This window comes from Neolamprologus multifasciatus, chromosome 16 (assembly GCF_963576455.1).
Source record: "Neolamprologus multifasciatus chromosome 16, fNeoMul1.2, whole genome shotgun sequence".
Classification (NCBI taxonomy): domain Eukaryota; kingdom Metazoa; phylum Chordata; class Actinopteri; order Cichliformes; family Cichlidae; genus Neolamprologus; species Neolamprologus multifasciatus.
In genome coordinates this window covers 6,370,033-6,514,211 of record NC_140454.1, presented here as the reverse complement: position 1 = coordinate 6,514,211, position 144,179 = coordinate 6,370,033, and the positions used below count along the sequence as shown (strand labels likewise).

Genomic DNA, 144,179 nt, shown 5'->3' with positions numbered 1-144,179 from the left:
TTTATTAAAATTATAAATATATATTTTAACTCAAAAGTACAGTTTTTAAATTTAATGTTGCTGAAACAACAAAGTAAGAAAAAAATAAATCTATCTGATCAAGAAATCACTCATCTTTGGAAAAGAGAGTTTATTACAGAGAAATGTCTCTTTCCAAAATAAAAGCTATACTATACGCTTCTTCTGGGCTATATTCTCAGCAGCATATTAAACATATCAGGTCTCCATAAGGAGAATCATGTGCTAACGGCTGTCTAAATGACTCGGGTAAAGTTTGTAGCATGCGTGCTTGTTGTTTTTGTCTGCTTCCACTTGTCTTTGCACTAGGATGATGTCGGAGTAAATGTGCAGTCATATTCGTTGTGTTCCCACTAGTGCTGTCAGCATTAATCTGAAATGACGTTAACGCCACAACACGGCAAATCTCCGTTAACGAGCTACCGCGGATCGCCCCGTGCGTGGGGCTGGACGGCCAACACGTTTACGAGCTAACTGCGCTAACGCACTAGTTCCCACCCATGTAATTGAGCATTGTGTGGCACATCCGACATACTGTTTTACTTTAGTCCATGACGCGCTTACCTTCAGGGTCATACTTCACATGAAAACCAAAATAGTTCCAAAGGCCAGATCTGAATGAGGGTGGGGGAGGTTCAATTTGCCATGTTGCAAGGAGAGCTTAATTTCTGTCTCGCTAGCTTGTGCTGCGCTCAGTGAATCTGTGTTTGACTACTCCGCCTAGGCTGCACTGTCGAGCGCAGATCCACTGAGCGCTCAACACAGACAGCATCGTCAGAAGGAAAGTTGATAAAATAAATAAAAAATTTTGTATTGTTTGATACATATGCGTACTGAACCGAAAGCACTGTATCGAACGGTTCAATATCGATACGAGTATCGTTGCACCCCTAATATATATATATATATATATATATATATATATATATATATTTGCAAGGTTTGCAGCTTTTGATCTGTATTGTAAGATCCAGTTCACCTGTGTAATCTCTTGCAGTGGTGCTCAACTAGAAATATTTGTCTTCGATTTCTTCTTTGCAAACTTCACGGATTTAAAATCCTCCCCCGGCTAATAATTATTTATCAGCCTGCAGGTCTATTAGCGCTGTTAAACTCTCCATGTACGGTGGCTGTCTGGACTCTGGACCTGTGAAATAAACACATGAACATAAAAAAACCAAGTGTGAGAAGTTTGGCAGCTTGTGTAAACTGTCCATGATTCTTCAGGAATTATGCAAGCTGTGCAAACACCATGAACCACTGCCCCATCACGCAGAGCCCCTGAGGAGCGCCATATATAGGAGGACGTCAAGGTCCTGAGAAACAGGTGATGGAGGGGGGGAGCAACCTGTGGCTGAAACAGAAAAAGAGACAGAGGCTACAGAGCGTTCTCGTGTACCTTTCCACGCACTGATGGTTTCTTTCCCAGAAATACAACCAACCCCTTCAGCACACACACGCCACCAGCACTCTATGTAAAATATAGCCCCGCAGACCTCACAGCATCATAAGGCAGCTCTTTCAGTCAGTCATGTGTGGATTTACAGTGCATATATCTTGCCAACAAATTAATTTCACATATCATATGTGAGCACTGCTTAACCCCCAACTTCCTCCACACCGCCCCCAAATGAATTCAAAAAGATACGTTTGCAGTGCCAGTTAATCCGTGTTGGTAGATAAATCCAACTAATAAAATCACCAGATGCGCACTTGCATTCTACATATTTTCAGCGTAGCGATGAGAGTGCAGCATGAGGCCGGCTGTAAATCCCGAAGAACCTCAGACTGAATGTGCGTCCACGTGTGTGAGGCGATTCAGATCTTTCCTAGGAACCCTAATGCACGCTGACACACTGTTCTTATTAAAGCTTTGTGTTTTCAAGGCGTCTGTTCTTCTTCCAGCTTCAGTCTGTTTAACAGTATATTTCTAACTTTGCGTGCAGACTTAAGACAAAAGAGCAGATGTGAACCAAGCCGATGACTGCCTTTAACAAGTGGTCAGAGGTTGTGTTTGAAACAAACGTCTAAAATTTCGTGTCAGTCAACTCCGAGAAGTGGATTTGCAAACCTACTAATTCAATTCAATTCAATTTTATTTATATAGCGCCAAATCACAACAAAAGGCGCTTCATAGATACAGAGAAAAACCCAACAATCATATGACCCCCTATGAGCAAGTACTTTGGCGACAGTGGGAAGGAAAAACTCCCTTTTAACAGGAAGAAACCTCCGGCAGAACCAGGCTCAGGGAGGGGCGGCCATCTGCTGTGACCGGTTGGGGTGAGAGAAGGAAGACAGGATAAAGACATGCTGAGAAGAGAGACAGAGGTTAATAACAGATATGATTCAATGCAGAGAGGTCTGTTAATACATAGTGAGTGAGAAAGGTGACTGGAAAGGGAAAACTCAATGCATCATGGGAATCCCCCGGCAGCCTACGTCTATTGCAGCATAACTAAGGGAGGATTCAGGGTCACCTGGTCCAGCCCTAACTATATGCTTTAGCAAAAAGGAAAGTTTGAAGCCTAATCTTAAAAGTAGAGATAGTGTCTGTCTCCCGAATCCAAACTGGAAGCTGGTTCCACAGAAGAGGGGCCTGAAAACTGAAGGCTCTCCCTCCCATTCTACTTTTAAATACTCTAGGAACAACAAGTAGGCCTGCAGAGCGAGAGCGAAGTGCTCTAATAGGGTAATATGGTACTACAAGGTCATTAAGATAAGATGGGGCCTGATTATTTAAGAATACTAAATAAGCAGGGGTCAGTAGTGAAGTAGACCACTGTACCTTCATGGGATGATAACTATTTACATACCATACAATTTCAACTTTATTTATAAAACACCTAAAAAAAACAGCCACGGCAGATATAAAGTGTGGTACATATAACATACATATAACATACAACAAATACAATCAGTGTCTGATGTTGAAGGAAAGGCCAGGAGTATAAATGTAATTATACTTTTCATTGTAATTATTCTGAGTAAAATAACATCTGAGTTCTGATTTATGCTAATGAGTATTAAATTGTTCAAAAAGAGAGAAAGAAAGATTCAAAAGTAAAGTGGCGCCTTGTAACTAGAGATGGCACGATACCACTTTTTTATGTCCGATACCGATACCGATATCATAAATTTGGATATCTGCCGATACCGATATGAATCCGATATAGTGTGTTTTTTAATAAGTAAAACTGTTTTTTAAATATCTTGCTGCTTTTTGTATAAGTTCACACTCAAGTTAAAAAACAACAACAACACTAAAGCTATTCTGTTATACCTGTATGTAAAAAAAACACACTGCACCCAAAATATTTCACAGATCAGCAACACTGATCAATCTAATAAAGTTAAACCTACCCCATCCTCCCTATTCTGGTATTTTAAAGAGTACTTAGCAGAAATATTAAGCAACATAACTAATAGGGTTGCAAACTCCCAGCAAAAGAAAATAGGGAACCACCCTCTTCCTCATGATGCTTAATCAATGTAATCAACTTTAATTTGATGCAGGGTGAAAAAAATTCACAGAAATAAATTATTTTTCAAGAATAATTAAATAGATTCAACATCTTTCTTCAACAGAATTGCAGACTGCACAGATGGTACCTTCCCAAAGGAAAAAGTACTACTACTAAAAAGTACTAGGGTATATTAGACTTAACAGTTACTATATACAGTAATGGACTTCTATACATTTTACATCAGATTAAAACTTTGGGTGTAAGATTCAGATAATTATTAAATAATTAAAAGCTAGATATTTTAAATGAGAATAAGAAAGAAAAGTATGTCTTTGTGCCCCCTTTTGCCTGTTCATGCCCTATCGGCCCCCCTGGCTAAACTTTGCTAGATCCGCCCCTGCACAGTTACAGCCGTCAGCTGCATAGAAAAAGATCCTGGTCTAGAAAGTAATATTAAATAAATTCTAACAACAGCTTATCAAGCTTAATAGTGCTGCTGTTGTTCAGCCGCTGGTTTCCTCTTTCTGGTGAGAAGTGGGCCAAAAACAAAGAAGAGAGACAGACTCGCGACAGAAAAGCCGATCAGCTGATCATTGATCAGTTTCACGATTGAAGTAGCAGCAGGAGAGAGAGAGAGAAGAGGCAGTTGCTCTATATATCGGTTGTTAAGCTTAACGCGGGAATGCTTTACAAACATTCAGAGATGAACTTACACACTTGCTTTACTTCTCTCTGAGATAACTTCCTCGGAGATGAAATGTTTGCTAGCAGGCTACAAATACACACAGCCGCTCTATCACGTGACCACACTGCTCCGGCTCGCCATGTCGCCAAGTTTTGTGAGGTGCTTTTTTGATATTTAATGGATCGGATTACATTTTTTATTTCTCTCCGATATCCGATCCAGTAATTTAGGTCAGTATCGAATGTGAAACACAGTGAGGAAAGAACGTTTATAAAAATGTGAAATGTAAAACTATGAAGTAACTGTTTGCAATTGTTGTCTGCTGTAAAAGAAAAAAAATCTTTTTGTAATATAAGTATGTATCATAAAAAATAAAAACTAATATCTATGTGCAAGTAACTCCAAACTGCACTTAAGCACAGTACTTAAGTGACTGTATCCTTTCTACACTGGTGATGATAAGCGTCTGGGCAACCGAGCAAAACATTTTCCCAAACTCTTGTTTGGTTAAAGATCCAGATGCTTTGTGTCCTCTTGATTTCACAGCTGCATCTGCCGAGCGCAGGTTCAGTACCGGGCACACAGGAAACCTTGCGCGCCAGCTGCTGTTCACAGTTTCTGTCCGTCACTGATTAGTTGCTTGTTGCTAAACTTAAAACTGAACTGCAATGACAGGCATGTTTCTCTGTTTGGGAGTTTCTTTTCATCTTTCCTCTGCTCGTTTGTGGTTGTCGACAGTTACATGTGAAAAACCACTGAAGTAAAACGACTGTCTTGACAAAGCTCGGATGTTTGTTTTTTCTTTCTTTCTTTCTTCTTCTGTTTTTTAAAAAGAAAAGCTGGGCTTGAAATAGAGCCTCTGTGTTTTTTGTGGACTGTAAACACACTTTATTCCACCCTCCACAGCACAACATGGTTTATAATTCCTGTCATATGTTAGCAGGAGGAAGCTGAAACCGTTTTTCTCCCTGTGACCTATGTCTCAGTTAAGTCACAGAGACCATTCATGCAAACATAGGATATGAAGCAATGAAACTTAAGCCAGCGGTGTCAAACATAAGGCCCAGGGACCAGAATCGGCCCGACAAAGACTCCAATCCGGCTTATTGGACAACTTGGAGGGCAAAAACTTTGGACTTTTAATTGTATTTGTCACAGAACACGGAGTGTTCAGGTAACAGGACCCCAAAGCAGACTCAGCGCACCGCAGCTCAGAACTATGTACACGTTTTTATTGAACTGAAGAATCTTTTAACAACGTTAAGGAAACGAAAAACCAAGGCTCATGCCACGGGGGGAAATGAGGGGCGTGGAGCCCAGGAGCACCGTAATCGGAACCGTGGGGAAACTGCAACAGGAAGGGGAGACACAGTTAACAGCACGCAGATTGTCGAGAAATGAACAGCTAGACTTCATAAGTTGCCGAGGCTTACAGGTAGAGCAGGACCGTGGAGCTTGGAGGGGAGAGGTGCCCGTGAAGGGAATCCTAGGGAGGGAGGCAGTCAGGCTTCCACGCCAAATGCTGGTCACACTGGGAGGAGACTGGCGAGGAGAAGCCGTCAGAGCTGGCTGAAGTAGTCCTCCGGTGATTGCCTCAGATGAGACGCAGGTGGTTTGGAGGCGGCCCAGCCCGAGGGTGTGGCCACCGCAGCCTCCCACGGCTCCCTGGATGCCGAGCCACGGGCCGTGACAGTATTTTTAAGTTTAAAGTTTAAAGCAGCCTGGGATATCATGACTTAAGTGAGCAAAAACCACATGGACCAAAACTTAAGTACAGTTAAAGCATTTGGGAGGAGGGCTGTGAGAAATGTGTGACCAAAATAGAAGCAAAAACGGAGCAGTCAAGCTCCCGAAACACAACGTTTCCCACATTCCCCAGGATAGCCGCTGTTTTCCATCAAACTGCCTGACAAAAACACACCATTACCTTAAACGCCCCACCTCTGGAGATTGTAAATAATAGATTTTGCAATAACTTTTCAACCTAAATTACCCAAATTAAGTACAGCTTTTTGTTTTCAAGGGCTGAAATGAGCAAACTGAGCTCAGTATGTGCAAATATATGGATTATTAGAATGCAATTTTTCTCAATTTCAAGCCTGAAAGGGAGATGCACAAATAGCACAGTCTGTAACTGTGTGACATGACATTTGGCACTTTTTCTGTACTGTAAGAACAGGCTGCATTCATTTATCAGAGAAATTATCACACCATAAACTGCGATCTTCTTGAACTGTTCGGTCGTTCAGCACGCAGCAGGACTCACTGTCTGCTAGATCAGTCACTTATGGGAAGAAGCAGCGCATCACCATTGTCCTGCTACCAGTCTCAACTGTTTAAGCCCTATAAAACAACAACTGGGAGCAGAGCTTGCTCCAATTAATGTTTTTGCAAACATAAAAATGCAATGTTTTCCATTTCAAACACAAGATACTCTTTCCTGATGTTACTGCAATAAAGACAAATGACACAAATAATGAAATGTGGCACCAATAGCAACTTTTCATCATGCCTTTGAGTTGTTTTGTGATGGCACCGGAGTTCTGAAAACCTTCTCTTGCTAAAGCCACACTGTTTTAATCCTAGATTTGAGTTCCCGCTTTTTGGTCTTCTGAGGAAGGATGGATTCAAATGAAAACAGGACTTTGTGATGAGGATCGGCACCAAAATGTCTTTCCCCAGCCGCCCCTGTTTCTCCTGCTCAGCGTCCGCTTGTCAGGGGAACAGCGTCTGTGCGCCTGTGCTCCTATAATTGCAGTTGTCATCTTTCAGATATGCAGATTATAATTTTAGAGGAATGTGTCCTTTAAATCATGTTGATGTTTTTTTTTTGTTGGCCATGACTTAAACAACTATTGAGGCTATTTAGAGCATGTCTGTGGCTCAGATCTTTTTTAAGATTCTCATGTTACAATCAACAAATGCTGGGTGTTCTGATCTGACATCCACACACAAATGTAGCGATTCATTGCCTTTTATATGAGAACACCTGTAACCCGAGAAATTTTAAAGTTGCTGCTGGAGGCTCACCTCTTTTTATTGGCATTCATTTCGAGTGGTGTTTTAAATGTGTCTTTAAATTTTGAGAGTGCGTTAAAGCTAAAGAATCATCTGTTTCAGGAATGGAACAAGAAACGGACCCACCAAAGACTAGACCCGATCATAGCGTTGAATATAGACACATTTTTAGCCCAAGCTGTTTAATTCTATGTAACAGATTTTATAAATCACACAAACAACTGCAAACATGTAACACGCAAACCAAAGGTCTATAGACTGTATTGAAGCTAACATAACAGGGCAGGGATAGTTCATTAGGTAGAGTGGTGGCCCCATGATCGGAAGGTTGAGGGTTCGATTCCCCTGAACAGCTACCCTGAGGTACCCCTGAGCAAGGTACCATCCCTACACACTGCTCCCTGGGTGCCCAATGGCTGCCCACTGCTTCACTGAGTGAATGGGTTAAATGCAGAGAGGAATTTCCCCACGGGGATCAATAAAGTGCACTTTCTTCTATAACTTTATTTAATCTCACATTAGGTTCCAGAAATTTACCTGTTACATGAGCACAGGGGTCAAAATGAAAACGTGAATTTGTGTATAATTGTACTATATACACTCAAATACATATAAGACACATCACCTTATGTTTTAAAGTTCACTGGGAATGGTAATATCCAGCACAAAAAAGCAGGATGCAAGATGCTAGCAGGCAGGGCATACAATAACCGAATGGCTGGCTTGGTAAATGGTCTGTATTTGTATAGTGCTTTTCTAGTCCCTAAGGACCCCAAAGCACTTTACACATCCAGTCATCCACACATTCACACACTGGTGATGGCAGCTACATTGTAGCCACAGCCACCCTGGGGCGCACTGACAGAGGCGAGGCTGCCGGACACTGGCACCACCGGGCCCTCTGACCACCACCAGTAGGCAATGGGTGAAGTGTCTTGCCCAAGGACACAACAACCAAGACTGTCCAAGCCGGGGCTCGAACTGGCAACCTTCCGATTACAAGGCGAACTCCCAACTCTTGAGCCACGATCGCCCCGATCTGGTGGTATGGTATGGCCCCGAAGTCCCAAGGTCAAAGTGGGATACAACGGCAAGAGTGGTTGAGAACAACCAAGCTGAGATCCTGTTGGATCTTACAGATACAGACGGATAAACTGGTGATGGCTAACAGTGTTGGGGAGTAACGGAATACATGTACCGCCGTTACGTATTTAAAATACAAAATATGAGTAACTGTATTCCATTACAGTTACCATTTAAAAAGGTGGTATTTAGAATACAGTTACTTTGTTGAAATAAATGGATTACACGGCGGTCTTTTCCTGTTTCATATGTTAGGCTGCCCTCTCTATTTTTGGTATTTCCACGCTGGTGGAAACCCAAACAAAACACGCATTAAGAGGCCCTAATGCCCGTGTCTCAATCTCGCGTCTCATAATGACGTGAAGAAATATTTTTTAAATGATTTCATATGAAGGCAATAGCAGAATGCTACAGGCATAGCCCTAAAGAATGTAGCTTCATGGGCAGTGTAGTCCGTGCTGCAGGGAGAATGGACTGCCATACCTGTTATGTGTCTGTGAGCGCGAGGAGGGAGAAAAAGGAAAAGTAGAGTTATCATCGAGCAAAAACGGGAGCTGGAAGCATGTAAACATAATAATAACCACTGCAGCCAAGAAGAGCGCCTGACGAGCCCAGTTTTAAGTAAGCTATTAAGACTCGACTGTACACTGTGTTCGTGTTTTCCTCCAAAAACAATAAGTTCTGTTGGAGCAGCCTTTCAACGCCTCTCTCTGCCTCTCGCTAGCAAAGTTGACCCAGAAAACAAAGTAAAGCTAGTTTTCGGCTACGAGCCCGACAGGGAACCCGACGTATTAGCCAGAGGTCCCTTTACTACGGTTCGGAGTCACGGACCTGTTTTATATACGCGCGGAATAGTTTTCTATACGAGATCACTGCAAAAAGTGCAGCCTTACCTAATGTCCACCCTACTGTTACTCCTTTTATATTAATATTTAAAAATCTAGTTGCTATTGGTATGGCGAGTAACCTTCAGTAACAGTAATAAATCACATTCATGTAGTTGTAAACAGCATGATAATATTAAGTAATCCAAAGTATTCAGAATACGTTACTCTCATTGAGTAACGTAACGGAATACTTACAAAATACATTTTGGGGCATGTAATCTGTAATCTGTAGTGGAATACATTTCAAAAATAACCTTCCCAACACTGATGGCTAACCACATAGTTGTGTTGGACAAGCAGAGGAAGATGGCCGTAGTGATCAGTGTGGCGATACCAAGTGACGGCAACATCAGGAAGAAGCGACACAAGTAGCTTGAGAAATACCAATGACTGAGAGAGGCGTTCGAAAAGACATGGAAGCTGAAAGCAACAATGATCGCCCTGGCAGCTGAAGCACTCAAAGTGGGCGAGTGGCTCCAGCAGATACAAGGACAACAGACAAGAGCTCTGTTCAGAAGAGCGCAGTAAACAGCAAAGGACCCCAAAAGGACTGGACCTATAAGCTTGGTGCGCCTGGGCACACATGGACATTTACATTTTTTAAGCAGGTATTTAACCTGTGCACATATACAGGTACAGTTTGAGTGCTCTTGGGATGAAGGACCTGCCATTGCACTTCTCCTGCTGAAGGAGCTCAGGGTCTCCACAGTCTAATTCACGTCGCCAGGCTAACACAGAGAGGCAGACAGCAATTCACACTCACATTCTCACCTATGGGCAAATAAGAATTACCAATTAACCTAACCCTGCAACTGTGTATTTCTGGGAGGAAGCTGGAGTACCCAGGGATAACCCACGTAAACATGGGAAGAACATGCAAACTCCACACAGACTGTACTTCTGGTGAAAAGTACAGAGTATTTCACACAAACATACTAAATCGTAAAGTGAAAAAAAGTATGATTGTTATGGAGTAAAACGTACTATACTTCCCATTTAAATATTGTAAAGCTGAGGTATGAAGAAGCATCAAATGGAAATGACCAAAATCAGTTTGGATAAAAATGCAAAGGAGAGACAGAATAAAATAAATAATAAAAAATAAATAAATAAAATAAATTAAAAAAAAGAAAATACATTCAGAAATAAAAAAAATTGTGCATCTTGTTGTATTTGTAATTCATGTATTTGAAATTGGTTTTATGTGTTTTACTTTTAAAATTTTTGACATTCTTTGTCTTCCATAATGCATGGGCTGCAATACGACAACATTAAGACGACCCGTGACTTTGGGCCACAGACAGACTGTTTACAGTGTGAACCTCTGTTTGTGAAAGTTGTGCTTGTTAGATGGAACAAGCTGTTATTCCCCCCTGAGAAACACGCAAGCTCTAAACAAATGCATCATTTAAATGTTCCAAATATAAATGCGAGGAGTTACTTTCTTAACACCAGGGTGCATTAACTGGGATAATGTGTTTACATAACTCAGTGTCCCAGCTAGTATCAATACACCCCAGATGTTGGACCGAGTTTCTCATAACCAACACAAGAGCTTATCTGCACCACTGATACTGTTAGTGCATGTGTGCTGCATCCTGATAGAGCATGCCTGGGTATCCTGACACAACAAATGCTACATAAAAGCAAAGCAAACACAATAAATAGGCTAATAATGACACTTTAAAGTGGTAGGCATAATGCTTAGAAATGACACTAACTTAGTGGAATATACAAAGTTAGACAAGACAAAATGAAGCAGGGGTCAGTAAACATCCTTTTCCCTGATCTGAAGCTCAAACCAGCCCTTCTCACAGTACCTCAGCCTGACTTGTCCCCCCTAGTGGCCAAATCCCTTCACTGCACTCTGTCCTCCTCTTGCCCCCTCGTCCCAGAGATTTGAGAAAGGCAAACCCAAGGACCCGCGTACAGTTTTAATCAAGTGAGCACATGCTCATTTTGAAACATCGCCACAAGTCTGGGTCGTGATATAAGACAGACCGGACAACTCTGTCGACTGAAGCGCGCTGACACAAAGGGACGCCTAAATGAAGTCATTTTCTTTGATAAATGCAGCTGAAAAACAGCCATCTGGTTTACTTTATTTTGCCATGATTGATATACGAGATGATATGAGTTGTGCAGTATATTGTGCCTTTGGAGGCTGAACTGAGATGTAAGGACGTGCTGTTTCTGCTATGTCACCGTTTTCCCGCCGTGGAAGTGCAGCCAGCTTATCAGCTCCTCACTTTTAGTCTAGACTGAAACGTCTCAACAAGTTGTGGATGAATTATCGCAAAAGCTGGCAAACACATTTATGGTCTGTCTGTGGTTTTGTGGTTTAGGATGAAGTACTGTATCTCACCAGCTTTTTGATGCATCCACATTAAAAATTCTATGCAGATATTCATGTGCTCGAAAGAATCCTTCTGTTTCTGGTTATCCCCGGACTTTTCTACTCATCGATGTGCACGATGGGGACGTGTTTGTTTCTGTTGAAAACTCTTCAAAGGTCATTTATCTTTCGCAGCATCAATAACAGGTCTTTCATCCAGTTCTTGTTTTGGGGATCAAACATATAAAACTCAACCAAGATCCTTGTGTTTAGCACTAATTAACAAAGGCTTGCGTGAAAAAAAAGCGTCGAACCTTATTGAAACAACATGATGCTAATTTTCTGGACTTAAAAAAGGGATGATAATACAGGTTCAGAGCATGCGCTATTACAGGGGTGTCGAATTCCAGGCCTCAAGGGCCGGTGTCCTGCAGGTTTCAGATCTCACCATGGGTCAACACACCTGAATCACATCATGAGTTCATTATCAGGCCTCTGGAGAACTTCAAGACATGTTGAGGAGGTCATTTAGCCATTTAAATCAGCTGTGTTGGATCAAGGACACACAGAGGCTGTATCCCAATTCAGGGTCTGCAGCCTTAAAGTACACAGCCTTAACGGTCCACAAGGGCCGCGTACTTAAAGACCGCTAAGGCCGGAAGTGCGAGGCTTGTGAAATGGGACGGTCTAGCCTCCGTCGCGCTGCCCAGGTTGCCTAGCAACCATGATACTAACAGCTGGAAACGTTTCATACAGCTTTGTTTGACAGAAATGAAGGAGAAAATCTTTTGTTCATTTGTTTGTTTGTTTCTACATGAGCTTTGATCATTCTCTGTAAGATTAAGCTCAGCTATTGAACGGCGTATATTTTAAAGTAAAGGCTGTAAAACCAAGTTAGTACAAACGTCACTAATGTCACATAACCTTGCCGACATGTGGCCAACAGTAATGTTTTAATGTTCTTCGTTATTAAACATTTGCACATAAATAAGTGACATAATATTCAGTACTTACTTAAAGTTTACTCTTACTCTCTTTTTTTTCGGCAAAATTATCCACACCCACCGCCGCGCTATGCATTCTGGGATATGTTGGGCCACGAAGTCTACACCGCCACGTCCTTGTAATTCAGGGAAATGAAGGACGCATTTGAGGGCTGCATTTCGAGCAGCCTTTGAATTGGGACAGCCTTCGTCACGTCGATGTGACATAATTGGCCTTAAAATGCGGCCTTTAAGGCTGCAGACTCTGAATTGGGATACAGCCATAAAACTTGCAAGACACCGGCCCTCGAGACCTGGAGTTCGACACCTGTGCTCTATCAGCTCAGTGGATCACAAAGAAACTCATTAGCCAGCCGGTGATATCACGGTGGCTACATCCATCTTTATATACAGTCTGTGAGAGCTTAAGGACATTAAGGAAAAAGCAAAATTAGATGTGCAGCTATCGTCTTCGTTTACTGTCCAATGAAAAAGATGGATCCACGTACCACAACTGAGTTTGATCTCCTGTCCTGATTAGACTTACACGCATCATCCCCCAATCGGTCGGGGCAGATGGCCGCCCCTCCCTAGGCTTTTCCTTCCTGTTAACAGGGAGTTTTTCCTTCCCACTGTTGCCCAGTGCTTGCTCATAGGGGGTTGTCTGATTGTTGAGGTTTTCTCTGTATTGTTGTAGGGTCTCTATCTTACAATATAAGCACATTATCTTTAGCATATTGCAGTTAGACCTGCAAAATTTTACTTTACTGTTTGTTTTTTTTTTAACTTTTTTTTTACCATGCTATGAATGTTTTCAAAGATTTTCGAAGCCCTTGAATGGGATGAGTGAAAATTTTGAAATGTTTAATTTCAGACGTGTGGTAACCAATCCAGGAACCCTTTTTCACATTTGACTCATTCAGCATCTGTTCTGTTTAGCGCTGCCTCACAGAGCCACTAACATAGCTGCAGACCCGACGGCTTGTTGTTTTGTTTTCGTGCACTCCGGTATCATGTCAGCGTTCCGTGCATCAGATTTTCCTTTGGTTTTCATGCCTCTGTGAACATGTTGTGTTTTTTCTTCTAACTTTGCATTCTTCGTCCCTTTTATTATACTGAGGACCAGACATGTTCCAGCAAGCAGACTCAACTTGGGGTCAGAAATGTTTGCAGTGTGGTTGTAAGTAGTTAAAAGGGACAAACCACACTGGCCTGGGGATAGAAAATAAAATCCACAATCTAAGAAAATGCTCCATGATCAAGTCTTATTATAAAGCAGGGAAATCTATCAGCATGACCGGAGGTAATGACACTGGAAACGAGTTAAAATATTCAGTTTTCTCTATTTAGCATTGCACTGCCTTCACACTCTCTGGTAGTCTGGCTGTGATTCTGATCAAACATTTGATAAACAGGTTGCACAGCTTCCACTTGCACTTAAATGTGCAATGTTAACAATTACTAGTATGGACAAGATGGGAAATTGGTCGTGTGTTTTATTGATTGAGGATTCACACAGCACTGCTTCAAAGGAAATGCTGAGGCTTACAGTCTAAACCTCATTTAATTCTGCAGGTTTAGCTCATCTGTCAATAGTTTGTCTTTTTTGGGTACCTGCATGTATCTTCCAAACCTGAAGACAAGTCCTTCTGATTCACAGCTTTTTATTTTCTGCCATATTCCCCTGGTGTGAGAAGTAACAGTGGATTTTAATAATGGGTTTCACTTGTTGTCATGTAAAACAGATTCACACCAATCTGTGCTACAGTTGGCCTCAAAGCTGAGATGAGTCATCAGGTTGTGTGGTGGCATCTGCATTAAGCGCGCTTGGTGAGACTTTAATAAAATGGGTAGAAAAGTTCAGCATAGCCCCAATCAGAAATAATGGCTGTCACAACTTAACTTGTCATCTTGCTTTGTTAACACAGGCGTTCTGCTTTAAGTGCACTCATACAATGAACTGAGTGCCACTTATTTCATCCAGAGACATTATCATAAAAACATAAGATCCATCCTCTTCTGCTTGTCAGGGTCGCAGGGTGCTGGAGCCTATCTCAGCTACCATGGGGCGAGAGGTAGGGCACACCCTGGACAGGTCGCCAGCCTAACACAGGGCTGACAAAGACAGACAGACAACCACTCGCACCTATGGGCAATTAGATTCTCCAATTAACCCAACCCCACTAACTGCATGTCTTTGGACTGTGGGAGGAAGCCACCGTGCAGCGAAAAACAAATTCCATCACAAATTTTTGTTACAGTTTTTTCATGATTTCATCTATTAAATGTAAAAACTTATCCAAACTACCTGGACCTGTGTGAAAAAGTAATTGTCCCCTAAACTTAGCAAGAACTGCAATTGTGTGTGAAGGTTCTCAGCCATCCAGGTCATCGTAGTCTATGGAGCTTGAAAAGAAAAGCATCTGGACTTCTTTAAGTTACCTCGAGGACGTTTCACCTCCTAACCCTAAGAGCAATTGGTGGAGTCCCAGATTTTAAGCCCTATAGGAGTGCCCCCAAGAGGGTCATGGACCCCCTGTTGATCCTCTACCTAATCACATGAGCCAAGGTGTGAAAACGGGTGTGGGTCACAATCAGCCAAGGTTTTGGGTGAGCTCATTGTGAAGCCTAGCCACACCCTATCATGAGGTCGATAGGTGAAACATATAACTTTTCCCCCTAATAAACGAAATAATTTAAAACATTTTGAATTTATGCTGCTTATACTTGTGCAATATTATAATTTGTTTGATAACTTGAAATGTGACAAATATGCAAAAGCAATGTTTTTTCCATCCATCCATCCATTCGCTTCCACTTATCCTTTTCAGGGTCGCGGGGGGCGCTGGAGCCTATCCCAGCTGTCATAGGGCGAGAGGCAGGGTACACCCTGGACAGGTCGCCAGTCTGTCGCAGGGCAATGTTTTTTCATTCTTTGCAATTTCAAACAGACTTGGCAGCAAAATCACGACCAAGCATAAAAATATGTTCAATTATATGTCTGTGAAGGTTCTCAGTCATCCAGGTCATCGCAGTCAAAGGAGCTTGCAAAGAAAAGCGTCTGGACTTCTTTTAAGTTACTTGAAGACGTTTCACCTCTCATCCGAGAAGCTTCTTCAGTTCTAAGGTCAAATGGTGGAGAGTCCCAGATATAAACCTAGTGGGAGTGTCCCCCCACAGAGGGACAAAAGGACCCCCTGATGATCCTCTAATCGCCTGAGCCAAAGTGTGGAACTGGGTGTGGGTCCCAATATGTTCAATTATATATTTTCTGTATTGCCTACTGAATGCAAAAGTCAACCCACACACACAGCTTGGCTGTGACTTTATAAAAGAGCTTATATTGTGTGGTTAGCAAGGCTCAACAGGTTGTGAGAATAAAATATTTTCTGTAGAGCATGTTGTTGTTATTTTATTGTTATTCTATTGTTAGAATTAATAAAAATGTGGCAGTTAAAGTCACCTTTAAACCCAAACTGTGTATATAACCTGTTCTTACGTTGGAGCGGAAATTACACATAGTTATCTAGCCTGTGAGCAAGAGAACCACCTTCATGACAATCAAAACTCTGACTTTAGGCTTAACATATATCACCCACCAATCAATCATTGGACACCCCTCAGGAAGTCTTTTTGTCTTTCCTGGAATGAAACTCGCAGGCAAGTTAAAACCACAGAGGTGCTGGTACACACATGATTACTTGCTGCTGTTAAAGTCTATGTGACAAACTGCTCACTGCTTTCTCATCTCAGTAAAAACTTAGATGAGAAAGCAGTAAGCAAATATTTTCAAATGAAAACTACTATTTTTTTTATAATGAGTAATAACAGCGCTCAAACCTGTTGAGCTTCACTTTTTTCACACACTTTATAAACACTAGACTTTAACAGTGACAGGATGTCATGAAACTCAACTAGTGAAATCAAAAGCAGCCTCATGTCTCACAGCAGTTGAGGTGAAATAGCACCTTTAAATAGTGCTTTATTCACTCTGTGTGTCAGTGACAGGTTAACTGTGATATCTCTTTAAATTGCAGTTAAAGTAACACGTTGTAGTCGTTGGTGTACTGTCAGAAGCAACTGATGCTTTCCTGTGTTTTCCTGCTCTTCTCTTTGTCTGTGTTTTGGCCAGCTAATCCCCAGCCTGTCACGGAGAGAGGCCTACAAAAGATAGATTTGGTCCTGTGCTCTCCGCAGCTCTTCATTTACAGAACAGACAGCAACATCCTTCCACCCCCCCCCACCCCCCAGCACTTTAATCCAGCTGGAACGAATAGAGAGACTTTAAAAAAAACTCAAAAAGAGATGAAAGAGGGTCAACGTGGTCAGCAGGATGTTGGCAGGTGAGGGGATGGGAGGTGCTGAGGGCAACGTGCATGTTGGAGGTGGGGTGGGGATTGTGTGTGTGTGTGTGTGTGTGTGTGGGGGGTAATCAGGACAGGGCCACTTCTTCTTCACTTCCTGGAAAATGATGCTGTTTTCTGCAAAGGGAAGATGAGACGGTGGAAAAAGCCACACTGACTGCAACACCTGCTGTTTATCCATCTTATTCAGCCACTTATGGGTCTCCAGCTTTCCTGTTTTCTTAAAGAGAAACACACCAGAGGGCTTTGACATCTCCTGCAGGTACGTCACTCGCAGCAGTTTGTACACGTGAGCTACGAAATAAGAATAAAATATATTGGACTATACAAACCTAACACATGGCTGACATGTTGGTCCAGTTTCCTTTTCCATTCCTCAAAAAAACAGAACTGTGTGCAAGACAGTATCCTGGTTATTACACGACACTGATGGTGGAAAAAAAGGAAGGGGAAAAACATCCTCATGATAAGCATCGCCTCGTCTGCCTTATGCTGACAGCTCTCTATAAAACAACTTTTGTTTGATGTAATGTTTATTTGTTTATTTGTTTATTTATAAGGAACCCCATTAGCTTCCACATCAGTGGTTGCTCTTCCTGGGGCCCAAACCATCAAATAAAATCTGGGCAATCGTAGTTCAAGAGTTGGGAGTTCGTCTTGTAATCAGAAGGTTGCCGGTTCGAGCCCCGGCTTGGACAGTCTCGGTCGTCGTGTCCTTGGGCAAGACACTTCACCCGTTGCTTACTGGTGGTGGTCAGAGGGCCCAGTGGCGCCACGGTAGCCACTGGGCGGTAGCCACTGGGCGGTAGCCACTGGGCTGCCGCCTCTGCACTGACAGAGGCGGCAGCCTCGCCTCTGTCAGTGCGCCCCAGGGTGGCTGTGGCTACAATGTAGCTGCCATCACCAGTGTGTGAATGGGTGGATGACTGGATGTGTAAAGTGCTTTGGGGTCCTTAGGGACTAGTAAAGCGCTATACAAATACAGGCCATTTACCATTTACAATCAAATAAAATAATACACAATAAAGTGGATGCAAAATATCCGCATAATTTGGCTCTTACATCCACAGTAAGGTTTTACAATATTCTGTGAAAATATAAGCATACAAATATCAATAACACTAAGACAAAATACACAAATTTCCATTACAAATGACATTGCCCTCTTACAATATTTAGAATAAATTAAAAGCTGCCTAAATAGGCTTTTAAGTGATTTTTAAAATTATGAATAGAAGCCAATTCTCTAATTGCACAAGGCAACTTATTCCACTGAAAAGATGCTCTAAATATAACAGAGTTTTTCAAAAAGTTGCGGTTTGCTGAAAACCGTGTAGCATGATTATGTATTTCATCTGGATGCTGCAACTGAGCAGAAAAAAATATGGTGTGTTTAACAGTATTGCTTTCTTTAAAAATACAGTTTTCAGTTTTCAGTTTTATTTGTCATATGCAAGTTAGCACAGGGTCAACATTGCAATGAAATGTGTTTGACGAGCAGCAGTCACTCAGCAGCATGATACAGTAGGAGAAAATATAATAAAATAAAATAAAATAAAATAAAATAAAATAAAATAAAATAAAATATAAAAATATAAAAATAGTAAGGAGCTAAATATTAGAGAGACATGGTAAAAGAGAAAAGATGACTAAATATATATGTATCTATAAATATAAATATATGTACACTAGTGATTAAATCTTAAATCTAATCTAAAAGAAAATCTTGAAAAGAAATATGACGGGAGGGCAGATGGGATATTGCACAGGAATGAGCAGCAGAAAATTACAGTATTGCACTTTTAAATATAAATATCAATAACAATAAAGTGAAGTGACCAGTGCACAAGTAAGCCATAGTATAATCTAGCTTGTACAGAAAGCCAAGAAAGTTTATCGTGCATTTTATCGATATTTGTATAATATGAACACCTTAACACTAATCTGTCCGCTTTGTTCTGGACTAATTGAAGTCTGTTCAGATCTGTCTTATTAGCTGCTGACCAAATGATTGAACAGTAGTCTGGATGAGATAATACTAGTGCATTCATGACACCTTGTCCTATGTTCTGTCCCATTTCCTTAATAACATAGTCGATCTGCTGAGACCATGAACGGTGGTGGTTTATGCTAACACCAAATAATTTAATCTGGGTGACCTGTTCTAATACAGATCCAGCTATCAAATCGAATGCAGCACTAAAGTCCAAGAATACCATCCCGACCAAATTCCCATCATCTAGATGTTTATACCAGTTATCTGTCATATGAATGAGAGCGGAGCCGGTTTGTAAGCATGTTGAAACTGAGTGAGTAGATGATTTTCTGTTAAGCAATGTTGAATTTGTTCATAGACGATCCTCTCCATAATTTTACTCAGAACAGGGAGCAGACTAATAGGTCTGCTATTGACACCATTAAAAACGTCATTTTTGTTTTTAGGAATTGGAATTATTTTCGATTCTTTCCACTGCGATGGAAATAAGCTGCATGCCAGAGATCTATTAAATATGTGACATATAGGAAGGGACACAAACTTGGCTGCAACTTTGAGCAGTTTGCTGTCTGTCTTATCAGAGCCGGAGCATGTATCATCAGGAAGTGATAAACACTCCACCATCTCAACATTTACTGTCTCAAACTTAAACTGGCATTGCTTATTATTCATGATAACATCCTGTATAAGGTGGCGTGATAGGGTGGTGATATCCTTAGCTTTACTTATAAACGTTCCATCCGTGTAGACATGTGACACCGGAGCAAGACCCATTATATTATTTAAAACTTTCCACACCTTCTTGCTGTCCTTATTGGCCCCCTTGAGCTTAAGTTGATAATATCCTTTCTTCTCGCACCTATTCAATTTAGTTACTTGATTTCTTAACTTACGATATCTTGCCCACTCTTGTTTGTTTTGGTTTTTTTGCCTGTCCCATTTGGTTCTTTAGCCGTCAGAATTGTTGTCTGAAGACCAACAAGGATACCCAATGGATTTATTTTGCCAAATGGATCATCATGGCATTGCCGTATTGGTCCATTTGATTGACCTTTGTTTTTATTATTTATTTTATTTTCAGTTGTTACAGACGGGACAGACATGAGTGAGGGATAGGAAAGGGAGAAAGAAAGAGGAAGGAAAAGAAAAACAGAAGGGGAGAGGGACAAAAAAAAATCTCCTGGATCACCTGTTGAGAGAAAAAGAATAGAAAACAAGCAAAACAAACAAACAAAGCAACATACTAAACACAACACCATCGCATTAATCTATCGCAGTAAATACTAAATATTGAATGTTGTTGTGCAGCACGCAGGACAGACAGCGCACAATGTGCTTTGAAGTAGCAGCCAAGAAAGGTGTGATTTAAGTCTACGAACAGCGAACACCTGTGTGCACACCTGTGTGGATCAGCGTGCTTGTATTCAAATGGTTTCCCCATTTAATAGTCTGCAAGAGGATGTAGAGAGCCATAGCCCTGTCCCCCAGGGCATGAAGCAGGCATGGAGGAGATCCAGCCTCCAGACATCCAGAGGCCCCAGAGTGCAAGAGCCCAAGGAGGACCACTGGAGGGGCATCTGTGCCACCCTCATGGGAAGGGCTGAGGATCCCCAGACGAGGGGTCACCCAGTATCCACCGGGCAGAAGCTAGAGGGGGCTGCACCGGCATGCCCGCTCACTCTGGCACAGCTGGCTGCCAGAGTGAACCGAGCCGCAGGCCCAGAGGCCGGAGGCCCGAGGGCCCTCCGCGCCCCGGTAGAGGCCTGACCGAGCAACAGGCGCCAGGCCCCGCCAAGTAGCCACCGGGAGTGAGCTGGTACATACTTGAGCGCCCAGCCCCGGACACCAAGAACCACCAATGCACCGACCCCTGAGGGCATCAGTCACCAGCAGGGAGTGTGGTGAGGGGAGATAGGCCTCCACACTTTGGAGGGTCTGGTAGTTCCCAGAGAGGTGGAGTCTAAGACCCGACCTGATCACACAGACACAGACAAACAGGCACATACAGACACAAACATGCATTCCCACCCTCATGCACACATATACAAACACTCAGCACTCACCCAACGTAGGGATAAACATAAATGGACATGTACACACAATCACACTCCCCAAACATACTCTATACCCCGGGTCCAGGTACCCTCGCCCCCTTGCCCACTCTTGTTGACTGACAGACTTATGTGCTTTTACTTTTGCTATATCGCTTTCTGACATTGCAGCCTTAAGTTCATTATCTAGCCAAGGTGCGTAGTTCTTTTTAACAGTACATCTTCTTTGATGATGTGACTTCTCTAACTACAAATGCCAGTTAGGCTCCACAGCACTGTGCAGTGAGTACAGGACCCACAAGCCCATGTGGGGCCCTCAGGCCACCATCATGAAATCTGTTTCTGATTGTTTGGTCAGAGACATTCACACCAGCGGCCTGCTGGAGGTCAATCTGTAACTCTGGCAGTGCTTACACTGTTCCTCCTCAGACATAAGAGTAGATACCGGTTCTGCTGATTTCTTAAGGACCTTCTATGGTCCTCGTCAGCTCTCCTAGAGCAATTGCTGTCTCCTGGAATCTCTTCAATGCTTTTGAGACCGAGCTGAGAGACACAGCAAACCTTTTAATGTGCCGTCCTGGAGGATCTAAGCCATGGACTGGGATTTAATCATGAATCCCTTTATTTTAAAATAATTATTTTACACTTTAAGATCTTTACACTGTGTTAAAATATAAATGAGCCAGATTACAGTGCTGTGTGGCTGTTACTCCCTTTTTGTGTCCTGACATTTCTTATGCAGATAGACTCACAAGTCTCTAAAACGCCCCGTTAATCACAGCAGTCTTTTGTTCTTCTGCTACACCAGAACTTAGCACAGTATTCCTCTCTGTCGTCAAGGCTGTAGTGCTGTCCCAAAAACACAGTCACAGAGTGGGCCTTGTGGACATGTTCCTCCATTATCACAAACATGCCCACAAGAGTTTATTTTCCAGCTGCCACTAGAGTACTAAATCTGTATTAGCGCACATATCTGGAAACAGCCTCTGAAAATGAGACTTCTTTCTTGTTTGTGCAAACAGCCGTTTCAGCTAATTACCTAAAACCTGAAGCCATATTAAATTCATGAGTTGTTTACTGGACAATTTGAAATAAATAAACACAAGACAGACATCTCATTTAATTCTTTATTACAAAGAGTACATAATTAAAATAATTTTTTCTGCTGGTGGAGACTGATTGTGTTTACAGCAACTAGCTTGTCAGCAAGAGGTTGAAGGTGTTGCACATCCATGCAAACGCCCACAGATTGGCTAAGGTTAGCAAACAATTGCCATCTAATTTATACACAGAGGCAGACGCCTAACAGTCTGTGCTGATGAGTACAAATCACCTGCGGTGCAACTCTCTGTAATAGGGGACACGACTCAACTGGTTCTATTTGTGGTTCTATTCCTCTATGAAAGCAGGGTTGCTGAGCGCTTACGTCATTTTGTGAAAGAATTTCTATTTTTAAGCAATGCGGCTCTGGCTGGACTCTGAATGTAAGTATAATGGATGTGAATTTCCGTTTGTGGAGATGTCAACAGACTTGCAATTTTCTCTGATTTCTCGCAGTTCAATTCAACTTAATTTAAATACCGTCAAATTAAAACAGCTGCATCAAAGTGCTTTATATTGTAAGGTTGAGACCAGACAATAATACAGAGAAACCTGAGAAAACCCCAACAATCACATGACCGCGTTTAAACAACAGTGGAAGGAAAAAATGTGGCAGAACCACAAAAAGAATGAATTATCTTACTTTTATTTAGTGTCACGTTCTGCTTTATGTTAAACATAAGCACGAAGAATTTTCAATTTTATAAAATGTATCAAAATAAATGTATCACAGTGTTTCACATTAATACTTACCGTATGGACTTTTTCAGTCTGAAAGGCCGTCCTTTGTTCAGCTGTACCTCACTGTTTAGTCAAGCCAAACCATATGTGTTGGAATGTGGGTTTAAACTGCTTGAACTCAAAGCAACATGGAGTTCTCCGAGTTGCATAAATACCCTTCATGTAAACCGTGTGAGGAATTTTCACTTCGCAGAACTAAGCTGCTGCAGAGCACACATCACAAGCTTAGCACCAAATCTCTCCTCATCCATTAGCTGCGAGGTAAATGGAATATTATGATGCACTTGAATAATAATAATGATGATTGTAAGAATTCAGAGTTGCGTTAGAAATTACACTTTAAGGGAGTTTTTATCAAATTGGAGCAAAACTTTGAGGCGCTCATTAAGAAAATTGAGACTAAGCAGAAAAGTCACTTTGAAAACATAAATGTTTCTAGAGCACCAAAATCAATCTTTATTCTTCATCAGCTATTAAATACTTTCCACAATACAACCAGCTCGTTTCTAAAAGGATAGTCTAAGCCCGTTATTATCAAGAAAAAAAACTTCTTATGATCAAAGTGTTTAAAAAAAAAAAAAAAAAAAAAAAGAGAGAGAAAAGAACAGGAAATTTAAACATGAATGACGTCATTTCCTGTAAAGCTCAGAGGATGTCAAACACCAGGCCCTCCACGTATCACTTTAAAATGATAAAAAAACCTCCCCCAAACAGGACACATCTACACACAGGTAATTTGGCTCATTTATGCACATTCTGATATAATCACAGGTCTAACAGCAAGTCTGTGCTGACCGAGTCAGCTGACGGTAAAACAGTGACAGCACATTTCATTTTGTCAAAGGAGGGAACACTAACCTCATTTCACTGGATGGAACTCAAAGCACTGAGGAAAACGACAAAAGACGTTAAACAGCTCAATCTGACTGTGCATGCTTTCCTCACGAGGCCATTTATTATTGGTTTTAGAAGGAGCCCTATAAACACCGTAAACAGAAGCTCCTGGAGTAAGTGACACGAGATATATACCCCCCACCAGTGTGCACGTCACATTATCTGAAACCTCAAAAGTTAGAAGCTGAACTCTGTGTGCTCGTGTTAAATAACATCCCCGTTTTCACTTGAAGGTTAAAGAGTTTCCATGCAGCCAACACAGTTTTAATGCAAGCATGCAGAGTTCCTGATGTTTGGCCTGGATGAACGCAGAACTACACACAGGTGAACCCCCCCCCCCCCCCCCCCCTCCCCTCCAGATTTGTGGTGATAGTGTCAGTGTTGGGCTACCACACATGCTACATCATGATTGATCGAATGCTTTCAGAGTTTACTTCACTCCATTTGATCTGGACACCCACACATGTGGCAGTCCAAGATAAATCAAACCACAGACGACAACGTAAAGTGAAGCGAGCTGTGCAAACAAAGGAATTAGTGACTGAGTAACAGAGCGATTTGACACGAAAGCACAAAAAAAAGTTAATAACTTTCCTTCACGGCGGCTCGTGAGAGTGAGGACTCCTCATGACTTTTGACTTGTGTAATTTAGGTTCACTTGCACATCATGTTTCCACTGTTGTGGGTTACAGAGGCACTGCCTTATTAGAACTGTATCACTGTTTAGTGGCCAATTTCTTTTAATGATTCCAGTTACTGCTTCAAGAAACAGTTACAGATGTTCCATCTCCAGAAACAGAGAAATTAACGTGTTTTATAGTATTTAAGTTAGAGCAGTCAACGACTGGAAGCAGTTAATGTTCGGCATATGTTGTTAAATGTGTGAGGTTAAATATGCGTTTCAGTGACACGGTGCTAACAAGTTTGGGAGAGGCACACATGCCCTGCTGCCTTTCAGGCCCACCATAAAGCTAACTGGAAAACCAACAGGGCTTTTTACATTGTTAATGCTAAGCAGAAGTACTTCAGCACTGCTTCTAGTAACAGAACTACATATCTGGGAAATGGTTTATTTACTCTCCAGCTAGGAGTTAGACGATAAGAGGCATCTCCCTCTAATATTTGCGAATTTAACTTAATGTTTGACGCTACAGCTGAAGTGACTCTGACACCTTAAGCTGAGCTTTTCTGCTTCCTCTTTCAGTCTCTGTGCCAAGCGAAGCTAACTTCACATGTTCGCACAATATGAAGATGGCCTTGTGATGTAAATTGAATGTTAGCTAGCTGACGTGTGCTTTTAATCAAAGAAAATCTCCCCGGCATTAATGTTTGTCTGGAATTTTCCGGTTTGGACTGCCGGCGCTCACGGTCTCATATTACGCTGAAACAGGTGGAGAAAAACTTCCGGCTGAGCAAAACCCAATGTTTGTCTTTACTGCAGACTTTCTGCCGCTTCGTGTGGTGTAGAAATCCAAACAGGCACTCCCCGTATCACTCCAGCATCTGAAAAGCCATCTTCTGAGACATGGGCGAGGATGTCTGATACGACCACATCACAGGAAAGCCTTTGAGTTACGTGCCAGCTATGATGTGATACTTCATATTTTGGGCAGTATGAGAAAACTGCTGAATAAGTCTCTCAGTATAAGGCATAATCCAGGAGCCATACCAGATCCAAAAATAGTCTGTGGTGAGTAACAACGATTGCTCACCAGACCGCGCCGTGCTATATGTGCACTGCGACTCTTCATTTGGTCTTTTTTGGCAGGAACAGAACAAAAGAAGAGTTTCCTCAACTGAGGTTCAAAGCCTTAAAGAGGAGGTTGGAGGTCAGACCACACAGAAAACCTCATGTCCAGAAAAGACATCCACCACTTCGCCGCTTGGACAGAAAGACTCGATTGGACTCGTGTCACAGACCGGAAGCTTCTGAATGATGGTAGGGTCCGTTCACCTGTTATAGATGAGAATAAAACAAACACCTGGGTTAGCACAGATCACTTGAGCCAAAGCTGGTAACACTAAAGTGATTACTGCCAACACAAAGAGAATCTGACTTATACTACGGTGGCCCTGAGACATCAAATGCACTGCAACAAAGAAATAAACAAACCCTTACAAAACACAACAGAAGTGTTTTTGGGGAGACAATAATGTGATGGAGCAGCTGCAGAAGGGACATGCTAACAGTAAGTAAATTATTCATGAATCACAACCCACCCTCGCTTTCATTCAGGTCTATTGTGCTGACCTGAGAGCATATTTCTCCTGTTTTGGCTTCCCTTCATTGGCTTCCTGTTAAATCCAGAATTGAATTCAAAATCCTGCTCCTCACATACAAGGTCTTAAATAATCAGGCCCCATCTTATCTTAATGACCTTGTAGTACCATATCACCCTATTAGAGCACTTCGCTCCCGCTCTGCAGGCCTACTTGTTGTTCCTAGAGTATTTAAAAGTAGAATGGGAGGGAGAGCCTTCAGTTTTCAGGCCCCTCTTCTGTGGAACCAGCTTCCAGTTTGGATTCAGGAGACAGACACTATCTCTACTTTTAAGATTAGGCTTAAAACCTTCCTTTTTGCTAAAGCATATAGTTAGGGCTGGACCAGGTGACCCTGAATCCTCCCTTAGTTATGCTGCAATAGATGTAGGCTGCCGGGGGATTCCCATGATGCATTGAGTTTTTCCTTTCCAGTCACCTTTCTCACTCACTATGTATTAACTGACCTCTCTGTATTGAATCGTATCTGTTATTAATCTCTGTCTCTCTTCCACAGCATGTCTTTATCCTGTCTTCCTTCTCTCACCCCAACCGGTCGCAGCAGATGGCCGCCCCTCCCTGAGCCTGGTTCTGCCGGAGGTTTCTTCCTGTTAAAAGGGAGTTTTTCCTTCCCACTGTCGCCAAAGTGCTTGCTCATAGGGGGTCATATGATTGTTGGGCTTTTCTCTGTATCTATGAAGCGCCTTGAGGCGACATTTGTTGTGATTTGGCGCTATATAAATAAAATTGAATTGAATTGAATTGAAATTTTCTTGATATAGCAAAGTGTCAGGAAGCTGTATTCCTCGTATCAGGAGGGGCAGGCTGTCCTATTAGCTGCTGCACGTGTTTTAATAATGCAGAGAAAAATTTGTGGGCAGTAATCTGACTACACCTGTCAGTCTTTCACAACTTCAAAGTGTTCTACTGTCAGAAGAGACAACAGCAGTGTTGGGTGTGGCGTGACTGCTTTGTTCTGCTGGTAGAATAATTACACTGATAAGCTAAAGATTATGTCAACACACTAACATTAAGAAAGATTCAAGTTTTAGTTAAGCAAAAGATCTTCTTACTGAATATACAAGCACAAAAACATGAGTGTGAATCAAGGTGTGGGTGTGCAGCCGAGTTAAGTAAAGGCTACTGGTTTTTCAGAATGTGTCTGCTTTGAAATTTTATATTCGGGCTCCATGTATGACAGAGAAATAGCTGATTGGCTACTGTTTTTAAGTTTTTTATTTTTAATTTTTTACATTTATGTGTTATTATTAAATGCTGAGCTTGTAAACTTTTCACAAAAACGCATATAAAGAGAAGATTTAATTAGAAACATCATATAAAAAGGACAGCATGGATATTGAACGTTAATGATGATTAAACAAATAATACATTTATTTAGAGTCTAGAATGTCAGACCAGGTCAAGATGTTGTGTCTATGTGCGGTGTTGTAACACGGAGAAACATCTGTTTCATCAATTGACCAGAATATTACGCCATGTAGACGTGTTGGTTCATCCCTCGGCTACATGTCGACAGCATGTTGAGAAAGAAAATTAAAAGTGGTTTTGAGGCACATTTTGATCCACTTTAAAAACAAACAAACAAAAAAAACATGCAGCTTTAGATTTAGGTAGCTCAAGTCCAAGCTCAGAGTAGAGGTCAACAGATATTCATGTGCAAAAGAAGGTTTTTGTAGTTCTGTGAAAAACCTTTACTGCTTCCATAGGAAGTAAGAGGGTAAGCAGCAGCCAGATGGTGCTAATCAGACGCTTTTGATGAGTTGATTTGCAGTAACTGTGAGCACTTTGTAAATGAAGACATTCTGGCAGTTTGCTGTTCAGTTGTGCATCTCAGGAATGAACATCGCAGCATTCGGTCTAAAGTCAAACTGTGCAATGCTCAGAGAAATAACAAAGAGAGCTGCATCTCAGGCTCTATAATGTAAAAGTTGATGATGGTACAGTTAGAAAAAGACTAAACTACTATAGCTTGTTTGGGGAGATGCTGGGAGCCTCTTCTCTGTAAAAAGTCCACAGCAGCACAGCTTACATTTGCAAAGCTGCATGTAAACAGAGCCAAAAACCTCTAGAACAGATGAGACTCAAGTGGAGATGTTTGGCCATAATGGACAGCTAAACATTGGACGAAAACCAAAACCTCTCATACCAACTGTCAAGGATGGTTGTAGACAGGTATCGATTTGGATGATGATTTGGCCCTCAGGTCCTGAGCACCTTACAGTCACTGAGTGGATGATGGACTCCTCTGTATACAGAAATATGATAGAGGCCATCTGTCTGACAGCTACAGCGTGGCTGAAAACGGATCATACAACAGGACAACGATCCCAAGCATATAAAATGAGCACATATCCACATCTGAGCCATTTTTACCAAAGTAGCTGTCTAAGAACTAACAGCATCTCATGACAACAAGAGCCCAAGAAACCAATTTTAAGCATAAAAAGGCCAAAAATTAATGAAGTTAGATTATGTTTACTCAGAAGGATTTTAGCTGTAGACCAGTGGGGAAAAGCCCCACAAAGCCCACAAATTTCCACATAGATTGTCAAAAAAAGTAATAAAAATTTTTGAGAAAAAACTCCTTTTGGATGTGAAAATACACCATTTAAACTTGTAATCAAACAAGTTCTGTGCAAGAAGAATATTTACATAATTACATTTACACAATAGCTCATCTATTGTAGGCAGTGTGCCTTGAAAAGGCTTATTAGAGCATTAAAAAGAAATAATAGATTCAACTTTAATCAAACTCTGACAAGCAAAGCTAAAATAAATGTGGCCAAATGTGAGAAATATGAAAACAGCCAACGGTACTAAAGACAAGTCGATCCGAGGCCATTTTGAGAGGCAATGGTGAAATGCCAGTAGGCTGAACGGTGCTATGAAATGAAATAAGTACTCTACCAACAAAGAATTAGGCAAGTTTCACTTTTTTGTTTTCTAATAAAGTAAAATGGACGGCTGGTGAGTGGTTACATGAGCGATACCATCTCAATTTCCCTAAGCTCAGTGGTAACTGTAGCCAACTTTCTTTCACACGTCATATCATCCTTACCATTCTGGTGTAGGCTCTGGAACACGGCGCACTTTAACCCCCATTTCGCCCCTTAGAAGCTTCAAACCTGCAATACGGGGTTTATTTGACTGCTACGAAAAAAAACTGTGGCATCATCTTATGAGTTTAAGGTCACAACCTCTGTAGTTAGTAACAGCGCAAATAGAGTTTTGGTGAAAGCCCTGGTTCCTACTTTTAGGTGTAAACGAATGACAATTCTGAAGTCATCTCTCACACTGCATGTACAACAAACTGTTATACAGAGTCTGCTGTGAGAGGTAACGACTGTTCAAACTGGCCGAGGTTTCCAAAGAGATTTAGTTTAAGAAGGTACCTCCTGGTTAGGTTCAATTTCAGCAAACAAAGAGAGCAATTACTTCCTGGACTCCATCAGGACAAGTGTTTCTGGGTAGGTGTCAATATAAACAATGTTGCCCAGGTTGTTGGCTGTGCTGAAAGTGGAAAATACATTGTTGTTCCAAAAAAAATGATTCTGTGTCTTGATGCATCAGGACACTGTTGGAGTTAAATTCCCTGCAAAACCCTGAATCTGAAACAATGATACTTTATTGTACAGGTAACCTCATGTACAAGTGCATTTTCTGATCTACCAGTAATTATTACAGCTCTGTGACCTCGTGTTTTTATTCATAACCACCCCGAGTAACAAAATATGAAAACAAGCTTGTTACTGCTGCAATCCAACATCAATAAGTGGATATCCACAGTGGTTTACAAACATATCAGCTATTCAAAAAACACAAAGAAAAAGTGAATTATTCCAAAGAATCGGATGATGCAAGAACGTTTTTTAAGTTCAAACTGCATCAAACTAACAAACTAGACGTTGTTTTTGATTCTAACTATGCTTCCTCAGGGTTTGACATTTCCTCGGTACTCAAAATAGGGGCAATGCTGACGTTCTACTCTGACAGTCTGTTTTAGCTGATGCCACTAAAGACCATCCAGCAACTCAGTGAATGCCAAAAGGAAACACGCTGAAACATGTGCCATTAATCTGTCATGTTTCCCCATATTTTAGCTCCGAGTATAAACAGACATCCACAGTTAATAATAAAAATATTATTAATAACACTTTTTATTGATTATAAGGTAAACAAATAAAAAACTATAAAAGCGAATCAAGGTAAACATCGACAAGACCAAGTCATAATGAAGGGTATGCGGTTCTGAATAGATGGGTTTTAAGACGCGATTTGAAAGTAGAGAGAGAGATTGTAGACCTGAAGCAGGATCTGAAATGACACAGTGGAGTTAATAACAGGTGATATACGTTCATTAGATCCAATTCTGGATACAATACAAGCAGCTGGATTTTGAACTAACTGCAGTTTATGAAGAGATTTATGAGGTAGACCACAGAGAACTGCAGTAATCTAAACAAGATGTGACAAGAGCACTGACAAGTACGGCGGTGCTGTTTGGAGTAAGTGAAGGACGAAGGCGGGTAACGTTACCAAGATGAAAATAAGAAGAGCGACTGACATTATTTATGTGTCGTGAAGGAAAGAGTACTCTCGAGGATGACACCAACACTCTTAACCTGAGGGGAAGGTGTGACGACAGAGTTATCAGTGGATAATCAACTTAACTTTTCTTAAAACGATAAAAATCTTGATTAATCAAAGTTATTGATAATTATTTTGTTCATTTAGTAATCAGAAAGCATCCTGGGCATTTTAATTGAGCTTGTAGTCAACGGTTTAACAGGTGAAATTAAACTCGGGGAGAAAACAGATGAAAATAAAAGACAAAGAACAACAGAGAAATCATTTCCACCGTCTCTGGTTTAGAGGAGAATAGAAAAGGTCTAGAGATTTGTCTCGTCTGTTGTTCCCTCAAATACAGGTCCTTCTCAAATAATTTGCATATTGTGATAAAGTTCATTATTTTCTGTAATGTACTGATAAACATTAGACTTTCATTAATTATAGATTCATTACACACAACTGAAGTAGTTTAAGTCTTTCATTGTTTTAATATTGATGATTTTGGCATACAGCTCATGAAAACCCAAAATTCCTATCTCAAAAAATGTACATATCATGAAAAGGTTCTCTAAACGAGCTATTAACCTAATCATCTGAATCAACGAATTAACTCTAAACACCAGCAAAAGATTCCCGAGGCTTTTAAAAACTCCCAGCCTGGTTCATTACTCAAAACCGCAATCATGGGTAAGACTGCCGACCTGACTGCTGTCCAGAAGGCCATCATTGACACCCTCAAGCAAGAGGGTAAGACACAGAAAGAAATTTCTGAATGAATAGGCTGTTCTCAGAGTGCTGTATCAAGGCACCTCAGTGGGAAGTCTATGGGAAGGAAAAAGTGTGGCAGAAAACGCTGCACAACGAGAAGAGGTGACCGGACCCTGAGGAAGATTGTGGAGAAGGACCGATTCCAGACCTTGGGGGACCTGCGGAAGCAGTGGACTGAGTCTGGAGTAGAAACATCCAGAGCCACCGTGTACAGGCGTGTGCAGGAAATGGGCTACAGGTGCCGCATTCCCCAGGTCAAGCCACTTTTGAACCAGAAGCGCCTGACCTTGGCTACAGAGAAGCAGCACTGGACTGTTGCTCAGTGGTCCAAAGTACTTTTTTCAGATGAAAGCAACTTTTGCATGTCATTCGGAAATCAAGGTGCCAGAGTCTGGAGGAAGACTGGGGAGAAGGAAATGCCAAAAGCCTGAAGTCCAGTGTCAAGTACCCACAGTCAGTGATGGTCTGGGTGCCATGTCAGCTGCTGGTGTTGGTCCACTGTGTTTTATCAAGTGCAGGGTCAATGCAGCTATCAGTAGAGTTTGGAGCACTTCATGCTTCCATCTGCTGAAAAGCTTTATGGAGATGAAGATTTCACTTTTCAGCACGACCTGGCACCTGCTCACAGAGCCAAAACCACTGGTAAATGGTTTACTGACCATGGTATTACTGGGCTCAATTGGCCTGCCAACTCTCCTGACCTGAACCCCATAGAGAATCTGTGGGATATTGTGAAGAGAAAGTTGAGAGACGCAAGACCCAACACTCTGGATGAGCTTAAGGCCGCTCTCGAAGCATCCTGGGCCTCCATAACACCACCAATCTGCCACAGGCTGATTGCCTCCATGCCACGCCGCATTGAAGCAGTCTGCAAAAGGATTCCCGACCAAGTATTGAGTGCATAACTGAACATAATTATTTGAAGGTTGACTTTTTTTGAATTAAAAACACTTTTCTTTTATTGGTCAGATAAAATATGCTAATTTTTTGAGATAGGAATTTGGGGTTTTTATGAGCTGTATGCCAAAATCATCAATATTAAAACAATAAAAGGCTTGAACTACTTCAGTTGTGTGTAATGAATCTAAAATATATGAAAGTCTAATGTTTATCAGTACATATGGTGTTTTCTACTAAAACACCATCAGCCAGAGAGCTGACGTGAGGCTAAACGGGGTTACGGTCCGTCCTTCGGCATCTGAAAATGCAAAACCGATGCTTACAGGGAGGTGGAGACACACAAACTCTAATTTATCAAAGGAAGTCAGTTACTGGCTCCAAACATCAGCGCTCCAAATGTAGTGACATATTTTCCAAGTTAAAATATATTAACTGGGATAATCTGCTGCAACTTCCAGATGTTTCTGACGCATCAAATAATTATTTTGGCAGGTCACTTGTAACTTTAAACCACACGCTTCAGCACCTGAGCTATATTTTAGTCATCTAGAGAAAGTGGGACCGACTTTCTGGTGTCTATATTAGAATTTCTCGCCAGTACTTCAAATGAACCCTAACTCTTATAGAGGAAGGCGGAGGGGTTACCACAGCTGCACCCAACTGACATACTGTGCCTGTCACAGTAAAGTCAGAAAGCTAAAAAAAAAAGAACACCTGGCCCAAATTAGATGGTTTACAAAGTACTTTAGTAATGGTCAGACTATAACCACGTATGGCTTTAACTATAAAATGTTAAAAAGTTTTTAAAGTGGCAAAAGCTGAACCACTTTCCAGTATTAAAACACTCTGTTCTAATATCATATTAGGTAGGCAGGTAGTAAAAATAAGAATAATTAGGGAAAATAATAACTGAATGTTACTTCTGAACCTCTGCAAATTGTTGAGCTCCCACCGCTGAGTGAATCAGCCTACAACAGGGGTCTGCAACCTTTTACACCCAAAGAGCCATTTGGACCTGGTTTCCACGCAAATGAAAACACTGGGAGCCGCAAATACTTTTTGACATCTAAAATGAAGATAACACTGTATATATTGTTTTTTACCTTTATGCTTTGTGTGAACAACTAAGGTGTGTTGTTTATGAAATCCATGAAGTGCTACAGAGAAAATTACATTTTATTTATGTAATCAACACATTTTGAACTCTTAAAGAAATATAACAAAAGGAAAGACACCAACCTGAACTAAAATGATCCATGTAGAAAACAAAAACTGTTGTCAGCCACCACCCTTATATCGCCTTTGGGCTGTTGGAGCCTTGACCTGACTTTTAAAAAATAATTGGTAAAAAAAGCACTATGCTGCTGAAAAATTAAAAATAGATATTTGCAAAATTCTGCCTAAATATGTATTTTACCAGGTTAATGCGTGCGGTGGGGCGTGGTCTGCAGCGCTGCTGCAGGGGAGGCGGACGCACCTGAGCCACACCCGCAATCACGCCTCGCTGCCTTTACGTCTGTGCTATCTGTGCTGTTGTGTTGTTGGTGGTGTGTGTCGGGCTGTGAGGTGAAAAGCTATAGCCGGCTGTATGCGTACAGCAAACGTGTGTGAAAAGTGGTCAATAAAGAGATGCTGAAAAGCGTGTTCATGCAAACATCGCCGGTCTGCCGTGATATGTTTACAATAAGACTTATTTTCCCGAACCTCTGCACACAGCGTCTGCTAATCGGGGCTGTACGAAGTCAGTTTACGCAGGACTGTAAGCTGTCATCTGTCAGGCGTGAGCGGTGTTTGTCTTTAACATAGTTCATGGTGGAGAATAGCTGCTGACATAATGTGGATCCGAAGATCCATAATTGGCCTACCTGGGGTCGAAAGTCTCGATAAATGCACGGCGTTTCGGCGGGTACACCGGCTTCGGCGAGTGTGACTCGCGGAAGAATTTTGAGCGATGAAAAAATAATAGAATATAATTTTATTTTTATATTTCAATATCACAATAATCTTCCAATTTAGAACTATAAGTTAAAAAAAGAACTAAACACAAATAAAATACACTTCAGCTAAATACTAATTTATTTTCCCAAACCACGCGGAGCCGCAGTATAAGGACTAAAGAGCCGCATGCGGCTCTGGAGCCGCAGGTTGCCGACCCCTGGCCTACAACATTATCTGACGTGCTTTCATTTCCTGTCTATTTAATGGTTGACCGTCCGTGCAGTTAGCCACAACAAGGTAGCAGGATGCTGGTTTATTGTAGATGTAAGGTCAGCAATTTCTAGTGCTGTTACTGAATATGCAAGATTTGATTACACAGATTCAATTTAGGGAAAGACACTCAAGTTGATATTAGATTTGAAAAAAACAAAACAAACCCCAGCATTACTCAGTGGCTGATTTACACCATTCATTTCTACTAGGTTAATGTAGCTCTATCCATCTGCAATAACACACTGTGTGGCAAATGCAGAACACCTGCTGTTTTAAACTTCAGATGCATTGCTGCTGGTGAAGGAGAGCTAATTAGATGAGTAATAATTGGATGGACATCAGCTTGATTATGTTAAAATAAATAGTTCCAACCTGTGTGGGGTTTTTGGAACAAACGTTTGGGCCAGTTTTGAGAGCTTTATCAAATCCTTTATGTATTTTAGCAGTTACCTTTGCAAAATGATTCAAATCACTTTGAAAAATATCCGTGGATCATGTGCAAACAACATAAGACTGAGTTATGGATCTCTCCGTTATTGTGTTCTTACTCGTGCATCGTACTCCAAGACAAATGGAGGGATATCGAGCTGCTCAGGCTTGATGCAGGTGAAGAGCTGTTGCAGATTGTCGAGGTAGCGGACCTTTTCCTTCATGCCAGATACACTGAAAGTGGTGAAGAACCATGTTGAAACCTTGATTGAGACAAGTGAAGAAAGAGAATGGATGTGTGTAAAGAACCGTTCATCAGTCTTTGAAAACATCCAAGCTTGATTTTGCATTGCCAGGACACCAGTCATGCAATAATCAAAGAATAACTGAACACAACTTTGTAAAAAAAAAGAAAACTGAGCAAGACTGAACTATCAAGAAACCAGATAAAACAAAAGTTATTTAATGAGGTGTGGTAGGAATGTAAGGACTTCGATTAATAACAAAAGCAAAAAGCTCCTGGTTGTCTGCCTTTTACAGATGTGTGGTTCTGTTAACTTCATCAGGCAGTGACCTCGAGCTTGCACTTTAGTGGTTTGCAGCCGAGTGTTAAGCAGCTGGGATGAAAACTAGCACAAATCTCCAAATCTGAGGCCATGTTTTTTTTGACGGCAAAACGGTGGAGTCCCAACTTTGTGTCAGGATGAGTTGCCGATCCAAGTGGAGGAGTTGAAGTATCTCATAGTGTTGTTTGTGAACGAGGGGTGAGGGGAGCAGGAGACTGACAGGCAGACGTATGATGTGTTGCTGTGTTGTAGTGAAGAAAGAGCTGAGCATGAAAGCAACGCTATCAATCTACAGGTCAGTCTACATTCTTACTATCACCTGTGGCCACGAGCCCTGGCTAGTGAACAAAAGAATGAGACAAGCAGTGGAAATAAGTTTCCACTGAAGGGTGTAAGGCACAGCATTTTAATCTTAAATGTATAAATATGGCTTTTTTATGTCTTGTGCTCACTCTTTTTCTTACAAAAAAAAGGATAAAAACTTGATCAAAATCATCTGAAATACAATAAACTACACAGACAAGGTTTGTTTTCATACATTTATACATTATGAACTGAAATATAAATATCTGATACTTAGTAAAAATGTTTTACACAGGCCTGTATATTAAATAAGCTTTGCAGGAACTGTAAATAAAACCATCCCTTACCTTGGAGCGAAATGTTGGATGTACAAAGTAGAAAGCCATCAAATTTTTTTTATACCTGCAAGAAATAAAGCAGAACATTAGTGGAATAATACTTCTCGGCAACCCTATGACTCATTATTCTGGAAATCAAACATAAAATTAAAAAACCTGTATTAGGAAATGATTGATGTTCTGAAAGAGGAGACGCAATGTTTCTGTGGCCGTTTCCAAAGCCACACATTTGCTGTCCCACAAAAACACCACTTTACAATCAGCTCCATCCTGTACATTAGCATGGACACATTTACCACATAGAAGTGCCAAATGTTTTTCCAATGCTTGGTTATTTATTTGATTGAATAGACAGGTAATTAGACAATTAATGGACAGTGTCAGCTACAGCAGCTGTCATATTACAATGCTGCTTTGATCAGACAACTTTAGCCATAAAACTGTGCCAAACTGTCTACAGAAGGAAGCTAATTTTAGACACTTGTCTCCATCTACTCGTATCTGAAGCTCAGTCAAAGCAGCCAAAACCACAGATGGCTCACCAGACTGTCAGTCTCACGCAACCAAGTCTCCCTGATGGAAGAGGGGTCCATGAGGCATCTACATTTGGGAGGAACTCGATTTCAATCGCCATTATTTAACTACAGACCATGCTCCAATGAAGCAACAGAGCCACATCACTGGCAAAAACATGACATGTAAACTTGAGGTTACCAAACCGGTATAAGCCTGTTATGTCTGCCATTCCTAAGTTGCTGGAGTCAACTTCCACATCTCTGTTTTCAAGACAGAAGCAAACAAACAGACTGTGAGACTAACAAACAAATCAGGGGTATATCCCAGAGTAAGAGAGCGCCAACTAAAACTGTGGGTCAGTTACTAGAGCAGGGCGATATGACCAAAAATATTTATCACGATATACATTTGAAAATTTGCGAAAACGATATAACTGACGATATAATTGACACTAGACAAAATACTTTACAACTCCACAACTTTATTAGTGCAAAAAAAAAAAACCCATCAATGTATTTTCACTTAAACAAGCAGCTGTTTTTTTTTTATGTGCATTAAAGTTATATAAAAACGTAACAGTGCAAATTCCTTGCAGACAGTTTAACCAAAATGCATTTCCAGTGGAAATTGGGCAACATATCCTCAGCATAACCAAGTATAATATCCACAAAACTTAAAAAGAGGTTATACACACACAATTGACTATGTGCATGTTAGCATATGCTACTTCCGGTGCGGAAACTCCTGTGGGGAGCTCTGTTTCCGGTGTCCTATTCGCGCCCTGTTTACGGTCCAAAACAAGTTAAGCAAATGAATGAATCAAGCGGCGATTTACATTTCTATAGATGTCTCGGGCATTTACCCAATATATCTGTAAATGATGTTCATCGACTTGTTGATATTTTTCCCCGCGCCTCAGAGCAAAAGAGAAAATGGATTCAAATGTTATATTTCTCAGCTGTCCCTCGTTTATCGCAGGTGTTATGTTCTAAAAATAACCAGTGATAGGTGAAATCAAGTAGCCAATTGTATTTTTTGACGGTGCAAAACGTTTCGTGGACATCGTGGACATACAGCACTGCACTTCAGAGTCACACTGCTAGCATCGATGCAGCGATTCTGTACTGTACAGGAGAGACGTCACGGAGGAGATCGTCTGCAGCGATCAGGACGCAGGACACAATGTGATGTAAAAAACATGCAAACTTGCACTAAAAATCTGCGAAACAGCGAGGTGAAAGGTGAACCGCGTTATAGCGAGGGACCGCTGTAATTTTGAAGATAAGTCACAACATACCCTTCGTACATACTAATGTATAGAAACCCTTACCAGCAATCATTCATTTTTTGTGTGGCTTTTTTTCACGGTTTGTTAACATGCTGTGTAGGTGTGTACTTGACTAGCTGATATCGACATAACGGGGAACATCTGGTTTGACTAATGTTCACCTGTAGTTTGAATGCTGAACATTTGCCTGTTTAAATCATGAGACCAGTCACTGTACAGAGATGTGCTTCTGAATGTGGACGATGTGTCTTCTGCATGGGGTGATGCAGTTCTGCTTGTGTTGAGTGATGTAAACAACTGAGCGATCTAAACTCTTTAAACGTCAAAATTGATCATTAGATTTTTTATGACACAACAGTGGGGAGTGTTCCCACCTTCTGCTCTTTGTAACTTAACGCAATCTTTCCGTTTTTGAGTTTTGGACATGATTTTGGAGTATATCTTCGCAGTAGCGATTGACCGCAAAGTAAAGCTACCGGAAATGTACAACCCCACATCCGGTCTCAAACTAGGAAGTTAGCATTTTCTCGTGCACAGGGTCAATACGGTAATATTATGTTGATGCACAGTACGTATCACTCCGCGAGGCGCCTGCCTAATATAGCCGTAATGCTCCGACAATCCATCAAGCGGTGCGGCTTCATTGCTTAGCAAAGTCGTACTAAAACATTTGACAGATTTTCGAGCGCCGTGTACGACATAAAATTATTTCGAGGTCAGTAAACACAACCAGAATTCATACATAAGGCGCACGGGATTATAAAGGGCACTGTCAATTTTCAGAAAAATCAAAGGATTGATTTTAAGTGTGCCGTATTTTCCAAACAACACGGTAATAACGACGGCCCGCTAGCATGCTAGCTACCAAAAATAGTGCTTTGTTGTGTGTCTGACGGAAGAAAGCCAAACCAGTTCCACACCACTGAAGTTGCAGCATTTTTACAAACCAGTTCTGGTTCATCCGTTTCATTTAACGATCCACTTTCGCTCTTCTCATTCTGCGTCGCCGCCATGTGCGCATGTAAACATAGGCACTGCGCATGCGCGTTTTACCCATATTTAGGGTTGCCAACTCCCTGAGAAATAAATAAGGGACACCTCGTGGCCAGGGCCGGGCGACCCAGTTGTCTTCACCCTTCCCAGTGTGGTGAATTTTTTAGCTCTTTTTTTGTTGTGAAATTATTTTTTTTAACCATTTGACTTGAATTTGATTTAAGTAGATGCGTATTCTTTGTGATATCAACACATGGGAAACAAAAATCATTTAGCCATTTATTTTTAGCTCAAAATGACAACATTAACACAATAAAACAGGTCTCTTTCTTAAACAGAAGCCTGTCATGCTTAACTTTTGATAATAAAAGTAAATCTTTCTTTAAAAGAACTCTGTCCTGCTTAACTTAAAATTATATAAATTAATAGAAAACAATAGAAAGAAAAATATTCTTGTAACAGTGCACATTTAGTGCATTTAGTGCAATTGGCTTCAGCAGAGGCATTATTTCAGCTTTTGCTCCCGTTTGTAAACCCACTTGTTCCCATGATTACGCGTCATAACTCATCATCATTATTCATCTATGTATTACTTTTATGTATTACTCATCTATTTGTTGTAATCATCTATCCTTGCAGTTGTTTATTACACAAAATAAATTATATTATCACACTTCTGGCCACATAGCGCTGATATTCACTGCACATGCCCATTTTAACCTTAACCAGAGGGTTTAAAAACAAACAAACCAGTGTTTACCATATCTGGTTCTGCCGTGGCCTGGTAGACAAAAATTGGTTAAGGGTTCCCCGAGCTTTCACGCCCCTCATGTTCTTCATGTGCCCACCATTAGAAGCACGCCTATGGAAAAAGTGCGCCGGCACACAGTGCAGTGCGCTTTATAGATGTTATCGTGCACTTTTCCAGCCAGGTGTTTTCCTTTTCCCATTCTTCCCTGCACTTTTGCAGCCTTTTTTTCTTTCTCTGAGAGGAACAAACATTGCTGGTCTAATGCCTGGCTCACACTGTGCGATTTTTGGCCCATTTTGAGCCGATTTTTGAGTCGTGCGACCAATTTGGTGATCGGCCCGATTTTGGCCTTCATCGTGCATCGTGTAGTATACGTGGGGTAACGAGAAGCGATTAACACCTCACGACCAGCTCCCGATCATCAATCGCTCGTGAGGGTGTCACCGCAGCCGCTCACACTGCTCACGCGCAAACACGTAAACGTCGGTGAAAAAGACGGCGCAGCACGGCTGTGCAGCGTGTGATCTGGACTCAAGCGATGGAGGCACAACTTGTAGAACTTTGGAAAGCTCATCCGAGCCTTTTCGATGTGGCATCACCAAATTATCACGACCACAACAACCGTGAAAATAGTCGGATTTACATTGCTGCTCAATCACAGCTGCCTGATCATGTTTGTCATTAGTAATTTAGCAAAGTTGATGGTGGTGTGTGTCTGTGTGAGTGAAAGACAAAGAGGGAGAGCGAGCGACAGATTTTCTGTTATAACCTTCATTTTATGGAGGCACAGTGTGACTCAGGTCGCATCAGAGCATCGGGCGGTATAGTGTGAGACCTGCATCGTGACCTACGAACTTATAACCCATGCGAGCCAATCGTGCAGTTTGAAAATCGCAGTGTTTGCCCAGCTTCAGGTGTACTGTCGTCTGAGACTTGCACCGCAGTGTCGGCGTTTGTTTCCCTGTTGGCCATGCTTTTTGTTGTGGTCATCTGTTGTCTTCCGGTATTTTCTCCGCAAGCGACCTTTCCTCAACCAATGAGATGAGCGGTAATCTGAATTGTCATACTCGAATTGTCATAAGTGTGCTGTCAGCTCATTGGTCACAAAGCAGGGGCGGGGCTGGGAATTATGTTTTCAAACAAAGCGTTAATTACATTAAAACTTATAGACTACTTTTGATTCTCACTGTATTACGGGACAAAGTGCGTCCCTTATTAGCTCAATACGGGACGTGTACTTTTGTTTCTAAATACGGGACGATTCCGTTTTTTAAGGGACGGTTGGCAACCCTACCCATATTCTATCGCAATATTTCATTTTCCTGTCGTTGCCCAAAATTACACCGGTATTACCTTGAACGGTATGATATAGCCCAGCCCTACTAGTTACATGTGTTTAGAGCCAAATTCCTCGTATTTCTGATATTCACTAATTCAGATGATATTTTAAATGAATGTGCTGCATCTGGAAGTTCTTCTTGATATTGTAGGAATCAACCATCACACACAGATGTTGAGTCTTCAGGGTGAGGTTCAGATTCAGGTTCAGATTTATCCAGAGAGAACACATTTGTCCACACAGTCCATGCACTTTAACTTTACACTCAACATTTCCACTTTACTCTTAAAATAAAACACATAAATTAAATAATAATAGTTTCCCTTTAACCCCGGCCCCTTTGGATGCTGCCAAAAAGTTCTTGCATTCTGGAAAACTCTGGAAATAGTGCTGACCTGAACATCAATCCATACTAAATTTGCTTATGTTAAGAAAACCCAAAACATTTGTCCATCAGAGGAACACACAGGAACTTTTAGTTATCCAAATAATTCAAACGTACAAAACCGTGACTTGTGGCCTTCTGCACTGGTCCAGAGGATATTTAAAAATAATCACTCTCGAGTCCATCGGTCTCCTGCTAAATGCAGACAACATATACGCTTCCAAAACTGTGGATATGTTCAATCTGGCGAGAGTCTGTTGGTTAGGTAATTTGAAGCTAACATGCATCTGCAGTCAATCAATAGCCAAATAGCCAGACCAGGGTTCAATATCACTATGCCAAACCAAAAAACCCCCAAAACAAAGCAACTGCTTGAGAAATGTACCAGAGAAAGAAAAATACTCCTAAATTAAAACAGCTAGAACAGAAACTGTTTAGAAGTAAAGCGATTCCTGAACGTGATGTGGTGTGTGTTCCTCGCCCGCAGAAGAATGAGGACACAAAGTTCCCTGAAAAAAGGCTTTGATTGTCTCTGTGACTGACAGGCAGCACAGTTCTTGTGCTTTAAACACAGAGCTCTGCCAGACCCACGCCGCTGCTAAATGACAAACTTGTTAGCAGTCATCATTTTCTACTGCAGCCAAAGTACAATATCCAAGTCAGAAAGTGTACAAGCAAACAGATAACCTCAGCGTTTTTTGTTTCACATTAAATGAGCCTTTAGTAGAGGGCAGACTGTTGTCTGGGTTTTGTTAGGTCCAGCTAAAAGTTTGCAGAGGTGGTGGAGCCTTAAACATCCCTAACATTTTAAGGCTGCACTGATGAATCAGCAGAACACAAACGTTCGCCCTCGTCACTTATGACTGAATGGGGGTTTCCTGTTCCGATGAAAGGGGAAGCTGAATGAAGGTGTCTTCATTCGCATTTAAAGCAAGGTTTGCTTTTTTTTAAATTCCCTTTTCCTGCCTCACTGAAATATATCACGTAACCTGCATCTGACACCCTTACCGTAAATTTATCACACAACATAAAGGACAAACATCAGGAACGTGCTACAGTTTCAGTTTTCTTTATGAAGGTTAAGAAAGGTGTTGTGAAACCGACACGGACGGACAGTCAGAAAGCTGAGAAACACAAGCGTGGAAAGGTACGTCTTGACTGCATGGAGTTTCCCACTGACACAGGAAGCAAGTTTGGTTTCTAGTAACCAAAACTAAAAAGAGATGACAACTATAAACGCTTGTCCTACCCACCGAGCACCTGAGTCTCTCTAGGTTTTTCCTTTGGTGGCTTCCAGTTAACAACATTTCAACCCCTTCTTTTTTTCCACAGCTACGTTTAGACATTGTGTGGGTTTCAAGCCCTTGTGTTGATGTTTATAGACACTAGAAATGTATTTAATCTAGTTTCAAGTGCTAGTTTTAAATCAGTAGTATAAATAGGATGATTAAGACATATAATTAAACCTAACTAATAATATCTACTGTATGACCACTCATGTCTGTCTTTATTAATTTTGGACACAACATTCACAAACAGGGGAGTCTGTGTGGATAGAGGAGTCACTTCAGAACAGTGAAGCTGCAGGTCTACTCTGATCTCTGAATAGAAGTGTAGATCTTTCTGGTTTCCATTTGGAAGATGTGGCTACGATTAAGCACGATGAAAATATTTATAAATGGTGAACTTTTCAGGAGATCACAAAGAGATCAAACAGCATCTGACTCCATGTGTATCGAGTTCCAAATGTGATGGTACACAATGGACACTTCACGCTGCTCAACAGAACTGCTGATTCAGGTCCAAATCCATTCTGCAACCTCAGTTATCACAAAGTCATGTCTGACAACAACGTTTCAGAGCGCTGTCTTTGAAAGGCTTATCCGTTCTCAGTTTAAAACTCTTTTGAACTCTTTGAGGCCAAGACAGAGCGAAGTTGCTTGGCCTCAAAGTCACCACGAGACTTCGCGCCAACGCCAACAATGAAACAAAATGTGTTTCACAGCTTGTTTGGCTTTTCCAATAATCTAAACCAGGGGTGGGCAATCTCAGTCCACGAGGGCCAGTGTCCCTGCAGGTTTTAGATCTCACCTTGGGTCAACACACCTGAATCACATGATTAGTTCATTACCAGGCCTCTGAACCACTTCAGGACGTGTTGAGGAGCTAATTTAGCCATTTAAATCAGCTGTGTTGGTTCGAGGACACATCTAAAACCTGCAGGGACACCGGCCCTCGTGGACTGAGATTGTCCACCCCTGATCTAAACACTGTAACCTTGGTGGTATCGTACTGTGGCACGAACAATGTTTCTCAACTTTAATGCAGCTCCAGAGGCTAAGAGCAAGAGCCGAACGAACACCAAATAGGTCAAATGAAAGTCAACTCTAAATGTTTGTATGGCCCAATATACAAAATGTTAAACACCTTGATTTAGTTCGAAAAGTGGACCCTTTGTCATGTTATTGATACAAAATGACCGTTAGATTGATTTAAAATGCAGTCAGCACTATACTGTATGGAAGAAAAGATGAAAGCGGCTACTATAATGACTCAATCATAGTATCGTCGTGGCCTTTGAGAGAGAAAAGGAGTGAATGAGAGGGGAATTCCCAAAGACTGTCTTTTTTACACAACCTCTCTCTGTCTGATTCTTTTTTAAGTTTTGGTTCGTTAAGACTGGAGAAGTAGTTGGCCAACAATGTCAGCTAAATCTAATTCTACTTTAATGACATGATTACATGACAGATGACAACAGTTCTGGATGGAAAGCTGAAGCAGACTGTTCTTACTCAGTGACTCAATGCCAGTTAATGCCTTATCTATTCAATGTTCTCTTCCACTTCATATCTGATACTTGACATGTTTTAATTTAAAGATGGAGGCAAATACTTAAAAAAAAAATCACAGTCATGCCTTTAGCTCAAGGTTTAGATTAGCCACAGGCTCAGTGTAATCAGGTGAGTAAAATGTCAGACTGACTTGGCGTCAACGATGTCGTAGAGTTTCTTCAGGAAGTCGGTGTCCAGATGGTTGTGCTCTGCGGTCAGCGTGTGAAAGTAAACCATAACATACTCCTTCACTGTGATGTGGTCCATTACATGGATGAAGTACAACAGCGCCTACAGCACACGGGCAGAGGAAACAAATATACAGGATTACTGTAAATATTTATTTACTTACAGTTCTGTTAAAAAAAACAGATCACCCACATCTGATACATTTTCTTTTATAGTTGCAGCTTTTCCTATTTAAAAACAGACATATTGCATTTTGCAACAGGTACTGAGGAGTAAAATCAAACGTGCAGTGAACAAGGTTAAAAGCAGATCAACGTGACCTGTACTTGCTCACACATATTGCATTATTACGAGTACACAAAAAAATAAATCTGCACCATCTGTTACGTTGAGGTCCGACATGACTAAGATCACTAAAAGTGCTTCACTTTGACATATTGGCACACGTTACCTTTTCAACGTCAATGAGGGTCACGGGGATGTTTCGTCCAACCACGACCATCACTGTCCTGCCACATATATCCACGCCTGGACAAATACACAGTAAAGTGTAAAGACACTCAGACCCTGCAATTTTCTATTAATTTAAATACAGTATCACAGCATTGAAACAGAGCTGCAGATGTAGTAAGTGAGGAGTGTGGAGATACAGTCTGTGTTTGGCCCTCTGCCTACGGAGGTCATCTGGCCAACACTGAGTAATAGTTAGTTTTCCAGCAGTTCAGCCTCTGCGTCTGTGATTATGATCTGGACTTTTTGCTTGTAATCTGCAGTGAAATTCTTTGGAAGGCTGACTTTTGGATAAAACACATTTTTAAATGCATGTTCTCCAACTGTAATGTGCATTAGTGGCTGTATGACAGCCTTTGTTTCTTACTTGAATGCATACAGACCTACTTGTGTAGCATCACTACAAAATGTAAAATGTTTCTTTTGCATATTTCCCTAAAACAGTTAACAACATATAGAACATTTTTTTTTTGGAAAGACTTTTCTTGTGATACAAGTAAATTACATTAAATATATAGATTTAAATTAAATATTCTTTAATTTAAAACTATATATTTAATGTTAAAGCTTAAATGTACCCACCTCAAAACACGGCCTGAAAGTTCAAATGGGTTCAACCTTTTCCTCACTTGAGCTAACTGGTGCTCAACCTTGTCCTGGACTGTGTGCAACAACACTGCCTCCTACTGGTGATGACAGTCAATTGTGCCTTAGAGAGGACGAATTGCCTTGTCTCTTCATGCAGAGGCGAAACAGAAACTCTCAGGCGAGCACCCTTACAATACACGTGTCTGAAAACTGTCTTTTGGGTCCTGGTTTTGTTTCAGATCTACATTCAGACGTTGAAAGACTCCTTCAAAGATTGAATATGCACGTCCCATGCTCAAACACCTACCAGTTTGGTACAACGCTTTCAGCGCGGCGATGTCTGACAGGTCCTCTGCTCTCGCTCGACACAGCCAGCGACCGTAGCTGCAGGATTAAAACAGAAAGAGTATCTTAAATGTATGCATATAAATATATATATGAATATATATATAAATTACTGCCAAAACATCTAGTAAAAACCTATAAAAAACAAAAAAACTAAAAAGAACTTTTCAAGTGTTGAAATGTTTCAGTTAAATTTTAAGTGACAAACACTTACAGTGCAAACTGAAACAACAGTAGATAGATTAATAGAGTCATTCAAATTGTACTTATTTACAGTTTAGTAACTGAAGAAAATACTGCACTTGATTTTGTATGTGAAAACTTTAATACAGGCAACGTCAATGTTAATACAAGTGGAAAACACTTGAAGTATTATGTTATTACATTTATTTTAAGAAAAACATTTGAAAGCATCATCAAGTTATCTCACAGTTTGGTTGGACTCTTACTTTCTCTGGTGTTGCTTCTGCATGGCTGCCTCAGACATCTGTCCCTGTAAAATCAGTTTCCGCTGTTTGTCTACGTCGCCCTCCATCCGGGCGAAGGCGTGAGTCCCAACCTGACCCAGATCCAACTCCAGGCTGTCCTCTTCACATTCATCTAGACAAGCCGACAGATAAGACATCGTAATGAAATGCTGAACTTGTATCCGATACTACTTACAAAAAATAATTAATCCAGTTAACTCTGGCTTTTTAAAATAATCGTTTCCCCTCAAAACACTATCTGTGTACAAGTTTCAGCAAATTATAAATGCAGTAACTTTCTCATGTGTTTGCTTGTTTGTCCGTATTTATTTTATTACACAGATTCCAATCCATCTGCAAGGATGCCGTTACACGTGTGTGTGAAAGCGCTGCTATGAAGTCATAAACTCAACTGACAGATTCCAGGCTCGGGTTCAAGTCTGTTTCATTCCTTGTTTCTCCAAGACCACATGCACTGCTGCATGCATGTCTGTGCATTTTATCAACATCCAAATGGACATGTGCATCTGTCAGTGTGTATACATCAGCCTGTTGTTATTGGGTTTCACTCGCAGGCAGCCTGCTTGCTTTGGATCAACACCCCAAAGCCACATGTCGATGCTTTGAAGCATCAGGCCAGCAGGCACCACACTTGAGGTCAATCGAGGCAAGAGGCTCAGAATGGAAACCACAAACACTCACTAACACAGACGTTCCCAAAGTGTGGGGCCCGCCCCCTAGGGGGGGCGCAGAGCCATTGCAGGGGGGCGCGGCATGAAAAGGGAAAAAAACAAAAAAAACAAAACAACGCTTGGACACTGCTAGCACGGGGCGCCCACACAAACGCAAAGCAGGAGATGAAGCATCGCTGAATATGTTTCCAAACCAACTTCATTCTAAGCCAAAGACTAGAAAATATGGTGAAGCATATCTTCCCTTTGGCTTCACCTGCACAAGTGCCGAGGTAGGTCTCCCTGCAGAATTGGTTTTCCCTTCGTCGGGAGCAGCGCTGGGCTGTTTAAATCACGGACAAACAGTATCCCACATTCTTGATTTGTAGTTCACAAACACTTGTTGTAATGACTAACTACTCCTGACATTTTGGAGATGTTAGCTCTTTATACAGTAAAGTTACAGTGGGATACAAATAACATCAGGCTGATCCTGCCACGATTTGTTCCCCCAGTTCAAATCACGGACAAACAGCATCCAACAGTTGTTTATGTTTTTGAACCCATTTTGCAGAGGGATTTTTTGAAAAATGTATTGATAGCAATGTTAAATATTATTACACAGGAAAAAAAAAAACAACTACATGTAAAATAATTACACCGTGACGCCTCTGCCTTTGGAGGACGTGTTCTTGCGTGCGTGCGCGCGCGCGAGGGGGGTGGGGCGCGAACATTTTTCTTGTAAAACAAGGGGGGCCCAGCAAAAAAAGTTTGGGAACCACTGCACTAACACATGGGCCGGTGTTACTTTCACCAAAACCTAACATTTAGGGTGCAAGCAAAGGCTTAGTTGAGGTAAACTAAAGAGGTCATACAAAATCCAGTTTATGTGGAGGGTTTAAAAACTCAAAATTTCTGTTTGTCCTTTTTGTTTTTATTATTTTGCTATTTCTACAGAACTGTTGGGCCTCGATTACTTTCAATAAAGACTACTTGGTCTGCATTTAGCAAGAGGACAAATAAAATGTTGGGAGATTAGAAAAGCTTTGAGGTGCTTCAAAACAGTTTCTCTATTTAGAGTTCTGAAAGTTTCTCGAATCTTCCTTTGTTTGATAGTCGTGTGCTGATCACATCAAACTCTTTCTTTTAGGAGAACACTTTTGTTCAAGGGCTTTGAGACAATCATTGTGACGAGGCATCATGCTGGTTAAAATCTGTCTGCGATACTTCTACGTCAGGTTATACAGCGTCTCCATTCTCATGTCCTGTCAGTGCTTTACTACAAATAAAAACAATCATGTCCTGACACTTCAGGAGCCTGAAGGCAGATGCAGTCTGATTGACTCACAAAAACAACCTGAGCTCCAAGTTAATCATTATCCAGAGTGTCATCTTCACACTGTATTTAATGAGTCAGCTCAGATGTTTTATGGTTCGGTTGGTGAGTGAGTGAGAAACAACATGAATGACTGACAGCCTAAAAAGCCAAACGGCTGACTGCTCGGTCATTTAATCTCACCTCCTCCCACAGAGAAATAGACTATTTCAACTTGACAATTAAGTTCAAATGAAAAGAAAAGCTTTTATTCTACAAATTCAAACTACAGGGAAGAAATGTTTTGTTTCTTTTCAACTGAAATGAAAGTGAAGCATGTAGTGTGTCCCTTTCCGGGAAGGCTGCACCTTCAATGCTTCCTGGTTTCTCTGTGATGCGGATCCGTCTTTCTGGAACCACTGGTTCACCCTCAGAATTGCCGATGTCAGCTGGGATGAGAGGCAGGCAAGCCTTTTCTTCTCCCTCACAGCGTGGGTAGTACAGAGGGAGTAACTTCTTGAACACAGACTGAAAGAGCACAAATATGAATATATATATATATATATATATATTAGTGATTAATATGCACATGGCTAACTTAATGCAGCTGGTTTTAAATAAGAGGAACATGCAGGTTCAGTGTTTCCTGTTGGTCTAAACTAAAGACAAGAAGTCACACAAACCTCCTCTGTGTCTGAAACTGCAAACACCACCGTTTCTATGCTGTTTCCATGATTCTCCAAGAACCGCCGCACTGTCCCTACAAACACATTTGTTTTGGTTTATTAAAGATAACACAGACAAATAACAGCAAATCTGAAGTTTACAGAGAACTGCAATTTTTCTATGACTAAGAAGAGGATGAAACCAACTGAGATGCGTCCTGTAGTGTGGACCTGTAGTCGTGTATTTAAGTGAACAAACATTTTGCAAATAAGCAGAATAATTACCACATATTGTTCTCTTTGGGTGTTCACTGAACTAATACACTCAACTATGACCCCTGTATATCCAGTCTTACATTCAGTTCAGTTTTTGTGGTCATTTTACAGCCAGTAGTAGCTTTAACTCCAGAGGTGTGTAAGACTTCTGTTTGAGTGGATCTGAGTGATTTCAGGGTGGCAATCTAACCTCTTAGATTAAATTCCACTGTTTTGAATTTGGGCCGATTACAAGCTTGGGGAGTTCAATTTTCCAAAGGGGTCACATGAGAAATTGGGATTTTGGTGGAGGGCTGGACCGATAAACTTACAAAGAGACATAAAATTAATATTGAGCAGAACTGAGTTCACTGGTGGGGGTCTCCACAACATGTGACCCCATGGGAAAATCACCCACTGCTGGTGTAGTATGTGCTTGTACAATTATTTGACCTTGTATGGAATATGTGACTAAAATAAGTGTCACTCCAATAAAAACCTGTGTGTGTGTGTGTGTGTGTGTCTTACTCAAAGCAATGTGTGTTGCATCCTCCAGAGGATAACCTCTTTTGGTTGTGGTCACCACACAGAAGCCAACTGATGCCATTGACTGCTCTCTGTGGTGAAAAATGAAGAAATACAGTCTCACATACTGCACATCACATCTACAGTACACACTGACTATACAATGTCAAATGTGACATAAATCATTCCCAATATGTCTACATGTTGTCAATACAAACAATGGTTCAATATAGCACCTTCAGATCCCTCTATTGACCTTGAAGAAAGGTCAGAGGTCAAATGTGACATGATATTTTAAACCTTCATATGGCACTTTCTATCTGCTGACAATACACACCAACTCGTAACAATCGTAGTTTTGAAGTTCTCAGGCTTTTCGTCAGTTTTTGACCAATAAGTCATTGAGTTGACCTTGAAGATCTTGGTGGAGACAAATTTAAGACAAATTTGAAGGGATTATTATGGACCCCACTCTACAGTTCATTCAGAACTTATCAAGCTGTTGTGTTTATAAACAGAATGACACGTCTTGTTAGACCTCACCTCAGCCTTTGATACAGTCAACCATACCATCCTGATAAACAGACTGAGAGACCTGGTTGGGATGTCTGGCTCTGTTCTAGACTGGTTTTCATCTTATATATCTGAAAGAAGCTTAAGTGTGTCTGCAAACCAGATCATGTCAGAATCTACAGAGTTGTTGTGTGGAGTTCCTCAGGGCTCTGTGCTGGGACCTATTCTGTTTTTAATATACATCCTTCCTTTAAGCCAGATAATACAGCAGTTTCCTGAAGTATCTTATCATCTTTTTGCTGACGATATTCAGCTGTATTATTCTTTTAAGCCTGCTGAAGCTCATAAGCTCTCCAATCTGATTGACTGTTTAACCAACATTAAACAATGGTTGAACAATAACTGCTTACAGCTAAACCCGGCCAAAACAGAAACTTTGATTATTGCACCAGACAGTGCAATACCTGATATTAAACGGCGACTGGGTGACTTAGGTTCCTCACAGAAACATAACCTTAGAAACTTGGGTGTCATTTTTGGTGAAGCTTTTGCTTTGGAGGGACATCTAAATCAGACAGTAAGAACCTGCTTTTTTCACCTGAGGAACATTTTTAAACTTAGATCCATCGTGTCAACAAGTGAACTCGAGATGATAATACATGCTTTTATCTCTACAAGACTTGACTACTGTAACAGCCTGTTTACTTGTCTAACCATGAAAGGGCTAGCCCGCCTACAGGTTGTTCAAAACTGCAGCGAGGCTACTGACCCGCTCAAACAAGGGAGCTCATATGACCCCTGTGTTAAAGTCGCTGCACTGGCTACCAATCAGATTCAGGTTCCATTTTAAAATTCTAGTTTTAACTTTTAGAGCATTGCAGAGACAGGCCCCCCCCCCCCCCTACATTGCTGATCTGATTCATACACATACCTCCACTCGTAACCTGAGGTCAGCAAACCAAAACCTTTTAGTGGTCCCCCACACTCGTTTTAAAACCCGAGGGGACCGATCTTTCCAAGCTGTTGCACCCAGATTGTGGAATGCACTTCCCCTATTTCTACGGGGTTTGGACTCAGTGGAGACCTTCAAAAAGCAGCTAAAGACATTTTTATTTCAAAAAGCTTTTAATTAAACCAGGGATTTTATGATGGATTTTATGACTTTACCTTGTAAAGCACTTTGTGACATATGTCTGTGAAAGGTGCTATATAAATAAACTTTACTTACTTACGTACACTACCAAAAACATAACATCCTTGATGGAGGTAAAAATGTAATTCCATGTAAAGAAAATGCTGGCAGCCGCCAGTGCTACCCCTCAGTTTTCTAGTAGACAAACCTATGGTATCAATTTGAAAGTCCTAGGTGACCTACGCGAGTTATCGCATTTGCAAGATTTTCAGAAAACTTGTCCTCTGACCTTGAGTTTGAGATTCAAATTCCTCCAAGATTTTTAGTAGATACACGTATGGTATTCATTTAAAACTCCTGCCATGTTCTTGATTTATCGCATTCACAAACTCAGGTGTCCATGCTGCCTGCCCACCTGAGGGAGGCGTGACAACAATCTCTGACCAGCCTTTTTACAGCTGAGGGGTAAAAACAAAATACTAAATACCTCCAGTACTACTATTTAAATTTTGCCCGTCTGACTTTTTCCGTCTTAGTGGGTTCAGCCTTCTTCCTTAAATCATCATCACTGCTCTCTCCACTTCATCATATACTGCAAACATCTATATCACCAAGCAGATCAGGACAGAAACAGCACAATCTGGTCTGTGAAATATTGATTAGGAAATTGTGGATTTTAATCTGAAACACTGTTTTTTTTTGGGGGGGGGTTGTTTTTAATTTATCCAATGAGTTCATATTTTACAGATGGACTTAATGTTTTTCCATCAACCTTTAAAACGGATCCAACTTTTCTAAAATCAGTGTTTCTGTAATCTGAAAAGTTTGAACGCTCAGTCACTTTCATTCAGTGACTGTTTACTGCTGCCTTCTGACAGAGAATGAAACAGATGAAATTTGTGAAAGTCCGATTTCTGCCAAGTTTAGCACGTGGACTGAATTATAAGTTGCTGATTCTTACGCAGCCAGCTGCATGATGTTTCTGTAGCAGCTGTATAGTGAACTCTCTGCTGCCGTCCTGTATTTGGCTTTGTACTTTGGCCCCACGGTGTGGATGATGAACCGCGCTGCTAGGTTGAAGCCCTTGGTCAGCTTTGCCTCCCCAGTGCGACATCCTGGACACAAACACACAACAAGATTATTATATTTATTATTACATGTTAAATAAACTCTCATGACTGTTGATCCAGCAAATACACATGTGAATCAGAGAGCCGACAACTGAGTGCATGAAAGGGAAAACTGTTTTCCTTTGACAATTAAATTTGCTGATTAAATTTTCTGGTGTGCTAACCACACAGAGGTTTTTATTTTGAGCACCAGCTTCTTGAAATACTGCATCTTAAAGCATCAATATATATATATATATATATATAATAATGTATATATTTTTAGGTGGCGTTTTTTTGATAAAAAGACACTTTCAGTGTGTTGGGGTAAACACCAGTAATGAGACCTTTTATGTACTTGGGACGTCTGAAAAGCCAATCTCAAAAACACTGCCACATATTGTTGTTATTGTTGTTATTATCCACAGTGATGCAGATAATTGAATAAGAAACCCAGACATCTTTGCAGGGTTCAGATTTGGATTTGTTCCTTGAAATTGGGGCTCAAACTTCAAAGCATATTACTGGAAGCAATTCTGCAGAAAGTACTTCCAGTAAAAACTGGGCTCCTGCTTCTAAGTAGACCGTCTTTAACAACAACGGCTCTGTTTCTGGAAACAATGTTTTAGATGACTTTGAAAATGAAATGAAAATGCACAATGGTGGTGAAAAGTCAGAATCAGAGATCTCATCTCAGCTCTAACAATCTCATTTGCACGATCAAGAAGCCAGAACATACTTATTTGTGTGTTATCAGTACTTTCAGCAGCTGTAGAGACTTGATAAAAGTTACTCTGTATTAGAGTGCCAGCGGTAGTGCCAGCGTGACATCAGGTGACTGGTTATATTTAACACTCCCAGTGATATCTCTGAGAAGATCAAAGTGAAATCGAGCTCGTTTCAGCAGTTTAACCTCCCACGTCTACCTTTGAGTTTAAGCAGCTCGTCTCGGAGCTCGGGTCCTGCCAGCTGATGGATGCTGTCAGACGTGGGGTTCTTGTCGTTTAGCGACTCGTTGCTGGTGTTCACGACGGCGGTGCAATTCAGCAGAGCAATGTCACCAACACTGTGGGGAAAGAAAAAGAAAAAAAAATCTATTTAATTAAACTATACAGAGTAAATACGAATGATATGGCGTCTAAAAAAATGTTGTGATGTCATTTTGCCAAAGATGTTTTACACTTTTTTTTGCCATAAAACGATGTTTTGTATAAGTTTGTTATTCTGTATTTTCTAGGTGTGGAAATGTTTTGAACAGGGACGCTATTTTTGAATAGTTTGACGCTGTATGCAGCTACAACAGATTTACAATGAAACAATAAAGTTGCAATCTAAATGCAAACTTTGAGCTTCAATTCATGCGGCTGAAGAAAAATACTGGACTAACCATTGAGGAATAACAGTGTCTCCTATTATTATTATTATATATCACTGCCTCCCAGCTCCTAAACAAAAGCTATTTCACAGAGCTGAGCTATTTCTTCTTTATTTATTGAAAATTAAGTGGGTAAACTGTCTTGAGTTTATACCAAGTGTTGTAAGTTGTACCTGTGAATCCATAAGCAGTATTCTAAGGCGCTCTCAAAACAAGTGGAACAAAGGGGGTGAAAACAAAAGAAATCCATTAGAAAGTTTGCGGGAACATCAAAGGCCAATTTAGAGCCAAGCGAGATCAGGTCAGACTTCTTAGGGCTTCAGTTCACTTCTTACTGGAGTACAGTGCAACAATAACTCTGTGACAGCAGATCAACATGTACAAAACCCACAGCGTGCTGACCAGTCAGCTGACTGGAAAATTGCATCACCGCCATCATTCATAAAAGCTCTAACGTGCATGCTATTAGATGGTCTATAGATTTCCCATTCTGCCTTCAAGCTATTTTACTGTCTTATAATTTCTAATAGAGCGATTCTACAAGAGGTCACATAGGACGATTACTTGTTAAGCTTACATAAAAGTTACAGAAAAGCTCCCTGTCTGTTTGAAATAGTTTTTTCCCCTCTTTACTTTTATTTACTCAGTATAACAACAGAAGGTGTGCGGCTGAAAGAATGGGGATAAAATTAGCTCATAAGAAACCATCTACCAGCTCTAGACGATGGAGAGAATATGGCTGGAAAAATGTGATTAGGTTCTTTATTACTCCTTATATCAAAAGCAAGCAGCTGAAAACACCACAACGATGCTGGAGATTATGTGGAGACTGGGACGCCAATCATTCTCATGTGTTTTGGAAGTGTAAAAATATCAAACCTTACTGGGAAAGCATTGTGGTAACAATGAACAAAGTGCTGGGGTATGACGTGCCGTGTGAGGCACGAGTAAAGTATTTTGGAATATGGGAAAATGTAACAAAGGAGGACCATTACTTGTTCAAAATTATGTTGTTGTCAAGCAAAAAGGTAATAACAAAAAACTGGCTGAAAAGTGACCCTTTAAAATTGGAAGAATGGACTGATGTAATCGAGGACATATATATAATGGAGAAAATGACCTACACTTTGAGACTGAAATCTGACAAACACCGAAAACAGTGGACAAAATGGATAGCCTATAAGACTCACTCAGCCCCATAAGGCAGGGACCTCTCCTCGTTGTTGTTGTTTATTTTTTTTTCCTCTTCCACAGATTAGGTGTCCTTTACTCTTTTTAGTTTGTTTCTTTTGTGCTCCTTTTTCATATTTTTGTTTGCATGTACTATAAAATTGGAAAAAGTACAAAATAAAAAGTAAGAAAAAAAAAGAAACCATCTAAATAACTATTTAAAGTCTTAATTACAGCGATTAAGCCCTTTTACTTACACGGTCTGCATTTTTCCTTCCAGGCTTTTGATAGACTTTTATAACATAACGCATTTTCAGTCAAAGTGTTTAACGTGCCCACATTCACCGAAGGGTTTCTTTTATGAATATCGGATAAAAGCACCGTACAGTATGTATGTCCTACACATACACATTAACTGCAGCAGGTATACTGGACTATAGCATGCATTATACTTTTAATCTCATCTCTCTCTAACAATATTTTGTATGGACGATCACGTTTGAGTCATCATACGTTTCCAACATCGCCCCTTTTGGGAACGCCGTTGTAGCTACATGGTTAAACAGAAGGCTAGTCTATCGTTGTTTTTGGTCTGAATTAATGTAAGTGAAACAAAGATATCCTGGGTATGTTGAAAGTTTTTCACACTACAGGCTCCAGAGGTGCCAACATCAAAGGATCAGAAAGAGGAAATCTGCTATTTGGTAATGTCTGCGGGTTTGAAACTTTTTACAAAGAATAAAAAGAAAAAACTAATTCACTGGGTTTTTAAAAAGTATTATTTGGGTAACTCATCCATTTGAGTACTGTGAGAATGATGTTTTTGCACAGTCACTTGGAAATAGAAGCTAAAAATCTGCACTTTATTGTTGCCTTTTAAAAACTATTGTGTTGGCACAGAGAGTTAAAATTATGAAAACTTTGTACTGATGTTCATTATCCAAGTTGCTTTATGTGACTTTTACTCACAGTCATCACTAGGGATGGGTACTGGTATCCGGTGCCATGATGGCACCGGTTCTGACATAAACGGTAGTAACCAGACCGAAAAGCAGCGCACATTTTGGTGCTTTATTTTCCTGAGCTGTGATACACTTTAGATTCTAGCCAATCATTTTACGTTTCCGAGGATAGTAGGCGGGCCCAAGTACGTACGTTCTTTTAGAGCAGAGCTACAGATTAAAAATGTCCAAGGCGAAGCGGTCAAAAGGCTGGCTGTACTTCACAGCAAAAGATGCAAACTCAGCAGCTGCAACAAGTGCTTTAAGCTGATACTGTGATACTGTCAAAGGAGGTAACACCTCAAATCCGATGAAACACCTGGCGACGCATAGCATTTTTTTTAAAAGCCGAAAAATGCGCCGTATTTGATAGCTTGCTGCGAGACCTCACACCGTGCACATGTACTGCGGGTGTGGTGCCTGTTAGCGGACCCGGAGTTTGCAACATCCCCCAAAAACCCGAAGAGGAGAGTCCTGGCCCCTAGCCCTGCCAGTGTAGCAGAAATGATGAGGATGATGATGGCAGCAGCAGCCGTTCTTCTCTGCGTGAGTAGCTTAATGTTGTTCGTGTGTAATTTACGTTGAGTAGGCTAACCACGTTATTACATTAATGCATGTAAGGTGAACTAGCAAACACCATCATAGCTACATGAGGCTGTCTTTTTGTTTGATGGCAGATACTCCCTTCACCCTGGCCAAAATGACCAAAGAAAAAGTGGAAAACAGTTAAACATGAGAGGTTTTTGGACAAAGTTTGTGTTTTTTCCATTGTTTAAGCACTGCTTCCAGCCAAGAGTGATACCATATATGCCCTATAGCTGCAGAAAAGGCTAACATTGTTATCTTTAAAAAAAAACAACAACAACAGCTGAACATGAGAGGCTTTTGGACAAATTTTGTGTTCTCCATTCTTTAAGCACCGGTTTGAGCACGGTTTAAGCACCGGCACCGTTTCAAAAGTACCGGCTTGGCACCGGTATCGGATAAAACCTAAACGATACCCATCCCTAGTCATCACCAGGCCCCAGTCTCCAGTAACAGCCCAGTGGTAACCAAAGACTTTTTCTTTACCTCTAACAGTAACAGTGATCGAGGGATCAAACATACTGCAAACATTTAGACCTTGAAGACATTTGGCGAAACTTTAATGCTTATTTTAATACCTGAAGTCTACCCTTTGTTCAGAAGCCCTTCAGGTTGTGTTAGGAAAAAACAATGAGGAAATGCATGTGTCGACAGTGTTCGATCACGAGACATATTCAGCAACCAGGACCACGGAGGAAGAGTTGTGTATTTCTTTTGTTCAGCTCATTCCTCCTAGCTCAATTACAGATGAGTAACCAAATCAAGTCAAGCAGGATGCCTGCAAACAACAGTGAAACAGATCTCGTGCGAATCCCCTGTTCCTGTTTTGTCAAATGCTGGCTTCTGTATTAAGTCTTAGAGCAGATATATCCTAAACTAATGAAACGTCCTCTCCCCATTTATGAACAAAGTCATTTAACAACATATAGTACCAAGTGTGCGCTATCAGAGTATCCATGAAAAGCACAAGTTCATTTTAAAACAATAAAAATAGCAACACATTGACAGAGTTATATCATGACTATGACATAAATCAACAAACATTACTTACAGGAAGAGAAACATTGCTACAAGATCCTGTGAAGAACTTCAGTGTGATGATGCTTTGAGGTCCAATGACATTGACTCTGACATTTAAACCAACCATAAAGTAAATAAAATAGAATTATTTGTATTTAATTACTCTATAAATGACTTTCTGTCAAAAGAAATGACCCAACAGCTCTTTATCTATTTAATGAGACACTATTAAGACTTTCAATACCTTCAGATACCTTGCTTGGACTTTACTTTTTAACCACCATGGGTTTAAAAGTAAGTCTGAGAAAGTAGTGAAAGAAAGAAAATCCAAGCTATAGTCATATGGAACCTCTGATATTAGCTCAAAAATAGTCATTCTTTGTCATTCTAGCTGCTGGAAGCTTTAAAAGCACCACTGCTCGAGGGTCAATTCCTCTCAAATCCTGGTCATGCTATTGTGGCAGGAATGTGCGTGCTCTTGATGACTGCTCAAGGGAAGGCTGGCACCACAACAAGGCTCCTAAAGAAAAACTGCTGCCAAGTCGGGCTCCACATAGTCATGCGTTTCTCTACAAAGAAGATTTACGAGGTTATGGACTCTGAACAGGTTTGTATGAGCACATGGACGCACAAGCAGCCTTTACTAATACTACTATATGATACTGCTAATATCAATACATTAATATTACTGCCCTTTTTTTAAGATGTATCTAGGATCACACACTTTGCTTAAATGACAGATGATTGATAGCGATTACCAGAATACAGAAATATGCATCCAAAAGTGTGTTTGGATTAAGCAGCCAAGTGCTCAAAGTCAACCACTGTGAGTTGGGTTCTCTTTGGTTAAGGTGGGTGGGAATACACACACAAGTGAAACTTTTGTGGGCAGTGATCTGATTTACTGATAGTTTCGGTATGATTGGTCACTTTCTCAAAAGCAATGACACACACAGCAGCTTTATCTTACTGCAAAGAGCAGATTTTCATCACTGTGTTAAAAAAAGAAGAAATTTAGTATGACATAGTTACAAAAAATACATCATATAGACCACCAAAACCAGTTAAAGCTACAAGGTAAATATACTTTCTAACTTTAGTTATTTCATTGCGACATTTTTACTTGAATGACTATATGATTCTGTGTCTATCTTTGTTAAGCACTCGCTAAATGTGTAGGAAGAAAGAAACCGTGGCTGACGTTGTGACCTCTTATAAAAAAGACAGATTTCTACAGAGCAGCAACAATGTGAAGAAACAGCGTGACTCACAAGAGGATGATCTTGCGGTTGATATCTGGTCTGCAGGGGAAGGGTGAGGGGAAACTCTGGCTGAGCATGCTGTGGCTCCGGACCAGCCGCTTCTCCTCGCCATCATTGTCCAGCTGCTGCTGCCATGTGGGAAGAGTCTGGATATCCACAAACTGGGAGCGAGCACCCAGAGGATCCATCCCCATCTGGCACTACAAGCCTCGAGAGGATCACCAACTAGCTGGGCTGCAAGTACAAGTACAAGATAAAGTCATTTGCCTATTTCCAGTGTCTCCCTGTGGCTTTGACAGACAAAAAAATAATAAAAATCTAGATGATTGTGGAAATGAACAGTGCTCATTTGCTGTGCTTTTGAGAAGATCTGCATTTTGGTTTATTTTCACAGGTAATCAGTCTATCCTAGCTGTGATCGGGCCACAGGTCACCAGTATGTTGCAAGGCTAACACAGAAAACCTGACAACCCATTTATGTTCACATTCACACCGATGGCCACGTTAGGATCACTGATTGGCCTTAACCCCATAAATGACTCAGGGAGGAAGCTGGAGCACCCACACAAACACAAGGAGAACACAGAAAGGTGCAGGCAGGGAGAACTAACTGGCAAAAATGACATTATCTTTGAAAACTTGAAGGGTAAAAACAAAACCTATGATTTTGTTAAACATGTTTCAAGGATTGGATCTTTGTGCAAAACCCAGTTCAAGGGTGTTCCAGTCTCCTGGAGGTGGCTCTGGCCTCCAGAGACCTGTTCGGTAGCTATGAGGAGGCCATTACAGCATCAAGAAGACCTAATAAGATCACTTAACAGAGCAGTTACTTAGCATATGAAAAATAAAGTCAGCTCTGAAATAAACTGTTTAGAATAAAGAAGTGTTTAAAAATTCAAACCTATAAGACTGAGATGTTATTTTTTTTCTATGCAAATACATATGTAACATGCATCCTGTTAATCTATCTAATAAACTGATCTGTAGGAGTCTGTAATGGAGCCACATTTTTACTATGTCAGTGACCTACATAGGTTTTACTTATCTCCAGGTCTTCAGACAGTTTGGAAGAAGTACAAAATATGCACGTGACTCTGAGTACACAACTGTCAGACAGACAGCACTGCTGAGCTCGGCCAGCCTTTTTAACAGCACACATTTCAACCTGGTTTACTGAAACACTTAAAGGAACTCAGGAATCATTATTATAAAGCTTTCCCTGCAATGAAAAGTCAAGATGTTTGTCATGAAGCAGGTCTACGGATTAGAGAGCAGAAAACCAGCTGTCGAGTCCCATTCCTAATAACGACCTAGAGTAAAGACGGACCTTTCAAACTACATGCACGGCTGCCACCAGTCTGATTCCAGACACACATATCAGACCATCTCTGATTAACGGCGGCAAACTCAACAAGAAACCCTCATGTAATAACATTATCACCAGATAAAAGCTGGGCGCTTCTTTGAATACACGTATGACAGTAGTCCCTTTGTTCACACATGAAACACCATATAAACCCCAGCTCGAGATAAAACCATGTCATGAGCACGACAGAACTCGTGAGCCTTAAATAAGTTCAGTGTAACGCAGAAAGTTATTTTTAATAAGCTGGTTGAGCTGTTTTTGTTTGTAATTTTCTGATTTTCTTGCAGTTAATTTGTGGCAAATTGAATACTTTTACTTACTTTTTGTAAATTAAATAAGCAGTTTGAAGACATGGCATTTGGCATGTTACTACTCCATTAGCTCTGTAACAGCTGCATTTCATTAAAATAATCAAACATGTGTGATAAGCATCCGTCACAAGAAATTAATCATCTGTCTCTTACTAGGTAAACTTCTTTCTCTTCCGAAGCATTTCTATGTCAGGCCAGAAAAGCAATAGTCTCTTTATAAATCGATAAATAGTGCACTTTGGTCAGAGTGTTTCAGAAACCAAACAGACAGTTACCCACCTAGCAATGTATTTCCTTTACAGGGGTGATGTCACGCCAAAATTATAAAAGGAACAATTAAGAAATCTTGACACGACACCATATAAAATCAAGACGTGATGTTCATCCTCAGGGTCCTCATACTAACAAGCACAAATACTGCAAATGCAGTCAAAAAGTAAGTTTCAAAGTGCCAAATACAAGGATTTGCACATTTAGCAACCATGCTAAGAGCTGATTGTTGCGGCGTAAAGTCTCGAGTATTAAAAAAAATCAACATCCCGTTAGGCTTTTCAAAATAAACTTCTAGAAATTTTTTCATTTAGCTACATTTCAAAAACTACATTTCATATAAGTATGACAACTACATTTTCCCATTTTCTTTGACCTAATTCGTTAATTTCTGAACATAAACTTGTCTGCTTGCATCTTTTTGATCTCACTTATTACATTTATTTCTCAAGTTTCATTAATAAAGTGCTGTGAATGATTAAAAAACGTTTCTGCTAGGTACTTGGATTAAACAAATCGAGTGACCTCCTGCATTAAAAAAAAAACACCCAAAACATATACATATACATTTCCTTTAATAGGGTACAAATGCACCTTGTTAAAGAATTTCTTCTGTTTTAGTCCCTCCTTTAGAAAAAGCCAGTTAGGACTCCATTAATTATGTGTTTCATTAATTTTATCATTATCAAGTAGTTAGTGAAAGTCTGTTCTCCCTCTCTCTACAGTGGCGGTCCCATGTATGTGTTACATGTTGGAATTACAAACGAAATACAATGCCATGTGAGTATGATCATTCTGACCTTTCAACTATTTTTTTAGAGTATGTTTAATGTACTTTTACTCTGTTCTTTATAGTTTTCTGTCATGTCCATACTCTCCTATTAAAATACCACACGCTTTTGTTTTGTATAGGTTAGACACACACTTTTCCGGTGCTATTCACGAGATCATTTTATTTTTCCGGTGCTAGTCAGCTGACTTAAAAAAACACTTCCGGTATGGTTGCTTAGGGATCACTGTGGAGTCACTTTATTGATGTAAACCGCAAAAATCATTGGCTCTAAGCCAGACGTCTCTGTCCAAAAATTAAACAAACAAAAACGAGTATCTGTAAAGACCTAATATATTATTTTATTTTGGATTGTACATTCAAAAATGTATAAAATGTGTTTTTTTTGTATTGCAGTCAAAAGCAATAGAAGGAGCGCAATCGAGAAAACAGAGAAACAGAAAAGTTTCTTTGACTCGCAGTTCACTGCTAAAATCCTATCTAAATATTTAAAAATATATATATTTCTAATAGACTGTATCTATGTGCATAGTTTTATAGGCAAACTAGCACTGCATGGTATTTTTTTAGTAACGATTTGTGATAGATTGGTTGGGTCTGAAACAGCAGCCGAAGTCAGGCACTTCAAGGTAGTTGCTAGTTGCCACACTTCAAAGGTAAGAGGACCAACATAGACGCTTTACATTGACGAAACAAACGCAAATGTTGTATATAACGTTTAGGGATATACATTTATGTTATGGTTACTTTTATTAAGTACAATTATCCAAGAATTGTTTTACCACGTGGGTCTAGTAACTGGGTTATCATGCTTAGGCTCACTCGATTTGGGTCAAATATGTCTCCGGGCGGGCGGAGGTTGACGTTGTCGTGTTGAATCAAATGCCAGAAGCGTAAACCGGCAACTCTGCCTGCAGTTTTGTGTACTAAAACGAACGTACCCGTTTCTGCGAGGACTGATGTGCTATACCTTGCTACACGTTTACTAAGTAGTACGTATTTTTGGTATATTATTTTAAAGCAGGATTCGCAAATTATGAGGAAAGGACATAAAACGAAGGAATAGACAAACAACACTAAATCGACACGGCAGAAATAAAGGCCGTAGTTCGACACATTATAAACAACTCGAAAATACTTTACACCTCATTAATACAGAATAGCACACTAAGATCAGACATGTATTAAGTATGTAGTGTCTTATGCTGGTATAAAACAGAAAACCTTGTTTTTGAAAACTGTGATATATTTAATACGCATACGTGGTAGATTATATATTCTAGATAGCAGGGACAAATTACAGCTAAATGAAACTATGCTATATAGATCAAGATTCGTCATTTTATTGCTGTAAATATCTATTAATATGTGGACTCTTGGGTACATTTGATATACAATGTATTTCGTCTTTGTTGTCATGATGGAAAGCATGCATTGTCAATGATGTTTCCATTTTTGTGGCAACATATGCCAACAGTTGCACAAACAGAAAGCCAGGTCCTTAAAAAAGAGAGGGATGCCCTGATTGTGCAAATGTGGTTTAGTACCAAAGTTTAAAATGGTTAATGTTTACAGCAGTGTTTATGTGTTTATGCCTTCTGTTGTATTAGGAAACTGTTTTTTTCATATAAAAACTATTCACACTATATTGGTACATTTAGCACAGGAGGCGTCAAAGCCACTTTAGGATGACATGATAGCTAATAACATGTGGGTGTAATGTTCAACTTTTCAAACAGTGCTATAAAAATAATAAAAACAGTTTTCTGTATGATCTTCGTGAAAATGTAGACTTCAATATCTAGCAGAACATACTGAACTTGTCTTAAATTTATTCAGACATTATGTAGAATCAGGTGGAGTCTTTGTTTTTCTTCCGTAAAAGGTGTGCACAGTAAATTCTTCTCCTGTGCTCTGGTGTGAAACAGGATTCAGCATCACCTTAGGCTGCTGGTCATGGGTTTGACCAAGCAGTACCTGCGCTATGTTGCCAGCGCCGTTTTTGGGGTCATTGGCAGCCAAAAAGCCAACATCACGTATGTGACCCTTCGAGGAGGGGAGAAGGGGCGCTATGTGGCTGTGGCTGCATGTGAACATGTTTTCATCTGGGATGTTCGAAAAGGAGAGAAGGTGAGGTTCAAGTGTGATTATAACGATGCGACAACTCATATCCAGGTACATTTCCCTTCAGATTTTATCTGCTCTTATCTTTATTCTTGTCATCTGTGTGTGTGTAGGTCCTGATCCTGCAGGGTCAGAAACATGAGGTGACCTTTCTCTGCCCTTCGCCTGATGGAGTTCATATTGCCGTGGGTTACGAAGATGGTGCAGTAAGAATCTTCAGCCTGCTGAACGGTGAGAGCAACGTCTCCTTCAACGGCCACAAGTCTGCAGTCAGCGTCATACACTATGATGCGCTCGGGGCGAGACTTGTTACTGGCTCAAAGGTGAGTGTGGCAGGTTGTTCCTTGGTTTTGTTAGGTGCTGACATGATTCTAAACTCGACATCAAAGTGACAACAGTTACACGAAAATAAAGGTGTTAATATAAATGGAAGATAAATTGGAGGTTTGTTTGTTGAGTGGTTTACTTTGCCTTTAAAAATGTTTTTTTATTTTACAAGATGCTGTGAGTTGCAAGGAATCACCTCAGTTAACTGTTTACTCCTGTCTTAGGACACAGATGTGATCATGTGGGACATCATCAATGAGTGTGGGCTGTACAGGCTGAGAGGCCATAAAGATGTCATCACGCAGGCCCTGTTCCTGAGAGACAAGAACCTCCTCGTCACATGGTAGGACACCGTGATGTTTACATTGTGTCTTGTCTACTGGATTGAATATTTGAAATGGAGGTTTGAAAAGCTAATTGTGTGCTTCGCCCACTGTATAGCTCCAAAGACAGTTTTGTCAAGTGGTGGGACTTGGACACACAGCACTGCTTTAAGACTATGGTGGGCCATCGCAGTGAGGTGAGATGCTTCTTTCTCTGCATTTAGTCCAAGTCCGTTTGTGGAATTTCTTCCCTTCTAGATATTCCACACATGTATGACTAGGGCTGGGCCAGATATTGTTCACAATAAAACCCCAACAATCAGACAACCTCCTCTGAACTTGCCAAGAGTGGAAAGAAAAAACTTCCTTTTAATAGGAAGAAGGTTGCAGCAGAATCATATTCTAGCCTTCTGCCACAAATCAGCAACCTCTAACAAAGTGTGGGTGTAGCCCAGATGAAAAAAATCATATTTACACCAATGATAGAGAAGAGAGAGTATTTACTCTCTTTATTTTAACTGTCCACATCAACAAGCGTCATATTTCCTATGACCATTGAATGCACCTCTCAGTTCACCCCACGTGAGGGCAACTAGCTCAGCAACCAATCAGAGCCTACCCAGGCCGCATTGACCCTGTCAGCCAGGAAGTGAGGTGAAGGTGCATGGAGTTCCCGGGTTTTTTCTCATCTCAGCAAGAGGAGTGGAGGCATCTGCTACTCAAACCAAGAAATCCACGGACAAAAGAGAGGGAAAAACTCAGAATTGAGAGGAAAGGAAGCCAGCACCTGCTGGAAGTCCGGAGTCGAGTGGCTGGATGAAGGAGAGAAGCAACGTCGGCTAACCACTCACCTTTCATCCGGAGAGCTGCTGCAATTCCGACACCAGTGTGTGTTGGGCTTTTGCGAAACAGAGCAACGGTCAGGTTTTTGGAGAAGACAGAAAAGTCCAAGGACCAGGACGATATTCCGGTTGTGATAGATGGCGAGCCAACCACTTTGAGCATGATCTACCCCAAAGAAGATACACACCACACACTCATACATTCCAGTTACACTCACAAGGACCTTTGAAGTTGGCTATCGCCAGCTTAACTCTAAATTCCTAAAGGGCCCCAACGAGTACTTTTATTTTGTTTGAGTGTGCACACTATTTATTTTATTTTATTTTTTACTTTATCTGTACAAATATCTGTTATACCTTGTAACAATACAAGAGTGGCTACTCAAAAGTTAACATTGTGTCCAGGTCATTATTGCTGCTCAATACTTTGGCTCCATACGAATTTGGTGTCTTCTGATTCTGGCCAGGGTCTTATTACGAGCCCAAGTAATTGTTGCGCTGTAATTCACCTTTATACAGTGGGGCAAAAAAGTATTTAGTCAGCCACCGATTGTGCAAGTTCCCCCACTTAAAATGATGACAGAGGTCAGTAATTTGCACCAGAGGTACACTTCAACTGTGAGAGACAGAATGTGAAATAAAAATCCATGAATTCACATGGTAGGATTTGTAAAGAATTTATTCGTAAATCAGGGTGGAAAATAAGTATTTGGTCAATAACAAAAATACAACTCAATACTTTGTAACATAACCTTTGTTGCCAATAACAGAGGTCAAACGTTTACTATAGGTCTTTACCAGGTTTGCACACACAGTAGCTGGTATTTTGGCCCATTCCTCCATGCAGATCTTCTCAAGAGCAGTGATGTTTTGGGGCTGTCGCCGAGCAACACGGACTTTCAACTCCCGCCACAGATTTTCTATGGGGTTGAGGTCTGGAGACTGGCTAGGCCACTCCAGGACTTTCAAATGCTTCTTACGGAGCCACTCCTTTGTTGCCCGGGCGGTGTGTTTTGGATCATTGTCATGTTGGAAGACCCAGCCTCGTTTCATCTTCAAAGTTCTCACTGATGGAAGGAGGTTTTGGCTCAAAATCTCACGATACTTGGCCCCATTCATTCTGTCCTTAACACGGATCAGTCGTCCTGTCCCCTTGGCAGAAAAACAGCCCCATAGCATGATGTTTCCACCCCCATGCTTCACAGTAGGTATGGTGTTCTTGGGATGCAACTCAGTATTCTTCTTCCTCCAAACACGACGAGTTGAGTTTATACCAAAAAGTTCTACTTTGGTTTCATCTGACCACATGACATTCTCCCAATCCTCTGCTGTATCATCCATGTGCTCTCTGGCAAACTTCAGACGGGCCTGGACATGCACTGGCTTCAGCAGCGGAACACGTCTGGCACTGCGGGATTTGATTCCCTGCCGTTGTAGTGTGTTACTGATGGTGACCTTTGTTACTTTGGTCCCAGCTCTCTGCAGGTCATTCACCAGGTCCCCCCGTGTGGTTCTGGGATCTTTGCTCACCGTTCTCATGATCATTTTGACCCCACGGGATGAGATCTTGCGTGGAGCCCCAGATCGAGGGAGATTATCAGTGGTCTTGTATGTCTTCCATTTTCTGATGATTGCTCCCACAGTTGATTTTTTCACACCAAGCTGCTTGCCTATTGTAGATTCACTCTTCCCAGTCTGGTGCAGGTCTACAATTCTTTTCCTGGTGTCCTTCGAAAGCTCTTTGGTCTTGGCCATGGCGGAGTTTGGAGTCTGACTGGTTGAGGCTGTGGACAGGTGTCTTTTATACAGATGATGAGGTCAAACAGGTGCCATTCATACAGGTAACGAGTGGGGGACAGAAAAGCTTCTTACAGAAGACGTTACAGGTCTGTGAGAGCCAGGGATTTTCCTTGTTTGAGGTGACCAAATACTTATTTTCCACCCTGATTTACGAATAAATTCTTTACAAATCCTACCATGTGAATTCATGGATTTTTTTTTCACATTCTGTCTCTCACAGTTGAAGTGTACCTCTGGTGCAAATTACTGACCTCTGTCATCATTTTAAGTGGGGGAACTTGCACAATCGGTGGCTGACTAAATACTTTTTTGCCCCACTGTACCTTAAAGTTGGTTACATGATGCTTTACAAAATATGCAAGAAAACGCTTCCTGGTGACGACGGAAACAACAAACTTGTTTCACCCCTTGAGGCAAAAACACACCATCAAGTACAACCAGGCTATGAAGGAGGAGATGCTAACAGCTGATGATGTGCAACCCAACATTAAACAAATGACTCACCTGAGCAACACTGGAGCACTTGCTACTTGCACTCCATATAACAAGAAGCACAAACAGTGGATGGAAATTTCTGATGCAATCTCATGGTGGTAAAGGAGGAATTTAAGTAACTGGTTAAAGAGGTCGACCACATAGTACCAGAGAAAACACTAGCTGGCCTGCTTTTGTGCTTACATTTGACTTATGCTGCGTCACTGATATTGGACTATAATGTGGCTGCTGCTGGCAGTAGATTCACATTTTGAGTTGGGTAGTCTATCTCTAATGACAGTAACTCATCACAAGAACAGCATGTTTAATAGCTTTTATTTTGTTTGCACTGATAAACACTGCAGGCTGTAAGCTGCACTCGTTGATACAGCATTTATTGAGTATTTTTTGTTCTTTATTGTCAGAAATATCATTATTGCACATTTCCTTGACATCTTGTGATAGAATTTTGAGGTAATATCACCCACACACTGAAGCTGCAGCGCACAGTGTGGTTCCAAACCTGCTCTGGCATTAACCTCAGGACAAAAACTGTGCACTGGGAGCTTCATGGCAGGATTTTCCATGACCAAGCAGTTCCTGTAGGTGTACTGTGCAGTACTTTGGTCCATATAGTGGAGCTGTTGTGACTAGCTGCTTTCACCGGAAGGAAATGGGGATTATAAGAGACTTTCCACCGGACTTTTAATGTTTTTTCTGGATTATTAAGATGACTCGATGTTTTGTTTTTTTTAATGTGTGTGTGTCTGTTAGGTTTGGGGTATGGTGTTGCTGAGCCAGGAGAGTAGGCTGTTGACGGGCTCTGCAGACAGTGAGCTTCGAGCCTGGGACATCAAATACCTGGAGGAGGTGAGAAAGGACACAGCTGAGCACTTTTTTGTCTTCAGAGAGAAAGCAAACCGTTTTTCTTGAGATCCTGGAGTCTCTCCCCTAATGTGCGATGCTTTACTTTCTATGAAGATGTCAAGTTTTGCTTTTAGTAGTCTTTTATTTCCCTTTTGTATTTTGCCTGTAATTTTACACAACATGGGCACTTTTTTTTAAATTACATTAAATTTGTTATTGAAGTTAATCAGATCCTTATTAACTGTAGTTTTTGGCTCTAAAAACGATATTAATGGAGTTGTTGTAAGGTCGTAAAACTCTGCTCGCGTCCTGCGCAGGCAAAAGCTGAGGGTGAGCCTAAGGTGAAGAAGGGAAAAACTCTGTTGGTTGATGATGATGAAGAAGACGATAAAGAAGATGAAAGCCTTGAAGAGGTAAAGTAGCATTCATTACAGTGAGGGTAAAATGATTCAAATGCTCTGCATGTATCAACTTTGTAGTGGAACGTCATTTATTAAGCAGTGTAAGTCTCAGAAGGATAAAGTCAGTGCACCGCCACATTTTTGTGCTGTTGGTTCTTTTTTTTCTAATGTTTCACAGTTGTTAATAGTTCTAATTATTCAACACCATCTTCAACTAGAGTATTTTTGTAAATGAAACCAAATTCTCTCTTTAACCTTTATTCTTTCTTTTTCTTTTTGGGCAGCGCATCCTATCTTGTGAAAAGGCCGGCTCCATCCTGAGAGAAGCTAGAGATCGCGTCGTCTCACTGGCAACAGACCGCCACGCCAGAGTCATCGCCTGCCACGTTAGTACTGAAGCATCTTACAGTTCCTTGTGACTCGGCATGATGTGTGGAATACACAGTGGGTTGAATGTAATGCTTGCTCGGTGCAGTTTGAGCCCACTGAGACCTGCTGTAGTCATGCTGTAGTATGTGTTTCTTCTTTCACTGGTAGCTTTTAGGCACTCATCAGTAGTAAGGTCGTCTTGTGGCTTTTAGTCAGTGTCGCTAATGTGATGTGACATCAGTCTGACATCACTAATGTATGTCAGTTCAATGTCTGTATATTCATTTGTCTTCTGATCACATGACCTGATGGTTAAATGCGATTAAGAATAGTTCCAATGGTTTTGTTTTGTTGGTCTTTCCTTCAACAGGAACACAGACTGATTGCTGAGTTATTTCCTCCTATACAGTCACACTGTCTGTCAGCATTCGCCTGACAATCAGCTGTAATTTAAACATCGCACATACTCGTTTTAAATGCCTTCCATTTCCTTTGTGTTTGTAAACTAATTTTCTAGCTAAAAGCAATTGATGATACACATTAGGGCTGCCACAATTAGTCGACTAGTCACGATTACGTCGACTATCAAAATCATCGACGACTGATTTAATAGTCGACGTGTCGTTTGAAGCTTTGTAAGATCACAAAAGACGCAGGAATAAGTAGTAGGATTTAAGAGTGTAATAACGGACTGAAACAGAAGATGGCAGCACTGCATGTACAAGGATGCCAGCTGCTGTTAAAACCCGAAGAAGAAGAAGCTGTGTCCCAGAATTCATAGCGCGGCCCAGCTCAGTTTCCAACAATGGCGGCAGCTAGTTAGTTTTAATATTACTCTTATTATTCTTTCTGGGTCACAAAATAAACGTTTAACATATTTTCAGACAAGAATGTAGCTGTTTAAACCTCAAATATCTGCTCAGTTTATCAAGACACCACATATTTTCAAAAGCGCTCCGACGTTTTCGGAGACGTCTGTTACCCACTAGCTCGATAGCTAGCCGGGGGCAAGGCTCACTAGAGCCATGAGAACACCGGACTCCCAGCAAATCATTTTCAAACCCACCGCCATCTTTTGCTACTCAGGATAAACATATATAAGTCACTTAGATAACTTCAAAATGTTATTGTTTGGCTTTTTTTTAGTATTTTATTTGTTCCTGAGTAAATCGGTTTGGCTGAGATTAAAGTTATAGTTTTTACACAGCTGAATAAACGTCAAGCAGACAACTGATTATCAGAAGTGTGAGATGCTGGAGAATATACTCCGGTGTCCTGTTATATTTTAGATAGCAAGGAGTTTATTAAACTTCACCGAAACAATCTGCAAATTTCATTCAAATTTAATAAACTATCATCTTGTCTTTATTTTTAGTTAGCACATACCTTAAACACTTAAAGCTGTAAGCTAATGATAGTTATATAAGAGCAGATGCTGCTGGTGCAATAATCTGTATGCTGTACATCCAATAGATGATGATCTGATTAGTCGGTGACTAGTCGACTATCAAAATAATCGTTTGTGGCAGCCCTAATACACATTATGCCTTCTATGTCTTTCAGGGCAACGACTCAGTCCTGGAGCTCTTCACTGTGCTGTCAGAGGAAGAAGTGCAGAAAAAAATGACAAAGAAGCTGAAGAAAGCCAAAAAGAAAGCCACCAAGTAAGCGCACATGTATTCTGTTCTTTGGAATATTTGCACATTGACTGTTACTGTTACCAGCGCACAACCAGCGCTAGTTTTATTAGCCAGATGTACAGACATTCATATACTGAGGTGGACAAATTTACCAATGACAATTAAACGCGTGTATTTCTGCTCTCTTCTGAGAAAACTTCATATGAATGTCGCTAATATAACTCCAGTACTGACACCACCTATCTTGACTACTTCTAACACATTGATGTCAGTGGAGGTGGAAGGACAAGCGCTGCTGCCTAAATGATTCGTTTCAGCTTTTGAACTGATGATTATTATCCCTGCTCTCTGCAGAGCTCAGGAAGCTTCAGGTGAGGAGACAGAGGAGCCCGTGGTGAAGAGGATGCTGAAGGACGAGATCATCAGACTAACAAACATCAAGGCATCTTCCAAGATCAGGTCAGTGCAGCGAATTATTCTCTCCCTAAAATTTTGAAATTTAGGTCCAGATAGCATCCGAATAAATGTTAAAATAAATTTTCTTGTTTCAAATCTAACTTTTCAGACATTTTGAATTCACTTTGCTGCCGCTGCTTGTCTCTTTATCTCTTTAAGCCACAGTTACCTGTAGGAGATCATGAATTTCCTCTGATCATGGTTGTTGTGTGCATTGCCACCGACTGCTGGGCATTGAAGTAAAAGCGGAGCATGCAGGAATGAAGTATTATAAACTGCTCTAATCGGCCTTACATTGCAGTACAGTTTCAGACAACTAACAGTCTTTAGTTCCTTGAATAATTTCATAGGATGAAATAAGGCTAATTCATGTAGAAAAATAACAAAGTGAAGATTCATGTCATTTAAAAGCACAAGTTCTTACCACCTGAGAATAGTGGTGCTGCACAAGATTTACAAATAGAAATAAATATAAAATATAAATTTTGCAAAGTGGAAAAAAACCCACATTTTGACTTCTTTTTCAAGTCAGTACAGATCAGGACACAATTATTAACCCCCCTATGAAAACAGCGAGTTTTTAAGTTAAACAGGGCAAAGAGTATTTAACATAGCTTTTTCAAACATCAACATAATTTTGTCCTTATATGTAAATAGCTCAAATTGTGTACAAGTTGTTGATCTAAATATATCTGAAGTCTATTATGTAGGATGGCACTTTCCAGAATTAGAAAGGTTGTCTCTGGCTCCTCTCTTATTTACACAAGGGGGCGCCACAATAAGTGGAACCACATATTTGACCTGATGCATCCCTCCCAGGTACTTGTGTCACAAGTCAGGGATCTTCACTACCCACACTCTTCCGAATCAGGGGTCTGTTCACATGTACACACCATCCATGTCCTCTGTCCCCTCTCAGGTGGGTGGACTGCCTGTCATGTGCAGGTGGAGAGCTGAAGGTGGCTCTGCTGCTCCAGAATAACACAGTTGAGACCTACAGCCTGAAGACCTCACACAAGACCCCCGTAGCCGATAAAACGGCTCGCCTCACACTCGGTGGACACCGCACAGATGTGCGCACACTGGCCTTCAGCTCAGACAACCTGGCTGTCCTCTCCGCCTCTGGAGACACCGTCAAAGTTTGGAACAGGTAACACCAGTTTAGATGCAGCAGGTCCTGAAAGGGTCTTATAATTAGATTCATTTTGCTGCATTCAGTGAAAAAGCTCTTGCTTCATTGGTCATTGTCTTCTAACTGTCCTGCCCACTGTGACAGATCCACTCTGCAGGTGATTCGCACCATGGCCTGCGAATACGCCCTCTGCTCCCTCTTTGTGCCTGGAGACCGACAGATAATCCTGGGAACGAAGGTATGTGGACACAGACTGAGTTATTCAGACACTCTGTCCAAGGCTTACAGTCAGTTTCAACCACTGTTCTCTGTAAGTTATTGATGTCATCGGTGAGTTAGTGGATTTGAGCGTGTAGAGTGTATTTCTTTCTGAATCCTGTAATCTAATGGCAACCATTTGGAAGACAGAATATCGCTCCTTACAAAGTTGTAGACTTTCTTGTAGTCAAGTGTGTTTTGTCCTTATTAGAGTGGGAAGCTGCAGATCTTTGAGCTGGGTTCAGGAAGCCTTCTGGAAACTGTAGATGCCCATGATGGAGCTGTGTGGTCAATTTGCCTGGCCCCAGATCAGGTGAACCTCACTGTACTCAGCTTTTTCACACCCAACTTATCCTTTCCATAAACGGATTTTTACAAAAAATTGAAGTCCAAAGACTGATTTGATTTGTTTTTTATTTGTGTGTGTTTCCTTTAGAGGGGGATTATCTCAGGAAGTGCAGATAAGACTGTGAAGTTCTGGGAGTTTGAGCTGGTAAAGGACAAGGAGACGAGCCAGAAGTGAGTTTATTTTGTTCAATGTTCAGGATTGATGTGGTAGATTTTCAATGATCTCATAGGACCATTAACACCTGGAATAAAGTGGTCAGGTTCAGTATAAGCTTGAAACTACTGAGGAGCTACATGTATATTAGACGTGGGAATCACCATACATCCCACGATACGATATTATTGCAATTTTTTAAAATATTTTGCGATATTCAGATTCTGTACATAAAGGTAAACTTTATCAATATTCATTTTATCTAATATCAAAGTCTCACACTCAGTCTTTCTCTCATTTCAGTTTTATTGTTGACAAACTGAACGGTTTGTATTACAGTCTAGTCCAACTTAACTGAATCAACCATCTGGTACAATTATAGCTATTCTGAACTATGCAGTTTATGAAAACTATGCAGCCCCTTCAGCAACTGAAGAATTTGAAAGTAAATTAAAACAAAATATAATTTTACATTAAATAAAAAGTTTTAAACTTAATTAAAATAAAATAAGTAAACTGTCATGTTTATTGCTGCCAAAACAAGTTAAACACATTTAGACAATGAAGGACTGTCAGGATTCTTGCTCAGAAAAAGGATCAACTCTGAAGTCAGAGCACAAAAACCTTTTTGTAACAAAATATCAATTTCTGCTGTCCCTGTATCGATACATTATTAGCAAACAAAATATCACGATGCTACACAGTATTGATTTTTTCCCCCACCCCTAGTGTATATAGTATATATAGGATCAATTAACAAAATAAATAAAATGCTTATTTTTAATTTTTTTTAAGCATTTGCAGACAGTGACTGCCTGATGGCCAAAACTCACCAATCCTCTCTAAATACTTTGTCAGCGCTATTAACACAACTGCCTGAGGTTGTGGTTCCAGTCATCTTTGTAGAAATAGACCAAGTCTGAGCAGACCTGATCGGGACATTCCCATACATTACATGGCCTCTGTTTCAATCAAACCATTGCTCTGACTCTCCGTATTGTCAATCTGGTTGATCTTAATATTTAAATAGACTTTGCAGTGAATCTGCTGTGTGCGCGTTTTTTGTTGTTGTTGTTGTTTTTCATGAAGTCTTCTCTTTAACATAATCTCACAGCAGTTTGTATCATAGCCACGGCCTTCATGCTACTTCTTAATGTTACTGGACACAAATTTTACATCTTTTTCTTGTCTCTGAACACGACTTCTCGTCATGTCCACTCTTATCAGTTCTGATTTGTGTTCATGTATATTAAATTAATATTTTCAGCTTTAAAGGGGGGGAAAGGTCCACATTTGGATGCTGAAGAGGAGATGGATGAGTGAATGTGTAGTTATGCAGACTCAGGAGGTCCCTGAGACTGACTGTGTCAGAAAAGGCGTCCTGTCTAAATCAATCCCAATTCAAGTACGCAGATCCATCTGCTGCGTTGAGCCCTTGGAAAGTAAGGGAAGAGCCCAAAGTATTGTGTGTCAACATAGCTGACACACAGTTAATGCTATAGTTTTCTTCAACTCAAGACTCCTGCTATAACCTGGATATGCTGGAGATGCTTTTTTGGACGGTGTGCATGTAAAACAATAAGAATGTGTCCAGTAATATCCGGCCCTAACTGCCTAATTTATTATTCCTGTTATTTGCAGTAGGTGCAATATGAACCATTGCTAAATATGGTGAAGGCAATGATGTTGAAAATTGTGTTTTTGCATCACGACTTACCTGCAGAGTTGTTTTGTGTGTGTGTGTGTGTGCGTGTGTGAGATACAGACGGCTGACAGTGAAGCACAAACGCACTCTGCAGTTGGAGGAAGACGTTCTCTGTGTGAAGTTTTCTCCTGACCACAGACTGCTGGCTGTCTCTTTGTTAGACTGCACAGTCAAGATCTTCTACACAGACACACTTAAGGTACGCTCGACATACAAGATTCGACTTAACTTTATATTTACCGCACACTGTTTACATCATATCTACACATTCTTCCTTTTGCTGCTCCAGTTCTTCTTGTCTCTGTATGGACATAAGCTGCCTGTACTTTGTCTGGACATCTCACACGTGAGTACTGTTGACATATTAAAATTATTAGCTGCAAGACTCAGACTCAAGAACAATCACTTCAGCCCACGGTCTTCCTGACTCTGACCTTGTGTGTCTCTTAACCAGGATAGCACAATTATTGCCACTGGCTCCGCCGACAGAAATGTGAAGATCTGGGGTTTGGATTTTGGCGACTGTCACCGCTCCATGTTTGCTCATGACGACAGGTACTGCCCAGCACAGACCCAAACCAAACACTCAGAGGTTTAACTGGAAATAAAAGAGTTTTTTACTCAGTGATGAAGTCATCTACTGGGCAGTTTAGCTTCCAACCCTGACTTCATCTCTGTGGTTAGAGACTCTGATCTGTGTCCTGTTAACTCACACCGACCCGTGACTTCACACCAGCTGCTCTTTCATCTGCACGCTCCTCTGGTTCCTCATGGACCATCTCAGTTTCTGTACTTGATGATTTCTTTTCTTTTGTTAATTAATTTTTGATTAAATGTGATTTTTCTTTCACTTTTTTTCTAATTTCCTTTGAAATGTGTTGTTGTGTAATATTCTTTCCTGTCTCCTTGTTTGAAATCGATCTAAGTCTGCTTTGTCTCATGATTTCTTTCCTCTGTTTTCTCTGTGCAGTGTCATGTTCCTCCAGTTTGTTCCCAAGACTCATCTGTTCTTCACAGCAGGGAAGGACAAGAAGATCAAACAGTGGGACGCAGACAAGTTTGAGCACATCCAGACACTTGAGGTAACAGCTTTCCCCACGACCACCGCTCAAAAAATGAAAAGAACATTTTTTATTCAGAGTGACGTCAGTTAAACTTCTACGATATTAATCTGGTCAGTTAATTGTTAATTAGTTTCAGCTCCTTTGGTGTCAATGAAATTGACAGAAGATGCACTAGAGGGGTAACAATGAGACAATCCCCAAAACAGGAATGGTTTGGCAGGTGGAGGCCGCTCACATGTTTCCCTTTTCATCTTTTCTGACTGTTTCTGTTCACTAGTTTTGCATTTGGCTGGTTGTCAGTGTCACTGCCGGTAGCGTGAGGTGATACCTGGACCCTATCAGATCCTCCGGGATGCCACATCAATATGTTAGTGATGCGCAAATGGAGCAGCGTTTAACCATTTCATCAGCTGTTTTAAAAATAGGTTAATTCATTCAAAACTTCGTTTCAGTGACATCTGGTGGTGAAATAGGAGACAGCAAAACAATGTCTCAGTCGTGCTGTTGAGTAGGGCTGCACGATTTTGCATAAAATGAGAATCATGATTTTTTTGGCTTAGAATTGAGATCATGATTCTCTCACGATTTTCTTTTCCAATATAAATATTTATTGCACTTATTTAGGCAAGGCAAGTTTATTTGTATAGCACAATTCAACAACAAGGTGATTCAAAGTGCTTTACAGAGACATTAGAAACAAAAACAAATAAAAAGCATGATTTAAAATTGATTAAAACAAGCAAACAAACAAACAAACAAACAAAACAGTATATAAAATCAAAACAGATAAAATCAGAACAGTAGATAAAATCAGTAGTTAAAATGTAAGTTTTGAAATTTAAGCTTAAGTGCGGATTTGGTGCTTTATTCAAATGCAGCTGAGAACAGGTGAGTCTTCAACCTGGATTTAAATAAACTGAGTGTTTCAGCTGATCTGAGGCTTTCTGGGAGTTTGTTCCAGATATAAGGAGCATAAAAGCTGAATGCAGCTTCTCCGTGTCTGGTTCTGACTCTGGGAACTGATAAAAGACCGGATCCAGATGACCTGAGGGATCTGGAAGGTTCATACTGGATACTGGTTCATACTGCTCATAACTGCACATCAACTTCGTAACAGTTGAGACTGAACATAAAAACAATAAATACACATTAAAAACAACAAATGTCTCACGTTTTGTCGTTGCCGCAAAATGTTGTACTGCTTGAAATTCCGTCTCCACCGTTGCTCGACACTGCGTGTATACAGCAGGTAGTGCAACAATAGAAAAATAGTTGTGGGACGGCACTGTGTAGCGTTTGTCTAGGGTGTTGATCATTTTCCTAAATCCCTCGTTTTGCACAGTGTTGATGACCTTTGGTCAGGTGATAAGTGATAACCTCCGTAATTTCTTTGTGCCTGCGGAAGTTCGACGGGTATAGGGAAGCGCTGTATGAGGTTCCCGTTATTGATGTTTGGGTGGTTGAGCGGGACGGATTTTCTCCTTTCACTTTCTCGTCATCCCTGACGTGCTCTCTGTTGTTTTTTCCCTGCCAATTTTAGCAGCCAGCTTCTGTATCACGTGGTATAAGGCTCCGCCCTTGTCATTTGTTGAGCAGGAAGAGTGAGCGTGTGTTTTCATGCAGATTACGTCCCGGATCAAAATGCGGTACAATCGTGGGAAGATGATTCTGTAAACTGATGTAGGAGTTGGAAGTAGGTGTAGCTGTGTAACTAGGGTAACTAATCCAAACTACACCTCATTCATGAGCTACGCAGAGAATGTCTTTGGATTTATTCCTCACAGAAACACACAGATCAATTCTGGGTGATCAGTTTTCTGCTTAGATTAAGTTCACACTTCTTATTTATTTTTTATTTTTCAAATACCAGACTGTCGTAGGACACATAGGTACACATAGAAATGATAATCTTTTCTTTTTTTTGTTTTATAGCATACAAAAAACATAGATGGCATGAATACATGAATACCCCCCACTCCCTCCCAATAATTTGAAGGTGAATATGTTACAGAAAAATGAATTAACCCATCCAAAAAATTAATTAATTAATTAAAATAAATACATAAACTTATATAGACTTCAGCTGGAAATCTAATTTGTAACCTACGACGTAACCGGAAACGGGTTATAACCCTACGCCGTAACCAGACAACAAGTGTAATTTAACATCAGGTCAACGCAGCAATGCAGACGACCGATTGGCTTGGAAGGTTACGCCGTAGGGTTCAAAGGGGTTTTTATCTTAAATCAGGAATTAATTCATAATCTACGTTTTATAGCACTCCACCCAGTAGCTGTTGATACTTGGTCTTTCCTATTTGTTTTTTTTTTGTAGCTGCACCACATTTCTTACTGCTCAGCTTCTTCATTTTACATTTTGAACGTTGCCACTACGCTACGTTGTAACACTGTGAACGTCCTCTTTGAATCACAGGGCCACCATCGGGAGGTTTGGTGTCTGGCCATCAGCCCAAACGGAGACCACCTCGTGTCGTCATCTCACGACAAGTCCCTGCGTCTCTGGGAGAGGACGAGGGAGCCCATCATCCTGGAGGAAGAAAGGGAGATGGTGAGGTGGAGGACAGGGCCCACATAGATGATGTTACAGTGGTTGACATAAACACTTAAACACCGCCTCCTTTTTGTGTCGATAGGAGCGAGAGGCAGAGTTTGAGGAGAGCTTGGCTAAAGGAGATGCACCTGTGGTGAGTGCTTAGTTTTCAGCTTCTACACTAGTTGCTGTTATGTTGGATGAGTGATGCATTTATACGTTTTGCTTCTCAGGTACCGGGAGAAACGCAAGGAGAGGCAGCACCTGCTGGCAAGAAGACTGTGGAGACAGTCAAAGCTGTGAGTTCTCTTCAGTAATTAGCTGAGTTATTATCTGCACTCAAAAAGTATTTATGGCCAAAATGAAAACTTTAAGTAATCTGATTACCGACTACAAAGCGCACCTGAATATTAGCCGCGCAAGCTAAAATCAGGGGAAAATCCTGTTTTGTACATACATTAGCCACACCTGACTAAAAGCCGCAGGTGTTTCAATGTTGACTTATCATATGTAAGAGAATATGCACAAAGGGAATTGTCAGGAAAGAGATGGCTGTTTGGAGACACACCCCTTTATTAATATTTTGAAAAACAAGTTATGGGTACATATTTGCATAACTTTTTAGGTATATGTACAAGTAGCGGTAATCTACGGTGGCCCCTAGAGACAAAGCACGTACAAACTCCAAAACACTTGCAAACTCCAAAACACATGCAAACTCCAAAACACATGCAAACTCCAAAACACATGCAAACTCCAAAACACTTGCAAACTCCAAAACACATGCAAACCCCAAAGCACATGCAAATTCCAAAACACAACGGAAGTGCTCCAGGACGCTAGGGGCAGTGTTGAGCTCGATTTGCAAAATAAACGGCAAGTTTGTCTGTATGGGACGGTCTAGTCTCTGTCGCGCTTCCCAGGTTGCCTAACAACCATGATACTAACCGCTGGAAACGTGTCATACAACTTTGTTTGACAGAAATGAAGGAAAACATATTTTGTTCATTTGTTTGTTTGTTTCTACAAGAGCTTTGTGTGATTTGATAAGTATCTGAGGTTGAGACCACAGGACAGTAAAACATGATTTTTGGGCTTCATTTCTGTACTGAACAGTCATTTAAGATTAGTTAGTAAATAACAATTAGCTAATGTTGTTCATGAGACTAAAGTCATATCACTTTGGTAATGTAAATATAATATGGCCAATATTATAGTTATTATATTAATCATTATTAGCTATTACAGCAGTGAACATGAACTCTGTGTCAAATACTGAGCCACAGTACAGATTCAAGTTGCAGTTATTTATAGGTCTTATCACCTTAAATCTTCACTCAAAGACAAGTATCTTTGACAGTGCATATATAGGTGTATCATATATAAGAGACAAATGTTGTTCCTTCAGTATGTTGGCATTACTAAATTTGGCTCATTGCTTACATACGTGTGTAAAAAGAAATTATATGAGCTGTGATAACTGTTTCTGATAAAATGAAGAGTAGACTGATATATTGAATATTCCTTTATTGGGTGAGAAAATCAGACCATGTCATAACTGCTTTAAGTCATACAGAATAGATATCAGAGCCTTAAACAGGCTGACTTCTGCTAAATGGGTCAAACTGGGCAGAAAGTATACAAACACATAGCATCATTATAGAATATGATGTAACACTATAGATCAACTTACCTCAGAATATATAAAGCATATAAACAATTACAGCAATATGATGCAACAAACACAGCACTGCTACTAATCCAAAATACTCAAAGCTTCATAGAACTGAAACAAACATTTATTTTTAGGTCCATTCTGCTGCTGATACATACTTTAGGTTTCTGAATATTAAACTTGTTTCTGCCTTTCATAGTGTGTAACTTGAAGGCCCTGAGTACTTTCTCCCACACTGCAAACACTGGAATGATAAAATTATTTGAACATTACCTAATAAGACTGATTCAGGACAGACAATTAGTTATGTTAAACTTTCCTAGCAGTCCTTCACAAACAGGGAACAGTCTGTCTATTCTCTCCATCTGTCAGCTGCTGCTGGCTCTTCCTCCTCCTCTTCCTCACACACTGCTGAGTCCTGGTGGATCATCAGGGGTGCAAAGCCTCACAGATGATGTGCAGCAGTGAGTCCCTCAGTCTGTCCTCACTCTGGACACTTGCAGTTGTCACACATGGAAATCAAATGTGTGATAAGCTGCAGGATTCAAACACAAGTGTAACTTATAAATACATGTTCATACTTTTATTACACAATCAGAGAGAAAGAAAAAGAGAGAGAGTGCAGGACAGACAGACAGGTGACAGCCTCAGGTGTATACACTGCTACAAAACAGCACAAAAGAAGGAGGACTGTGTTATTACGAAACAAGAAGAGTTCCCAGATGGTACAGTGGACACGTGTGTGACTCCTGTGATTAAAGCACCTTTCTTTCAGCTTAACGAGTGAACCGTCAGCTCGTTCAAACACACGTTAAAGTCCGTTTGGCTCTACACCACCGAACAGTGGCAGCAATATAACATAGCTAACATTAACAGTGCAGTGAATCCTGCTTGTGCCGTGATATTCAGGACTGCAAACCGAGCAGCATCACTGACTTTCAGCCTGTTGTGTTTGTGGATATATGACTGACTTTAATTATCCATAAAATCATCACATTCTCTGTAAGATTAAAGTCAACTATTGAACGGCGTATATTTTGGAGTAAAGGCTTTAAAACCAAGTTAGTACAAACATCGCTAATGTCACATAACTTTCCCGACATGTGGCCAACAGTAATGTTTTAATGTTCTTCATTATAAAAAACATTTGCGCATAAATAAGTGACATAATATTCAGTACTTACTTCTGAAAGTTTACTCTTGGCGGCTCCGCTTCAGCCGTTTTTTTTCGGCAAAATTATCCACACCACAGGCGAGCTATGAAATCTGGGATATGTTGGGCCATGAAGGCTACAGCGACCCATTCTTAAAATTCAGGGAAATTAAGGACGCATTTGAGGGCCGCATTTCGAGCAGCCTTTGAATTGGGACAGCCTTCGTCGAGTCGCTGTGACGTAATCGGCCTTAAAATGTGGACTTTAAGGCTGCAGACCCCAAATCCGGTCATTGGTACATCCTGGCTTGTGTAGTTACTAGGTAACAAAAGCTCAACACTGCCCCTAGCGTCCTGGAGCACTTCCGTTGTTTTTTTGGAATTTGCATGTGCTTTGGGGTTTACAAGTGTTTTGGAGTTTGCATGTGTTTTGGAGTTTGCAAGTGTTTTGGAGTTTGCATGTGTTTTGGAGTTTGCAAGTGTTTTGGAGTTTGCAAGTGTTTTGGAGTTTGCATGTGTTTTGGAGTTTGCAAGTGTTTTGGAGTTTGCAAGTGTTTTGGAGTTTGTACGTGCTTTGTCTCTAGGGGCCACCGTAGTAATCACAAGTACGAAACATGTACTGTGCTTCATAAATGAGTAACAAATGTAGTACATAACAATAACCTACAGCACACCAGAAAAATAGATTCGGACTACCTTTTAGGCTCAGGTGCAGTGACAAGAAGAAAAGTCAGTCATTCACCACCATCTTTCTCTTCTTCCTGCACTAAAACCACCAAAGTCCTCTTCTCCAGTGTCGGAAACGAACAGGCTCAGGATGGCTTCGTCATCCACTCTCCGCTTCTCTCCTTCGTTGTCACTTTCAAAACCAAACAAATCCTCGTTGTCAGTGTCAGAGTCGAACACCCGCCGTGGCGGTGTCTCCATCATGCAGCAGTCCAGCCCTTCGAAATCCGTTGGTGATCGTGGATGTTTTCACACTTTTCCACGCTGTCAGATTCCACTGGTGGAGTTGAACATAACTTGCTTTTTGCAAGTTTATCGCCGTTCGTCATCCACGCCTCCCGCTGAACGCGTAGCGCTACTTTGAAGCTTGTTTTTTGCGCTACTTCGTACGGCACTACGTTGCCTGGCGGACGGACATGTGACCAACATACCACTCTTCAACCCCGATCCTTCCGCCAGGCAACGTAGTGCCGTACAACAGCGGAACAAACAAAACAAATTGTCTTACGATATCACAAAAATCACGGACAATCCATAGAAAAGCCGCAGGGTTCAAAGCTTGTGGAAAAAGTAGCCCGACAATTACGGTACATGTAAATTTTCTGTGTAATTGTATTCCATAAGTAGGATTGTAAAGTGTTCAATTTAATGGACTTTGGTCAAATGAAATTTACTTGATTGGTACACATTCAGTTTTTATCAAGCGTATTTTCTTTAATAATTAATTAATTGAATAAATCCTTGATGATTTTCTATATTTCAGTTGCCTTTTACTAATAATTATTCTTCATATTTATGAGGGTCAAACATCAGAAGCCGTCATTGTTGATCTTTTTCCTGTTTTTCTTTTGCAGGCAGAGCGAATCATGGAGGCTCTGGAGCTTTATAAAGGGGAAACAAGGAAGATGGAAGAGCACAGATATGCCTGTGAGAGCGCAGGCAAAGAGGTTGAGTCATGATTTCAGTTATTCTACTTTTGCTGTGGGGTTGTGCAGTAAAAAGGCTTTTTTTTGTTGTTGTTTTATCAATGCTCAGCTGATTCTGAGCAGAAATAATTTTTCCAGCAGCTGCAAATGCACTGATGTGAGGAAGAGGTCAAACACCATTATCTTAGTTTTTAAGTTCTTCCCTTCAAGGTCATCTTCCTGTGCACTTCTGGACCACCCTGAGTGGAGATGCTGTTTTTGGAAGGCTCCACTAGAAGTCCTGCTCTGTCCACTTACAATAGGGCATTTGAAAAATCACCACGGAAACTACCCTACTTGCTAAATTTAGCTCTGTGCGCTTAGCAGAGTGTAGTTTAAATTGATGAGTCACATAGTTGTGACCGGGCACCTGTGGCAGATCCACAATGACTTTCAGGGAGTCAGACTTGGGTCCAGATGTGCAGGAGAAGGTCAAAGGGCACATCAGAGAAGTTTAAATCAGGTTTTTTGTTTTTTAAAAAGCATCACAGGTCACATTAAACAGTTCATCCTCTTTTGCAGCTTCCTCCACCGCAACCCAACCCTATCCTCGTGGCCTTTGGAAATGTTTCGGTAAGAGAAACAGAGTTATGAACAATAAATGTCTTCATACTGAGATCACAAATAAACCTTGTTTTCAGCTCAAGCTATAAACTTAATCTGTCTTTGTCCCTCTTTAAGCCCTCCCGCTATGTTTTAGATGTGATAAAGAAGGTCAGATCGAGGTAAGATTCAAGCGAATGATGTGAAGCTGATTACCATCTGCCTGCACTGTCCTGCGCATTTAAATACACTCAGATTGTTTTCTTTTTTACGTTTTTTTGTCATCATCAGTGAGCTGGAGGTTTCTCTGCTGGTGCTTCCTTTTCCTTATGTCCCCGAGCTCCTGAAACTCTTCAACAGTTACATCCAGCAGGGCCTGGAGGTGGAGCTGGTCTGCCGCTGCCTGTTTTTCCTTCTCAAGTAAGACGTGCTTTATTATGGTTGTTTGTTTTATAGTCAGATTTAATCTTTGGGCAGTTGAGTGGTGACTCAGGAGTTTGGGGTCTCCATGAAAAATTTAAACAACAAAAGATTTAAAACATAAATTTAAAAAACTAATTAACATAAGAATGGTGGTTTTTTTAGGTGTTATGAAGCTCATTTCAATGATCAAATGTTTTAACGAAACTAAAATGTTGAGGAAATACAGATTATGCAAAGGCGCTATAAGAACAGGAAGCCGAGGCTACAAATTGCATGGGCTCAACAAAAATGAATAATTAAAGATTGGAAAACATCACCCGATGAGATGAGGATCGGTTTCTTCTGTGACACATGGATGAAACGGACATGAAAACGTGGATCCATATGTCCTTTTTTCAACAGTTCAGGCTGCAGGTAGTGGATGGAGGATTTTTCATGGCACACTTAAAAGCACAGCCAACCTGAGTATTGTTGCTCACCGTTAACTAGGGGTGGGGGAAAAAATCGATACTGTGTAGTATTGTGATATTTTGTTTGCTAATAATGTATCGATACAGGGACAGCAGAAATCGATATTTTGTTACAAAAAAGGTTTTTGTGGACTGACTTCAGAGCATGTAGATCTTTTTTCTGAGCAAGAATCCTGACATTCCTTCACTGTCCAAATGTGTTTTGTGTAAATGTGTAAACTTTTTTTTTTGGCAGCAATAAACATGACAGTTTACTTATTTTAATTTAAGACATGTTTTATTTTAATTAAGTTTAAAACTTTTTTATTTAATGTAAAATTATATTTTGTTTTAATTTACTTTCAAATTCTTCAGTTGCTGAAGGGGCTGCATAGTTTTCATAAACTGCATAGTTCAGAATAGCTATAATTGTACCAGATGGTTGATTCAGTTAAGTTGGACTAGACTGTAATACAAACCGTTCAGTTTGTCAACAATAAAACTGAAATGAGAGAAAGACTGAGTGTGAGACTTTGATATTAGATAAAATGAATATTGATAAAGTTTACCTTTATGTACAGAATCTGAATATCGCAAAATATTTTAAAAATCGCAATAATATCGTATCGTGGGATGTATGGTGATTCCCACCTCTACCGTTAACATCACTTTATGACTGCAAGTGATGATCTTCTGATGGCTGCTTCCTGCAGGATAACACACCATGAATAACACCAGCAAGGTGCACCTAATAAAAGTGTTTTGTTTATTTCTAGGATCCATTTTGGTCAGATCTCCAGTAACCAGATGCTGCTGTCTGTCATCGATGAACTACGGACCAATACGCTCTCAAAAGTGCGGGAAATCAGAGTAAGTGACATCTGAGTGGAAGGGAGCGGGACCGAGCAAAGCTTTTTGGCGTTTAACCGATTGTTGCTTCTATTTTCTCTCCACTTTCCTTCTTTCAGGATGTGATGGGTTTTAACAGTGCAGCCCTGCAGTTCCTCCAGCGGGAGATCGAGAGCAAAGAGGACGTCATGTTCTTTGCCGACGCTACAGGTCGCCTGGAGGAGAAGAAGAAAAAGAGGAGGAAGAGGGAGAGGGCCGTCTTGACCATTGCTTGAATTCTAATGAACATTTTGGATTGTTTTTGTATAAACGTCCACTCTCCACCCCATTCTGCTTTATTCCAGGAGTGGACCAGATGCCTCACACTGTTGCTTTTTATATGTTATTAAATCCTGAACTAATGTAACAAAGTGTTATTCAGTGGCAAGCTTCTTTTCCCAAATAAACTGCGTCTGAGGTTTTCTCACAGTACTTGGAAGTTTTATGGGCGAGGGGGCTTTCAAAACAAATAAATCCTTGATGGCAAAGAGAAACGTAGCGTGGATTCTCAGCATTTCCCTGTGTTTCCTCAGGTTTCTATAAAATTCATTCAAATATAGTTAAACTTTAAATAGATTCAGGTTTAAAGCAGCACTAGTACTCCATGCTCGCCACAAACACAAAAGGACATGTATGATTTAAGCTGGTTTCTGATCTACAAGCCCAAAGGGAGCAATTCAGGCCCGGAGCCAAACCAAGGCCAAAGATTGTCTGGACGTGGCAGTCGTTTTGAAAGATGTCAGACTACCTGAGCTCCAGACCACCTGGGTGTTACCACCCTGCCCCGCAGAGCAAGTCCCCTGATTCCAGTTGGCCTCAGTGCAGCCAGCCACTACTGAAATTAGGGAGATGTGGCTTGACTTTATAGCCCCAGTAACCTATCCTGGATTTATTACCCCAAGGCCTGGTAGATGGGGTAAGTATAATTCATAGCATGGGAGAAAAATCTTGGTTTCCAGCTCTGTGAGCTGCACAAATGTGAACAGCGTAGGTTTGTTGAACGCTTTCTAATCTTCTGGCCTTTAGAAAAGTTTCACACCCACATCAGACACTTCATTTTCCACAAGTGTGTTTATTTCCTGACGGTAGGGTGCTTTTTGGAATAATGAAATGAACCCTTTAAAACACCTCACACTCACTATTCATGTACTAATGTCACAGAGGACAAAAAAAGCAAATTAACTCTGTATTTAGAGGCATGTAAAAAAAGTGTGTGTGTTTTTATGGGTCTGGGTTTGGTCTCAAAGCTGTAAATATCTCACCTACCAAAATTAAAAATTCTTCAGGAAAATCCCAGGCTGCACTCTCACACACACTCAGACGACACCGGCAGCGCATTAGCACCCAACTGTGGTTTAGATTAATCATCGCAGACTGATTAAAATGGGAAAAATTCAAAAGCCTTAAATCTACGAGCATCTTTCGCCTCAAACTGAGCCAAAGTGTGTGACATTTCACTGAACCTATGGTGAGGTAACAGAATAAAATAGAGTTTTAATGGTCTGTGCAGCATATGAAACCCCAAAGCGCCATTTTTCAGGGTGTTTTCCTTTTTTTCTTCCTCAGTAACAGATTGTTCTGCTGACTTTCTCACTCTTTCTTCACTCATCCTCACTGTTCCTGCAAGCAAGCCTGCCTTTAATGTTTAATGTCAGAGCCTTCATTACAGCACTTTGCATCCCCGTGTACCTGCAAGCCGATTATTCCAAAGCTCACATTCAGTGTTTGTAGGAGGAAGATTTATTTGGGTCCTGCCCTCACGATAATCTGTAAGTTTATTGTCATTGGCGTGGAACAAGAAGGTACATCAATCTTTTTTGCCACTATGATGTCACTTTTGTATTCTTTTTGCCTTACGACAGGGGTCCCCAATCCCAGTCCACGAGGGCCGGTGTCCCTGCAGGTTTTAGATGTGTCCTTGATCCATCACAACTGAGTTAAATGGATAAATTACCTCCTCAACATGTCTTGAAGTTCTCCAGAGGCCTGGTAATGAACTAATTATGTGATTCAGGTGTGTTGACCCAGGGTGAGATCTAAAACCTGAAAGGACACTGGCCCTCGTGGACTGGGATTGGGGACCCCTGCCTTACGACCTTGAATATTCCTTAAAAAGGCAGCAGTGACTCCTTTTTTAACAGATGAAAGCCCAGGGAACAGAATGACATGTTTCATTCACTAGATGGCAGTCTTGGCTTTGCTTAAACCGGCTTTAGCGCGCCCGTTTTGGTGTCTGATCTAATGCATTAGTCCATGTTAGGATATCTCACAACTCCTGTTGCAGCTCAGGCCATAATAGTAGATAGCTGAATAAAACTAAAGCAGTGGCCCCGGATCTGAGATATTCAGGCTAAGCAGCTTCATTGGTGCTCGTACACATTTGCGACACCCATCTGTTAGTGAAAGAAGCACAAAAAACTCTGGATTGGATGCTGAGCTTTAGTTGTCGCAGGTGATCCACTTCTCTACTTAGTTCTTCTGTAATCTAAAGTGACGTCTAAACAACGTTTCTTCTTTGTAACTTATTATTTTTCCTTTCTTCCAGACAGTGAGTATTAGCTCTCTAACACTATGTGTTCTTTAACAGTCTGTATTTACATTAGAAATTGATGGACAGGAGATTGTGTTACTTTATGCAGTCTACATTGCTATAGTCTGTCATTGTATACTCTGCATGAAATTATGTGCAGCAGGATACGATCTACTCACAAATGCTGACTTGATCTGCTGCTGTCTATGGCCAGTGAATGTGATATGAGCTATAAATGTGTATGACCCATAGTTGAGATAGGTGCTGTCGGCAGCGACAGGCCTCCTGTTACAGCAGCGCTGCTCCTCTGTTGAACAGTTCACACAGCAACTCTTGGACAGTGCGACTGAAGAAGAAGAGCATAACAAGCTTGAAATGTTGGCACTTGAATATTTTCCTTGTGTCCATTCTTTATTAATGTATTTAATTTGATCAGTTAATGCTTTTAAAGTGAAACATATCCAGCAAAAGAAATGACATTTTTGTCTGGTGTAATTACATGCTGTGCTACAGTAAAGTGTAAATGAGTGTGACTGTGTAAAATTTAAATGAACAAAAAAGCAGAACAAATAATTTACAAAGGATTTTCTCCCTGAATTTAATTAGAATAAATTGTTAAAATATAGATAAAAATAAAGTGTGCCTACATTTTAAAAAATTGTATGATTATTGCAAATCCACAAATGCACTGAAAACAAAACCCTGGTGCAACGTCACTGACAGCTAATCAGGTAAATTAGTAACACAACATTCAGAACACACAGTCACAATCTAACTTTCTTATTAGAAACCCTGACAATGATACACTGGTGAATCTTTTTCAGGAAAGACCTTTTTCAGCAAGATGTTGCAAAAATATACTTTGCATGTATTACAAAGTCTTCTATAGATATTAAAGGAGAAGTGTATTTTTCATTCTAAGTACTCACAAGCTACCAAGTACATAATGATCTGAAAGTAATCCAAACCAAAAGCTAGAATTCAAAAACTGCAGTAGTTCAATAGGAAATTCCTGAGATTTCAGTTTATTTATTTATTTTACATTTGTAATCTGTTTGCAAATATTTTTTAGAGTAATTTTTGTTATTTCTTGGCATAAACAATTTCCACAGATATCCACCTCCAAGCCTGGTTCTGCTCGAGGTTTCTTCCTGTTAAAAGGAAGTTTTTCCTTCCCACTGTCTCCAAGTCCTTGCTCATAGAGGATTGTCTAATTGTAGGATTTTGAGCACCTTGAGGGGACTGTTGTTGTGATATGGTGCTATATAAATAAAACTGAATTGTTTCAGTTGTTTCACTGGCCTTTTTATACTTTCGATGATTATTATTGAGCATGTTTATAGCAGATTTGTGAGTCTCTAACTAATGTACTTCTGGAGATATGAGACCTGACAAGAGTAGGTAACATTTAAAAAAAATAACATAGGTTGCAAAAAGTTTTTGAGGAGCAGTTTATTGTTTTATTAAAAATATTTAAGGTTAATCACATTGCATTGCCCTCTGCTGTGTTAGGTGTGTGCGCGAGTGAATACATGAAGCACTCCAGGCATTTTGTGGAACCACTGAGGTAGAGAGCAGTTACTGACCTGCAGACCATGTAACGTAAACTTTGCAACTCCAAATGTGATTTCATTTTGTTTTGTTTCTAATTAAACAAGCCAGCTAGCTCATTATTATAATATCTGATGTCTAAAACGATTCACCCGCAGCCCGTTTTGGTTCATCCATCTGCAATGACCTCAGCACAGTCATCGTGGCGTCCAGTCAGACAGCAGCACAACTTCCACCTTACAGACAGGCCATCCATCAGCCTGCCAGGCCACCAGTCATCCCAGTGACTGGCCTCGTGTTAAATCTGTGTCCAGCACTCATGAATGAGCCCATACCTGCACTGAGATATGAGGTGACGGCTCATTCTGCTGGGACGCAGTTGTAATGTGGCTGCTTCAGCAGCAGCAGGAGGGGAGGACTGGGCGGCGGCCGCTGAGCGTCCAGGCAGGTTGCTGAGTGATGAGGTGATGGTGCATGCAGAGGCGGCCAACGGGGCCGACCGGCCACTAACTGCATAGCTGTGCACATACAGCCATGAATGTTTCCTTTCTTTGCATCCTCTCGGCTCCCCCCCCCCCCCCCCCCCCCCCCTCATCCCTCAGCTGTCCTCAGACTCTCTACACTTCTTTCCTTGATGCTTGCATGTCTGGGTGTCTCTTCTCTTGCAGAAGATCTTTTAATATGTGCAGCACAACTGTAATATGTAGCAAAAAAATGCATTAAGTAATTGATATATTGTTAATAATTATTATTAATAACAAGAAAGTTAAAAATAAAAAAAAATGCAACTGTAGGATTTAACAAACGACTTCTAATCAAATCCACGAAGTGGGATCAATAATAAAACCATCAAGTTATCAAAAAAATGGCTTCATCCATTCCTGTTTCAGCGTGCTCTCCTTTCTGCCTCCAGGTTTTAATGGTGCTGCACATGTTGATGGGGTCGGCAGCTCACCTTCCTTCATTTCAGCGGAAGGGGGAAACATGTTTTAATAACCAGAGTCTGCAGAGATCAGGGGAAAGGAAACCGTTTTTTCCCTCCCGCCCTGCATCGAGGTCAGCCCCCCGAATGCCCTTACCAAAACCACACACAAACGCACAACCTTCTGTAGAACACACGTAACAAGCTCGTAACACTGGAGCGCACACACAGGCACAGAGCCGAAACTCAACAAACGGATCTATGTCTTTTAGAAAAGGCCAGAGTTTTCACTAAAGGCACGAGGCCGCCATCGGCCCGCAAAACTCATTGGACTTCATTTTAAAAGCCTCCACACACACACACACACACACACACACACACACACATAGCTGATGTAATTAGTGATTTTAGAGCTCTGCACTTCATATTACAAGTCATAAACAGACATTCAATACTGGGCTTTGAGAGAGCTGTTTATTCTGGAGTTTTATAGTCCGCACAGGACCCCTCTGTGTTTATTCTCAGAGAACAATAATGCTACTATGCTCTTAGGCTGGAACGCTATTCATTTGTCCAATTAAACACAGAAAATAAATAAGAAGAAAAATAAAAAGTCCAGCCAACTCGTTCTACCCCGATTCCGCTCCAAAAATAGTTTAACAATACTTTCACTCTGCTGGGGGATTTACGGGGTGGTGCTGGCTGATCGATGGAACGACACGGAGCGGAGTGTTTGCAGAAGACTTAATCTGCGTTATTATCTTAGTATACGGTGGCATGAATGTGGATAAAGCAAAGCAAAACACAGATTGTCTGCTGAATCGGAAAGGCCTAGAGGAATTCTGTTGTTCAATTTCACACGAAAAGCCTAAATCCAGTGAAAATCTAACATGTCCTATTCCTATAAACAGCAGGTAAGCTAAGCTAAGCAGCTCGGGCTAACCGTGAATGTTGCTGGAAATAAGTTCAGAGAGTTTTTAAATCAAATATGGCACCATTTGCTGAAAATGAGAGTTTAGGTACAAATTGAGGGCAGCGGAGTGATTTTGTGTAACATGAAGTTAGTATGTGGTCACTGTTAGAGAGATGATTTATGAAGAGGACGCTGACCCACAATCCTCCCGACAGACATGCAATTTCCTGTGTGAGAAAACACTAACTTAATCCATAAGGTAAAGGGGGGAAAAAAGCCACGGACAGAAACTATTTGTACATGAAAAACAGTCAAACCGCTAGCAGGGAATGCTAGACGAGACAGTGTGGGACTGTCGCTGGGCACTTAAGAGCTTCAGCTCATATTTTCCTATGAAAACTCTGACTATATTCTTTTACTGTATTTCCTGAGAAAAATCCATAAACACCAACAGCACAATTAGCCCGCAAACTTCACTCAATTTATGTAATTCCACAAATCTGGTGGCACACATCATAAATACTCTTCCAGAGCTCTTCCAGAAAGTAATTTTACAAAATACTTTATGAGTTTTGAAGCAGTACGGTTTAAATCGCACGAGCCAAGATGCGAGCGGCCGGTCTGAGCCATTAGCATCTCAGAAAACCACAATGGTGTTTTGAGTGCAAACAAACACGGGCAACATTTTCTTTCTTATTCTTCCCGAGGGAAAACTGGCAATAAATCTTTTTTTAAGCTTCCTGTATAACGCAAGCAAGAGTCATCTGCCGCTGAACAACTCACTGAAGTGCATCCATTTCAAACAACCAGTTTGAGCGTGTGCATACACACAACCAGACTCTAAAAATACAAAATGAGAAACGATTTAACGGCAGGGAGGATAAACGGCTTGTCGGCGCTGTTGCCGTTGTGCGCAAGCATTCTTTCAGCACTTGGTACACCTGTTTTAAAAAATCCCACCTGTCCACAAAAATCACTCTTTGTTTCACTGAGCGGACCACATGTTGTATTCCTTGGTAATTCAGCAGAAACCCAAACACACAGCCAATTATAATGTCCGTTCACATGGCTGACCCAAACATCCACTGAGGTATTAAGACAGACGCGATCAGTGGTCCATACTCGCTGCCGTGTCTTAAGCTCTGTGTTTGGTCTAGCATTGGATCAAGGTGTCAAAACTTTGGCAGACTCTGGGGGAAACGAGGAATAATCGGCCAAAATGAGAAGCAATCTGAAGAATGCCTGTGAAGTGTGGTCGGTGGTAAAGCCCTTACATCTGGATAAGGTATGACACTCAAAGGGCAAAGGGCAAATGGCTGCTTGGAGCCTGTAGTGAGGATATGATAATTAGCCCAGAGCAGGAAGCAAGCTTGTTAAAAATCAACAATGGAGTCAAAAAATATGAAGAGAAAGCATCATATCCTCCTCTTTGAACAGCTGCAGATGAGGTGAATGTGCACAAGTGTAAAGTTTCAGTGACAATGAAAAAAAGTGAAGATGCTTTTTACATGGCTGATGATCTGCAGGTACTTCCTGTGGATATAAACACTGTATTTTAGTGTAAACGAGAAAAGTTTAAAAACAAAAAGCTTTTTCAATGAGGATTTCATTTCGATATGACAATGTCAAGCACCTCGAGGCAGCTGTTGCTGTGATTTGGCGCAAAATAAATAAAACTGAATTTTAAACATTGAAATCAAGGGGAAAAAGTTATTCAAACCTACCTGTTTTTGTGTAAATTCATTTTCTAAGACTTTGGGAGGAGGTAGTCAGGGAACTAGGCTGAAAACAAACGATTCAAAACACATCAGCAAGTCCACCTCTAAATAAATAAAATTAAGGTTTAGGAGATGCTCCTCAAAATCTAGACTTAAATCTGATTGAGATGCTTTAGCATGATCTTGAAGACGGCGTTCACGCTTTAAAAATCATCCAAAGTGTCTGAATTTAATACATTCTGCAAAGAAAGTGGAGCAAATCTCCTCCACAGTGATGTGAAAGATACATTTCCAATTACCGCAGACACTCGACTGCACAACCACCTATTAGGTTTAGGGGCATTTACCTTCTTTACACAGAGTCAGGGAGGTTTGGACAACTTTTACCCCTTAGTAATGTTATCTTTGTCTAATATTAAAATTAGTTTGATGATCTGAAACATGCAAGTATGACAAACATGCAGAAAACTAAGAAGTCAGAAAGGGTTCAAATACTTTTTCACAGCACTGTACGTATGCAAAAAAAGTCCAGTAGTTGATCAGTTCAAATAGGTGTGGTAGCTCAGTAAATTCAATTCAATTCAATTTTATTTATATAGCGCCAAATCACGACAAAAGTCGTCTCATGGCGCTTCATAGATACAGAGAAAACCCAACAATCATATGACCCCCTATGAGCAAGCACTTTGGCGACAGTGGGAAGGAAAAACTCCCTTTTAACAGGAAGAAACCTCCGGCAGAACCAGGCTCAGGGAGGGGCGGCCATCTGCTGCGACCGGTTGGGGTGAGAGAAGGAAGACAGGATAAAGACATGCTGTGGAAGTAAAGAGAACAAAAGACAAATGAAGACAAATGCCCGTAAACATGAGGCAGAAACAGCTCTGGGGGATGTGGTAGATCAAATATGTGGGGCTGGCTGGGAGGTGGAAAAGCTGAGGAATTAGAAAATCCAGAGAAAAAGGTTGGAAGAGGTGAAAGGGTCTAAACAGGAGGCTCTGTAAACAATTAAAGAATTGAGGGTAATGAGTGGACAAAGAACAAAATGAAGTTGTTTGAAAATTATGTGGCAACAATGTGTGTGCTATTAAATGAATCGATAGCTAATTTGAGCTAATCGTTCATTAGGAACATGGGTCGGCAGTCGTTGGACTGTATCAGATATCTGCAGCTGAGTCCACTGACACTTGGAATTTGTGGGTTTAAGTTTTGTGTGTTTTATTCTATTCTGCATGCCTGTTTCAGTTTTGGAGTCACAAACACATATTTGAAAAGTAATTGATTGTTGGGGGACTGTTTTTTTTCTGTTGGATGACAGAATCAAACTTTTTTAAAGCCACACTCTTATACTATCCCGCATAACCTGCAAAACCGGCTTCCAAGCCAGATGAAAATAATATTAAACTGAGTGATTTTAGCGACCCAAGCAGTCTCTGTTTGTTTGAAATGATTCTGGCCTCTCATCTCATTTGAGAAGTGACATAAGGTTTTCTGTGACTCCACAGTGAACTGTTTTAAAAGCTGTGTTAATATCCCAAGCGGGGGAAAGAGTCTTGAAACCCTTAAAGAGGACAGAGTGTCTCTTAAAGGGAGGTGCTATGGATCTGTGACTAAGATGTCAGAATTGCCTTTGGGACTAAGAAACAGACACGTGACGAGGGTTATGTGGTTACTTCCATTAAAGATTTATGTGGGGAAAAAGTAGGAATGAAAAATAGCTGAGAGGGTCAAAAACCCCTCCGCTACCATCACTGCGAGCGACCTCCAAAGACCACCCAGAAAGAATAGTGAGCTGTCAGTCATTTCATTTAGGGGGTAAACCCTGCAGTATAAGGTTTCTTGGCGAGATATCGCTCCATATTTCTCTTTAATTGATTTAATGGTTGCTGATGTATTCTGCTGCCATGTCTCTGACTGCACACTTCTGGTTGTTCCTGATTTTGTCAGAATCGGTTTCATCTGATTCCATTTCCTTGCCCACACAGCGGCCTTTGGACTGTGCTGCAGGCAAATGTCAATATTAAACTCAAAGACATGCGAATAATTCATAAATGTCGTTTCATCAAAGCAGGCAGGTTTCCTTAAAATAAAGGAAAACTTATCAACTCGATAGAGTAGTGAAACACTCACTAATCCTTCCCCCGACGAACACACACACATGCACGCACACATCGGGGTCAGGCGCGGGTGCAGGTGGAGTGTGTCTCCAGAGTGTGTGTTGACTCTCGGGGGCAAGATGTCTGTCAGCGCAGAGGCTTGAACTCCGAGCTTGCCGTAATCCCTCTGTCAGTGAATGGACCTCCTGCCAGCAACATACACACCAACCACTGACCAACCAATAAACCAACCGAGTCTTCTAACATCAGTCCAAACATAACCTGCAGCCTCAGTCCAGACCACCATACAGCCTCCTGGCATCTGGCTAATCTAGGGAGATTTAAGAGAAGTCGATGGAAACACTGCTCCTTTCATGTAATGACTGACAGGATGATATGAGATTACATATCATTCTGTCACAACAAAACACCCAGGATCGCTCGAGATTGAGCAGTTAGACAGGCACCGTGTAAACCTGACATGAGACATTGTCTGTCTAATAGCGGCTGGGTGATCCATCTGCATTAAAGGGCTCGGTTGAGCAAAGATAAAGCAACCTCCAGTCCGGTTTAAAGAACCAATCTGTTGAATAAAGACTTCACACTAGGGATGCACCGATACCGATACTGGTATCGGGTATCGGGGCCGATACTGTAACATGTGTGTGTACTCATACTCGTAAAAGTTAACCGATACCATGAACCGATACTAACTTATTTCATTAATCAGAGGGTGGCTGGTCATTTCTGTTGTAGTTTTTTAGATCGGCCACTAGGGGGACATCCAGAGACTCGTGGCTCCAGATATAAAAAGAGAAACTGGAGGCTGCTGTAGCTAGGCTAAACAAAATGTCAGCAGTGTGGACCGGAACAGCCAACTTTAACTCAGGTTTTGGAAAAGCGATGAAAAATGTCAAGAGAAAATCCACGGGCAGTTAAAATAACAGAGGCTCGACTCATTTTATCGCTCTGGATGACCAGCCAATGCCACTTGTGGAAAACATAGGATTGCACCGTCTTCTCAGCATACTCGAACTGCGATATGAAATATAATAAATAAACAGAAGTGTTTATTTATTATTCTGAAAGCTCGAGACAGTGCTAATAGTTCAGTGATATTTTGTTAAATTACAATGTGGAGACTCTGCAATAATTTAACAGAAGTGCTTATTTTTCACTTGAAATTTTTTTGTGGTCATTTTTATTAAGATTTTATTTTTTATCGGCAGAGAATAAAATAAAACCTGTCTTCTAATTCATTGTATTTGTGTGTGTGTGTGGTAGAAGTATCGGTTTTTGTACTCTGTATTGGCAAGTACTCAGATCCAAGTATCGGTATCGTATCGGTTTGAAAAAATTGGTATCGTTGCATCCCTACTTCACACACTTTCTGCTTTTTACTGCTGTTTGTCGAATGTGATATGCACAAAAGCTGGAAGATAAGAAAAGCACATACCGCTCTGCAAATGTTCAGTTATTAGATTTGCAAGACTGAAAACATCCAATAAGTATGACTGAGACTTACAAGCATATACTGTTCACAGTTACATGTCCCCTTATTACTCAGCTTCTAATGGTTCACTTGTTTATAACTTTAAATTCCTGCTGAAGTTCTGCAATTTAACTCTACAAAAAGCAAGAAATGAAAAATGGGGTTAAAACATGCTAAAAGTGTAAAAACACTAGAGTATCTGCATGACAAGCAAGCAGTATGTGCATGAACGTGAAAAAACATACTCCAAATTGATTAAATGTGTGTATAATAATTCTATATGATCATCTGTTCTCTTGGTTTTATACTTTCCAACAGATTTTTTTTTAAGTTGCTGCAGGCATTTGCTCTCATTCAGCCACAAGAGGATTAGTGAATTTTATACTGATTTTGGCTGCAAAGCCTGGCCCGTTGCTGGCATTCCTGTTCATCCCAAAGGTGCTGGAGCTGGAGTTAGAATCGGGGTTCTGTGCATGCCAGTTAAGTTCTTCCCTAATAAACCAGAGAAGCTGTTCTTTTCACGGATCTGACTTTGTGCATGAGGTGGTGTTTATATTGAAACAGAGAATACTGCTACAGAACTGGAGGCACGCTTTCGTCTAAAAGTGTGTTGTGTAGTATTAATGTGAAAAAGCATGGCTTATTGGTCAATCCCATATGTACAGAAATGGTCTATAATTCAGGTGGGGGTCGAACACAGAACATGCACAAAATAGTCCTCGGTTAATTCATTTGTATTCAAGTGCAGTCTTTTGAGAGGGGCTCATAGTAGAGCTGATATCTTTCCACACTGAAAAAGGTGGCTGAGGTGGTTCTACCATCTGATTAGGATGCCTCCTGAGTGAGATGTCCAAGGCCTTGGGGGAGGCCCAGGACGCACTGGAGAGATTACATCTTTCAGCCTGACTGGGATAAGCTGGAGGAGATAGTTGGGGAATGAGAGGTCTGGGTTTCCTGGTTCAGGGGCCCCCCTGTAACCAAGGCCCGGATAAGTGGAACAAAATGGACTGATGAATGGAAATGTTAAAAATCACATTTTACTTTAGTTTTTGGAAATACTGCAAATACAATATGTCCAAAAATGCCAGCATTTCATGGGAAAAATTGTCCTCCATGGATGCCAGTTGTGCCTATGAAATACTGCTAATGCAGGCTGGTTTTAGAAGAAGAAGAACACACCTGTAAGATGGCACCTGTTTCAATGTGGTTAAACCACAACAGAAACATATCTGGTTGTGGTAGCTGAAGGTGGCTGCTGTCAGATGGCCACTATAGAAATTCTCTGTTGCTGTCTTCATATAGGGGTATGATTCACGCTTGGACTGTGAGCGGTCCTGGGTTTCAATCCTGGATGAGCCCCCAAATAAAGCTCAAAGGAACCTGACATAAAAGATGCCACAATGCTGCTACTATTAAACAAACCTTTAATAATCAAAATATTTACGTACAATTGAAAAACTGAAACAAAAAGGGAAGCGCCCCGGCTAAAACAATCAAAAGAGGACCTCGACCTCGAACCAGTCACATAATGGCCTGTCGGATTCATGCTTCTACACTGAAATTGTTCTTGTAAACTCAGCTAATAGATACTAAACTGAAGCCAGAATTGCTGGTGACTCCTAACTCAGCCTGTACCTAATAAATAAAGTTGTAAAAGCAACAGAAACTTATGGGTGCTGATGAAGGTGAAGGAGGAGGAGGAGGAGAGAGAGACCGAGAAGCTAGCTCTGTGGGTTTACATTCATGTGGCAAGCCCTCAGCAACTAATCAGCAACTAATCAGTTGGTCCAACTGATTGGACCAACGCTCTGAGGTCATGTGTAACAATACATAAAATCAAAATGGCAGAAAAAATGGGCTCGTTTAGCTTTCTGTAATGAACGTTAATTTGTTTGATTTTTACCAAAATCAAAACCACTGAACAAACTGAACTATAAGCTAAACTGGAACTTTATTTAATGAAATGCATCCACTTTATTTTGATTCATCTTCTGTCCTTCCCTTTGTCTCACAGTATTCAATACTGAATTATTAACATTAAGAGTCTGCTTCTGAGGTCAGGTTTTTTTTTTTTTAAATCACCAGCGGATGGTTTGTCATCTTGCTTCAGTTGTTGTTTGCATTTTCCAAAGAGCTGAGGATTGTTTTTCCTTTTAGAGAGTGAAAAGGTTGTTTGGACTAGGTCTGATACCTACAGTCGATTAAATTTTAAAAAACCCCTGTAACCCCCACAAAACAAGCAAACCACTCAGCTACACACACACACACCCACCACACACACACACACACACACACACGTGCTTGTCCAACATCACCTCTATGGCCTCTGACTAATCCTATAAAACTAATGCTGTCAAAACATACAATCTCACACACTGCCACATGCATTCACACACAAAAATGCACATGCTAATCTGCCTAACCTAACCTAATAACACCACTGGCTTGTGCAGTATAGGGGACTGCGGGGGGGGGGGAGGGGGCAAGCTCACAAACTTCTGTCAAAGCCTTCATTTCAAGCCAGACGCACACACACATACACACACACGAAAGCTTGCTTTAAAAAGGGCGGACAGGCACCGACTGCTTCATATTAGTGTTTAATGAAGTTAAAAGACCTCTCTCCACCTCTCTCACTCCGCAGTCCAATAACTCAATTGAAGTCGTCTTTCCTTTCATGGCTCAGAGATGGTGTTCTTGCGGCCTGGGACCACCGGCCATAAAAACAGATTGTGCCATCACCGTCACAGCCCTGATAGCTGCCTCTGGCCATCACTGATGCCTCACTCACATGAGATTGACTCAATGAAATTATTAAGCAGACCTCCATCTATAAGCACACATTTCTCTAGCTTTGTTTTCTATGCCCCAACTTATTGTTTTCTTTTCATACTACCTGCCCTCTCTCATCTCAGCCCTCTTCTCTCGGGCAGTCCAGGCGTCGCTTTCTGTGGTTCGGATTTTACCCTCCGGCCAAGGGTTCAGCCGCACCGATGCCAAGACAAGCACATCGGGTGCTTTTATCTTCACGGCGTACCAAAATGTTGGTGGGAGCAGGGAGCTGATTCCAAATCTGATCTTAAAGGCTGACTGTCAAAATAGTACCACACAGACTAATGTGCAGGGGAACGTTTGGAGATTATTTTATTTTCTGTAACCCTCTTCGGCTTTTTAGACGCTAGAAAAAAAAATCGAGAGGTCGTTTTTCTTTGAAGATTTTCAAGATAAAAAGCAATGCAAGTAATTCAAACAATTACCAGTGTAGGACTGTTTTAATGGACCTGCATTGACTCACATAAGCATTATGCTGGGTTTGTCCAACCCAGACTCCACTTTTTATGACAGCAAGGCTCTGCGACTATGTCCCTGTAAGCTGGACCTGGATAAGTGGCAGAAAATGGATGGAGAAATAAATAAGAGAAGGTGGACATGCATCTTTACCTCAGCTGCTTTGTTAAAGGTATTTCATCCAAAGTCTCCATCAGCCACGGAGACCAGATTTGAGATTGTAAAGTTGCTTTTTCCTACCTTCAAATGGGTGAAATGTCTAAATCACAGAAAAAGTCTTCTGTAAAGTCAAAGGTTTGCTCTGTATTTTCTGTTAATATTAAACAGAAGTTAAATTCTTCATGAGCCTTTCTGATGGTTTAATAACCTCACAGTTTTTCCACCTTGTCTTCCTGCCTTGTTCAACACTTCTCCATTTTCTGCACCATTACTCCCTCCCACTCTCTAACACATCATGTCTTTCCTCGTCATCCTCCTCCACAGTGACAGATCTCTGATTAGCACCTTCACAAGTTGCTGATAACTTTTTTAGCACCAAATAAACCCTCCTAGATCTGGTCTCCAGAGCCTGCCGCCGTGCTTCCGATCAGATGACAGGGAGGGATAGAAAAACAGATGAAATCTCCTCTTCTTTCAACACTTGTTTTTGAGCAGCGCTGAATAGAGGGAAAGCCATATGAGATACGCTGCAGGGAATTTTAGTATTAATAATTCATAATAATTAATACTAAACAGGCTAGTACCTATTTGGACCCCTGTTTGGAAACTGGCTTAATTCTTTATGGCATAGATTCAACAAGGAGCTGGAAACATCCCTCAGAGATTTTAAACCATGTTGACATATCTCAGCTGTCATAGGGCAAGAGGTGGGGGTACACACTGGCCTCGAAAGGTTTAAAAGAGAGACAGACAATCATTCTCATCAAAAACCAATTCAGAATCACCAGTTAGCTTAACATGCCTCTCTTTGGTCTGTAGAGAAGCCAGTCAGCCAAGGAGAGGACATGCAAACTCCCCACACAAAGGCCCCAGCCAGCCAATGGATTCAAACTCATAGGCATCTTATTGTACGGTGACAGTGCTGCAACTACAACTATTGCACAATGCTACCCAAATATGACACTACATCTGATGTATAAATATTTCTATAATGTCTAAATAAACACATGCACAGATCTCTCAATGACACTGTTTATTTCCCAACTTTATGAATAATTTAACATACAGTCCAGTGTCAAATACTGCTGTTCTGGCAGATGCTACTTGTTTCTGACAGATGTGTCCTCGCTCACTTTTTACCTTCACCTCCTGCTTTGATTTACTTACTAACTTATATACTTCTTGGTAGGGAATATGAAAAATGGTGATTTGACTTGAAACAGAACTATTAACAACACGTCCGGCTGGAAATAATCCTTACTCAGTGAATTAAAATGAGATGCTACCAAGTGTCTGCATGTGAATCTCACTATTGTCCTGACCTACAGCGTGCAAAACCACAAACGCCAATCGACGCCTTATTCATATCTGTGAAACAGCTGTGACAAAGCATTTGAAACCCTAATCTATAACGATGAGCTGTCTAACTGGATTCAACAAAGAAAGCTGGTATTTTAGTTTGGTTCCTTTGGGTTTATTCACTATGGTCGATGTTTAATTTTCCACGACATTAATGTGATGGGTCCACTGGACTACTGTCATGGTCCAGGGTTTTGGGTTTGTGGACTGAATTCTTATTCATTATTTATTGTTCTAATTAGTTCTTAATTTGATTGCGTCCGTTATAACAGTATGTTAGTTATTTGTTTCCATTCTATAGGTTTTTTGGGAGGGTATAAAGTTGTGGAGCCACTTCCTGCTTTATTTTGAAAGTATTTTGTCTGTTGTGCTTTGTATTTAATTTTACTTCCCTTGTTTCGTGATTAGTTTCAGCTGTGTTCTCCACCTGTTTCCACTTCTCTCATTACCTTTTGTATTTATTATCTCAGTTTCCCCTTGTCCATTGGGGAGGTGTCTCTGTGGATCATCTAGTGCAGGGGTGGGCAATCTCAGTCCACGAGGGCCAGTGTCCCTGCAGGTTTTAGATCTCACCTTGGGTCAACACACCTGAATCACATGATTAGTTTGTTACCAGGCCTCTGGAGAACTTCAGGACATGTTGGCTGTATCCCAATTCAGGGTCTGCAGCCTTAAAGTACGCAGCCTCAACGACCCTCAAGGGCCCCGTACTTAAAGACCGCTAAGGCCGGAAGTGCGAGGCTTGTGAAATGGGACGGGCTAGCCTCCGTTGCGCTGCCCAGGTTGCCTAGCAACCATGATACTAACAGCTGGAAATGTTTCATACAGCTTTGTTTGACAGAAATGAAGGAGAAAATCTTTTGTTCATTTGTTTGTTTGTTTCTACATGAGCTTTGATCATTCTCTGTAAGATTAAGCTCAGCTATTGAACAGCGTATATTTTAAAGTAAAGGCTTTAAAACCAAGTTAGTACAAACGTCACTAATGTCACATGACTTTGCCGACATGTGGCCAACAGTAATGTTTTAATGTTCTTCGTTATTAAACATTTGCACATAAATAAGTGACATAATATTCAGTACTTACTTAAAGTTTACTCTTCCGGCGCCCCTCATCCGCCGTTTTTTTTCGGCAAAATTATCCACACCCACCGCCACGCTATGCATTCTGGGATATGTTGGGCCACAAAGTCTACACCGCCACATCCTTAAAATTCAGGGAAATTAAGGACGCATTTGAGGGACGCATTACGAGCAGCCTTTGAATTGGGACAGCCGTCGTCGCGTCGCTGTGACGTAATCGGCCTTAAAATGCGGCCTTTAAGACTGCAGACCCTGAATTGGGATACAGCCGTTGAGGAGCTAATTTAGCCATTTAAATCAGCTGTGTTGGTTCAAGGACACATCTAAAACCTGCAGGGACACCGGCCCTCGTGGACTGAGATTGCCCACCTCTGATCTAGTGCCAGGTTCTCTTGTAGTTGTAAGTTTATGCGTTTATAATTCTTAGCATTTGCTGATCTATGGACTCCTTGTTTTCTGTAAACTACATCGTGGTTTCTGCACTTTATAACCTGGGAAATTAACATTAAAGATCACTTTAGCTTCACTTCCTACCTCCGGCATCCTGTGTTCGGGTCCGTAAATATCTCGCCAATCCACAGCAAATTATGGCAAACCTTACAGACCTCACTTGATCACACTTTCAAAAGAATGAGAAGAATCAATCTGTGGAGGAAGGTGATAGAAGACTTAAGTAAGGCTCTGGGTTTCTTACGATGGTGCTTTTCTGTCTTTATTCCATTCCTTGCTTTATCTGTCTACATTTGATATTTTAACTATCGCACACCAGCCACTCAGAGTCAGTGTCTTTTATTATTAAACACCTGCAGCAGGGGTTTTAAATTTTCTCAAGTAACATTTTATCTGGCTAACATGCTGCTTTGAGGGCGATAAATCTTCCTTTATGCTCACAGCGACTCCCACGGTTCGATTACACCACCTTGGCAGTGCATTTTATTTCATATCCCCAAATTACTGTCTTAAAAAATATCTACGAGGCTGCATAAATCCTTCAATCATCACGCCGTTGTTAAAGTCCAGTGAAAGTCCATGTTGATTCAAGCCCCCTGCATTTCATCCTTCACCTTAGCTAAAAAAGCAGCAGCAGCCAATGATGTAACTCCTGTGTTCAGGCTCAGATAAATCAAAGCGATTTCAAAGCGATATGGGGTGTTGAGAAGGATAAGGAGCTCTATCCACTGATGATAGAGGTGGTAGAGGTCTCCCAGGCAGAATGCCACTGACTGGTAGGGGGCCTCATATTAAAGCGGTCTCATTCTCTGCTTGAATTGAATATAAATTTACACCGGAGGAGATTAAGCGCCCGTATCACATGAGAGCATTGTGTGTCCAAACTGTAAAAATAAAGTGCGTGTGACACCACCGCTGCTTTCACTTCCTCTTACTGCACACTTGTGGCACATTTTTGCTAGGTTGGGTAAGAGTATCTTGTTCAGCGCCTGCGGAGATACCGGCAATGAATACATCTACCGACTGCACAAATAGAACAGACGGGAGGAGAGAGACAGAAGGTGGGAGACAGGGATGTCCAGTCCTAACGAGAGGCCGTAACTCATGTCAGAGGGGAAAGCTGTGAGTTATGACCTTTTAAGCCACAGTGAGGTTAAATGTTTTCATTTCCAAACCAGCTGACACTCGACCTAAAGAGTGCGTGGACAGCTTGATGTGTTGGCGGCATAATTTACGACCGTGATCACCGTCTTTGTTATTTTTGCCCTCTGAACTCCTCCCTGCTGCGCGCCTGCCTCCCACCTCATCTCCAAACTGTGCATTTCTCGCTCGCTAGCCTGTAGCTCGGTAGTCTCTGACTTTCTTCGACCAAATCTGGTCTCGGGCTAGAAGTGTAGGTGCATATGAGAGGAGAAGGATGCTTGAACTGGAGTCACTCAGACTCTTGGCTGACATTTGGGATTTTATTTAACTTGAGAGAAACTGTTTGAAACATGAACCCTCATCTGCAGGAGTGGGTTTCACTTTGACGTAAGGAACCGAGGAACTTGTTTTTGATCAGACTGATAAGATGCTCATGTAATCCTTGTGAATCTCTTACCTCTAAGTAAGAAGATTCTTACTTAGAAGCAGGACCTTTCTGTACACATACATGTTTTCCCAACGGTTGCAGGAGTTTCCAAAAAACTTCCAAATTTGCCTTTGGCTGAGGCTGATTTACAAATAGATGTGGTAGCTGGGAAGCCCTGGCTGCCCTCTTTTCTTAGTCCCTAGGATGGTTTAAAAGGAGAGTGCAAATTTCCTTATGGGAATCATGAGCTTTTCTTTTTTTCGTTCCCCCTCATCCATCTCCAGCACAACAGTGGGTCATACACCCTGGCTGAGCTTAATTTGCTTGGGTGACTCTTTTTCCACAAGCGTTCACTGTGGCTTCACACCGAGTCAGGACATCCAAATTTCCACCAGCCTCTCCTATAAAATATTGATCTCATCACCGTGTAAATAAACACGATGATGGATGGCAGAGGTCATTTTTTCTGTTGCCCAGAGTCCCAGCTTTGTGTGAATCCATCTCCCTTTGAAGGCAGCATGTGGTAGCTGTCTGACAGAATTGGGCAAAACACAACTTTGAGTCTTTGAAATATGTGAGGAAAAACATGAGGTTCAAATGAGTCGCAGCTCTGCGGCAAGTGGTGTTTCCATTAAATGGTGTGCGGGTGGTTCAGGGATGTACTAGAGGGTAACTCGCTTTATTGACCATTTGTGGAATTGAAATAGTTATAAATCTTATTCTGAACATGGCATAGACGTTTATAAAGTATATGGAAATGAGTGAAAAAATTAGAGCAAATACAAAAGTAATTTCTTCATATTATGTCTTTGAAAGATATTTGCTGAGCAGTATGCAGTATTTTCCACTGAAGCGCATCCTGATGCTGGCTCGTGCTCTGGAATGTATACTTTATATACACCCCTCCCTCATCTTGGTGAATAATATCGTGTTTCCAACATGCAAATGTTGAATCTCTTTGAACCAGGTCCTGCTGGACCGTCCTGCTCTGATACCTAACTTCACTCGGTTTTTTCAAAGTTTAAAGTAAGTAAATCCTTTAAAGTATTTTTTAAAATAATCCTTTAATATGATACTTTTTCACTGCATTTTTCTTCTATTGTGGGGATCTTAAGTTTAAGAAGTATTCCCGAAGAGCTTCTTAACCTTTGCATTGAAATCATAGGGTAACACAAGAGTAGAGGTGGGAATCACCATACATCCCACGATACGATATTATCACGATACTTAACGCACGATACGATATTATTGCAATTTTTAAAAATATTTTGCGATATTCAGATTCTGTACATAAAGGTAAACTTTATCAATATTCATTTCATCTAATATCAAAGTCTCACACTCAGTCTTTCTCTCATTTCAGTTTTATTGTTGACAAACTGAACGGTTTGTATTACAGTCTAGTCCAACTTAACTGAATGCAACCATCTGGTACAATTATAGCTATTCTGAACTATGCAATTTATGAAAACTATGCAGCCCCTTCAGCAACTGAAGAATTTGAAAGTAAATTAAAACAAAATATAATTTTACATTAAATAAAAAAGTTTTAAACTTAATTAAAATAAAACATGTCTTAAATTAAAATAAGTAAACTGTCATGTTTATTGCTGCCATAAAAAAAGTTAAACACATTTGGACAGTGAAGGAATGTCAGGATTCTTGCTCAGAAAAAGGATCAACATGCTCTGAAGTCAGAGCACAAAAACCTTTTTTGTAACAAAATATCGATTTCTGCTGTCCCTGTATCGATACATTATTAGCAAACAAAATATCACGATACTACACAGTATAGATTTTTCCCCCCACCCCTACACAAGAGTAGTGTTGGGTATACTGTATTGTACTGTAATTACATTCCATTTTTCAGTAACACAGTGATGTAATGCATTACTCTACTTTACATTGCAGCTATGATTATGCCATTACTTACCTTACAAAGGTTCAGGATAGAGAGACAACAAAAGCATTTTTTTCTCCCTGCGTGCTTGTGATACAACCAGCTGATTTCAGTTGTGTGGAAAGGAGGAAAAAGGTGGGGCAGTCTGCAGCTTTGGCAGTTGAGATATGAAATGACTTTTTACTGTTACTGTTTGAAAGGACAAGACAGCTATGGTACACAGGAAACAGAAATAGTGCATCCAAGACAGAAATATCTGCTTTATGTGTGAGATCTTTGCAAGCATCTGCACAGACAGCATGCTAACACAATGCTAGAAAAGAGCCCTGGCTCTCTTTCATAGTGTGTTTTGTGTCCCGCCTCACTCCCCTCACCGCCAACCAGTTACAGCAGATGGTTGCCCCTCCCTGAGCCCGAGTCTTCTGTAGGTTTCTTCCTTTTTTTTTTTTTTTTTTAAATTTTTTTTATTTTCAGTTGTTACAGACGGGACAGACATGAGTGAGGGATAGGAAAGGGAGAAAGAAAGAGGAAGGAAAAGAAAAACAGAAGGGGAGAGGGACAGTGAGAAAGGGGGGAAAAAAATATCTCCGGGATCACCTGTTGAGAGAAAAAGAATAGAAAACAAGCAAAAAAAACAAAACAAAGCAACATACTAAACACAACACCATCGCATTAATCTAGCTAAGTGTAAACAGCAGTAAATACTAAATACTGAATGTTGTTGTGCAGGTTTCTTCCTGTTAAAGGGAGTTCCCACAGTTGCCAAAGTTCTTGCTGATAGGGAGTCATTTTATTGTTGGGGTTTTCTCTCTATTATTGGAGGGTTTTTCTTTACAATATAAAACACCTTGAGGCGACTGTGTTTTGATTTGAAAGCTGAATGTATGCCAACCCCAGACAGCAGGGTGGCTGTAGCTCAGGAGGTCGAGCAGGTCACCTACTGATCGAGAGGTTGGTGGTTCGAACTCCTCCAGTCTGCATGCCAAGTATCCTTGGGCAAGGTACTAACCTCAAGTATCGGAGGATGAATGTGTGTGAATTTAGACACCACTAAGTTTAGAGAGTTACGCTAGGAGAGTAGAAAATCGCTATAATCGAATCAGTCCGTTTACCAACCGGAGCCTGATCTTCAGCAGGTAACAAAGGCAGTGATGAGCAGCATTATCGCTCTATTTTGACCTGTTCATGTTTCTACAGTGAAATCATTGAGATGATCATCACAGTGAAGCCTTTGTTGTCATCTTTGCTTTGTGTTGTCAGTCTGTGTTTGTACATGTTACATTGTTGTCATATTGTTGATAATGCATTTCAAGTCATTTTATTGAGTAACATGATAATAATGTCACCAGTAATATAACATTACACATTCAAGTGAGTAATTAAGTAACGTAGTGCATTATTTTTAGGAAAAGTAATGAGTAATGTTTACTACATTACTTCTTTTTGAGTAACAGCCGCAACACGGCTGCAGAGTGCTTATGTTATATTTCCCTACATGTTATAGTGTCTCGTCTGGTGTGGAGGATTTTTGTAATTAACAGCTGTCTGACGATTAGTAATGGAAGATTTTAATTTAAGCTTTTCATGGACCAAGTCACATTTATGATTGGTCCAGACCAGTGAAGTGTTTGACCTTTAATCTTCAAACATAAAAAAGGTTGAATTACCCCTGTGACTTACAGATGAGTGCAAATTCATATGTGACATATTTAAGTAGCCTTGTCTTGATGTCCATACTAAAAGCTTGTCATTTTTAGTTTTGTGTCACATCTCGCAGCAGCGTTAGTTATTTCTTTCCCCTTGTCATCACTTTTTTTCCCATCTCGCTAACAACAATCCCTGCTTCTTCTACGTCTACATTTCAGTTCTCCTTCCTCTCCTACATGGCGTTCGCTGAATCTCGCTACGTCTCAACATGAGAGCAGAGATGCTGAGTGGCAAGCTCATAAATTTTGCCTGGTGTGAAACAGAAGATGGCCTCCCTGGAAGGCTGAGAGGTTTTTCATCACTGGAACCTTTTTAGTGCCCTCCACCGCCACTACCACATGTCACCAAATCCATGCTCCACTACGTGTTTATGTGTTTGCATTTGGGATGTCAGAGTGCAGGAGAGGAGTGCTTGAGTTAAAAGTGAAAGAAGAAAAGGGGTGGGCGAAGAAGAAAACAATAAAGAGGAGTAATTCGTATTTGGATCCAAAGTAAAGAATAAAAAGACTTTATTTGACAAGATTAACATGCAGCTGAAGCTGAGGTTTTTTACGACAGGGTGCCAACGAATAAACACAATTCAGAGATGACACCGCCTCTGCGGGCATTTGCATGGCAAGGGGACAGCGCCGTTCTCTAAATTCCACCAGGCTGATCTGGTGTCAGATAGTTCAAGCATTTTAGCCTTGCTCCCCCCCTCAAGGGGAGGAAAGAATATCCTATTCTGCAAGAAACACGAACATGGCAGGACGATAAGGTTCTCCGGGACAGCTGTGGCCTAATCTCAAATCCATAGCAGCCGTTACCCAACGCTAGCAGTCAGAGTCAGTTATCTGATAGCTCTGTGGAAATGACAGAATATGTTTTAACATACATAAAAATCAATTTCCTTGTGCTCGTGCTATCTAATTACTTCTATGAAGCTTGACAGTTTGGTTGAACATAACAAATGCATTTTGTATCAAACATCCATTATTGGTTTTTACTGATGTCTTTAATTCACTTTTATGAATTCAAATGATTCATGATTATGTTGAGAAGTTCAATAATCCATTATGCTTGTGCTCTCTTAAAACGTTATCCAGGAGTCAGTGGAAAATCTTAGGTCCTGTATTTCCTCATATTACAAGCTCATTTTATAAATGGTGGATGACAGCATCAAACAAGCAAACGGGGTGTTGTGCACGCTGAAGTTGGCTGAGTGTAAAAGTAAAGCTGTTGATCTACCAGCCACTATATATGCTTAGCCTCACCTATGATCACGAGCTCTAGGTAGGTACCAAAAGAATGAGATCACAGATACAACTGGGCTTCCTCTGAAGGGTGAGGAGGAGGAGGTTGGTCATCCAGTATAGCCACTGCTTTTCCACAAAGAAAGGACCCAGTAAGGGTGTATTGGGAATGCCTTAATCGACTTAGATTTCTGCCCCTGCAAGTTGGACTGGCAAAAGAGGTAGAAAGTGCCATTGCAATGTGCCCATCCATGGATGGATAGATGGCTGGATGGATGGCCACTCTTCAATCAAGTACCTAGAGGTATTTTTAAAAGTCAAAAGTACTGGCACTGTACAGAATGACTGTGCAAAAGCGCTGTAACAGATCACTAATGAAATAAAAATAAAAATAAAAACAAAACAAACAAACACCAAAACAGGCAGCCAGCAGCAGGAAATAAAAGTGAGGATTTAGGGTGGAGTTAAAGATACAGTTTCTAAAATCTCACCACTAGATGTCAGTAGAATGCAGATTGCAGTCAACTGATTTCTGTTTTCTTATCACTCCCAATTCTACCGCATAATCTTAGCCACGGTGGCTGCTGTAGGACAAACAACCCCAGCTGACATTTTTCTGTAGTGAATATAGGGTGTGAATCTGCTGCTTACCTTAGCTGGCTTCCACATCCGTTTTCCACTGTACAATATTGTGAAAGACGTCCAGTACAAGTGATTGAGTCAGTGAAGCTGACTTCTGCCCAGTAACAGCAATAGTTAGGTTAGTTAGTACTTTTATTTTGGTAAGTTCCGCTATTGTTATTGCTGCTGTTAGTCTCCGTTAGCTGCTGTTAACTGTTTTTAGTTAACTTTCTTTGAAGTGGATGTAACATTATTGGATTCGGCAGTTAATAAACTCTCATATGATGCAAGGATTTAATCAAACTGAATATCAGAGGGAAAGTGTGATATTCAACACACTCAAGCCTAACTTGAGCTGCCATTATGCTACCTTATAACCCCAGGAGCTTTGCATATCTAATCTGCTGTCAGTCTCAGAAATAAATAAACATGTTTATGCACGTTTAAACCAGCTCCCACGATTATGTGTTTTTAATGGCTTCATGAGAACGCATCGTTTTGTTGGATAATGTAATTACACACCGATCAATATATTTTTGAGTACACTGAGTAGGCTGACGTTACCTTTAAGATAACAACCTGGGTGGACACGCAGACTTTATATAGGGATGGATAATTGGGCACAGGTTAATCAAGAGAATAACAAGGGTGGGAAAGGAGCAAAGATGGAATGTAAATACACAAAAAGCAGTGATCATAACATGAGACTATGACAAACATTCATTCAGGCATGTAGTGCTGAGACGGACTGCAACAAATCATCTAAATATCAAACTTAATCCATCTGTGAAATTTAAAAGCTCTGTAAATGTCTTGTAAATACAGTCTGAAAGCTCTTTCTGAAGTCAAAAACAAACATGCACTATAGAAATGAGACCTTTTATGGCTATCATCACAATAACATTTACCAAATGTAAAAACCATTTCAGACTGCTTATTTCAAAAATACTTTGTGCTGCTTTTTCACATATGGTGCGACGGATATTTAAAGCACAACCTCCAAGAGCAACTGGAGGCACTAATTTGAGAAACAAGAGGAAGCAGAACACGATGCAAGCGAAGCTATGATCCCTCCCCAGAGGTATGAAGTGTCTCACTTCATCAGCTTGTCCCGTCCTGTGCCAAGTTAAACCTTTACCCCCTCATCTCTGTCTGTTACCGTCTCAGCACACTGTGGGCTCACAAAAAGACTGCGATCGAAATAACGCGAAAGAACAGATGGCGTTAGCACTGCGCGCATGCTAAAAATATAACAAATACTTAAGATCCAACAAAGCAAATGTTATATTTTGCTCTTTTTTTTCCTCATCTTGAATGAACTTTAGGAGTGGCAGGCAGGTGTGCAATTCAGTCATTAGTCTCACAAGTCCTCAAGAGAGGCTCAGCACTCATCCAAATTCATAGAGTCACTCAAACACCCACTTAGGATTTGTGTACATGTGAGGAGAATGCTGGCAAGACACAGACGGAGGAATGCAAACAGACAAGTATGGAGAACAGACAGAAGGGTTGATAGATAGAAAGCGATGCCAGCCAGCTACCCCAGGGTGTCGGTGCGTCTGAATACACTGTATGATTTATGTGCTGCTTGAGATGTGGACAGTAGAGGGGGACAGAAAGTCAAGATCATTACCGATCCAGTGTGGGATCTCTGGAATACTCAAGACCTTTCCCCCTATTCCTGCCTTAGCTGTGTTTTCTCATCAAACTGGTTGCACGATTACTTTTATCTTGGAGGCAACAGCTGGAAAATGGAATAAAGCATCATTTGCATAACAGGCTTGCAAAAACAACAATTTGAAGCACTCGCTGCAAGGACTGAAGTGATGTTTACATTTAGTGAAATTCAATGAGTTGTTATGATGACAGGTAAAAGGACCTTTGGCAACTTGATGTGCACAAGTCTGGAGTTATCTCAGGTTTGAGGTGAGCCAGTGAAGTGTCTACCCGTGGGTTGTTCAAGGCTAACAATAGGGAGGACAGCTTCTTTCCTTATTAGATGACCTGATGAAACATAACCTACAATTCATGGTCAGGTGCATCATGTTCATATACTGTGGTCACAGTGTTTTAGACACGGGTTTTTAAAAAAAAGGTTTCACAGTGTTCTTGGTAATGTTCATGTTCGTAAACCCACAGGCCCTAATAGAGAAAGGATGAACATACGGACAGATGCACAAGAATGTGAGTTATCTCAGTGACAGGTCTGGAAGGCACGTCCAATCCTCAGCTTTAAATTTACCCCAGCATTTGAAAGACTGGACGTAGTGTCAGAGCTGTCACCGTCCTCCTGCCCTTGTCTCTGTCTCTTCTTCTTTCGCCTCCTCATCCCTTTCACTTGTCCAGTCCTTCATCACCATCTGAGCACCTCCTCCGTCTCCACTTCATCTTCTCACATAGCAGTTTCTTCTCACATGTCCTGTTTGGTGGATACATTTAACCCAAGATCCTTGCGCACATCATAGCTGTGTACGCTTTTAGCATGTTTTTTTTTTTACATTTCCAAAGAAACAGATAAATGGGACAATGAGGGCAATACACACATCCTCCTCAATGCAATTCAATTCAATTTCTTTATTGTCCCACAAGGGCAAATTAGTTTAGCTGCAGGATAAAAATAAACAGAACAATACTATAAAATAATAATAACAAATAATAATGATAGAAAGTTCAAGGATAATTATTTGCCATTAAGGAGACATGACGCAGTAGGGATAAAAGAGACCTGGAGTCTTTTAGTCCTCCTCAGAGGTACTCTAAAACGGCGGCCGGAAGGCAACAACTCAAACTCACTGTGAAGTGGATGGTTCACACAGTTAATAATAGAACGAGCCTTTCTAAACACATTTCTATTGTAAATGGCCAAAAGTCCATCTTGCCAGCGCCCTGAAAGTTTGCTAGCAGTTTTTACCAGAAGTCCCAACCAATTCTTATTCTTCACCGTCAGGTTACCAAACCACGCAGCGATACAAAAATACATCACAGATTCGATAAAACTTCTATAAAACTAGGACAACATCTCAGATGAGACATTAAAAAATCTCATTTTCCTTAAAAAGAACAGTCTTTGTTGAACTTTTTTAGTAGTGGCATCAGCATGAGATTCAAAACACAGTTTATGGTCAAGTACCACACCTAGATATTTATAACTCAACGATCCCAATATCGGCAGTTTTAATGATAGTAGGTGATGAGCTATAAGAGGACTTCCTAAAATCAATAATCATGTCTTTAGTTTTTGACACATTAAGTGAAAGGAAGGACTCATCACACCAATCCACAAAATCATCTACAACCTGTCCATGGCCTGACTCTGAATGGTGACTTTACCCTGCCGAAATCTGAAGTAGCAGAGAAATTATATCTTGCCTGGTTCTGTCAGAGCTTTCTTCCTGTCAAAAGCGAGTTTTTTCTTCCCACTGTTACCAAAGTACTTGCTGATAGGGGGTCTGATTGTTGAGGCTTTCTCTACTTTACAATGATTTCTCATTGAGGATGGGGCTTTGTTAAATAATTATTAAATAACTGAGAGGTTATTTGTCAGCTGCCTCAAAAAGAAATATTTTTCCTTTCATGGTAAATGCAGTAATTAGCTTTTCCGGTTTATAAGCATCTGGATTATTTGATTTTGTTCACGTCTTTTGTCTTGGGATTTTTTTCTGCTAACCAGTGCGTTGCAGTTGTGGGTGTTCTGCATGGGATTGGCACATGCGGACTGTTCGTCTTCCTCAGGGATTTTTCCTGTGAGTGTTGGCAACAGTGGCACATCCTGTGACAGTAACTCACTGTGCATGCTGAGAGTTGTAAAAGATATGCCGCTCAACCTGTCCACTCTGTGACCTGCGCCAAGTAACCCTCAGAAGGCCACCTCTGACCCTTAACCTCAACAATTGCTCATATGCATGTGAACAGGAAGCCTTTCTATGCAGTGCAAAACACGAGCTAACTCAGACTCACACAGTTGGACACAATGGCAGGAGAATCGGTATATTCAAGCATGCCTGTGAGACTACAGCAGATACAAAATATATCTCTCTCACCCTCTCTCTCTGTCACACACACACACACACCTGCTAGTGCGGCTAACCCCTAGAAGCCAAGGATCACAGTCCTTTTGTCAAACAGGGAAATTAGCGCTGGCTCTCACTCGTTAGAGACCCATTGTAGCATTAGCACATTGTCATGGTCACTGAGCCTTTTCACTTTAGCGCTGTGGCACTTCAGCTCAAACGTTTCCCTTAAGGGAAAGCACTTTTAAATATTTTTAGCAAAAGTAAGGAAGCAGTTTTACTTGACTTCAGTGTAAAAGCTACAATATAGCCTTGCAGAAATTCCAGTCTAATTTTTCTCAACAGAAACCTTTGCTCTTAGGCAGTGACTAAAGACTTGGGAAAGAAGTGTCACCAATACAAAAGAGGACATCCAAACGCCACATGACACTGTAGGCATACTTGTTTGGCATCTTTGAGAAATGCAGTGCATGTGAGAGCTGAAATCTCTTTCTTATCTGGTCCATGCTGTAAGCAACTGGTGTGTTGTGTTCATTAGCAACATGTAAAGAGCTAGCTACAGTTTCTAAAGCTGTTGGTAATAGAATCACAGTTTATCTCTAAAGAAAAGTCAATAAATACAATCACAATTAAAAGACTCACATTCGACCATTCTGCACTATCAGGTTGTGAGGTCAGAAGAGCAGTTTTATGAATACAGAACACATATAAACATATAAAGAGCGCAGTCTTACTTATAGTTTGGTCATTAGCCAAACCCTTCTCCTCAATCTAATCACCATATACACTTAATAACCAGTCTGAACAAGCTGTAAGTGAGAAAAAGATCATTTTAACAACCTTAAATGGGAAATACTGGGGTCTTAAGTGTTCATTTATGTACACTGCTATGCAAAGATTTGAACATGTGTTTGTAATGTAAAACCTGCAAAAAGGTCAATAGCCTTTGGCTGAGAATATGACTTAGCTAACATGTGCATGCATATATGTGCATGTGGGAAGGTGTTGAGTATAATGTTCAGTGTTAGTTTCAAGGTCACAGGCCTGGGTAGCTTTCACCCACCCGGTAACACACACATACACGCAGAAACACACAGAGGATGGTAATAGCAGCGTTGACAGACATGCGCGACCAGCTGAGCTGGAAGCCTCGGTTGCAGTTGAAAGCTTCGAAAAGGCTGCGCGGACACTTTTAAACATCAGCAAACTTAAAGCAGTAAAGAGAAAGACATCTGTAAACAAGAGCCGGAATAGACAGGGGATTACTAGAAATGTTGAGGACTTGCAGTCTATCTGTCTGTCTGCGTGACAAATGACCTGTTTATTAACTTCAGTACAATTATTAAATAGTGATTCCTTCTTCTTTTCTCACTTGGTAAAACTCAAAACATGAATGAAACTTTGCAGCATTGCTAAGTATATTTAAAAAGCCATATTCTTGCAACGTATATTTAACCTGTGAAACAGACATGAATATTGAATATAATGATTGTTAAACAGCTTAATTCATAATAGTGATAAATTAACATGTTACTGAGGCAGTTGCACTGATAATGCACTACACGCTTTAAAGATGAGGTTAAAATCAGTCTTTACCTTTAAATATGTCATTTTTAAATAATGCAGAGTTTCACTGTTGAATAAATAGAACAGTAAATACAAATCTATAGCAACATTCAAACATAAACAATTTTGCACCTTTTATAATTGTGACGGAAAGTTTCTAACCTCTTCATTTGCATATATGTCATTTAAAAACAGTTACATTTTTGCATTTAGTGCTAATATAAAGGTGTTTAATGTGGCAACAATGAATATCAATACTCAATGCATTTAGTTGACTCATATCAACAGTAAATAATAATGCATTTATTTGATCTTCTATTTCATGTCAACATTTTTGAAACATAGCTAACATCCATACACAAACTCATGGCTTCACATTTGTCTCTCTGACCCTCAGGAGACGCCGCGACTTTTTCTCAGTACAAACTGATGTGCTCGTGGAATCTTACAGCTCGCCGTCTTCTACCTTGTAAGACCAGCGTCTGGGTTTGTCACGTTCATGCGCCAAATTCTACCAAACATCCAGCACCAGTGTTTGCGTTAAGTGTGTCTATGTGTGAAGGTGTTTCTCAGTCTGCGAGTGCTAAGTTGTGCTTGTGTTTGTGTGACAGTGTGAGTGTGAAGCCGACAGGTTTCACCGCCTCGCTCATCCGCGGTCTCGGCTTGAGTCTCTCCTCTAGAGAATCCAGCTTGTGGTCTTCAGTTCCTGAGACTCTGTCACCTCGTGGACGATGGTAAACGCATTTAGGCCGTTCATCACACTCGAGCGTTATTTGCCTATACACAATTACACTGGAGCTTTTAAGACTTAACACAAGCGCTGCCCATTAAATATGTGAAGTATATCAATTTGGACAGAAGTGGTTAAACTTATTTGGCTCAGTGTATTTTATCATATAAATAAGGAAATGTTGTCTAAAACTCAAATTCTGATAAAGTTTGATTTACACAGTTTGAATGTTTGTAAAAAATAAATCAGTGACTGGTCTCTTGTCTAAAAGTTTAATTGTAGCCTTGACAATAACCAACATTTACAGACAACTATACTTTGAATCTTGTCGCATTTATATAGTGCTTTTCGAGACCCTCAAAGCGCTTTACAATTTCACTATTCATTCACACACTGGTGGAGGCAGCTACAGTTGTATCCACAGCTGCCCTGGGGCAGACTGACAGAAGCGAGGCTGCCATATCGCGCCATCGGCAAGTGTTTTGCTCAAGGACACAACGACCGAGACTGTCCGAGCCGGGGCTCGAACCAGCAACCTTCCGATTACAAGTCAAACTGCCAACTCTTGAGCCACGATCGCCCCAAGTCGAATCACTGGATCAGATCAGTCACACTGTGGATTGAAAAACATGCAAAAACTGGAATGAAGCTTAAATTCTTCTATATTGGAAATGGGACTATGGACAAAAATCGTTAAATCTTTAAACTATATTTAAAGGGAAGTCTTTAATACTCTTCTGTAGTTACAGAAACAGGCAATAGCTGTATTGGCAATACTGCATAAAGTTGTTTTTTTTTTTTATTTAACATGCAATTGCGTACTATTTTTTACAAAAATAATCCAGTAATTTGGCTTTACTTTCAGTGCATAATGGTGAAAAACATCATCATTGATCCCAGTAATAACGCTTCAGTAGGATACATTTCTATGCAAGGTTAATCAGATTGTATTTTTTTCTATATGACTATTTTAGCGCTGTAGGGCAGCAATTATCTAATACAAAGATAAATTTTATCCCTCTTACCACAGATTTTATTATTTTCTATAAAGAATTAACGTTTTCTACTACTGTTACCAACAATAATAATCCCGAAAAAGAAAACCAGAAAAAGCAGGGTAAAAAGGGTTTGGGCCCATCCTGTGTGTCTCCTGGCAGAGAGGGCTGGTTGTGCTGATCCAAGAGCAGCTGGAGAAACACAAGGTCACATGGGATCAGGCTTTCCCTCCAAACAGCTGGTCAAACAAACCCAGCTTGTCCAGACACATACACACACATGGGGACTCAAGCATACGCAATATACATAAACACCCATGCTTAAAGTGTGCAAAATGTAAAATGTGTGAATGTAATATATATGCACATGCTCACCGGTCAGCGCACAGAAACTATGTTAGTATAACACACACTGTGTGAAAGGTTTCCGGGAGGCTGTAGAAAGTGATAAATGGGCATTCGTCACTCTTGCATCTCACAAATGTTAATGCTTCAGGTGCAGAAAGAAAAGCAACCACCATGCATTAGTTCAGGATTAGGTTCAAACGTTTCAAAATGACAGTATGGACGTTCCATATGAAACATGGAAATTACAAGAATCAGAGGTAGGTGGGTGAGTCGCACGTCAGCAGTGACTTTTTTAGGATTTAGACATTTCGGGTTTTTTCGAGTGCATTGGCACAAAAAGCAAACTGCTGCACTCATGGCACATTTATTATCTGTTTATAGTGGATGAACAGCTGTTGTTCTTTGAAAATGAGAGTGAAAATGAGCTTCAGAAAAGGCCAGTGCACAAACAAGAAAGAAAACACAATTCTATGGAAGCACAACGTGAACAGAAAATTTAAATTAAAATCTAAAAAAATCAAAAATAGAAATACAGTAAAAAAAAGTTATTAAATACTTCAGAGAAAATTAAGCACCCTCTTGCTAATGGCAGGTTAGTCTTCTTCCAAATATGTAAAGAAAAAAAAAACAAGCACTTGGTGGTAAAAGCCACATCATCAAACTAAGAATATGTCTGTGGAATATCTTCAATATTTCGCCAGGATTTCATTATTTCAGCATTTGTTCCACAAAAGAAACGAGTGCACACATGTACCCTGATTTTGGTTTGTTTGTTTGACGTCGTGTTTCCAGGCGGGATCATTAACGTGCAACAACATTGTTCACAGCTTATCGGAACATTTACGTCTCACCAGGAGATGTCAGAGAGATCACCGGGCCCTCCCTGACAAAGACAAATTGAGCCAAAATGCCAGTGGAGAGGCAGTCAGGCCTGTTTGAATGGGTACGAGTGGTTGCCCCAAATACTCCATCTAAATATAGATGGATATAGATTACCCACCTGACAAAGGGAGGGGGTGAAGAGGTCAGTGGATGATTTTTATGTTTTTAAGCTGCTAGAACCTTATTCCTCTCAACAATTCTCTCCACCCAATCTCTTTCTGGCAGCAACAACAATGCCGTCTATGTGTTATGTGAAACTCGTCTGCTTTCACAGATTACGACAGATAAACTGATGCTTATTTATACAAATATCTTCCAGAGGCAAAATAAACAATTGACAGACCTGAAGCTGGAAATTTAGTTTTATTTATAGGAAGCAAGCAGCAGCAGAATGTCCCTTTTAAACTTACTACTAAGGTCAAACTCAAAGTCTTTACTGCAGCTTGACGGCTGGCTCTGAGGAAAACTGTAGTGAGATTTACATTAAGGCAAAACGATGTGCACTCAGCTAATTGGACAACAACTTCCTCAGTTTCTCCATCCACAGAACTGGATGTAACTTGCACTGTGCCTGGGGAGAGATTAAACCGCGATTCGCTCCGTCGGCAGCGAACAGTCTGTGCTGACTGATAGAGCGTTTATGCTGTAAAAAGGAGACCTCAAAGTGAGCAGCATGTCAGCATGGAGAGTCAATTTATAGCAGTCCCCCCCACCAACCCTGCAGACACACTGTGTAAGCTTATCTGTTCACTCTAGACCCCTAACACACACACTAATGCACAAAATAGAGAATTTGACACAACAGTCACATTATAAGGGAATCACTTTACATGAATAAAAAGGCAAAGTCATATATGGTATAATGGAAGTATTTTGTATGTAATTATCTAATAAATAAGTGCAAAAATATATTTTAAATACATATAAATGGTTTTGCAGTTATTAAAGGATCCTTACATACTTAACCAAAACGTTTAAGAATATATAGTCTACATTTATTTCACAGTATAGTCACTGTAGTGGACAGCAGGACCATTTTAGTGTGAAAATAAAAGTACATTTAGAAAATAAGGAATGAGGAGATTATGGCTATAAATGCTTTTAATTTGATTTAAAAATCTTTATCATTCTTGACCTTTCTTACTTTTTTTTTCTTTTGCTTTTTTGCTTCTTGCTTGCAAGCAGAATAGTAGCCCAAACTATAATTGTATACAACATACTTCCATATTTAGGTTAGATTAAAAATAATAATAGGACAATATTAAAGAGAAGTTTAGTCTTCGTCTAAAGCTCATTAATAACACAGTGAGAGGAAATCAGGAAGTGACAGTTTATGGGGTTTTGTTGAAAATGGTCATGAATGGCAGCTTTCTCCACGCTGTTATTGCAGCGTATCCCCATATTTCCCAGGGGCACCGACAGCTTTCACCAAGTTGAAATGATTTACATTTTCATTGGCACTGACGTTTGTTTTCTGTCAGTCTATCAGTTTAAATGTCCAGCGACACCCCAACATGCTTCCTGGGGCAAAGGTCAAGAATTGGAGGCCCATTACAAGGTGAAGCTGTGGGCCTCATTTTCCCATAGAGCCAGGATAAAGAGCATGATGATGGGAAACTACATCAGCCAGTTCCAAACACTGAGCGAAAGTGATGGAAGTGGAAGGCAAATGTTACAGATTTGACTATGTGGTTAATACGGACAATACAGCAGATAAAAAATAAATAAAAAATGATTTTCATTTCGCTTGTTTGAACCTCAAACACTATAACTGTGGAAGTCCTAAAAGGATCTTTGATTCAAGTCAGTTCAAACAAACTCAGAACAGATACATGAAAAGGGGTTACTAAAGATCCTTTTAAAAACAAGATGTTTATATGGTAATATAAACATTGGAGACAATTCTGACGCACAATTCTGCGAGTGAGACTCACCAATACACCTGCAACTTCAACACCCAGCGCTCGACTACGCTGTGTCTGAAATCACTGATGTGAAGGTTAGATTATGTGAGATGAGAAGAAGCAGAGCGTGAGCGGTACAAAAGAGATGGACTGCTGGCGTCCAGATGTGCTGCCCAGGGAGAGTTTCAACTCTGGAGCGTCCATCTGAGGAATGACGCAGACGCATATATGTAAGCGATTGTAGTCACACAGTCACGGCTTCTTTGCACATTGCACAAATATTGTCAATTCTTCACACTTAGCTGGCTTCATTTACTATGCAAAAGACTTTTTTTTTATTGGCACTGTCACCGCACTGTGGTGACATTACTTCAGTCATCAGTGGAAACTGGCATTTTTCAAAAAGGAATGTGTCATTATCTGTCTGCAAGTCCATCAATCACCAAAATGTCATCGCTGTGGGAAAATCGGCCTTTTTTAAGGGTCGGTGAAAATGCATTTGGGATTTTAAATCAGTCTAGAAACCATGTGAGGCAAGTTCGGTAAATTACAACAAGATGTGACAGGAGCGGGAAAAGGAGTGATGCAAAAGAGAAAAAGACCACAAAAGCTATTTAATAAAAACAACAGAACAGGATGGATTTACTGTTTGAATTTTTAATGCGAGAATTGTTTTTAAGAATAATGTAGCATGTTTACGCAAGTGTTAGAAAGGTCGTTACTGCTTCTTCTAAATGTTAACGTTTCTACAATTTGAATGCAAGGTTGTTAAAAACTGCTCACACTGAAGTTAAAGAAGAAATCCTTCTATTCAAATATAAATCGATTTATGATGTGAACAATTCAATTCAATTCAATTCAATTTTATTTATATAGCGCCAAATCACAACAAAAGTCGCCTCAAGGCGCTTCATAGATACAGAGAAAAACCCAACAATCATATGACCCCCTATGAGCAAGCACTTTGGCGACAGTGGGAAGGAAAAACTCCCTTTTAACAGGAAGAAACCTCCGGCAGAACCAGGCTCAGGGAGGGGCGGGGCCATCTGCTGCGACCGGTTGGGGCGAGAGAAGAAAAACAGGATAAAGACATGCTGTGGAAGAGAGACAGAGATTAATAACAGATATGATTCAATGCAGAGAGGTCTATTAATACATAGTGAGTGAGAAACACCAGAAATAAACTTCACTGTAGTCGGCTGGAGGCAAAAATGCCAAAGCTTGGGCTAACGTTAGCCTAAAACGAAGAAAATCCAGCTTCATTTTATTATTGCGTGACTTTTCACTAGTTGCATTTGCCAAAGTGAAGCGCAAAAAGCTGTCAGCAATACGTTTTCTGTAAGCACCGACGTGACGATAGCCATTGCCAGAACTTAGTTCTGGAAAATATTGTGAATTTCACTAAATGTGGAAGGGGCACTGCAACCCTGCTGTGTGATCCATGCTAGACTTTCCATCCCTGTCTCTCACGCTCTCCTCTCCCTGTTTCTCCCTCTGGAAGTCAGCACTCACGACTCATCCAGAAAAACCAGGGGGTTATATTTACTGCATGTAGACACGTGAAGGTCAGATGCGTAAAGTCCTCCTGATGGTTTTCCCAAATGTCTCGCCTCTCGCCGTCCCTGCCGGACTTCTGCGAGGAACAAATGTTCTTTCCACCATTCGGGGCTCGTATGCACCTCTGCAGAAACAGCCACGCCGAGAGTACGGAGAAACTTCGGGAGGTGACAAAGAGCGGTCTGTGCTGACATCTCAGGAGTGATAATAAAACAAGCGAGACGACAGGCTTGCACCAGCAAACTGTTCCTGTGTCACAGGAAAGAAAAAAGCAGGGAGGGAGACTCACTCTGAAGCTAGGAGCCAGGCTGTAAAGGGACAGCTGAGGCCCTCGAGTCGTGTACAGTGTATAATTCACGTTGAAAAGTTTTTTCCTCCTTAATTTTCAGTCTGGCAGCCTTTTCCTCCTTCAGATAATTTAGAGCTTGTTCCTTGGGAGCAATGGGCATTGGGTATTAATCACCCGCCATCCACTGAAGACTTGCTGCAGAGCATAAATGTCTAACTATCAGCGACTTCTTGCTGCGTGTGTAAATAGCACCTTCATAACCACTATTTTCTCATGGAAACACAGTAAACTTAATTGCTCTTTAGAATTCATATCCACATGGCCTTGAAATGGACTGAAAGTTCCAGAGAAACTAAAAGCTTTCTGTAGTGGGACAGTTTTCACTTTAGAGCCTGATATATATGTATATTTTTTTAAAGTATTAATAGTAATATTGTAATATATTTAATATTAGATTGTGAATGGCAAGTGGTGCGCATAGTGACAGACATAGCAGGGTGTTGGTCTCTTTAGTGCCCCCTGCTTCCAGACTTGGAAAAGTCTTGAGATTCCAAAGTTTATACTCATTTGCTGCTAGAGGTATGTGGGGTATTTGATCTCAAAGAGTGAGGGGTCAAAGGTGAATGATGTAAAACATGGATATGAGAGAGGCCATGCCTGACTTTAACCTTGGGACTAATAGACAAACTCAGCTGACCTGTAGCATTTAGAGAGATCGAGGAAGCTTTGTTCCTTATTGTGGCAAAAACATAAAGATCTCGTCTTGTGATGTATTATTTTTCCTCTTCGTGGTGCAGTCTGTTGTTTCCTTACCTCTATAAGACAAACTTTACACCAACCCTATTCTATGTAGGCACTGACGACTTTTTGGAAGATGCAAACGGGCACCAGTGCAGGACCCATAAATCCAGCATGACATACTGAGACTACGGCATGTTGTAGTCAAGTTTTGGATTCTTTTTTTTTCTCATAATGAAACAGTGGCATCGTTTCTTCATGGGTCTGGGAAATATCCACAACTGTTAGAGTCTAATCTGACTATAATGTAGATTTGCAGCTTTAGGCTTTTTCCAGACCAATGACCGCTTATAAAAGCTACGAAAGGGATTTATTTCATAGGCAGTATGAGTATTACTTGTATTGAGATGTTTCCAATAATAATTCATAGTTGTATTAATTTTCTGTGTTTCTACATTAAATAGGCTTTCTACAGAAACCTTAAGAGGTTACCTATGAAAACATCAGCAAAAAGAAAAATGCTCCAAAAACACACAAAACACAACAGAAGTCAAATAAAACACACTGGAAACAGAAAAAAATGCTGAAGAAGTTCAAAAAATGAAAAATAAAAACCAACTCATAAAACCAAACACATCTTTGGCAGCGCAGTGACGGAACAGCTGCTGAAATGACAAGCTAACAGTAAATGGCTAATAGCAAACGCGTATCTACAGTATTATATGAATGATGTGATTAAAACACACGATACCTTCATCTATTTGTACCTCTCAACACAAAATGAAACCATGCCCCAGTGCAATCCTTCGCATCTTTTGGTTTCTCTCATTTCTAGACCCGGTCCATCACATTAACATCTTCCCAAAAACACACACATTGTGTTTCGTGAGATTTTGTTTTTTCGACTTCTGCTGTTTTTTTATTGAGCTCACGTTGTGTTTTCTTCTTTAAATTGCTTTTTGTTTTGCAGTGTTTTTGTATCTGCTGGTGTTTTAGTGCATTTGACCTCTCAGAGCCACCACATATTTCCCGTAATAAACTCCAAGTAAAGCATTCCAATAGTTCGAGCTACATCTTAGTATTTAGTAGGTGAAAGTCATTAACAGCATTTTGTAGGTAAGTGCTACATTACATCAGCTATTTCCTTCCTTTGTTTCAGGAGACACAAATTGTTCTGCTATGCTCAGCAGATCATGTCCTCCTGCTTCTGAAAATCAGTGTACAGTTGTAATGCTGTACACAAAAACGGGGGTGGTGACATAAATCCCAGTTACAAATATATAAAAATCTCCATAGTATCACACAAAGGAGTATTAGAGCCACATTAAGAGAAAAATATTAACAATTGTATTGAGAATAAAACTTGAAATTTAAGATTAAAGCTGTAATTTTGTTTCAAGAAAAAGTTAAAAAGCTACTTTTTGAGAAAAAAGTGGAAATGTGGCGATTACAGTTGCTGTTTTAAGACAAACTGCCACTGTTGCTAAACCCTCTGAGTTAGTGAAAGTGTACATCAGAGTCAGTTTTAGTAACATGGAAGAAATTATTTTACTTTTAGCCCATAAACAGTGTGGTGGTCAGTGTAAGAATGTTGAAAAGATTGTTCAAAATTGATTTGTACAAAATGAAATGTCTTGTGATGGACAGATCTAAGGTATTCAATGGTTAAAGTCTCGTGCGATAAAGATATATGGTGTATCTCAAGGCGACTGATCAGTTTGTTTCACTAACTTATCTAAAAAAGGCATTTTGCAGAGGGTACAACAACTGTGGCAGTTTGTCTTGAAAGAGCACCTGTAATCTCCACCTTTCAGCTTTTTTCTCAAAAACATTTTTTCGACTTTAGTCTTGAAGTTTTGACTTTATTCTCAAAATGATCAACAATATTTTTTCTTCTTAATATGGTCCTAATACTCCATCGTAGTATCATGATCCTAAAAACAAACAAACAAAGAAGCGCGTGGACACTAAAGGTTGGGATGTCTTCCTTCATATAAGGAAAGACAACCTTGAGATCGCTGCAGTTCCTGCCGGTCTTGCATAGATCCCAGGTGCCCCAGTACGTCTGTAAGGATAGAAGAATGTGTGTATGTTTTATTGGAAGAGAGCACATCCTTGTGAAGGTCGGACCACAACGAGCAGAGAGGTTCATCACATCTTTTTCCATCTCCCACACGGTCTCTGACGTCAGCCAGGGATTTTATCACAGATGAATGAAGATGATGGAATGGTGACTCTCTATGGTTTAGCTACAGAAAGTACCTCAGGCATCTGATGCAAACAGGCATAGAAGATCATTCATTGTATGTACACAAGCACACACACACAGAGCTTATAGCTTTAACATCTGAAGTCCAGCTTTAGGTTTTATAGTCTTGGCTTGGCTTTCAGGATTCCTGAAATAGATATCGCAGAGCACAGAAGTGGGTGAGACTACAATGTCAAAGGCAATCTTTCTACTTTTCTGTTTTGCTTCCATTATTGAATCCGATTTCATTACTGGCTGTTACAAAAGTCACTTAGGCCACAAGCTGCTGAGAAATAACTGTAAATATTTCCTTTGTAACCCACAGAGCCTTAATGTAACTGACCACGGTCCTGCTGGGTTGTGATTCTCCGGTTATCTTTCCTCTGATTTGTGAGTGCTGTGACCTGTAAATCTATTACTGCGGTGTATTTACTGGAGAATGTAAAACCTGCACATCAACAACAAGCTGACAGGCTCAGCTTGTTGCACAATACAGGCGTTTTGCCTTCATCTGTTTCACAGCGTGATGCTAAGTGGTGTCACTCAACAACACTCCGTCCATTTAACAATGTCATAGTTTTGGCCATGGCATGACCAAGTGAATTTAGTGATAGAAACCCCAAAACCTATTTTTGTAGGAGATTTATAAACATGTTTGTGTCGTATGGTCATAAGCTTTATTGAGTCTGCTCTATACTATACATATTACTACATATATATACTAGATATTGTGCCTACAGAAATATGCCCAAGGGATCCTTATCAGCTATGAAACGTGCTGCCCCTGTAGGGACACTAGTCATACTTGTAAGACTTTTTCATTTACATTTTGTGTTTAATCTATGTGGAGCCTACAACTAGCCTATACAAGTGGCTAGGTCAGTGCTGCAGGCATACTTAGTTCTATTTCCAGAAACGTGCACATCAGAATGTTTTATACTGTAGGTTTGAGCTGCCATCATGATGTGCAGACAGCATATATATTAAACACAGACGTATAAATCCCCTGTCACAGTGTGTAAAATACCACTACATGTCACAAGATAGCAGATTGCAGTCAACAAAATACATTGGCCACAGAAATAAAACAGTTACATGGAACAGTGATGTTCATTTCAGCCACTGTATTCAAAAATCCAACTCTTACTATAAGGTAAATAATATTAACTCCTAATCAAATCTAATTTTTTGACAGCTACTAAGATCAAATTACTATTTGTCAATAACAGCGTTAGGTCCCACAAACCAACACAAATCTCTGTCTGAATGAGGACTCAGATAAGATCTTTCTTTTAGTCTGGCTATCATCACTCTACGTTCTTGGCTAGCTTTACGTTAGCAGGCAGAGCTAAAGTTGTGTTAGCACTATAATCTGGATGTTTTTGTGCTGGATGCAGTTTCTACTTTTTATTTATACGTTTTGTTCTTATCCATTTGTGTCATAAAAATAAAGGTAATTGTCCATATTTCCACCCCTTAAAATCTGTGCCGCTCCACCATTTTCCTCTTCGTGCACATTAACTGAAATTAAGCTACCTGTAGGCTAGTTGCTCTAGAAGAAAAACATTTTTTCTGTCTTTCTGTCTTTCTGCAGATAACTGAAGACACTTTTTAATGCAAGTAACAACATAATTGTAACTGTAATGTAATTACTGAATTTAGTACATTACGTTACTGAAAAAATGTAATGTGATTACAATAATTCATTACAGTAGTAATGGTAAATTTGATTCTTTTTACTGAATCGAGTTTTAATGAGTCACTCACCAAAGTGAATCGGGTTTTTTGAGTTATTTGATTCACTGAGTCAGTTGACCAGAGAGTGCAAAAAATGTACATTTTCATGTAAATCCTACTGCTAAGATGAGTGATTCTAAAAGAAAACAACAATTTTATAGCGCAAAAAACAGCAAAAACATTTCTAAAATTAAGCAACTTCCTATCAAAATTGCTTAATAAACATTTATTTTGTTTATTTTTATTTTATTAGTATTTTCCTTAAATGTGTCAAATATATATTTTCTCATCTAAATGTCCACTGAGCTGTGAGCCAGGGGGCGGTAATGCGCCTTAACATTGGTTGCCAACCAAGAAGAAGAAGAAGCTGTGAGCCAGGAGGGAGGGGGTGAGTGGTCGTGTCCAAATTCATGGGCTGCATCCTCCTGAGGACCCGGCCTTCATGGTCTACGTGGGCCGGGTCCTCAGAAGGTCGGGTAGGCCGGAAGTAAACGGCTGGGGAAATTGGACGGTCTAGCCTTCTGATTAGCGTCACCGCTGTCTCGGTGGAGTTTAATAAACTCGGCCGTCTGCTCCTTGCTATCTAAAATATAACAGGACACTGGTGTAAATTCTCGACCGTGTCATGCTTCTGTTTAATCAGTTTTCTGTTTGACGTTTAGTCAGCTGTGTAAAAATCAAGGAGGAACCCACCCGGGGGATTAATAAAGTTTTATTTTATCTAATCCAATCTAATAACTTTAATCTCAGCCAAACCGACTTCCTCACGAACAAACAAAACACTGAAAAAAGCCCAACAATAACATTTTTAGGTTGTCTAAGAGACTTATATATTACGTTTAACCCGAGTAGCGAAAGTCCACAGTGATCTGAAAATGATGTGCTGGGAGTTGTGCCGTTCTCGGCCGCATCAGTAATCCTCGAGCTCCCGGCTAGCTGTCGAGCTGGTGGGTAACAGACGTCTCCGAAAACGTCGAAGCACTTTTGCAAATATGCGATATCTTGATAAACCGAGCAGATATTTGATGTTTACACAGCTACTTTCTCGCCTGAAAATATGTTAAAAGTTTATTTTGTGACCCAGAAAGATTAGTATGAGTAATTTTAAAACTTAGTAACGGCCATTGTTGGAAACTGGAGTTTGGCTGGGCCGCGCTATGAATTCTGGGATATGGTAGGCCACGAAGGACACACCCGACCCATCCTTCAAATTCGGGGAAAAGGAGGACGCATTTGTCGGCTGCATTCGGAGGAGTCTATGAATTTGGACAACCTTCGGCGCGTCGCTGTGACGTAATCGGTCTACAAATGCGTCCTCAGGATGCAGCCCATGAATTTGGACACAACCAGTGAGTGAGTGAGTGATTCGTTCGCCCTATGATTCAGCACAGGAGGGAGGGGGTGAGCGAGTCCTGAGTGATTCGTTCGCTCTACGATTCAGCACAGGAAGGGAGGGGGTGAGTAGCTCAAATGTGCTGTTAGCATGTTAGCAGAGCGATGCTACTGTGAACTGTGAGCTATTGTCTTGATGTGAGCTTCTACTCAGGGTTTTTTCTTCCAGTTCAGAGCAGAATTTTTTTTGTTAAGATACTGGATGTTGTGTTTTTCTCCACAATTTTAATTATAAGCTAGATATATTGCTGCTAACAGCAACAGGGAGGAGTCAGTGAGTCAGTTGGGCTCGTGAATCATGATTCATGAGTCAGTAAATTGATTCTCGAGTATTGAACGATTCGTTCATGTTTCGCGCATCACTACATTACAGTGCGTTGCTATTATAATATATTATATTATTAACACTGGTTAACAACATTGGTTAATAATAGGTATTATAAAGTGTTAACCAGTGCAGTCAACTTGAATTTCTGGAGACAAGTTGCCTCAAGTGGCCAGTTTTGTTGGCATTTGCTTTTTCATCACTGTAGTTTTCTCCTTATCTTTTACATACAGTATGTAGTTTATATGTATTTTCCATTTGAACTCCATTGTCCAGCACTTAGATTGACCTAGCAGCTGACTTGAGGCTCAAGGCCATAATACGTGTGTTTGGAATTTGGGAAGTTTCTACATCGGCTTCTTTTAGCCTGTGACCTACAGTCACAAATAACTTCCTTCTCTGCATAGAAATATGCAGAGAACCCTAATTCCAGATGACACTTCAGGGTCGGTGCATCTGCTACATCCAAAAAAAAAAAAAAAAAAAAGCATATCTGGTTGTGGTATGTGTCTTAAACAAAGTGCAAAGGCTTAGCAAATCTGTTCCTCTGTATCCACTGGCTCAGCAGGCATGATAAAAGCATTACAAAAGACTGACAATAGTGTTACTCTATCATCTGCAAGCACAGAGACTCACAGCACAGCTGCAGCCACTGCATTATATGGAACAGTCTTAACGGGGGCTGACTCATACAAAATACTCCAACCAACCCCCTACTCCCAACCCTTCTCTTGCAAACACTCTCTCTCTGTGACACACACACGCGCACACACACACTGTCTCTCTCTCTCTCATGTCCAAACCTCATTCGGCCAGCTGCAGCGTTCAGCACTGAGCAAACACTTATTTCACCTGGACAGAGACATGAAAAGTATTGATCGCATTAACGTCTAGGTGTAAAGACAAACATGCCTGAAACGAATGCACACATACGCACAAGTCTGAGCAAACATCAAACAGCTCACATAGAAAAACGCAGAGAACTATATTTTCACCCCACACAAGCACTGTTTTCATTTATGCAAGTGCCCGCACATGCAAACTCACATACACCATGCAACATTGATTACTCTCGCTGCATTAAAGCCAGACATTAAGCCTTAAGCTCCACAGCATCCAGAAGCGACACCTTAGCCCGGGATTTAATTTTGTGTGGCGGCGGGCGTTAGAAAAACACATGATGTAGCCAGTTGTTTTGGAGGGCAAATGGAGCCGCCATCATAAAGAGCGGTTTTATTAGCTGTTGCTTGATTTGTTCCTGCAGCCTGGAGAGTGAACTTCTAAATCAATGCGTCCAGCTGTTCTCCGAGCTAGCTGGGGCTCTCTGAGCCGCGCAGCAGGTGTATGGCCCACTCAGCCCAGTCACACACACCCGCTCACATAACAAATAATAACAGCCTCCACACACGGCCCATCCATCACTGTTATGGCCCAGCCCTGGAGACTGACGCTCACGCTCACATGCACGCACTCAGGGACTGCGAGTGTGTGTGTGTGTGTGCGCAAGTCTGGAACACAAAGCACACACACTTCCTCGTCCACAGTTGTGGAAACGCACAGTGACACGAATTCCTGCACATATTATTTGCACGCACGTGTTGGTGTTTCAATACTTGTGAGAACCCTTGTTAAATCTTCTTGTTCCTAACTCATACCTTAACCACCAGAATTACATGCTCGACACTCAACACTCAATGCTTTACACTTACCCCGGCCTTAAACTGATGTAACCTTAACCTGTAATCTCTATAAATAGATATCTGCACATAAATGTGCCGAATCTGTAGGTAAGGGCTGAGAATTTTTGGTACAGAGAGATTTCTGGTTTCCATTCATAGCGGGATTAGACCTATTGCCCAGTCAAGTTTGAGTAGGCTTTGGGTGCGTTCCAATAAATAGTTCACATGGGGAGCAAAAAAGGGAAGGATAGGATATAAAACGTAATATTGAAACTAATGACAACAATTTTAAAGCTTTTAAAAGAGTTTTTTAATTATTAAACCACGACTAGTGAATCAAACAGGAAGTCTTGGATCAGATGTCCCTTACTTGCAAGGATAAGCACACCAGTAACACACATATACTGTATGCATACATATCAACACAAGTGCATCGGAGTGGGTATAGAATGGGCACCCTGCACACACATATTCACCCCTATTATAGTTACATTACAAAACCCATTTTATAACGAATCAAGGAGCTGAAGTTGATTCATAAATCTGTTTATCCCCTGCTGCTGTTGCTGCTGCCCATGCATGTTACCCAGTATGTTTCAAAGAATCACCCAGTATCAACACCACTATATATCTCCTTAGTGGTGTGTATAGAGATTAGCCCTTCATTCATCTTCACTGTGTTAGTTGGTGGTAAAAATCTCAGAGACCTGATCTGCACGGTTAAATACAACAGAGCTAAGTAAGAAAACCTAAATTGCCAGCAGCTCACAAATGCAACAGCTGGACTGCGGTGAGGCTGAAAATCAATCAGCCGTCCAAACAGCGAGGTTCCACATCTGGTGTAACTCAAAACTAGAGGGGGAGGTGAGGTGATTCAGCAGGTGATGGCAGCAAACTTCACCAAAGAATGAACGTGAGATGAGAAGAAAGGCTGCAAGGAAGGAGCAAAGGAAAGCAAAGGAAAATGAAGATGAGTGAAAGGAAAGAAAAAGGGCATGGCTGAAAAGGAAGGGATATGAGCGGAGGAAGGACGGAAGAGAAGAGGAAAGAAAAGATGAGAAATAAAAGCAGGGATAAAGTGACAGTGAGGAGGATGAGGAGCAGAGAAAATGGGAGAGGGAAGAGGAAATATAACTGAAGCCCATAAACAGCTTGGTCTTCATGAAACCTGTGAACATGCTCAACCTGCTTCCCACCAAGCCAGAAGCTCCCCAGTGTAACTGGCAGTCAACACTATGTCAAATTCAATGACACTTTATAACTGTACGGGAATGCATGCATGTATGTATGCATGGGTGTGCATATTTTTATGCGTCCGTGGGTGAGACCAAGTATCAGAAAAGCAACTGCTCAGGCTAAAAGGACATATCTGCTTCAGTTCTTAACAGCTGCCCCCTGCAGTTGCCCTTTTCCACACATGAAAGAGCAACAGTCACACGGTGTGTACACGCGTTTGTGTGTGTACAGTGTGTAAGACATGAAAGAGCGAGGCAGCAGCAGGCATCAAGGAAATATTCAGTGTCTTGTAAATCAGTGCTATACGATGTGTGCCTTGAACAAAACACTTTGCGTGTGTGGGAAAGTGTGATTTATACATGTAGGTTTGTTACCTGCTGTTACTGATTAGATTCATAACACTGGCTCAAACATGATCTATCTATCAATCTGTGATCTATCGTAATGTCTGAGTTTCTGCCTCTAGTTTATTTTTGCTTTACAACGTTAGAAAAGTTCAGCAAACCTTACATGCTTCTCTTGCTTAAACCACAGATGGGAGTCTGTATATAAATACTGGCAAAGTGCTCTGTATGTCCTTCATTTACCCGAACCATATCTCGCCAAGCATGTAGTTCTTAAATGGCACTGTAGTCATTCAGAAAATGCAAACTGCTCAACAAGTATATTTAATTTTCCTAGAAGACAGCTTTGGTACCATACAAAGAAGACTTTTGCATCACATAAGTGACAAATCCCAGTAGAGATTTGTCACTAAACCTATTCAAACAGACCTGGAGCACAAACAGACCTTAAAGGACACACAAATGGTAAACAGTAAATATTAAACACGCAGATCATACAATTGTCCCTCAGAGTTTTCAGATTTGCTCTTCTGTGATGTCCCCGTTTTCATGCACTGACACTACTAGCACTGCAGAGCAATCTTTCTTTTTGAAAAGACTTCGGAGTAAAAAGAGTTCTGGTTTCACGGGTCAAGTCCCAAATTAGCACTAAGGTGTGTATTGTCACTGTTATCTTTTTTTTCCTCCTTCAAGTTATACAAAGCTCAGTTGTAGTGCTTAGGAGGTTGTGGTCTCCATTACTGGACAGCATCTCCAACACTGACACACCCAAGTTTAGGGGAAAAAAACAACCTTGATTTTTAGCACAAAAGGTTTTTTGCTCACATTTGTGTTCGTGCCACCTTTTCCTCCACTGGGGATTTCTTAATGAGCCCATCGCGACCATGTCTCCTTTAGCCTTTTATGTAATTCTTATAATTTTCCAGTGTCGTGCTCTTTAACATACAGTTTGTTGTCCCTCTGAGCACTGACAGCATTTCATATGTGACATTTAATTTCCTTAACATAACAATTGGGTGTTGGGTCAGCTTCTACGGCGGCTCGCTTTACAGGGTGATATATCATCTGGTGTGAACCAGGTCAGTGCCTACAATGGCTGAGCAGCAGTCAGCCGACAGAGGAGGAAAATGGCCAAGGAAAGTATAAAACAGATGAGCTTTCAATTAGTACACAGCTTTGCATTTGGAGAGCCACAGCCTGTGTGTGTGCGTGAGTGAATAAAGTAAAGCTTCCTGTGAGGAAGTTAGTGCTGCTCACCAAACCTCTCCTAGAAATTCCCCTTTTTAGTAAATATAAACTTTCATTAGGTAGCTCATGTATCCTGAAATATCAAACTGTTTATTTTTTACTTTCTCCAAGTTTCCACGTCTTGTATTTTTCTTTTTTCTAATGTGGGAAAAAATATAAAGCTTTTGTTAGACCGAAGCCACAGAGATACAAACTTGGAAGTTAAGTTAAGTTAAGAAGTTAAGACTTTCTTACTAACCTGTGTGAGTTTCAGATACGAAGTCAAATCAAACTAAAACCTCAGGTCTCACATTGTCAGCTAAGACCTGACCCTTGATCACAGCTTGCCTTTTTCATTTTCCAGATTTTAGTTTTTTATTTAAAAGTTAAAATATCTTTTTAATCCATTCAAAATATAAAATTAAAAATAAAAAGCTAACAGAAAAATCACAAAAATTATTTCATATTTAGCAGAAGTAATAAATAATGGGCAAAAGAACATATGAAAAGAAATGCAAACTACAGTTAAAGAACTTGCACGCTCTTGCTGATCTCACTTCACTTCCTCTGTTTCAAAAACTATCGTCACCTTGCTTCTGCTAGCCGCTAGACAAAATAATCCGTAAGGTCCAATCAAAACACGGGGTCGTTTGGTCACGACCTGCGTAGTAAAAGAGAGACAGGGGTTGTATTTTTCCTCCAAACAGAATTCCCACCTCGTTTCTCCGTCTTTCTCCATGTTTCCGCCTCTGCGACTCTTCAATGCCACAGACCCTCTGGCTGATTTGGCGGCTCAGGCCATTAATCACATGGTTTTAACGGTGCTGCTAAGGCAGAGGTGAGCGAGCAGCAGAGCAGGTGACCCTCCCTAACCGCGCTCCCGACCCCCATCAACCCCCAAACACCATGTCTGTGCCCCGATAAATTCACAGCAGGACTTTGACTGAGTCTGTTTTTCATCCTTCCTCTCACTTCCTGCCTGATGTCATCACTATATACTTAATAATGGACAACAAGGAGATCTAATGAGACTGACAGAAGGTGTGTGTGTGTGTTTGTGTGAGTGAGTGTGCAAAACAGAAATAACTAATAATGTAGAGCACTCACATTTATATAGTGCTTTTCTATTTGACATTCATGGCTGATTTAGAATCACCTGGAAACTCCACACAGGAAAACCCGGGTGGGGTTTGAACTAGGAGCTTTCATGGCGAACCTTCTTGCACCGCATACATGGTTAAATCTCTTTATTAAATCATTTTTTAACGTTTTTGGAATATTTGTAAAATAAATAAATAAAATAAATAAATAAACTTCTCAAATTGGACATTTTTGTTATTTTCTTTGTTTTATTTTCAGTGTAATATGAAGTTTAAATGATTGTCTGAATAGGCTACTGCATTTTATTTTTATTGGTTTAACTTGTGTCTGCCAGGAGGAAAGAAGAATGTAAGGATTTGGGCAGAAATACAGTGCAATGTAAACTACCGTGGTTTTATATACAGTGGTCTCTCGCTATAATGCGGTTCACCTTCCGCTTGCCTCGCTGTTTCGCGGATGTTTTTGTGCAATTTTGCATGCTTTTTTTTTTCTACAGCGCATTGTGTTCTGTGTCCTGATTGGCTGTAGAGCATTGTCAATCAATCTCGTACCGTACAGTACAGAATGCGTTCAGATTCAAATTTACATAAATCTGCGATCGTTAGCTTGATGAAGACTAGTGTCAGTGTGACTTTGAAGTGCTGTACTGTATGTTTGAAAGTTTTCTCCCCAACAAACACAACGTCGACAAACACAACGTCAACAAAACACCCAAAAGGCAGAGGAAGATGCTAACCATCGCACAAAGAGTTGGACTTCTGGACATGCTAAAGGAAGGTAGAAGTTACCGTATTGTTCAGACCATAAGGCACACCAGATTATAAGGCGCACTAAGCAAAACAAAACAGTCAGATAAGTCAAACTTTACTCAACTCATTCTTCTTGCTTCCTCTACCTCCATACCATTGATTCATTAATGTTGAATTCTCTGACAGCTGCTCTGTTCCCATGTTCTGGACCTGAAAACAAGGTTTAATCTTTGGTTTCATTTTATAATACTGGACTTACTTTTCTACGAAGGTTTGATCGTTGAGAGTGTTTGAACAAGAGAGAAAAGTGTTCGTGCCTGCATAGTGTGTAGTGAGGGGTTTTACAGCTGACTACTTCGCAGATTTCGCTTATCGCGGGTTATTTTTAGTAACTCCCGCGATAAACGAGGGACCACTGTATTTGCATATTCTGGACTAGTATGCTTTATATATGTAAATTTAATTTATCTGACTACTTTTTAGATTGCAGTTGTTCTACTGTTCTTCTTGCCTTTTTACCGACTATTAATATAACAACATAACAGGCTGATTCCCTTCCCACATATGATGGTCATTGATATTGCCTTCTAATTTACATTTAAAATGGCTTCTTAAGTGTGTTTTTGTGTCAGTACGTTGTCAAGAAACCCACACAGGATTTCTACCAGGTCATTACTATTGTTTGTGGCACTCAAATGAGGTAGGAGAACTGTCACAGCATTGTAATTGCTGGTCAGTGACTCAGCTCATGTTTACCTACTGAAATGGGGTTTTGCAAAAGAGGACATGGAATTTTATATTTAAAAACATAATCAACAAAAGAACAAGCCCATTGCCTCTGCATTAAAGAAGGTAAGGTGCTTCAGTTACTGCCCTGAGGATACAGTCCAGATTGGAGTTCTTCTACTACATACAATGCAGTTGTTACAAAGAAAATGAATGCTTGACCTTGTTTTGGGCCAATCCCAAAGCACATACTTGTGTATAAAGAGCTTTGAAAACATAACTTTGACTTCATGCAAACTATGAAGGCTTTCCAGCTCATGTACAAGTCGAGATTTTTAGCACGTTGAAGACAAGGCTGCGAAAGAATGATGAAGATTATTTTACCTTTTCTTTCTCTGATGGTTACAAGTAGTCAGCTAACACTGGATGAGTGTGGAAAAGAGGCACGATGGCCACGGATCAATGACATCGCAGTGCGCTGCGGCACTTCAGCCATTGAGCTTGCAATTGAAATCTGCCCGGTTATCTACGCTGGCTACAATGAGACCCTCCTGATCCTTAACCACATGTTGGACCCAGTCTGTCGAGCCACCCTAGATCAATCTGTGACTCCACCAGTTGCTCGTTTTCACTTTCCACTAAATATGACCCACGGCTGTGGAAGCATATTCAGGATCACCAGCGCTCCTGGGACAGGTATATTCTCTGACTTTTCCAGCATTGAGACAATGAACATCCGTGGTGTGGTCCAGTCTTTTGAGCCCACATCAGGAAAAATTTCCTACAAAACTGAGTTGATGTACTACTATTCCTGTTCCTACCCCTTAGAATATATGATCAACTACACCCAGCTTAATGTGTCAGCCACCTCTATCATAGTCAAGGACAACAATGGCAGTTTCATCAGCACCTTGAGCATGAAGCTGTTTAGTGATGCCAACTACACCCAACCACTGGTAATCCCACAGTGGGGAATTGAACTGAGGACCGATGTGTATGTTGAGATCAAGGCCACCAACCTCACACGCCAGTATAATGTCCTGCTGGACCGAAGCTATGCCACCATTTCCCCTCTGCCATCTAACTCCAGCATCTTCAACTTGTTTGTCTCCTGCTCTAAGGATCAGTTCACAAACATGATTGAGAACGGAGACAGCCAAAGAGCTCGCTTTAAGTTCCCAGCCTTCCGCTTCATCGAACACGAGAAGGAGCCTGTGTCCACCTACTACATCCACTGCGTCATTCGTCTATGTGAAAGGAGCACCTGCAGCACATTCAAGCACTGTGCACAAAGAATGAAGAGGAGCACCCTTGATACTTCTGAAGTGGGCATAACCAAGGTTTACACCATCATCTCTCCAAAGATCATTACCAAAGCTGAGCATGTTGAGTCCAAAGAGCAGCCAATTGTTGTAGAAAAATATAATTCTGATGTCGGGCTCGGTGTGGGTGTTGGTGTCCTTGCCTTTGCTTTCTTAATTGCTCTCATTATTGCAGCTGTGTTTTATAAAAGGTTCAGGAAACATTAAAAAATAGTAGGAAAAACAGCAATCAAATGTCAAATTCGAATATTTGTAAGATTTGTGAATGTGTGTGAGGTCTTATACAGCAGTCAGAGTATCCTAAAAAAGCTTTTTGTCTTTCGCAAAGCAACTTGTCAACTTTCTGTCAAAGTCTAACCATTACAACACTGATGATACTGTTTTTTGAAAATGACTGTAAAATCCAGCATTGACTTTGTAATCTTTATACTCTATTTATTTGTATTTACATTGATGTGTCAAAGCCTAGGGCAAAGGCTCATGCTTTTTAGGACTTATTGTTCCCCGTGCATGTCTGTAGATAAAGTTATCAGTGTGCCTGTAGGACAGGGTTACGAGTCCAAGATGCATAAATACAAAAAAGCTAACATGACAATATATCCTGTAAAATCCACAAACTTGTATATTAGCTTGAAAGAAATGTAGTTTGCACAATATCTAAAGGATGAAAGAGATAATATATGTAAAACATGATAAAAAAAAAATTAAAAGCAAGAATACCAAATAAACTATATTGTTAATAAAGCTAATTGAGATGAAGATATCCTGATGTAAGAGAGGCTTGAGAACAAATTACACTAAACACAAAATGACAACAAAGAAATGTATTCATCAAACTAGAATCTTAGTATGTCAAACTCTAAGGTTTCTCTCCATATCTTTTCCTTTGTGAAAGAACTCACTGGTTTTTCAAACTGACGTCATGCCCCATAAGGCCAGTGTATATGTCAGAGGAGGAAGCTGCCTACCTATGTGCAGTATATCTCTGACCCCACTGGGCTACAACTGCCCCATTGCTGTGTGATGTCGTGTGGAGACATAGGCTGATAAATGGAAAGAAGAGCCAGAGCTCCCTCGTGAGAGATTCTTGACATGTGACATCTTTAGTAACAACTCCCTGTTTCTCTTTTAGTGCTTTTGTGATGCTAGACGGATTGTTTCCTGCTTCAAATGAAAACAAAGAAAAATATGCCAAAAGTCATCACCATCAAATGATCACCTAAGAATTAAATGCAAAATGCTTTAGATTAGATGGAGGACTTGTAGTTAGGAGTAATTACATAACTTGAAGAAGGTTAAAATTTTAAATTAATTTCAAAGTACCTCAGTTATCTACTTGTGATAAAACCTACTAAACTACCACATCACATCCTGGAAATATGAGACAGGCAAACAGAGAACTTTAAATCTTCTTTGACTGGAAACACTGTTACTGTTTCAGCTGCTGTTGTGCTACACTGACAGAGATGGCCATGAAGTGTGAAAGTTCACACTACAAATGAAATACATAAATCTCAACTACAAAACAAAGCCAGAAGTGAAAATAAGAATGAGAATAGGTAAATCTAAAATTTAATATCCATGTGGCAGGTTTTGGATCCATCCAGTTCTCAAGTAAGTTAAGTTTACTTCAAGCCTTCAGCATTTGGGTCCATAGCGACGTCACGCCACGCCATACCAGTTGTAAATGATGGGCTAGTCAGCACTATCTGTCAGTGAAATATAGACTGGATAAAAGTGAGTGGAAAATTCAGAGTTTCAACAGAAACATTTGGCATTGTTGTACAGCCTTTACTGTAAGCCTACCCACATATGTGGGTCACTTTCACACACAGCACATGGAGCAAGTTATTCACGGGCTTCATACTAAACCTGATCAGATCATTATTTTTGCTGTAGCAATGGGCAAATCTGGAATTGAACCACTTCCCAGAGTCATGCAGGATTTGATCTATGGCAGTTTAGCACCAACAAGGTTTGGCAGGGAAATGATAAGAGCCAAAGACCAAGAGGAAGGAGGCCCATTTTTTGATTGGTCTCCTGTGTATAGGTATTATATATTTTGAGATATATTCTCTAAGGCTTTATTCAAGGGAGTTTAGTTTACTGGGAAGTCAATTTATCTGCTCGACTGTCCCTGACTCCAGCTGGCATGTGCATGTATGCACATAGCAGATTGAATTTCATTTATGCACAGAATGGAACTTAAGTTCAATCTCAGAGACAGAGATCCTCTGGAGGCAGAAAAGCTCACTGGCTGAGTTAAATTTCAAAGAGATTTTTCTTGTTGGCTTGCAGTATACTACAAAAGAAGAGAAAGGGACAAAAACAAAGTTGTTTGCTCATTCTGAAGATAAAAAATATATACAAAATGAGGTGAACAGGTCTGCTAACTAAGAGTGATCTTTTTAGGGTTAAGAACAACAAGTCCTTAGATTTAGATTAGGTAAATAGTGTAAAAGTATTAAAACATTGTCCCAAAACTTGCAATGAGTTGGGTAGAAGGACAAATGTGAATTGTGCTGACATGTTAGCTTGCCAAAGGAGTCACTAACAGCCATGAAGTACTCTATTAATTCTCAGAAGATATAAACTTAATAAGCTCCTCTAGAATACTATAGACTTCTCTCTCTGCATGGCTGCATAACACAAATGGAGAGACCACAGAACAATTTTCATCTAGTAGATGAGCACTTATTTGCTGTGTCCCAATTCGGGATATGCACGCTTGAAGTACGCATTTTAAGTGCGGTTACATCACCGCCACGCGACGACGGCTGTCCCAATTCGAAGTGTACTTGAAATGCATACTCCAAATGCGCCGTCGATTTCCCCAAATATCAAGCGTGGTCCGGTGCACGCTTCGTGGTCCCATATATCCCACAATTCATAGCGCGGCGGTGGGTGTGGATAATTTTGCCGCAAAATACGGCAGAAGGGAGCGGCCGAAAAGTGAACTGTCAAAAGTAAGTACTGAATATGACGTCACTTATTCATGTGCGAATGTTTAATAACGAAGAACATTAAAACATTGCTGTTGGCCACATGTCGGCAAAGTTGTGTGACACTAGTGATGTTTGTACTTTCAGCATTAACTTGGTTTTAAAGCCTCTACTTGTAAATATACATATAGTCGACCTTAATCTTACAGAGAATCTGATGATTTTATGGATAATTAAAGTCAGTCATATATCCACAAACACAACAAGCTGAAAGTCAGTGATATATATATATATATATATATATATATATATATATATATATATATATATATATATAATCTGACAATACTATAATATTGGCCATAGTATATTTACATTACCATAGTGAGATCACTTTAGTCTCATGAACAACATTAACTAATTATTGTTTACTAGCTAATCTTAAATGACTGTTCAGTACAGAAATGAAGCCCTTGAATCATGTTTTACAGTCCTGTGGTCTCAGCCTCAGATACTCAACTAATCAAAGTGATGTCATGACAAAAATGATTGACCAACAAAACAAATTTCTCCTTCATTTCTGTCAAACAAAGCTGTATGTAACGTGTCTCGCGGTTAGTATCATGGTTGCTAGGCAACCTGAACAGCGCGACGAAGCATATACCGTCCCATTTCACAAGCCTCTCACTTCCGCACTTCCCGTACTTATAGTACGCACCGTCCGTAGTACGCGTAGTGCGCGTACTTCAAGCGTGCATACCCCGAATTGGGACACAGCAATTGTCAGCAGCACCAGTGATGGTGGCAATCTAGCTAGCTAGCTAACAACAGATTGATTTATGGGTACATAAGAAGAAGAAGAAGAAGAACTACAGTTCTTCTTAGCTAGCTGGCTAACAACAGATTGATTTATGGGTACATAAGAAGAAGAAGAAGAACTACAGTTCTTCTTAGCTAGCTGGCTAACAACAGATTGATTTTTAGGTACATAAGAAGAAGAAGAAGAACTACAGTTCTTCTTAGCTAGCTAGCTAACAACAGATTGATTTTTAGGTACATAAGAAGAAGAAGAAGAACTACAGTTCTTCTTAGCTAGCTGGCTAACAACAGATTGATTTTTAGGTACATAAAGCGAGACTTTAGATGCTTTATCGCATTAGTTCATGCATCATTGTGCTGTTAAGCATGAATGACACTGTATCTGAAGAAGAACTACAGTTCCTCTTAGCTAGCTGGCTAGCCAAAAGGCTATTTAGAGGCTTTTGTCCAGATGCAGGGCTGAAAGGTCTAAAAAGGGGGCTAAGGTCTGAAAATGTAACAGACTCAACATTAATCATATTGTATTTTTATTGAAATCAATATGATACTTTCTGGTTCACACTCACTAGCTAAATATTTATGTATAAATTAATGAATAAATGGTAGGTAGTTTGAATCGCAGAAAATCTGAGAAGAAATAAGCAACATACATAAAACAAAACAGCTGCAATATAAGCCTGAAAAGGAAAAAGAAACTGTCTGACTTCTTTGATATTTCATTACAGATACTTAATATTAGTGTTCGATATCCTTGTGACGGCCTATTACGACCCGGCTGTGCTGATATGGTTACACCCAGTGGCCTTCAGCAGCGGTAGTGAGATGATGGCTGAGCTACAATATGCTAAACATATTATGTGAGTTTATGACTGAACAGCAGGAGGCAGGCAGGCGGGAATCAGGAAACAGGAGGAGGAAGGCCTGCTGTCCATAAACATTGGCGTGTATGCATGTGTGGGAAAGTTTGTGAATGTATAAGAATGTTCCTGCAGAAAAAGAGAAAAAATAAACATTTTGAACCCCATAATTTTAATCATTTATTCTTTGGTAGGTTTATGCATTAAGGCCTGATTCTCACAGTAATAATAGTAAGAGAAACAAGATCAAATAAATCTAGGGTTTTTTTTATCATATACTAAGAAAATGTTGTAATCCATGTTGACTGAGGTCTGTCTCCTTTTTGTTACCCTTCCTCACTGTGTGCAGATTGTGAAGATGGAAGGGGAAAATAAAAGCATGCAGTTTCAGATCCATAAATCTGGACTTCCCTGCAGAGAGAGATGAAACTGCCTCCTAAGGAGCTGGCATGGGCAGACAGTGGGAGCCTCATATCTCATATCAGCAGCACCTGAACATCCTGCGGTTTGAGTTAGAGATGGACAACCTTACTGCTCTCTCAGTCGCTCTCTATGTTTATGTTTAACTTCCACTCTCCAAATTTACTCCCTTTTTCTCTGGCCTTTAGTCCAATAAAATGCCATACAAATGACAAATGATTTTATAAACATATTTTGTTTGTAAAACTGGTTTATCTTGCTCCGGGTCATATCAAACCCGGTCCAATGGGCACTGTAGCTCCTTAAATTCAGGACTGAGCTTGGAAAAACTCTATGCTCAGATCATCTGGAACGCTTATTCAATCTAAATTCATGACTACAAGCCATAATTTACAATATTAAACTATTTATGGGAATTACAATACAAACAAACATTGAAAATGGTCAGGGGAGATAGGATTAGAAATGAGTACATCAGAGGGAAAACTCACGTTGAGTAGTTTGGAGGTAAAACTATACAAGCATGGCTGAGATGGTTTGGACATGTGCAGAGGAGAGATAATGGATATACTGGGCAAAGTATGTTGAATATGAAGCTGCTAGTCAAAGGTACCCTTTTACGTCAATTAAAAACTTAACATCACTGAAAATGAAGGCTAGTCTCCTGTGATTTAAGTTGATTACATTGAATTAAAATTTCTTAGTGTCTGTTAAAAATATCAAAGTCTATTTTTGCAAGGTCTGATTGCTAAACACTAGACACCTTCACCAGGCTAAAGGTCCTTGGTCATATGTAATTCAATGGAAATAATAATGTTATGAATATTGTAAATGCTGAGACCCTAAATGAGGCTGAATTATGACATTGTGTGGGCCAAACATCAGGACATTAGCAATGTAAACACATTGGCTGCTGTAGCACAATACCATTAACAGTTTTGTTACCACTTGTGATATCTGAAGAGTCCAGTATCACATCAGAACAGCTTGTCATATGGTCAAATAATCAAACAGCAACCTCCTGGCTAGTGCTGAAAGCTACAGTTGCTGGAATGACTGTCCACTTAGACTGTGTTTAAGGGGAGGGCCCTTAGACACCCATGATAAAATGTCCAATTTGATACAAATAAAAGCATCGATCATTCAGGCCTGTTTACACTGTAGTCAGTTTAACCTCCTCCAACTGTCTCACATCACCTGTTCTCATTTATCCATTCAGTCTCTGTATTATATTCACTGAGCACTTTATTAAGATCACCTTTTATCTTCTGAACTGCCTTAATTTTTAGTGGCATAGATTCAAGAAAGAGCTGGAAACATTCTTCAGAGATTTTGGTCTATAGTGACATGACAACAGATTTGTGAGCTGTAAATCCATGATACAAATTTCTTGTTCCAAAACACCTACAACAGCAGCTTGCACAAACTGCAGCCTCAGTTTTCTGTTCTTAGCTGACAGGTGTGGTCTTCTGCTGCAGCCCATGTGCTTCAAGGTTGTGCATTCAGAGATGCTCTTCTGCATACCTTGGTTGTGGTTATTTGAGTTACTGTTGCCTTCCTATTAGCTCAAAGCAGTTTGGCCATTCTCCTCTGACCTCTGGGATCAACGAGGCATTTTCACTAATACAACTGGTGCTCACTGGATATTTTCTCTTTTTCGGATCATAAACATGGCTGTGTGGGAAAATCCCAGTAGACCTGGAAACACTCAGACCAGCCCATCTGGCACCAACAACCATGAAGCTTTCAAAGTCACGTAAATCACCTTTCTTCTCTATTCTAACACTTGATTTTAACATCTGCACGTTCTCTTGTCCATGTTTGCATGATTAAATGCACTGCCATGTGCGAGTTGCTGCCATGTGATTGGATAATAGATATTTGTGTTAACGGTCAGTTAAACAGGTGTACCTAACAAAGTGGCTGCTGAGACTAAACCTCCTGTATAGCACTCCCCAGCTGACAAATTGTGTTTGCATAACCTTGTTTCCCATGTTCTTCTAGTTTTTCCTCGTGTTCCTGTCATGTTTATTATTGATCGCCTCCAGTATCAGCATGTTTTTCTGTTTTATGGACTTTTACTGATATACCAGTGTATATGACTCCTGCCTGGAAATACGTCTCGGTTGTCCTCTTCTACTGATTGCTAAAACAAAAATGTTAACCTCAAAGTTTAAGAAAGTTTAAAAAGAAAAAAAAGGATTACCACTTTCATGGAGTTGAGGTTTAAACTAATTTATTGATATAACTAATGAAACTGTATGCTTT

The 144,179-nt window shown here is 40.5% G+C and overlaps 3 protein-coding genes across 7 annotated transcripts; 2 read left to right on the top strand and 1 right to left on the bottom strand.

Annotated features, from left to right (window-relative positions):
* Nucleotides 1-24,712: 24,712 nt before the first annotated feature.
* Nucleotides 24,713-61,001, bottom strand: gdap2 (ganglioside induced differentiation associated protein 2). 3 transcript variants are annotated; one of them, XM_085135754.1, is made up of 14 exons: nt 60,744-61,001; nt 58,797-59,021; nt 53,301-53,440; nt 52,227-52,380; nt 49,624-49,712; nt 48,859-48,935; nt 48,544-48,703; nt 46,172-46,322; nt 45,685-45,761; nt 44,731-44,807; nt 44,242-44,381; nt 35,997-36,051; nt 34,900-35,043; nt 24,713-25,577 (listed from the first exon to the last, which is right to left on the bottom strand). In XM_085135754.1, exons 2-14 carry the CDS (start codon nt 58,979-58,981, stop codon nt 25,536-25,538), a joined length of 1,491 nt encoding a protein of 496 aa, XP_084991880.1. In that variant the 5' UTR covers nt 58,982-59,021; nt 60,744-61,001; the 3' UTR covers nt 24,713-25,535. The 3 variants fall into 3 exon arrangements, with proteins under 3 accessions (XP_084991880.1, XP_084991882.1, XP_084991881.1); XM_085135756.1 differs by lacking the exon at nt 60,744-61,001 and adding an exon at nt 60,618-60,714; XM_085135755.1 differs by lacking the exon at nt 60,744-61,001 and adding an exon at nt 60,474-60,574.
* A 794-nt stretch (nt 61,002-61,795) lies between these two features.
* Nucleotides 61,796-85,610, top strand: wdr3 (WD repeat domain 3). 3 transcript variants are annotated; one of them, XM_085135753.1, is made up of 27 exons: nt 61,796-62,180; nt 63,453-63,654; nt 63,762-63,971; nt 64,200-64,318; nt 64,417-64,495; nt 68,189-68,284; nt 68,599-68,694; nt 68,967-69,068; nt 70,615-70,715; nt 71,046-71,150; nt 72,067-72,297; nt 72,424-72,517; nt 72,749-72,850; nt 72,974-73,056; nt 74,805-74,943; nt 75,034-75,090; nt 75,199-75,299; nt 75,715-75,826; nt 78,243-78,377; nt 78,463-78,513; nt 78,593-78,658; nt 82,768-82,860; nt 83,401-83,451; nt 83,560-83,603; nt 83,713-83,841; nt 85,070-85,163; nt 85,262-85,610. In XM_085135753.1, exons 2-27 carry the CDS (start codon nt 63,481-63,483, stop codon nt 85,415-85,417), a joined length of 2,820 nt encoding a protein of 939 aa, XP_084991879.1. In that variant the 5' UTR covers nt 61,796-62,180; nt 63,453-63,480; the 3' UTR covers nt 85,418-85,610. The 3 variants fall into 3 exon arrangements, with proteins under 3 accessions (XP_084991879.1, XP_084991876.1, XP_084991878.1); XM_085135750.1 differs by having other exon boundaries at nt 61,797-62,180; nt 63,410-63,654; XM_085135752.1 differs by lacking the exon at nt 61,796-62,180 and adding an exon at nt 62,193-62,516 and having other exon boundaries at nt 63,410-63,654.
* A 50,116-nt stretch (nt 85,611-135,726) lies between these two features.
* On the top strand, nt 135,727-138,865 carry LOC146500126 (zona pellucida-like domain-containing protein 1). The gene has a single exon (XM_085135394.1). The coding sequence runs from the start codon at nt 135,917-135,919 to the stop codon at nt 137,078-137,080; it is 1,164 nt and encodes a 387-aa protein (XP_084991520.1). The 5' UTR covers nt 135,727-135,916; the 3' UTR covers nt 137,081-138,865.
* The last annotated feature ends 5,314 nt before the right edge of the window (nt 138,866-144,179 follow it).

Excerpts from the sequence above, each read along its gene's own strand:
- gdap2 (XM_085135754.1), bottom strand. The coding sequence starts at position 58,981 with ATGGGGATGGATCCTCTGGGTGCTCGCTCCCAGTTTGTGGATATCCAG. Across the intron at positions 53,441-58,796 it reads AACCGCAAGATCATCCTCTT|TGTTGGTGACATTGCTCTGC; the intron begins GTGAGTCACGCT and ends CTTTCCCCACAG. Across the intron at positions 52,381-53,300 it reads CGAGCTGCTTAAACTCAAAG|GATGTCGCACTGGGGAGGCA; the intron begins GTAGACGTGGGA and ends GTTTGTGTCCAG.
- wdr3 (XM_085135753.1), top strand. The coding sequence starts at position 63,481 with ATGGGTTTGACCAAGCAGTACCTGCGCTATGTTGCCAGCGCCGTTTTT. Across the intron at positions 68,695-68,966 it reads AAGATGAAAGCCTTGAAGAG|CGCATCCTATCTTGTGAAAA; the intron begins GTAAAGTAGCAT and ends CTTTTTGGGCAG. Across the intron at positions 73,057-74,804 it reads GACAAGGAGACGAGCCAGAA|ACGGCTGACAGTGAAGCACA; the intron begins GTGAGTTTATTT and ends TGTGAGATACAG.
- LOC146500126 (XM_085135394.1), top strand. The coding sequence starts at position 135,917 with ATGATGAAGATTATTTTACCTTTTCTTTCTCTGATGGTTACAAGTAGT.